Source organism: Neodiprion virginianus, chromosome 3, assembly GCF_021901495.1.
Source record: "Neodiprion virginianus isolate iyNeoVirg1 chromosome 3, iyNeoVirg1.1, whole genome shotgun sequence".
NCBI classification, from domain to species: domain Eukaryota; kingdom Metazoa; phylum Arthropoda; class Insecta; order Hymenoptera; family Diprionidae; genus Neodiprion; species Neodiprion virginianus.
The window spans coordinates 30,460,238-30,586,733 of NC_060879.1; the positions used below are offsets into that span (position 1 = coordinate 30,460,238).

General features: G+C 41.5%; 2 protein-coding genes, 1 long non-coding RNA gene and 2 other non-coding genes across 6 annotated transcripts; 4 read left to right on the top strand and 1 right to left on the bottom strand.

Moving 5' to 3' along the window:
* Positions 1–1,330: 1,330 nt before the first annotated feature.
* Positions 1,331–1,404, top strand: Trnan-guu (transfer RNA asparagine (anticodon GUU)). The gene has a single exon. It is a non-coding gene; the product is annotated as a tRNA-Asn (tRNA).
* Positions 1,405–1,716: 312 nt separating this feature from the next.
* Positions 1,717–1,790, top strand: Trnat-agu (transfer RNA threonine (anticodon AGU)). Its single transcript has one exon. It is a non-coding gene; the product is annotated as a tRNA-Thr (tRNA).
* Positions 1,791–2,031: 241 nt separating this feature from the next.
* Positions 2,032–108,768, top strand: LOC124300331 (nuclear pore complex protein Nup88). Its single transcript, XM_046754294.1, has 13 exons — positions 2,032–2,278; positions 87,677–87,846; positions 105,595–105,720; positions 105,797–105,971; positions 106,082–106,179; positions 106,288–106,474; positions 106,602–106,762; positions 106,938–107,023; positions 107,217–107,455; positions 107,534–107,647; positions 107,767–107,993; positions 108,239–108,487; positions 108,596–108,768. Exons 1-13 carry the CDS (start codon positions 2,069–2,071, stop codon positions 108,657–108,659), a joined length of 2,106 nt encoding a protein of 701 aa, XP_046610250.1. The 5' UTR covers positions 2,032–2,068; the 3' UTR covers positions 108,660–108,768.
* On the bottom strand, positions 66,996–70,616 carry LOC124300332 (uncharacterized protein F21D5.5). Of its 2 annotated transcripts, none has more exons than XM_046754295.1 (8): positions 70,336–70,616; positions 69,578–70,074; positions 69,093–69,338; positions 68,935–69,006; positions 68,564–68,842; positions 68,170–68,451; positions 67,990–68,051; positions 66,996–67,675 (listed from the first exon to the last, which is right to left on the bottom strand). In XM_046754295.1, the coding sequence occupies exons 1-8, from the start codon at positions 70,541–70,543 to the stop codon at positions 67,441–67,443; spliced, it is 1,881 nt and encodes a 626-aa protein (XP_046610251.1). In that variant the 5' UTR covers positions 70,544–70,616; the 3' UTR covers positions 66,996–67,440. The 2 variants fall into 2 exon arrangements, with proteins under 2 accessions (XP_046610251.1, XP_046610252.1); XM_046754296.1 differs by having other exon boundaries at positions 66,996–67,564; positions 70,336–70,615.
* A 4,745-nt stretch (positions 108,769–113,513) lies between the features above and the next one.
* LOC124300010 (uncharacterized) lies at positions 113,514–115,470 on the top strand. The gene is made up of 4 exons (XR_006907129.1): positions 113,514–113,935; positions 114,267–114,464; positions 114,684–114,783; positions 115,419–115,470. It is a non-coding gene; the product is annotated as an uncharacterized LOC124300010 (long non-coding RNA).
* Positions 115,471–126,496: the final 11,026 nt, after the last annotated feature.

The window sequence follows — 126,496 nt, forward strand, 5'->3', positions numbered from 1 at the left end:
TCCTCTAAATAAAAAAAAGTCAGATTTCGAGAGTGTGCAATTCTTCGAGATTGCATGGTATGATGATGTAAATTTTTTCACAGGTAGTAGCATTAATGCCCACTGAAACCTCGCTGTTACCAATTTTATGGAACATTATTACAATCTTGCAATAAAATATATACCGAGAAAAAAAGTTTTTCTCATGTCATTTCCATAAAAAAACTTCGATCACAATACGGACTATCTTAGAATTAAAGTTGAGGTTAAAATACGAAAAAAATTAGGCAATTGTTGGAGAAAAATTCGACAATACCCTAAACAGGGACCACCCTGATGTCACGTATACCGAAGCTTCGTCGTTGGGGTTAACGATCAGTCGAAAAATTCCAAAACAATAAGTAATTCAACGATCAATCCTAGTACTGCAGCCCGTGCGGCGCTAAATTCGGAAGGGGACACGTGGCGTCGTCTTGGGACTTAGGAGAAAGCCGCTGCTCGGTACTGTGCCCCGGATCTAAGGGCACGGAGGCAGAAAACACTGACCAATAAATTTCACGGCAACTGTCTCTTACTTGTAATTAAACACACAATTTAAACGCCCCGTTAATGTCCGCGGGCTCGAACCGGAGGCCATCGCCTAGCCCTCCTTCTCGTCTGTCTAACGCTACAACCGGAATTCCCTTCATCCCTTGCTCCGCGTACTTGTGATATACGCACGCGGTATCGAGCCATCGAACTTAATTAGGGCTGCGGACCTTGTAGTTTTCGGGGACACGTGATCGTAGCCTTTTTTGAGAGTTATTAGGATTTGACTGAAGCGCAGCGTCAAGAGCGGAGTTTGCTGTAACGATGAACTCGATACGCGAAAAACAAGTGGATGAAGTATATTTCTCGAGTGAACGTCGAGTCTCGTACTTTTGAAATTCAAGTAATCGGAACATGTCCAGCTGTATAATTCTTTGCTTCCTAATTCATGGAACACCTGATGATCAGTGATTTTTTGTACACGCTTTAATCAAGTAAGTAATATTAGCTTGTGTGCGATGAAATAAAATTTGCCTACGTTATCAGATCGATGACGCGTGTTACGTTAATGTCATTGAGTTAGAATCGAGTGTTACCAATCCCAGTTATAAGTCTAACTAACTGAAACTGATAAGAACGATTTTCGCAATCTCTGAATGTTTTGAATAATCAATAGTACGACTAGAAGAAATGTCCACATGTTCTAATCGTTTTTACCAAACTCTCGATTAAAATCTAAGGAAATTTTCACTGATCAATTATTTTAGATTTCCATATCATATTTTAGTATTTTTGTTATTTCATTACAACCCATCGAACAACGGCCTCCGTGGCGCAATTGGCTAGCGCGTTCGGCTGTTAACCGAAAGGTTGGTGGTTCGAGCCCACCCGGGGGCGTTTAGTTTTGCCCTTTTTTGGTACGAAAGCTTGAGAAGGAACAGCAGAGTACCGTCCGAATCACGTCGTTATTGTAGAATTATTTTCGGAAATAATGTTACAATATCACCATCTAATTATACGAATAGTCTCTAGAATTCTCCATGACTATCTCAACGGGTCTGTAGAAATTTTCTTCCATTCAGACCAAAACCGTTTGCCGAACGAAGCCCACAATCCCTCGGCTTAAATGCTCTCTCAAAACGGGTTTCTAAATTCGAACAGTTCCGGAAAAAATAGGTTTCCTTCAATACCTGAGACTTCATCCGCAACGGCGCCGTGGCTTAGTTGGTTAAAGCGCCTGTCTAGTAAACAGGAGATCGGGGGTTCGAATCCCCCCGGGGCCTGAATCGAACTCAAGTTTCGATTCATCTTTTTTCGCCGTATTTTTGCTCCGATTTGATAAACATTCGCATTCTTAACTCGAAACAGCGGTGACGAATCACGCCAAGATCGACGCTGCTCACTGTAAGCAAATTTTGAATTTCGAACGGCCGCAGCCCGCGCGTCACGTGGCTGCTGCGCGTTCTCGTTCTCACGTTGGCAGCACTGGCTCGTTCAGTCAGCTTTGCGCGAGCGAGAGTGAGACTGACGAGTGAGAGAGAAGCCGTGTTTTGTTGTGATCATGGAGTCGAGCACGGACACGTTGCGTCTCAACGATACGAAGTTGTTTAAACTGATAAAGGAGACTGTGCCAGGCGACGGTACGGAAACTCTGAACATCATCGAGATTCGGGACAACGTTTTGTACGTCTGGAACAGCAACGATAGCTGCATCTTGACCCTGAACGTCGGGGCAGCGCGCGGGAAGACCGGCGACGAGATTGTTTATCAGGTATTTATCAATCTTTCGGCATTGTTTTCGACAATGAGACTGACTAATTTGTGAATTCCGAATCTAAACCGCTTACATAATCCTTCGTAGACAAAAAATTTGACCCGTTATCGCACTCTGCGGTTCCTAACCTCTCTAACCTCGCTTACTCATGCCTCTTGAGAGCGGAGTGCGTCAGCACGTTTTCTGTCAGGTTTTGTTTGTAGTTGGTTGATTATTCGCCTCGATTCGTAAACGATGATATTCTTTCAACGAATGGTAATCGTTTTATCAGCTATATCGTGTGATTTCTATCGCATTACTTTTCACCGTTGTCCAGATTGATATTGCTGACAACTTCGCTTTGTGTTTTGGTCTGAAATCTAAGGAAGCTTCGGGATTTACTCGCCAGAAAGAAACTGGTATTTTAGATGCAGCGATGACAATGTTTATTAGTAGTGTCGTATGCTTTTTGAGAACTTCGGTGAAACTTCAGCTGACTGAATGTTCTTGATTGTAATTATGCGAATTACTTATATGTGCTAAATCGGTTGATTGAGACGCGTTAAACAAGATTGTTGGTACAAAAAGCTTAATAAGGGACATGAATGGTAAATAAGCCATATTGATTACGATATCGCTGGATATGAAACATCTGGCAAATCAGTAAGATGAGATTCAATACACCGAATTCAGGGACCGTCGAGACTGCGGACATCAATGATGTGAGAAGCAGCTCTTTGATCCGGAACTGACAATGAGAGAAGCTTAATAATATGAGTTTTTGACAAGCCAATGGCACTGATGTCAATGTTAGACAACACGACTCAAGTTTATTTGACACAATCGTTCGCCTATTGCTTACCTGTAATTATTTCACCGGGAATCGACGACAGCATGCGAAGCCTTTCCACCAGAATTCTCTTATTGGCTCGAACGTTTTTGTCCACTTGAGCATTTTACCAATAAGACGTGGTTTTGGTCAACTGAATTTCCACTTTGATTAATAAGTGTTTCCTTATTATTAAATAATATAGGTAAATATATAATGTGGGACAATAATGTGATACACGCTGGACGTTTCCTTCTTCATATTACATTTACTGACTATTTTTTGCTGTGTATAATACTCACAGTTTTTGATGATGTGAAAAATTTATTACGCTTCGAATTCTGTTGAGCGAGCAACAAATCCGTTAATTATATCCATCGCTTGCTCTTTCGGAGGGGTATTAAAGAAATGCAATACCTGTACAGAGCGTCGAGTAATTTTTATTTTGTACAACAAAAGTTAACAAGGTATCAATGTATATCGTGTTTATAATGGTATGTATAGTATATTCTTTCGATATTTCTGAGACATGTTATGAAGTGCTTTTCACGGGGCTTCAGTAATAGAGCTATTTCATAACTTCAATGTAAAAACGTTCAAGATTTATTAAGATATTCTGATTTCAAGAACGTGATAAATTGCTCCCATCCGCATGTACATATTGCTATATACGAATGTATATACTCAACATCTCCCCATTGGAATTGCCTCTATTCGAAATATTCTGAATATTACATATCTGCTACATTGAAACGTTAAATCATAATTTATGCTTTGATTTACACCCCGACGCATCTTTTATTAGATTTTCATTTATTGGAGGGTGGAAATTGGCTGGCATAGAAAATTCTTTTCACATTATGTTACATATTATATTTCATTCTCCGTTTCGGTTTTACTTTTCATTATTCGCCGACCAATTGGACATACCAAGTCAGGGGTAGTTCAAAATTTGCCGTCCGGTATTCCGTATTTTTACCTATATCCATACCGTAGATTTGTTAATAAAACAATATTTAAAAATTACAAGCACCTCTCAGTCACCATGTTCCACAACATTTCTCTATCTTCGTTTCGAATTTTTTTTTCTCGTACAAGACACACGCGAACGACGTGATTCTCTCAAGCTTGCCAATCGCACGCCAATTGTCCTTCTCACGATAGACGAGCAAAGTCGAATGTTTGATTCTGTATGGGAGTGTTTTGAACCGGATTCAAATCCGAGACTACACCCCATGTGAGTTTTTCAATACGCAAATTCGCGAGGATGGCCCAACGGGGCGCACCGAATGGACTATTTCCCTTATTTATCGCCTTTGTGCTCCGCACTGTATCAAACTCCGATATGTTTTCGCACGCATCTCTGGAGACCGCGGGGGGTTCCGTAAAAATAGGGACGAAGAAGCGGCGGAGGGCGGGAGGGACTAGAGTGGGTGTAAGAATATCTGAATAACTCGAAATCGAAGAAACCCTCGAGCCAATGACTGCGACGTCTCGGTTCTACCTTCGTTCGCAATACGCGCTCGTTTTGCATATTTTATCCCACGCGCATAATATCTCTGGTGTTATTCGACGATTAGGGCTGTTTTTCGATAGCGATTTTTCGCCGGGGTGAAGTCACAACTGCGCTAAGGGAGTTGAAGCCGTAACGCGAATTGACAGGACCGAAGGGGTCACGAGGGCGCCTCCTATCCGAACTTATTATATGTCTTGATAAAAGTATTTCATTCAATTTCAATTTCTGCGTAAAACGTCGTGCGCATTAAAACCTCTGTACATGCAAAGTTGGGTAAGAGGGGATGATAATTTATAGGAAATGGGTTGTTCGACGCTCAGATGTAATTTAATTAAAATAAATGTCGTCCGCGAAAAGGCGAACCAACACCATGGCAAATAAAATGCAAATTCAGACCCTTTTCCCTCCTCCGTGTAGGTACGCGACGTGTATGCGCGGGCATATATTCGACTACGTATACGTTCGATGCGCGTAAATGTGCCCTGCCGGCCTTGCGGTCGTTCGCCGCGGTATCCCGTCGGCTGTAAGGGATGGTCGAAAGCCAGGGGTGCAGGATGCCTCCATACACGCTTTCTACTTCTCTCCGTTTGCCTCTCATCGACGCTTTGGCCAAATCCCTTGTCTCCCTCTCGCTTTGTCTCTTTTCTCTCTTCGTGAAATTTTACACACAGCAAATAATTCGCTGAGGCGGACCCCAATTTTTATCTCTTCGAAGGTATATATATACATTTATATGTTATACAGCTGTACGAAAATCTCTTCACGGTAGAAGGGCCAATTTTTAAATTAACGATCAGTCGTGATCTGTTATGCGGGTTATTATTTAGTGGGAGGCATAGGTACGATAAATAGCAGTTTTATTTTTCTTGCTTTTCCGTTTAGAAGACAAATTTTTACTGCTCAAATTCACGAGGTTGAAATTATGAGGCTTAGCAACGACGTAAGGAAATTTGCGAAAAAATTTAAGAAAAAAAAAAAAGAACCGACAATTAGTATGTTACAACTTAATATGAATGACTGAAGGAGTTTAGTTTTCAAAAATGAATATATTTCACTGTATTAAAGTTTATTGAATTTTGGACAATTGCGAAATAACACAACATTTCATGTAATAATGCAACAGTGCATGCATCGTTACATTATATCGTTACGAACTTCAACTTCATTGCAAGTTTAGAATAACTTCACCGAAATTACGGTATGTGAATTAATTAATTCTCGAAGACTGCACATGATTTATTATTTTATCTCAATGAATTTCATCGTATACTATAATACAGGGATGTCGAGGAATCAATCGTTACATAATGCATTTTGGAAACCTCCAGGGAAAAGTACAGAAAACGTGAATATCCAAGCTTTGTTACATAATAATACAACTGATGAAATTTGAACACGCTGTACGAATCGCGATATTGCGTTATAAGTTTTCAAACTTTCTTCGGTTACAGTACGCGGCATTGATTGTTGAGCTGAAAATTTCTGACAATAAAACCGTTCATGGAAAGTTTCCGTATAGCCGGTGAAGGTGGCGACGTGGTCGTTTTTTTTTTTCATTTTCGGAAGGCTGCAGCAGCGGCAGCAGCAGGGTGTCGCAGATCTTCGTAGGAATAATTACTTCTTTCTCACCCTGCACTAAATTTCCGTATTAAAGAACTTATCCCATTTCGTTAGTCAAAGGGGTGTGAACGTTTTCGTATTATCTCTCGCCTCTCGCAAAAAAGGGAGAGAGAGAAAGAGAGACCTCTCGAGGCCGCCGCGAAGTCAAGGCGCGGTTAGACGTTCGCCGGTAATAAAGAAAGATAACAAAGATAACAAAGATAACTCGATGCAATAAAAATGATTCAAAGTTTCCCGCGGTGGGCTGCCGGTTCCGATGGCGGCGCGGGTGACAATGGGGCGTCTTTGTGTTCTCTCCTCTCCTCTCCTATCCTATCCTCCTCCCGCTCCCCCCTTACCCCATCCTCTTCATCCACCCCCCGACACGCTGTGATACCTATCTTCCGGTTTCAACTTCGCCGCGGGAAAGCCGAGCAACTTTTATTATTTATGACTAATATTTCAGTCATTTTAACTCAGTGCCAAGGGAAAATCTCTCTCTTCGCGACCTCGGGACACCCGACTGCATTGGACCAGCTACTGAGCTTAATCTTCGCCATTTTCATAATTAATTACTTGCGTGTGTAATTTGTTATATCCGGCACACTTGACCCCCCATCTCATTGGTCGTTTGACAGACATGCGATATCGTGATCTTTGCTTGTAACATTGAAACGTAGCTTCAGTTTAGTTCATTTTTGGTCGGAATCGTAGGGTTAATTTTTGTTAAGCATACATACGATACAACTTATGATCCTTGCGATAAGAGACCACATCTTACGACACGGTGACATGTACGTCGAATTCTTTTCCCGGGGGTTGAATTTATCCACCTGTCCGTGAACACGTACGTAATGCGTGTGTCGTGCCTCTCGTAATTCCGATCGAACCTGTAAAACGTTAAACGTTCCCGCACGCACTTTGCAGCCTGAGGTCGACCGGCTGCGGTAATGGGGCAGTTAAAATTTAGCGCTCTCGCAGAAATGCGAAACATGAAATACGAAATGCGAATAACTCCGGTCGCAACGTCTACCACAAAAGCCATTGTCTGCCACTTAGTGAATTCACGGGCTCGTCGACCCCCGCCTTTGCCTCTTCTCCTGCTGCCTTCAATGTAAAACACTTCCGTGGATTTTATTGTTCGCGTTCGTTCGCTCGGCGTACGTCTATATGTATACCTGTACGTATATGCAGCCCGGGCTGGACCACGTGGGAGTCCGAGGGAAGAGCAACATCCACCAATGAGAAACGTCAGCGTTAAATTACTTTTTAATTATCACACCCGAGGATTCGGCTTATTACGCTCGACGAGGTGTCTCAGTATCGCGTCGACGATTATGTATAAAATGCACGAGGGGTTATACCCACCTTGTATCTATATTTGAGATCGATGGAAGTCTGACGGATAGACTGAACGACGTGGTGTGTTATTTATGGGCACCACTTGGACTAACACAATTTTTCATTTTGATATCGTCACTTGAACAATCAAATGAACTGAATTTATGATCTTTACAACTCTCTTGAAAGACAACTGCACCCCTTTGTTTTTTCACCAAACATGTACCCTTCAATTTTTTCACACTGAATTGAAACCGAAGGTGAAAAAATATTGCGGTATTTTAGAAAAATACTCTCCGACAGTACATAGTCGAAGAGATATACCTTATACCATAGAATAAATATAACGCACAAGTGTCGCAAAATTAACCGGGAAACGTTTGGGTATAATATGGGGCGTGGAACTCATGAAAGTAAAATAGGCAGACAGATCAATTTATAGTGAATACATAAATTTTAAAACGTGATTTATTCAGCGGTACATAGAATAGGTTTTGTACGTCGATATTGAATATAAGCATTTTAATAAGTACGAGTAATTACGTATAAGATGTTAGAAGTATGAACTTAATATTATAACGGTTATTTGGTTCGAGAAATTATCTACTTTGAATTACTGTCACGCGAAACATAACGTTTTAACACAATTTGTTTGCAAGAATACAAACTACCATGAGTATCGAATGTACGAGAAATTGATCAATTACATCAGCAATAACAATAAATGCCAACAGCTGATCGAACGAGAAACGTTGCCATTCGTTCACCTGACTCAATGACGAGTAAATATACATCAAGTTATCGTGATTATACGTTTAGGAAGGCAGAGCACAGTTCAATCGTATTCGCTAAAGCTTTTGCCATGTCCGCCAACGCGGTCAATGAATTGCTCTTTATTTCTTTCAACAAACTGATTGATTTCTCACTTTCGGTGATAGACCCGGAGAAAGCATCGGCCATAATCTTTATCTCATCGTATATACCACCGACACCATCCCCACATTTTGAAATCGCTTCATTTTCGACTTTGTCGATCACACTTTTCTGCATTCCAGGTAAACGTGTTTGGCAATCTCGCAATTCAATGAAAACAGATTTCGTCGCCGAACTGCATGCAGAATACATCTCTTTCTTTTTCACTTTAATTTCGGTGAAAATTTTCGAATAATCCACATTTTGGTACCGCGATCTCGATAAAGCCATCATTATGTTTACCATGTCATCAGCAACTTTTCTCACTTCCCTTCGTATAACGTACCGAGCGGTTGCATCAATCTCCGAAGATTGGTACCCTATTTTTGCAATTGCGCCGAGAACATCATCGTATGCTTTGCAGACTGCATTAGTCAATTTATCTCCGATCATTTCGATCGCAATTAAGTCATTTTTACTATCGTTTTCAATCCTGGTTCCGAATTTGGACACCTCGTCGATTATGAAATCTAAAATAATTCTGGCTGAATTTTCGTATTCATCAGACAATATCTCTTCGATGGCATCGGACGTGACAAAATTATTCACAGGTTCAACCGAAGATGCAGAAATAGTTGGTAATCGCGTTAATAAACAGCACTGTGCTGCGATTGCTAGCCCGGCGAAGACACTACGCTGCATTTTCATTTTATCAGACTGATATTCCCCGAGGCCGAATTCTCTTTATATACGGTTATGTTTGTGTTTACAATAAATATTTATTCATATTTGAACGATTGAAAAAAACATTCGTATCATTTGATGCGACATTGATGTATAAACTGGTTTAGTATTCGACGTTGGATCACATGTTTTTAAAATTATTTCGCACGTGTGAATTGTTATATTCGACCTCGCGATACCGCGATATCATGTTCTTCAGTGAAATGTAATATTTTGCGAAAAGCTTCTCCAAGTTTCACGATCGATTTGTCCGACCGACATTACTGCTTAAAAATTTAACGAAATCTACATCCACTGTCTTCTTCAGATTTCAAGTGCTGAATATTTCTACTGCGTTTCAACAATTGGCCTGCATTACGGTCATCATTTTTTTTTAAACTATATTTTTCCACAGCTCAAGAGTACAGTTCTGAATAAAAAATGATAATTAATTTTATAACTGTAACGAGAAAATCTCGTATCGGTTGATATTCGATTTGATTGTGGCCACTCTTACCGTGCTTTCTCGCAACTCCTAAAATAATGTCATGTTGGTACGACGATAAATTCGTGTTGAGGTATCAAATTTTCGAGTTCTCCACACGGTGAAAATATGACAAGGTGTAGTTAACCACTCAGGATTCGAAGCCCGCGTAAAGTGCAATCGGCTACAGAAGAGTGTAACGTAAAAATACAAAATGACCGAAATGCGTCTGGAACTTTAGTAAATTCGCACGCCGTACGAACCAATAGGCAAATGTCGAACAATGCCCATATATACATATATATTGTATTCAATAGCTATGCACATGCTTTAAAATGCTGCGAACTCGTCCATTCGCTGGGCAATAATCTTCGACGAGTTCATATTCGACACGGCGTTGGGCTCGTAAAGGGGCGAGAATGGGCGCGAACGGGGCCAATACCAAAACCTATCCCTCGTCCTTTTCTCGCCCAGGCGGCATGCCGGGGACTCGATACGGTGTGAAGTGTGACGCACATTGCCATAAAACTGCCAACGCTACGGTGTTCAATAACCCGTATACCGCATTGCCATATAAGCCCATCCTTTCGCGCCCGAAACTTCCATATTTCGAGTGTGCCATCCTCCTCCTCCTCCTCCTTCTCCTCCTCCTCTACCTCCTCCACCGATTCGGGGCGAGCGAGCGACGTTGCGTATCGCGAAGCCCCGAAAAATCCCGTAAAGATATGCGCGTGCTTCGAGGGGCGGCTGAATCCCCGGGCGAGGGAATGGAAAAAATTTCGAGTCGCGAAGTTTGTAATTGCCGACGGAAGTCAAGCTGGGACAAGTGACGCGATGGCGAAGAGAATACCGGCGAAAATGAATTGCACGTTACCGAGGCTGGGGTGAAGGTGGAGGTGGAGGTCGAGGTGGAGGCTTCCCCGAAGGTATTGTATTGGGTGAAAATCTACGAAAATTCCCGTGGGGGAGAATCCCGTGCAGGCACAAGTCGGAAACTGCCCTCGTAAATTTTTAAATTAGAAAGAATAAAGCGCTGTGGCGACCAAAGGCTCATGACTGTATATTATCTATATGTATGTAACTATATATATATATACACATATATATGTTACACGATCGTTCATTCGCACTTTTCTTCACGCGGTTCACGCAACTGCGGTGTTAAGCATCATCTTTTATTGCGCTGAAGCTGACCGCCGGAGTGCGGATAAATTGGAGCAAATATATTTATTTCGTTTTACTGATCACTCGGAATGAATAGGAACATAAGAGAATCATGTGGAAACTATGTGCAAAGGTTTTCTTACTTTTTCACTTATTTTCAGACATTCTTTCAGAAATATTGGCTTACCCTCTAGGTGGCTCGCTTTAACGTAGTAATTATTTTGTGAAACTGTGTCCGGTGTCGTCATTGTCAGGGTTTCCGCTTCGAATTCCATTTGCAAGTAAAAGTCTATCACGCATGTAAATGGTATGAATAATTCAATATTTTACTTCCTAATAAAATCGAACATACAAATTCTTCGATATATGTATAGATTGCACAACCGACGCAGTTCGTAATTATTTTCTAGTAATCATCGCGGATGAGTCGGTGTAGAAGGCATGAAATTTTTTCTCTGGTAAACCTGAAAATGATGGAAAAGTTAAAATTAAAATATGCAAAATTAGAATATATGAAAAGACTGCATGAAAAACATCCTCTCGGTTAACGTGTGATATAACACGATATGTAAGCCTGTACCGAGTTGGTAATGAAAACCAGATCTTGGCTCACACGTACATACCCGATACGCGTACCGTGAACGCAATATAATGCGAAACTTGAACGGCAACGCCGGCCGGGGTTGTGGGACTCCCTGAAAGGCGATTAGAAATTAACATCTTGCGGATCCACGGAACGGTCATAAAGTCGGTCGGCGAATTGGACTCGCTCGGCGTATCTCTCAAGAAATATACACAGCAATGGGGGTTGGATGGTGGGTGGAGTACAAACGTGTAAGACTCGGGGCGCACAATACTGTCGAGCATCTATAACTACTATGGCACGGTGTGTTCTTCCCTACCTGGAAGATAGTAGGGGGATGGCGCCTTTATCTCTCAAGACACTGGATACAACAATGCCGCCTATTGTCAAACCTGGCCATTAAAATACGGGGACACCCTTACGGCTTCCTTGCCCCCTCCTTACCCTTCTGCCTGTACTTCTTCGGGCTCGGAACCACCCACCAACTCTCGATGTATTACGCCTTCTCCTCCTCCCCCCTTCGTTATTACCGGGGTATAGCCTATAAGCGTAGAAAGGGTTATGTACACAACCGTACACTCGAAGTGATAATAATTCTCAGCTAATAACCCTACCGAAGCATATTCCTTATTACTGCCGGAGTTTATTACCAATTTAACAACTTCGTTATCACCTATAGACGTTGCGTATTTATTTCGGTTGAAAATTTATTTGCCTGTTTCACACAAAAGATGAAGAAAAATGTTATCACGTCGGGTGGAATCGAGTAACCACCATTTATGTACATTTTACATGTTTGTAGTTCCGACTATTCCACCGTTGATCGTTCAGAAATTCATCAAAATTTGGCAAGGTCCACATGCGGGATTCTTGAAAGCGTCCCTTCATTTCGAATCGGTAAGAATTTTTGAAGACGCATCGAACGTTGCGGGAAATCAAGGAAGTGCGAACCGAGCGTTCCATCTTCCGGATGTGCCAGGAGATATGGAGTGGTGAATGGTTCTTGTATGTACAATGCCGGAGCATCGTCGAGTCGAAGATCGCGGAGTGCGATCTCGGATGGTGGGCTAATGCATTTCCTTTGCCAGTTTTAACGGGCATTCCTATACATAACTAAGTTTAATAACACCGGATGGAAAAGGACCGCCGTTTGCCTTGGCTGTTTATGTTTATAATAATACCGAGATTCCATCCGATGTGGTTTTTATTCATTCGAAAGTTGGATGGGAGTTGGGTAGAAGTACATTATTGCTATACGTTTGGACAATTCTTGAAAGATGAATAACATTTGCGGTCATCCGACCACTGCGAATCTATAACAAAGCGATATGTTTCCATCAATTATCTCATCGCGCTATTAATAACTCGCACGATCCGGCCCCGAGGGTGTTCCGACGAAATGGTCAGTCCGTGATGCGGCGATTTTCTCCCTCGGATCGTTGAGAGACAAAGAAGCAAAGGCGAAGGGGTTACGTTCATCGTAATTGGTCACGCAAGAATAGATCCGGTACAAGCGGGGAATTCGCGTTAATAAATTTTCTGATATCCAAGTTGCATAATCCATGAAGGACTAGGACTAAAATAGCGTAAGAAGGGTTGAACGCGAGTCACGCCCATTCGGACGCATGAGTTTCACCCCATTAGTCACGACCGATCGGGGAATGTCAAGTTTCACTCAAATGATCAACTCCGTCACGGTGAATACGCGAAACTCGATTCTTACGCGACTCGTTTTCTCTTCCCTGCGGTGAACAAATTTTCAACGTCAGCATTTATGGTCCGGCGTGGCGTGATTCACCGGCACCGATGCACTCGCGATTCCTCACCGCGCTACCGTCCTTTGGTCCATCGAAAGTTCGCCGATGGAACGGGAAAGGTGACCTCGGGGTCCCGGAGGTCCCAACTCCTAAGATCCACCCGGTCCCCGTAGGTCATGGCGCATAATGCCGTCTTGTTGGGTGGCGATAAATCTACTATTATGTTATAACCGCCATCTCAGCGTCGGATGGCGGTACCAACTCGCGACGCCGTCTCTAATAAATATCCTCGAGACAATGGACACTGTCCAAAACAGCGCAGATCTTACGCCTTTAAGTTGGGTACCAAGTCGCCCCTCCCGCCCCCGTCCTCGCCTCTATCGCCGTAACCCCTCCTTCTACCAGCTACGCTCGCCCCGTGGCCAGAATTATAATGTTTGTTTCTAACAAATTACCATGATAATACGTAGTTGTGGTTTCCATGAAATGCGGTAATGCGTGTCTTCGGTGGCACACTTAAATTACCCAACAACTAGCTCGGAGATTCTCGCGGGTAGTTGTAATGTTAATTAGCCACTTACAATACACACGCACGCATACATAGATCATACCTATACCCGCTAGATTCTAGAAGACAATCGTACTCCTCGCTTATACCCTCGACCAACTCGTGGTATTTACAACTTTCTTCAGCTCCTGGTTGTGGCTAAACTAGAGATTCTTCAAGGACCTAACGCTTCCGTGGATTCGTACCTATTCCGGATATTCAAGGGCACCCTAAAGCAATGAGTTATTAGTCTTTCGCTACAGTTTTGCATTTGTTGTCACGTTTGCTTCACGAGGGTACGTTGACAAGGGCAAAAATTTCCGCTGGTGAACCGAAACATTAGAAAATTTGGTTAAACACGCGAATGATGATAGAATCGGCTCTCCGCAAACTTGTAATTTTCAACCATCCTGAATTTAAGGTGCTTCGAGTAAAAAATGGATCGAAGTACGAAAAATTAACAGTTTGCTAATACCATGATCTCTTGGTACATTACACATCTGATTTAGAGGTCACCGTGATAACCTCGTGTCCAATCAGTGACGTTTGTTCTTCGGCTAGTCAGACAGTGACAAAAAGCAGGAAACGAATGAAGGTTGAAGTAGAGTGACAGAATAAAACAGCAAGTTTCCGGCAATGGAATCTGCGGTTTGACCATCAGGGGATCGGAAGTCTAATTTTATTGCGCACTCGGTGCTCCGCGTTCAAGATTAACTAACCCGTGTCTATAACTTCCGCGGAAATTATAAGTCAACCGACATTTTGAGAGGTGACAGTATATTTAACGCGCTGCACCGCGCTGCGTTCCTCGGTACACGAATAAATCCTCTTCGTAACGTTCTTCCCTCATCCTATTCGTGCAAGTCGGATTCACGCGTCAACATATAAAAATCTACATTTCAGCAGGTCTATTTATACGTCGCCCGCAGTCTCATTCCAAATCGACATTAAAAACTTGCAGCGTACGCTCGACAATGGATGCAAAAGCGATAAAGTTCATGTCTCAAAACACACCCTCGCTTCTTTTACGTGTTGGAATTGGTAAAATAATAACATTGTTCGTTGTAATTACGAAGGTAATAATACTAATAATCCACCGGACACGGAAAACGACGAGTCGGGAAATGAAAACCTCTGCAAAGGCACAAGAGCAACGAGGAATTTCCCGTACCTGTCATAGTGAATTTCTATAAATTTCAACTCCAGAAACAGTTTTGCCGCACCGACTTGCGGTGTTTGTTGCAAAGTTTGGAATTTTTCCACGGTGTTTTTTCGCTAACCACACCTTGAATTTCGTTCGATGAATGTAACGAGGTGTCGTCGTACAATCCCGGGTAAACCGGGGGTTCACGATTTTTAGAGGGTATTGAAAAAGTTGGACCCAGGCATTTTAGGTTTCTAATAAAAACCGCGGTGTCGCGGTGTGTCAATAAAAGCTCGGGGTGGTTCGCTGCTCAGTCGATAAAGTGACTCGCAGCCTGGCTCGCTGGCAGACTCGGGACAACTTTGTTCGTAAGCTGCCGATATAAAGACCGTTTACGACCTCGTCCCGCTTTTCCTCCTCTTCCTCCTCCTTCACCACCGCCTACGCACTTGTTACCCGGGTAAAATAAACTGAGCCCGTTCAACCATCCTCGTGATACTGCCAACACGTTGTGCATTTTCACCGCAAATGTCGGAAATCGTTGTACCCTCACTTTTCACCTATCATGTATTGTGAATTATAAGAAATCGCGTCGATGACTCTTCTAGCATACCTACATGGAATGTCAGAGCTTATTACACGAAGATTGGAAATCAATATACGAGTGCAAATTTTTAGCGACTTTCAACGTTTCATTTTCTTAGGTAAAAAATTGCATTTGTCTTGTCATTGTTTCCAAGGGTGAAAATACCTACCTCTATAATTTTATATCGTGATAATGTTATATCGAAAACCATAAGATAAGTCCGTCTGCATTTATACAGACTTGTCAGGGTACATTTTGCCAAAATCTACCTGCATTTTGGCAACTGATAGTACATTTTTGTGAACGACAATTATCTCGTTATTCACGATTGGCGTCCTTCTTACCATCTCAAATCATCGACCATGCGATAAAATATTGTCAACCGATAAATGCAGACAAATGTAATTGAACCTATGTCGAATTGTCAGTGTGATATTTTTACGTATAAATATACGTAACGTCCGATATACGTGTAAATTGAAGAAGGATACAGAAATGTATGTAAACGTTTCTGTACGCGGGCTGACTAATATTGACGTATCTTTAAAAAGGAGGACACGGTTATATACCTACGACGGTTAATTTCAACGCGGTTGCGAAGGAGAGATAATGTGCAATCATTTTGAAATGGAAATGAAAATCAGATGATGAATCCTAACGATGCCGTTTATTATTTTAATTTTCAGCAGAGACTGGTTCGTTGCTCTCCGGGCTCTTCGCTGCTGGTAACTCGAGTTCGAGCCACTAAATTGCGTTCCTATTAGCCGTATAATTGCAAGATGGCCCCAGTAATTTCCGTTTATTCCAACTTCGTCTCTGAATGGGGAAAATTATAGGCAAAAATAAAAATAAATATCAGTATTAAAAAGTACAGGCTTAATTTCGCGGCCGTGCGATCCTCTCATTTCGAAACCTTTATAACGTATCGCGAATACACATCATTCGCTGTACCTTTGAGAAAAACACACAAGGATCATATTGCATAATCATTCGCTGATTCATGCGCCAATTTCACTCTACGATACGCTCACCATACAATTCTAGTTACCAAAACTTTTCGCAAATGCAGAATATTATACGGATTATAAGCGTAACATTGACGGACGATTATACTCGCAGCGTTGTTGGGCGGCTGGTTTTCATGCCGCAGAATTTTTACGGGGCATATAACGTTTAGAATTCGGTATAGTAGGTGGCTGGGTATCTTGGGGTTGCAAATCGAACCATCTGCCCCTCCACTAAACGGGCCAATAATCGAGAATTTAAATTTTAAACGGCGATAAATTCGCGCACCGCGTACCGCCGTGGCGGACTTTTTACCAACAGCTTATACGAGGATTCGCGCGTTTATATTTATAGTGACTTTAATGTAAAGCCGTTCTCGCACTGCGACTGGCTTCAAACTTTATGCGGCTTGTTATAATGTAACTATAACTTTTTATATCGCTCCATAATGCGATACATCCCATCTCGAGCTCTGCATTGCAGTCTGCTGGTCTGTATCTCTACGTTCGAGCAGCAAAGCTATCATGGACACGCCATATTTACACGGTGCTTACGCCCCCTGCTCGATCCTTATCCGACTCGCAGAAGGAGGAAAGGATCATGGAAATTTTCGGGAGACTTCTTTTTTCAAAATTACGCGTGAGAAGTGATTTTTACTTCGGCAAGTTCAGATTCGCGCATTCGGATATTCCCGCTTCCTCTCTTGATTGCCCCTTTTATTCGCCGCCTCGCGCCCTATCTAAGTCCGCGAACCTCATCTATGTCGAAATTAAAAACGTTAAATTTCATTATTATTTCACTCCGGTACCCAATTAAACAAGGAGAAAAGAAACGGCGTAAGAGTCCGATGTGTATATATGTAGGAAAGAAGAATGGGTCACGTTCCGCTCCTTAAAAAAAGAGATTCTTAAAAATGGTTGCCCGCTATTTTTCTAGTTAATTTGAATTTCGTAATTACCCGGGTGCGAATACTCGAGGTAGTGTTGAATGAAAAAAAGAAGAAGAAAAAAACGATCCTCTTTTTAATATCTCCGAGAATTCGTTTCGCCTCCCTTTCTCTCTACTTCCCTCTTGCTCTCTCTCTCTCTCTCTCTCTCTCTCTCTCTCTCACACTCGACGACGACGAGAGAAGATCTCTGGCAGGGTCGCGTCGTCGCGACGCGGAGGGGACCGGAAGTAGGGTCAGGAAAAGGATTCATTACGCCGGGATTTGTAAATCTTCTTGTTTCTGATTAATTCCGTCCCAGGCATTAATGTTTCATACATCATCTCTGTCTATGCTGCATGGCAGCTATATTATTCCGCCTGGTAGGTTATACGTGCACTTCTTCCGGGGCAAACCCGCTGCTTTATTCATGGGGTGACGGGATTTGGGTACATGAACACGAACGGATGCTTGACCCTCTTTTTCCGTTTATCCAAAACCGCGTCCCCAAGCCGATCAACGCCGATCCCCGTGGCTTATCGATCGCGGGTTTTCGACTTTACCCCTGCAAGTCGCGTTCGCTAAACGAATTCCGCAGTACGCGATAATTGAAGAAATTGTCCTAGAAAAATCACGGAAACTAACCGTCGCGGATGTAGTTGACAACGGATCGAAGCCGAAAGACGGGGGCTGCCGCACCGATCGAATCCAATCCCGAAGTAAACAAGCGTTCGTCTTTCGAATATAAAGTCTAATTACGTAAGCGCGGAGCTTTTTCCCGTCCCTCCGGCTCCAATCACTTAATTCTTTTCCACCCCACTACCCCTCGTCTCGACCTTAGACACCCGGGTGTCAGACGGAGGCTGCCCCCGTCTTTCACGTCCCCGACGCCACCCGCCGGCACTCCGTCTACAAGCCTCGAAATTCTCCTGCCACGAGGGCCGAGGCTGCAGGTGCCCTGAATACAAAATATCAATCAGCTTTTGGGGAAGGAGCGTGAAAAATACTCGGTAATTACGGGCGGCAGCGCAAATATATTCATTGTCTTGATTACGACGCGGGGATGGCGGTGGCGGTGGGGGCGGGGGGAGGTTTTGGAGCGGAGCGACCCTCAGGCATCGGGAGTTGATCGGTCTAAACGACAATTCTGACGTCTCCAGAGGTTAACCCACGTTTTAACTTGAACGGAGAAAAATTATTCAATTTTCGCTGAAGTGCCCGTCGTTACGGGATAAGTTGATTATTTATTCACGCTGAGTAAATAGTGTCGGACTTCTTTTATTTCGTGCCTATAATTTACGTTTCGCAATATCCGGTTTTCCAACATACGAAAATTTCAAGAATCGTCAGGAATTTATAATTTGGCTTACTATATTCTTTTTTATTCGGACGATTCTATATTCTGACCTTTTATACTTTGAAATTTTTACAATTTATCCATCTTATTAAATCGAATTTCGCCTCTTTGAACATTCGATACCTATTTTGAACATTTCATTTTTTTTTGTCTCTTCAGGCAATTTTTCAGACAGTTTGATAATGTTAATGAAAATTATTTTATTCTCAAATTGAGCCCATTTTGTCGCTAAAAATTAATCCTTCCAATCTACTTAGTAAAGTTTTATAGACTGTAATTTCATTTTTCATCAACGATGTTTTATCAGAGATAAGATAATTACAGAAAATCTTCCTTGATTGAAATCGATCCCTACGTTCCATCGTCGGCCTTCTTCGGTGGCGTCGCGTTTCAACGCACGTACACGTACAGTACAGAAGTGATACTTGTAAAAGTCTCTTGGTATCCCGTCGTGTCTCTCCGGATGTAAACTGCCTCATCCCCGGGAGGCCGTACGGACTTAATCAAAACCGCTAGAGCGAAGTGCGGAGCGTTATTCGCCCCCGACGGCTGCGAGAGTGAAAATTTGAATTCTCACCGAGGAGGCAAAGGTTCATCTTTAATTTCTCCGTGTTTCGCGATCCTGCTTCTTTTTCTGTTTCTCTCTCCATCTTTCTTCCACCTCCATATCTCGGTTCGTTTCTTACCTACATACACGCACGCACACACACACGTATATATATATACATTTTTCCCCCGTTCGCTCTGTCTCTTCTTCCTGCTTGTACCTCTCTTTTTACGGTGCTTGACACTCCTTTAAATATCACCCTCGGCTTCCGCTCATTTCTCCGCTTGTCTTAGGGCGATTAACCAGACTGTCCTCCTCTCACCCCCCTCTGAAGCTGCTCGCCGAACCCGACAACAATTTCTCCGGCCCCCTCCTCGAACCCCCGCGAGTTCCTTCTGCAGTTCTTACCCCGCGGCGCGTAGTCACATTCGTAATATCGTCTTTTTAAGATTTTTTAAGCACCATTAGGGAAACTATATTGCCACTCGGCTTGCGCCCGTTCTGCAGGATGATTACCTAGCAGCGGCTACCGGCTTCGAACATACGCTCACCCCGCAACCCCCGCAACCCTCCTTGAGCGGCTCCTGCTCAAATTACGCAAATAAATTCTCTTTATTTTTATTCCGCGAGTTTTCTTCGGCCTGTTACTCCACGGAGGAGGAAGGGGCCCGAGTCGGAATTGATGTACGCTTTAACGATGACAGCCCGGACTTCGTTAAGTGGGTGTCGGAATTAGAGTTCTTCGCCGTCTTTTCTCCGCTTTCCTTGTGTAGTTTTCTCTTCTTTCTTTCTTTCTTTCTTTTTTTTTCTTTCATCACCTTTATACGAACACCCATCTTATGGAGAAGCCGGAATCGTAAAGGAAGCTCGCGAATTACCCGACGTTTTAAATACCGGGATCTCCGATTCGACCATGTTACGTAGAGACTATACGTAGTCTCATCACCTGTTTCGCCAATTTCAGAAGATTTAAGTATAGGCATTTGTTCGTTTTCCCTTTTTCCCCACTTATTATATGTACGTACCTCCGTTGCAGGGCAAAATTCGGGGTCGGGATTAAAATTTGATTTTAAGCCGGTCGTAGATACGAGGAAAGAAGACAAATGGCTTGAAAATTTCTATTTTTTTTTTTTTTTTTTGTTGCATCGGGTGGTTGCGAGACGTGGCGAAGAAGTCTTGTTTATTGGGGGTGAGTGGGGGGCGTAAAGAGCACGGAGAAGAACGTACTTAAAAAGTACAAATCTGGTTGTCAGTCCTACGTCAGCCTCTGCCCTCTCTTACACTCCGAGACGAACCCACAGTTCACCGGCTTTTGTTTTCCAAGAGAAAGTTACGAAGTGTAAATGACATCACTTAGTCTTTTAGTCAGTGTTGAGGAAAAAAGAAAACAGCCCCGAGGTTTTACTCGCGTCTCATTCTTGCGGCTCGGTTCTCCTGTAGGATCCAAACGGTCATTCATATTTATTCGTTACAAGTCAGAGATTTCATTTCTGCAGGTAGGTGTAAAAAGGTAAACTTTTCAAAGAAAACGACGTCGCCTTCTCGCCATGTATCGCGTTATTTATCCTCGATACAGACGTTCGGAAAAATCTCAGGACAAACGTGGCTCGTAGTATTTCACTGTAACGTTACCCAAGCGTGCTGTTTCACCCCCTTGGAGTTATTTTCTTTCATATTATGTTCTTCGCTGCAGACGTAGTCTGGGAGTATCGTATCCCTGTCCGTCTGTGTACCGCCTAACCCGTGGCGAATTCAATGTTTCCTTTGAAATATTGGTGAATCAGGGAAAATTGAAACGCCCACCTTTCGCGCCAGGCTACGCGACATTCTCAACTCATTTTCACTCTTTATTTACACGTATTCGTGCGGAGGAATCGGGATCGCAACGTATATTTGATAACGCGAAATTTCACTCACGTCAAAAGTAGGTATACCTACCAAAGAAGTGACTTGAAATTTTTGCCCCGGTAAAATGTCGGGGATGACGAAAATAAAAGGACACGAAATTGATACAACTTTCAGCTCTTTGCGAAAACCATTTTCTAATTAGAACTTTTAATTTTTATTAGCAATGCTCTGTTTAAATAAATGACTATATATGCATAATTCCATGAATATTTCCGTAATAATTCTGACAACTTGTCTTCCAAGGAATTAACCCTTAAATTAGCAGTAGCCACGGTCTCAGAGGCAAACTCTCTTTTACCGACTTACTAAATTAAAACCATTCATATCTTCGTCCCATTTTCACTGTAAAAAACATTTTTTATTCTTTTTACTCGATATCCTCTTCAAATTTATATTATTTTTCCCGCTTATTTCTCTCTCCCATCCATTCCTACCGTATATATTCACGTATGGATCACGCACGATACGATATTTAAATCTGTTTTCCTATTTTCTGAGGAGTTTAGATTCAAATTTACACGCATATGACATAACACCAGTACGTATGCGTGAGTATCCGATGACTGCAGCAGATCCTTTGTAAGGTACGAATCGTTGAGAGCAACGTTTTAAGCCAGAGAAAAGTACTCTAAGAGCTTGTGCACTCGCTTGGCCGGCGCAGAACTTATTACACGCTCGCAACTTTTGCTTGCTACTGAGTCTCCGGTCTGGTTATTATTAAGCTGCCTTCCTAAGTATGCATACTAAATATGATAATATTGCCACGGCTGAAAAAAAAAAAAAGAAAGAAAAGAAATGAAAACGCCGTGGGTATTTAGCCGCCTAATTAGAAAATCGTGACTTGTTTGTTAACCATTGTATTCCCTTTTTCATTCTTCGTTCTTATGATTTTATTTTTCGTCATCATACGGTCATCCCCCATCTTCTTTTACTAATTACCTTCTAATTTTTCCACGATTTTGTAACCGAGTCGCAAGCTACAATTTTCTCAGATCAATTTCTCGTTGCGAAAACCGTAAATTTTCACAACATCTTGCTTGTAACAGTAATAAAAATATTTCTAACAACAATATGCCAATTTTTTAACATGTAGAATCATCAAACCATTCAAAAGTCGTCATTCTCGAAGTAACGCCTATCACTGTTTTTGTATTTTATTCAGTTGATTGCAAAACGTTTCGATTCGAAAATGATATTCAATTACTTTATCTAATTCAGAAAGTTTAACATATTATTAGAGTTGTTTTATGAAAAAATCTCCAAGTTTTTCTATTCCACATTCTAGGTAAAATTAAATCAGTCCACATGACAGTTTGTATTAAGATCATGTTATTATTGACTGAAGCAATTATGCCAGTCTACAATATAAATATTAGAAATTAATCATGTTAAAGTTTCGAGCGTGTTAACATTGCTGTACATTTTTGAAAAAATTGATTATTCTATAACAGATTGGCTGTAACTCACAGTAAACCGTAATAAATCTAAACATAGTCTTATCTTTTATATTCCCCACCTTCAGCGTCACTCTAAAATTGCAGAATAATTATTTTTCTTTCAATATTGCGTAACATTACTAACTTCAACCACGTGGAAATTATGACGCAGTGATAATTCGCACTTTTATACAAATATTATTTCACTTCCAAAGAATTAGTTACCCCGTATGATCTTGTCAAAAAAATTTTGTATTCGTATTTATACTGTACGGATCGACTACATCGTCTTACCGGCTATACAACAACAGTATGTTACTATTAATGCAGAATCAGCGTGATATTTTCCTTAAAAAATGAGAGCAGGCTAATGTATAAGGTAGGATTGAATTTAACCAAAGATCTGTTTCGTCGAATATGACACGCCTTGTAATTTGCGTCTTTGGAGTATCTGTATCGTCCTCCCCGCCTCTCGTCCTCGGTACGTTTCTATGGTTAGAATTTCATCGGTGGCCTCCTCTTGTGGAGGAGGTTGGCCGCGTCGTGGAGGTGGTAGAAACGCGGCTTCGAAAGCTTCGGCCCTCGGCAACGAGAACTAATGCGCGGGGCGTTCGGCGGCTACGGACCGGCGCGATGCTCGCTATGGGAGGGTCCTTGGTTCGCGGCCCGACGTCCCGACGCTCCCGACGTCCCGACGTCCGCTGTCCAACCCCGTTCATCCACCCTCCCAGTCAAAACTACCCTCAGACGTACCTCTAAGCTCTCTAACCAACGCTTTCCACCCCGCCGGCTGGGCTAGAAAGAAGAGAACCCACGTTTTCAGGTGTTCCTCAAACGTTTTCGCAAACGACACATCTTACGACAATCCTTTTTTTTCTGATGTATTCGTCTTTTGACACTTTCGCCGTTTTTCTCAATCACACGTATCAGTGATAATGATGCAACGTCACGGCACTTCTGCATCGAAGCTGTCACTACAGGCATACTCAATCAATTTCGGATGTGACAATGTAATGATAGCCGGTGATCTTTGCACCCATTAACTGTATTTATTCAATTTATTGATCATATTTTCTAATGGATATCTCGGTAACAACTCTGGTTATTTGCTTAGTTTTAACCACTATGCGTAATGTTTAACTGATTATTTGTAGGAGATTTATCAAGAAAGTAGAAGATTTCGATGGTTTGAGAAAAATTTCTTCAAACTGCTAAAAAATTTCATGTTAATAATTACAATTCAATATTCTGGAAGAATCACAGTGTCATTAAAAATGTTAATAAGCCTAAGTATCATCATAAAAAAAAGAACGTATTTTGTTATAGTTTTAATTTTTCAAACAAGAAATGCACTCAAACCGCCGAAGGACACTTGCAGTGTAACTATCTTTCACTGATCACACGACTTCTGTTTTATTGTCTTACAGTGCAGCTCATTGAATTAGATTTCGTCTCATTTGCACATCCATGATATCTTGTCGGTCTCATGATACGCGTAGTAAAACTGCAACTCAATGAAATCTTCCGCAGTAGTGAGATCATGCTGTGGTCAGCCAAAAATCAGCATAAGCAATCGGACCGCGGCATTCAATAGTTTGCAGCTCATATTGGTAGCCTAGAAAAAAAAAAAAAAAAACTATGCACAAATGACTTTTGCAAATCGTTTATGTTTTCTACGGATAGGCTTGACTTTCTGAACGTAGACCCTGAAATATCAAAAAGTTACAGTACGGCACAAGGAATATTTCTGCAGAACGCGCGCGCCGCCTTCGGAGAGCACTTTCCTATCAGGCATCGATATCCTCCGATATTCAACTCTCCGGTCGGCTTTGCAAATAACCGAGAAATGGTTTCCGTTGAGGAGTATTAGTACATCGGAGTATTGTTTATGTATTGAATAGTCCGATTCTCGATATTCAAATGAAGTGCAAACCAGTTTCTCCCGATTAGTTATCATCGTGACGTACTCAAGATTCGCGAATTAAAGATATTTCTTCAATCGCAAATTGATTTGAAATTCTTGAGAAACTTGGATATAAAAGTAATAACCGACAAGTATAATTACACGTATTCGAAACCTTTAATTGAATTGACGAATTATAGAAGAGTTTCAAATATTGACAAATGATACTTTTCCGTCGATTGAACCATAAATTCCGGAGTTAATAACTATACTTATGTATAGTTACCATCGCATATGCAATAAAATAGATACGGAATGAGAATTAGTCAATTTCGATCGGGATCGACTTTCTTTGCTTTCTAGCCCTACCAAACCCATCTTATACTGATTGATTGAAGGACGATTTTTGTTGTATTCGTATTTGTGTGATTCCTCTTCACTGTAGGTATTCCGGATTTGAAGCACTCAACGATTCCCATACTTTAATCAGAAGTCGTCCTTTTCATAACAGCGCAGATGACTTCTTCTTATTATACACAAGTACTCTAATTTCTGAACGCCATGTAAATGGTAATATTTTTTCGAGTCTTTCAGTTGCCAAGAAAAAAGCTCACCGTCAGGATTATTCCGTCGGTGCTGGAGACACCTGTGTATATACATGTTAATATCGGAGGCTATCAGCTTCTCTCCGGAACCGTACATCGCTGTCGCGTATATCTTAGCTTAGATATGTGTATACAGCATACCTATACTAACAATGTGACGTCTATGTATAAAAATGAGATTCTAGTCAGGTATTTTCCGAATTAGGGGCATAATCTAGAAGTGGTCCGGGACGCCCGCGCCCTTGCCACCAAGTCGGCGGCGAGCTTGATGTATGTTCGCACCGGGCGCCGCTCTCGCCGGTACCTAACCGTACTCATACCCAACCACCCCCACCCCCATACACCCTCGCCGCCATCCCCACCCGCCGAGTTCCGCTACACCGGGGAACACCGCGGACTCGCATTTGTACCGTAGTAGCGAATGCATTAATACATCGGGGGGGCGGCGGCGGCGGCGGCGGCGGGCAGGGAGAGGGGGTGGCGCACCCCCTCCCCACCCCGCCGAGTTCGCGTCTCATCCCCGAACACCGGTACCGAGAAAGCCACACTTCTCCCCGTGCCCTGCGACCCCCTAGTCCAGAGGCAATCCTCCCACCCTTCCCCGCCGGTACAGCCGTAATGATTTTGTTTTAAGGGCGTGTTTAATTATGAATCCGCATCTGGGTGTAGGCTCCACCTCCCGAGCGGTGTAGACCTCCGATGCTAGAAGCTAGATGGCTCTCGCTCTCTCTCTCTCTCTCTCTCTATCTTTCTCTCTCTCTCAACCGTAATTACGTCATATATTATCCATGCGGTATTTTTAATTACTTATTTCTTCGTTCCTTCCGCGAGGAGGGCTTCTCTGCGGGCGCGAGCGGGTTGGATGAGTCTAATATCTTTGGCAGTCCGCGCGCGCTCTTTTAATTGGTGCCTAACCGGCTGCTTATACGCGCCGACTTTGCTTCTGTTGAGATTTATTTTATCGTCGGGATAGGTGGGTATAGGTACGTCATGCTCACCGCACTTACGCCAGACTTCATCTTTAGTATGCGTATCTTTACTGTGCGCGACCATGGCAGAATGATCTGCGCTTATTTTTTTTTTTTTTTTTTTAATTTCTTTCTTACATACAAAATTCGATCTCGGTAGACTGCAAAAGCTTATTGAACATCGACCACCCTTTGAGTTTTTTTTTTTTTTGTTTCGTATTAAATCCGAAATTTTCGAAATTCAATTGAAAAATTCTTAACAACGCCGTACTGAATTTGACGAATATTCGACTCTTGCGTTGCGTTTTAACGTTGTTTTTACTTTGGTCACCCGCTAGGCGAGGACGGCTATCCGTTTTGAATGCCCGTATAATATCTGTGACTCGCAACGTTCGTCCGCAGCTTTCAGGAAAGGTGCGTAAGACGCCAACCCATTATATCAACGTCGCGTCAGCCGTGGCTTTAAGAGTGCGCGGAGTTCCGCAATGTCTCTTCTCTCGGCGCGAGGATGGCACGGCTCTCTTTTTTTCGCCTTGTGTCACCAGCAGCTCGTCCGGTGTCGCGGTCGCTTCGAGAGAAGTTGTTCAGCCGAATTCCGAATCTTTTCAAACGAAGGAGCCACTGAATGCCGCGGCGAAACCCGTTCTCCCCGCTAACGATAAGCTCGAATGCCTGGCAAACTTGCATAAATGCACGGATAGGTTGGCACGCTCATTCTCGATACGTGCGTTGCACCTTTATGCAAGGGTAATCTCCGTGTCAGCCTTGCCTCTTCGTCAAAGGAAACTAAGAAACAAAAGGCACGGTCGGAGCGGGGAATCCTCTTTGACGTCTAACGAGCTAAGAAAGACTCTTTCAATTACACCTTATGCATCTCAATCTCAGGTGCATGTAGCGGTTCAAAAGAGCAGATAACGATTGAGAATTCGCAGGCGTGGGGAAAAGCTGAAGCCACGGAATTTCAACGGAGCGAGAAAACAGGGAACGAACGAATCCGATGACTGAAAAATGATGCAAAACGTTGAGGGGAACGAACGTCGTCACCGGAGAAGGTTCGGTTCCCAAAGAGGATTTACGTATGCGTTTCGTAGCTTCATCTCGAGGGGTGGTATCAGATTAATCGTCGCCGCTAAAACCTATTTTCCAAGGTATAATGTAGGTACACCGGTTGACTTCCCGCGGAACAGTCGTGTCACAGTCACGTAGGCGTCGAGTGTTTCATATTCCCGCGTGTAGGCGGTGCCCCTCGACAAACACCCGTTACTCAAATTTCTTGGCGTTGACGGAGCGAATTCCAGTCGTTGACGCAATCAGCTCAGCAATTCGAGGATCTAAAACGCAAGAATTCTCTTCTCTCGCCCGGGTGCTCGGAGGGAACGAAGCGCGTAGCGCGCGAAGACGAGGCCGGGATGAGATGGAGCAGGATATGAGCCAGCAGCCGTCAGCCGGGTACGTCGCGAGAATCGTCCGCTGACCACTCGGCCAGATGCTGATGATACAATTAAAATAGCAATGCTTACCACGGTTAGGACCACCCTGGAAGGGAGGAGAGCGAAAAAGGAGATCCTTGCGCCCGTCGAGGAGGAGGTATTGCAAGGGGGTCCTTGGTAAGTTCTTTCCGCTCGGCTGACGGCGGAAAGGGAATTATTTTAATTGCGGGTAGCCTCTACTCTCATTCTGCCGCACGAATTTCTCCGCATGCACCCTCCGCCCACCCGCCCGCCACTTCCTACCCCGACCGTGTGTGCTTTCGCCCATATAGGTGTCCCGATGGAACTAACGTGGCAACACAATGACAGTCTCCCAGGACCGTGGTGCCTCCCATATGCGCCCTTCTTCCCCCTCTGAAGACCCGCAACAACTCCCTTCCATCCCGAGGGATATGGGAGAGGACGCTGACCATTAGCTTCTCCCTGCTCAATGTTACCCACCGTGCAAGACTTTTAATTCAGATCTTTTCCGTGTTATGTTTTCGGGAAATTCAAGATACCCAACTGGCGATGGGAAATTTTACTCAAGGCATATACTCGAAGCCATCTCAATGTGTCTGCAATGGGAATTTCAATTACGGTCGTGGATGAACGAGAACTTTTTGAGCATGCGAATTACTAAACATTGTATTATAGATACGGACTCTATTTTTTAACACAAAAATTTTGCTTCCTGTCGGCTAGTAAAAATTTCTCGTTTGATCTGTTCCAATACGAACGACAAGTATCGAAATGTCTTCATAGTTTGAATCTACTTGGGTCAGTGGCACTTGTTGAAGTATTGGGTGTAGTATAGGGTAAAACGGGACACAACACAGCAAAACATTTTGTATTTTCTCTTTTCTCGGGAATTTCAGAAGTTTATAAGAGTCGAAGCCTTTGCCGGCAGAATGTTTATACGATACCCGGAGTCCTCTTAAACCTGTCAGCCGATTTCCCTTTAGGACAAGAGGGTCTCGTCCGAACATTACAGTAATCGTCTTTCACATACGCCGCTAGTAGGATACTAGGATACGACACCCTGCTTACTCGCAAACTAAACCTCTGTCCTTCCCCCGCCCTTTCTCGAAAGCAATGTCCATCTGAAACCAACAACACTACTGCTGACCCCCGTTATCGTAACAATGCCGGCAATTAGAATCGCCGGCCTCCAAGGGACCTTGTACGATTAACTACTGATCTCACCGACACTCGAAATTCGACCCAGGTGCTTCGTAGATTCTATCCCAAAATTTGTCAGGACATTACCCAACGCCTCACTGCCTACCCGCCTTTTTCCCCACGTCGTAGATCCGTCGACTCGGAATTTCTCTCGAGGGAAGAACGAAATTCAAAATTGAGGCAAGTGAGACTGTAACGTGCGACAATCTTTCTGACACCAATTATGCGATAGAATGCTGTCTAAAGCGGGCTGTATTTTTCTCGCATTTCCAATCTCTTTTCCTCGAACCGGGGAAAAAAGCTTCATATATATTTCGATACAGAGTACCGTGAAGGGCGCGGGACTCGCGATCCTCGAAAATTCGCGTGGTCCACCTCGTCGGGCCGAGAGGCGAAGGGGGTGGCAGAGGAACTCCGACGAAAATGGTAAAAGAGCGCCACTATTGTTTCTATTGTAAACGGGAGGCGGCTACGAGAAACGATTCGCGCCCGCATGGAAATTCCAAGTGAACAGTTCAACTGTTCAACTGTTCAACTGAATAGCCCTTCAGAACTCAAGCTCGACCTTTATAATCCAACCATAATTACTACGGCTACAGTTCTATGTACGAGAGATTAATTGTTATTAATTATTTCGCGGTAATTATGCCATCGTCGTTCGTTCCCCCCAACAATGCTGGTGGCGTTCCACTTGAACACGGAAGTCCCCGCTTCAGAAATGCACCGGTACTCTCGTGGAGGCACTTTCTGTTTCCTCTTAGATTCTTTCAATTGCATGTCAAGTGCGCTCGCGAAATTTGCATTGTGCCACCATGGTGAGGAAACAAGGCTTGAGGTTCGCGAAAATGAACATGTATTTAAAACTCGAGTGGAATCCCTTCAGCGTTTCCACTCGGGTCTTATCACCTGCGTCTTATCATTGATCAGGTATCACCGACCATTCTTCGCATGGATCAGAAGGTACCGAAACTTTTTTCGGCAATCAATCTATCACCACTCATGCCTGCACCGACTCGTCAATTGGAGGGTGGCGAAACTGGTAAACGTTTTGGCCATTAAACTACCCCGGGCTACCGTTTCTTACGGCGACAATAGAGGTGGAGATAATCGAAACTGACCCGCTGCTGTAAATCCCACGAAACTAGGGAAGGTATTGTAACTGAAGCGCCGCGAAAACAGGAACGAGTATTTGAACGTTGACCCTCTTAAATTACGGAAGACATTATATAAAGGCGCCCGGTGACACGGGAACGACGAAATCTGTCCTATTTTTAATATTGCCATAATTCCTGGCCTCATACCCTACCCTATTTACGTGAGCCTTGAGTATTATGCTTTGGTGTCACGACACAGAACCGTTACAGAGACACCCCCGACATCCTTTACTTGGACAATGTCCATAACGTCGACGTGATAAACCGTCCTTCAGGACGAACAATGCTACAAGTTGTCAACTCGGTATTGTCGGCGATCACGCCTCGGCAAGGATATACCAACGCATCCTCCACGGCTGTCGTACAGGACGCTCATTCATTATCTCTAGGAATCCAGGGTAATGGTGACCCTATAAATTTACACGATGTCTCGTATTAGTGACGAGGTGGTCGGACCGGCTATGCCGGGAGTGAATCTTCCTTCATATCAAGCCCAGCTAATGTCTGTTATAGTGCCTCACGGCCAAATATCCCGCCTAATCCTTCACCAAAAATATGCTCATCACATCTAACGGGAAAAAGTAAATGTCTTCACGCGCGATCACCTGGTAGAAACCACGATTACTGTCATGTCAAGGACGAACCGCTCGGTATTGAGGAGGCTGTGCTCGCGTTGTTGGCAGTTCAGAATTACAAGTCTTCACGTACTCCTCAACGGCTGCTATGAACCGTTATGGTTCGCAGTTTCGCGTGGTAATAAATAATAACGTAAGTACCGTTGCCGTTAACAGAAACTGGGATAATTAGTTAGCGTATGAGGTGCAATCTTGGCCTAACGTCTCTAACGTTCTGTTATGTCATTACAAACAACGGTTGTACGATTAAAGCGCTCATTTGAATCATCCCAAGAGTCTTGATGTGACATTCGAATCAAATGCCGAGAGAATTTTCCCTCTCAACTTAGCGCACAGTTCAACACGTGTTCAAGAAGTTTTGTAATATTTATTCAGGAATATATTCAACTGTGTTGCATGCTCAGTGAAAAACATTGAAACTTGAACAATAAAAATATTACGTATGAAATTTCTTAGATTCTTAAAACAGTTTCCTACGCTTAAAAAAAGGTTGATTTTCTTGTGAAAACGTTTTATTTTTTTTATTCCAAAAATGGAAAATGAATTTAATGTTTTTTGTTTTGAGTTCAAAATCCGTATATGTGGCAAGTGGAAATTTAAGCGAGCCTATCTACAGTGACATTTCATTTTACTTAATCGTTGGTGGCGAACGAACATTATACACAGCAAACAGAAGCGTTGACTTAATTGGTATCTGGCTGTAGTCTCCTTAACCGAATGAGTCCGCAAACAATCAGCAATAAAACTGTGTAACAGAGATTTTGTTGTACCGCGTGGACCGAGTGAATGGTTTACGAATTGCCTTACCGATCCCAAGGCGCCTCTCTCACTGGAATTGGCGAGGAGCAAACAATATACTCAGATTTTATTTGTTTTCATTAGATGCGGTGATGGTCGACGTCGTCCAACTTCATTGCCAAGACTTGATGTGATTCGTTTCCGTTTCACCATCCATTTTACCCATATAATTCATTCGCTTTTACAAACGAATGCACTCCCGTTTCGGCGTGGGTGTAAGAATCGACTGATTAGCTCCGGTCGATGATGAAAATGAGAGGGAAAAATTATGGATCTAAGTATGATTTATGAAGCTGCGTCGTGGTACGGTGAAATTTTATTCGGTATTAAGAATTTCTCCTCGGAAGTGAATCCTCGATACTAAAATGGGGCGAGCATCACCACGTGTGGCCGGCGTAATGATATCTTCCGGTGGACGTTCACTTTGATAAATATCCTATTGTCTAATAAAGCCTACCGAAGACGAAGCGACGCGGGCAATGTCGAAGAAGTGAGGTGAGGTGACCGACCATTTACCATCCTGGCAATATCCAACTCGAAGTGGACATAGACCAGACGTTCGGACCGGTCTAATAGACATCGCATTTGTTACCTTCTCCATCGCAAACATTCCACCAACTCTCATTTCCAAGGATTTCCAATTATTTCGCGGGGCACGACTCACTATCCGACCACCGTCGTTTACCTTGACGTTATCATATGGCAATAAACAAATCTGTAGTGGTTAGTGAAGTACATTTTTTCGAAAAATTCGGCCACTTCCATTTTCGGAGTTTCGAGAGACTAGCCCTGTGTGGAAGTGTAAATTTTACAGCATTCTGGGTTGAGTTTTCGACATTTGTTTTTTTTTTTCATTTTATATCGAGAACCCGGTAATTCGCGGACGACTGACAGGGACGTGTGATCCCGAGCAATTACAGGCACGTTCCATTGTCGGACAGCGTTAATAGCTGGCCATTTGGAGACCCCTCGCGCAGATGCTTTTACGGATGACCGAGAGGCCAGAGTAGAGGGTGCAGACTAGAATGACCGAGAGATCTACTTACCGATGATCCTCTGTAAGGGAGCTTTTCTTCGGACATCTCCCGGCGACTTTTGGGAACGTTCGTAATCTCTCGCCCACTACAGACGCACATATATCGTCGTCTTCGTCAAAAACCCCCTGCCCGTATCCATCGTTCTCATGGAACTGATCTTTTCTCGCAAGTTCTTTCTTGCCTTGTTCCACCACGTACGTTATCGTGAAATTTGTATCCCGTAACTCGATGCATGTTAGTCACTACGCAACCGAGACCTCGGTCAGTCGATGTAATCGGAGGAATCAATCCGGATAATTTCGTCATAAGTCTCGATTACGGTATGCGGTCAATAATAAAAAGAGGGTACGAGCGGGCAAGTCGAGTGACTTATTTATCTGGATAAATAATAGGAAAAAGGAGATACGTAGAAAAAGAAAAAGCACTCGATCCTACAGTGGATAAAGTAGCTTCGGGTGGCCCCGGGGAGGAGACGCGCGAGTTGGTAACAAATGTCTGCCACTCGATCTAAATTGAGTTAGGGCTCGGAGCGCCCCCGAGGATACCCGTAGAGGTAGGAGACCTGGGGCAGGACAACACCCATATTGCTACCGCTTGCGACACTACTGACTTTCTTTCTTTCTTTCTTTTCGGGACGGGTGTGGATAAATTTTTCTTCGCGGACTTAATCTAAGCCTCAGAAATAAACCGTCGCTTCGAGCGAACGAACGGTATAGAGGGAATCAGAAAAAGGAAGAAAAAAGAAACGGCGATGAGCGTTCAGAAAATGACGAAGGGAGAAAAAACTTTGAGCCCGAAAAAAGACAACTCTGCGTGAAACCGTTGTCAGATGCGAATCTAATCATTATTTGACATGCTGGTTCGAGATCGACACTCGTTACTCCAAATACGAGTTCTATTAAATATTCGCAGCATTTCCATTTCTAACTTCGATGCATCGACCAAACCTTTCGCACATCCGGCCACCGCGACCGCAAGCATTGGGGACCAGTTTTTTTAGACTTCTACCAGCAAAACCTGCAGAGTAAACAGCAGTTGATATTCGAAATTTATAATTTCATGGTGTCAGAAGTTCCCCGTCCGATATTTTGCAGGTAATTTACACCCCGTGCCTTGTATCTGGTGAGAACAAGTAAAATGAGATAATGATCACGTGGTGGAGGTGAACCCGTTCACGTATGAGTGTGGATATTATATACATATGTCTGAATGTCCGGCGTTGAAAGGCGGGAACACCCATGCAGACGTTGACAGTTGACGAAGTGTACACGGTGTCTATATCGCGTAGCAATTTATCATTCAAGTAATAAAATAATAGCTGGGTGAGCCAGCGCTCATTAGAGTAGCTTGAGTCACGTAGTGCTCGGTCGGGTGGTTATACCCACCGCATACGCGATACTTACGTGTATATGCAAGTGCCCAAATGTATGTACGTGCATATAAATGGGAATGCTTTTTCGTTGTGGATGACAGCACATTATATCCTACTTTTATCCAGGACGTTGGCGGTGCGCGATTTGCAGGTGTGGAACAGGTATTAACAGTGGTTAAGGTGGGCTAGCTGTTCTCTCAAACGTGACATGCGGCACACGAAAATACCATGGTACGACCCCGGCCAAGATTAATGGCACAATCAATTGTATTGCTCTTAGACGTATTACTGCATAATACACATGAACGAGTCGTTAGAGCCGCGTCGTATCGTGACTTTGGTCATTGGATATGTAACGCAGGCGACACTTCTGACGAATAGTTACAGCCGAATGCCTCTGCGTTGTTGAAACTTGGGCAAAAAGTGGGGTGGAAAAATTCTTTGATTAAAACACCCAGCAGCCCGTGTAAAAACGGTAGAAAGAATTTTTCACTCACGTCACGGCAGACTCGTGTATATTTATGTACGTACATAACACAGAGCTCGCATTTATTAACACTGTGCAGCAAGGGATAATCGTCATTGTTCGTTAAGTAAGACATCGACGATAGGTATAACAGTCTCTGGGACATTCCAATAGGACGGGAAAGAAATGAGCTCATTCTGATAATGCGACCCTATATATAGCTGCCTGTATAAAAGCCAACACTCTATAAGGCTCACTGAGGGGATTTGGACATCCCGGTGTACCCATCGCGCCCCCCTTCGTTCCTCCCTGTCCTTGGAGTCTTGGCACCCTATATAGGCTGAGTCTTTTTCCAGAGATTCGGCTAGGCCTTTTTTCCCTTTGAGTTATCGACTGTCGGAAGCACACCGGAAGACAGAGTCTTTCCGGCTTATAGGTAATTTCGAGTCTTTTATTCCACGGCTCGGATATTGTAACATGATGCGGTGAAAGGAAACCAACAATTTCACAAGTCTTAACCGAGTGTTTAATTGTAAGGTAGAGTTTGGCGAAGAATTAGGCGGTTCACTAAAAATGTCTTGCTAATCAAGCTCCTCGGGCCGCTCTTGAGTCTTGTAAATGAAGCCGGATAGACGACGACCCGGACCGTGTGGGTACCTACGTAGAGGTGTGTACCCATCTCTTCAACGGGCAAAAAGATCTTCCGAAGCGAAGAAAAAGTTATTACAAAATTGTCTCTGACCGAACGACACAACGACGACTAATTCTAACGAGCTTAACCAAGCGACAAGAGTCTGCAGTCAGCCTTGAGCTTAACAGGATAAGCTAATTGTGGGGTACCTAGGGTGGGTATTGGCTAAGAAGTCGCCAGACCCAGTGCTAGTGGATCGTTAGCAGCTGGCAGGCGACCGGAATCACAATGTTGTTTCTTATACCAAAGGACTACAGAAAAGCTGATTGTGTTTTCTATTTTGCGGTTGACAAGAAACTCCGGCTGTCAACAATTCATCCCCCTGATCCTCATTGAACAGGACTTGGTGAGTGTCAAAGAATCATTAAAAATCAAACTTTTCACCATGAAATTCATTCACGAGTGAATAGACCTCTCAATTGGCCTAAATCATTCTTTCTCACACCACGTGGCAGTGTATCGTTCAACGTTCCAACTTTTTCTAATCGTACCTAACAGAGTTTGAATTTATTTTCTATCAATTCGTACGGTTAGCCATCGGTAACCAACAGGTGGATCACTGTGGGATATGGTGTGTATGGAGTATAAAGCTAAGGGGTAGCTTGGTTGGTTGGTTGACGCTGGGCTAAGGGTAATTTGAGGTGGATCAATGCGAGCTGAGCGTAAATACGCTGTATGCCCCTAAATGTGTGAACACAGTTCAGGGCTTTACTGCCTACTCCATATTGACAGTCTGATGTCAGTGACTGTCATTAATTTTCAACTGTGTAAATTACACACAAGGTACGTTTTTGGTACTTTCGTTATTCGTTCAACAATCCTGTTGCGTGCGGTACGTATACCTATTATGTGTTATGTGCTTATCTGTATTTTGCAGTTGTACACTACAAAAAAAGTCTATCATCATCTGTGACACTCACTAATTCTCAACTCAACTATAAGATGCGTACCAATCTTATTCGAGCTGTCATTTTGACAACTGTAATAGATTTTCGATCACTCTTCAAGTTTGTTTTCAAGAATCTTTTTCCCGATGAAAATTTGATACCGCTGAAAATTGTCACAACAAAAAAACAGTGAACGTAATTTAAAAAAAAATTCAAGACAGTAAAAAACAGTCTAGATAATTCGAATGAGAACCTTCGCGGGATGTGCGAATGTGCGAACACCACGTACGTTTGCTGATAAATTGCAAATCATTGCGTATCACGCCAACTGAGCGCGGCATAACGGAGGTGTTGCAGAAATAGGTAGAACCGCGTCAGCACGTAAATCCGGAAGCTGAGCATCGAGTGGACTCCGCTACGTAAATCCCCGATAATCCGGTAGATGCGAGTTGGTATCCAGTGTGCGAACCATGTGATCCGCACCCGCAGGGTTGGAAATGACGCAGTGGCAAAAGTGAAATGAATGATACCCCTCTGTAGCGGATTCTCGTGCATAGAAGGATGGAAGAAATGGGCTGCGATATTTGCATTTCGCACATTCCATCCAGCGATAGTGAAATAATCCCAATATTGGTGCATTGTTTACAAATACGAAATTGCTTCATATGCATCGAGAAGTTGAAGAAAATGACAACGGCTTCTTTCAATTATTATCGATGACATTATTTTGCTACGAAGGATGTAGATTCAATTACGTCACGGTTGTTCCCAAAGGGACAAAGCCATTTCAGACGTACATCCCATTAAAGTTGAGGTCCTTTTTGGTGAACTCAAGGCTGTTACGAATGTGCACTGCGGAAGGAATTGCTGCCTGGTCCAGAAGCCGACCGTCAGCTTCCTCGTTACTCACGAAGCATTCCATGTTTAATCTCGACATTCCCATAGGATCCTACCCTCCACTTACCTCCTAACTCCCCGCCACTTTAAACATAGTTTTTTCGGACCACCTTACCTATTTCACTTCGTATCATCAGTGAAGAAAGTTGTTTAAATTGTTTGACTATAATCAGTCATCAGTCGTCCTTTCGAGTCCTCCACGTTAAATTCAACGTCAGATAAAAAATGCCTAATTGTCCGTCAATCAAACCAAATTCTCGTTGTACGTCACTTTGCAGAAATTGGCTGCTTCATGATACGTCCACGTTTCTATCACTCTGTAGTGGGAACTCGACACCCTGACCACTTCATAGCCGATCACCGACAGGGGTAGCCGACGGTTCGAAATTCCCCCGAGTTCCCCGGATCACCCTGAATGCTTGAATAGCCTGCGAATAGCTTTCGAACTCTAACCTCTCGCCATACCCTATCCCGTCCCTGCACCCCAGCAACAGGTGATCCCCTTCGCGTAATATCGGACAACTATCCCACTCCGAGGAGAACGATTCGTGGATAATAGATTGCCGTGAACGGTTTACCTTTCCGCTTCAACGCTGTTATTATCCTCGAATACAAGGCCGGGGGTGAATGAGTGGTCGCGTTATACGGAAACAAAGATTTTCGAAGATTATTTTCACCCTGTTCGTTTGATTCATAAATTTTTTTTCCTCCTGAGAAGAAAATTGCCTTTTATTTTTACAGCGGTATAGAATGTTGATCTAGAATCCGATGCCCATAAGGATCATGAATTTTGGAAACGGGGAGACCTGAGACAGACTTAAAAAGTTAGCGGAACTTCTTCCGTTAAGACCCGTAGTCAAAAGTTTTGATCCGCCCGACTTAGGAGGCGAATAGAATTGGCGATTTTTCTCACCACGTTTCTGTCTCTGTAGAGTTCTCCACTGCCATACTAGCACTTCTTTGCGAGTTACCGCCGAGGATTGAATCCACCGAGGATTGATTACATTCAGACCGACGTAATCTTTTATTTTGTGGGAACGAAGTTCGAATGTTGCTTCGACTCGACAACCAGCTTCGCACCGGAAACTTGGCATTCTGATCTCGGGATCTAAAAAAAAAACCAGACTTTGGCGACATTTGGGTAAACTTTTAGTAGCAAATAGAATACCGTGACAACCAACGTTGGTTCTCTCAATCCAATCGTCTCTTCGGTAAGACAGAATAAAAGAAACGAAGTGGCATGGAAGAGTTTGACATTGCCTGCAGTCACTACACTATGTCTGACAACGAGTCTTGCAATTAGAGCAAGACTCAAGTCCAAGGAACGAGATAATCTCGTGGTGCTAACTGCGTTATAGATTCTCGCCAGCCTGATCGCCGCGTTCAACTACGAAGGGACTTGATTAAAACTTGATCACGTTAGGCTGGCGCAATTCTTATGCCCGACATCTCCTCCAAGCAGCGAACTAAGTATTCTTCGCGAAACTCCATCCAGGCTTGGTAGAGCTTGCATGTGAATCGCCTTTCAATACGTTGAAATCGTTGAAATTCTCGGTGTAAGCCGCACGTAGCTCGCTTTTCTTCCCCGTCCCGGGCTTGTGTTGCGATATCTATAAATCAAATCGTTGAGCAGTGAACCAAAAAGCTTATCTCTCCCCCAGTTCCGAATCCTCTTGAGTCCAGACGAGGGGGTAGATCGCAGAACGGGAAACGATACCGCCACAACCCTCACGTTTCTCGTGCGGTTATTATTTTCATCTTTAATTTAAATCGTTTGATTGTCCTCAAAGTCAAAGGGTTGTTTCTGGTTCTGACGTGGACTGATGAACGCCACCGAATCAAACCTTTGGCTCGACTTCTAGCGGGGCTGTGAAAAGTGAGGGGTTGGTGAGACGGACTTCAGAGTGCTGCTGGTTCTTTGAAAGATTATTGTTACCAGGAAATGAGGGTGAAATTGACAAATTGTTACTCGACCGAGTAAGGGTGAAAATGAGTGAGCAGGTAAACCGAGGACTGTTTCCGATCCCGTTCCACTTAATATTTTCAACCGTTTCAACTTCGGCGGTTCGTATTTGATTCAACGAAAATCAGTTCGTAGAATTTAACGCTTGATATTATTGTAACATTTCAGTACCAAGCGTTACAATCTTGTGAATCGGTGATTGTGTATTCTAATTCGTATCGGGTATTTGCCGAAGTCCGTGAAGGAATATCTGTTTCCTGACGGAAGGGTGGGAGGGCTGTATATCCGAGCATTTCATAATGTTTGTGGAAAACGTGAAAGCGGACGTTTTGATGCGAAAACCATTAATATTTAAATACGTCTCCCCTGCCGCGGATACGTCTTCGAAATGAAATCGAAATTCAAGTCTCAATAATTATGTCACGTGCAGACTTTGCTGTTTTTGATTCATAGTAGGTATACCATTCCGACCGCTGCTGCCGCTGCTGCTGCAGTCGCCCGAGTTAACCGTCGTCGCGACGGCCGCAGTCAGTAACATCTTTGGATAATCGGAATTCAATTAAGCCATTAGCATCGGGGCTTGGCTGCGCTCGGCAAGGGTAACAAGCAGGCAAGAGGGGTTGCTGGCTGGAGCCGGGGTTAAAAGGGACTCGAACCTAATGCGAAGGAAAATCGAACTACCCGCAGAAACAACAAGCAAGAATTCCGCTCGTTGAATAATAAAGAAGCTGCTGCTGCTGCTGCCTCCGCTGCGTCGCGATCCGATATTTATTCACTCGACTTCATCCCGGTTGAGAATATTCCTCATTTTCAGCACGAAACGCGGTACTGTGCGATAACTGGAATAAAATCACAAATATTGAACTAATCAAAGGGTCATCTTTTTTCACAGAAATATTCATAAACATTGAGAGCAGTTTTTACCCCACGCGAATACACCACGGTTAATTCGAAAATCGGACGCCGTTGCTTGTTGATCTTCAAAGAGCAAACAACCTGATCAATTATGGAAGGGGGCTTCCGATCCTCGTGTAAGCTGATTTCGAGTAACCTCATCCTCGTGATTCTTTTTCAGTGTTATCCATTGTCAGCCTGGGATTGATTAATGGATTTATGCAGACAGTGGGGCCGATGCTTTATTGCTAGTAATTATGATATTTGCGTAGCCTCGATAGATTGATTTATATGACCTACAAAACCACCCCTTGACGAGATTGATAGATTATACGAAAATAACAAGCCAGCTTGAAAGAAGCTCCGCTTCTTTCTCGACAGCAGCTATTCTGCTAAGATTACACTTTCCTTCAGCACAGTTTGGATTAAAATTTTGGGTCCTTCGATTTATACTTGTAAATAATATTGCCGTGCTTTCCGTCCGGCATCTGTTTCCCGCGTCGTTTTTCCCGTCAACGAGAATTAACCCTTCACCCAGCCGAATCGGATCCGGAATGAGTTACGTTATAGTGTCCCAACGCGTACAAGGGATGACAGTTTCGCCATCTTTGTGACACCCGATTCCCGTGTGTCCCGTCTCCTGCTATTCGACTTGACAATCTCGCGCTACACTCCAGAATTTTTTTTCTTTTCGAACTACACACACCTTGGCCGAAAATAATGAACAGTTTGCATTTTTTTAAATTTATTTATTTATTTATTGGGATAAACACGGGCAAGGTCTACTTACGGCTGGAGTAAGAATATCCACCAAACAGGGTTGATAGTTACAAAGTCACAAATTGAAACTAAATCCAGTAAAAGGCAAGAAACAGCAAGAGGGATTCGGGGGTGACCATCAAAAGACGTGAAGAAAATTGTCGTTTAATTTTCTAGAAATAAGAAGCTCTGTATTTTTTTTCTATTGGTACAATATCGAAAAGTTGGAGTGTCCTGGAACATGATTTCGATTGGAGGGTGACAATTCTATCTCAGAATAACCGTTTCGAGCCGCTTGAATCGTTAAACTTTTCACGAAAGCCAATCACAAATAAATGTAAGATCACATAAGTGGTTCGCACATACCTCGCACATCTCAGAGCTGTACATCCACTATCAACCGTTGATGTGTGCCAGCGTGGCCGAGTGTTGTAGAGTCGGATCTCAACTCTCATAAACCCCGCGAAAACACAATATTTCCATTTTAAACTACACCAATGCTGAACCTCTGTCGCTTTGGTGAATTAAAAACCGACCCAATCGCATTGTGGATTCATCCAAAGAGAAAAAAATCATCCCGTTGTAAAAAACGTGCCGCATGTTTTACTCATTCTTTGAAATATCCGCGATTCTTTCGTGCAGTACTTATCCTAATCGATGCATGGTTTCACATTCGATGCCTCTCGGAAGTCTTACAAATCCGTACGGAACAGGATGAATTTGAAGTGACCGTATAGGTAAAGGCTGCGCAAAGCCGCGAGGGATATACTCGGCTCTCAAGAATTCTGAGTAGGATTGGTACAAACACGCCATACATCCCGCGCAACGTCGAGAGACAAATGCAGTAGCTCAAACGCAGGACCGCAGACTCGAGGGTACAGATCAGCTTGCATCAATATACCGGGCACGAAGCAGCGAGAAGAGGGCGAAGTGGATCGTATTGCGTTACTTTGGGGGACATCTTCGCCCCCGACCCCAGAACCCCAACCATCCCGTCACCCGGTCATACATCAACTCTAATATTGGACTCTTACGAGGATATATCGCGATATCGTTGTCTAGTTCTTACCTCGTCCTGTGCACGCCGCTTCTTTTATTTTATTCTTCTTGTCCTTCTTCTTATTCTTACGCTTCTACTCATCTCCTAGCTCAATCTCACCCTCGCTTTTATAGCTAACTGTGAAACGTAGTCCGAATATTGAATATTCGCGAATCGTTTGTATAAATTCGTCAATTGAGTCGTGTGAACGTTTAATTAACGTAATCAACGATGATCAGGAGTTTAACTCTGCAAAAATATGAATATTTGGAAAACGTGAAAGTCTTAGCACAAGCTTATAAATAATGTTGAGGACTTTTATTACGGTTTTCAATTCAACAGTCTATTCTTGGTTTTTTGTTTCCATGAAAGAATCCAAGCATTGAAAAATAAAAATTCGGAATTCTTTTTGTCTTAATAGGTTTTTTCATTTATGTTTATTTATTTTTCTCCAACCGTGTACGACGGTATAATTTTTCCAACATATCATTGTCCACGATCAATAACAATCTCGGCTAGTCTAGGTCGATGTTTGAATCATCCCCGAAACTCTAACAGCACGATTCTTTGGATTCAGAGCCGTTTTTATTTCGACGCCGAAGGATTCTTGACTACTGTACGTTTATGGAGGGTGGGGGGAAGCGATCAAGGCAGATCGCATGGGGGGTCGCAGGGTCGTTTCGGAATGGTGGATGATATCAAAGCGAAGTGGGTGGATCGCAGGTGACAGGAGTCACCCTTCGTTAGGATGAGGTGTCAGTCATTCGATACCGGCGCCCTCTTCGTCACCTAGCGCGACGCCAACGACGTCCTCAAATATTCCGTTTGTGCGCAATCCGCGACTAACTCGTCGCCGCATGTGACTCGCCTCGTAATGAGAACCCGCACCACTGCCCCAAATTCATGCGGTCCTCATCTCTTGGCGACCGTACGAGCTCGATGATGCGCACTCAGGTTTTTATATTGGGCCTTGGATGCCCCGCAAAGCCAGCCTACAAATCTTACCATTCTCCGATTTCGTCTTCCCTTCACGTTATATACCTGAGTAGTTTTTATAAACTCGAAGACGAACGCGATTTTTTCATCTTTGAACCGTAATTGTATCGTTCCACCATTTTTTTCAACCTCCGAAAAAAGTGTAAAATATGAATATTTTGAAGAAATTCCAAATGTATTCTTCAACATTCGTACAACGATTATTTCCAAAGCCGTGTTATTTGAGAGTGATATTAATTTTTTACCACTTATTAAATTTCTTAGGAAATATTTGACGTTTCGTAAATGTTGTATAATTAATTATGGAAATTACAATTTTTTAAATACGGACGAATTATTAATAAAGAAATTATTCAATGAAAGTTATCAAGAAATTAGTCAAGCTCACTTAGGAATTGCAGTGCATTTCCACATTTTTTTAAACGAATGATGATCGCGAACTTGGAAAAATTCGACAGAAATTGATTTCAAACGTTTCACGAATTGAATCAATCGTATGATTAAACTAGTGATTAAAAAAAAACATGTATCACGTATGATATGGCGGATAAATTTCAGAGGTTAGAACTGAAAATCAGAAATAAAGGATTTTTTCTTTTTTCTTTTTGACGTTACAATTGTAGAAAATTAATGGGAAAATACTTAGCTGCTTCTTCGTCGAGAAAATTTAAAATTCGATATCTACTGGTATAATAGTAGCTTTCTCGGAAGGGAGGGTAGTAACTCATTGCGGTTATAGTTTACCATTTTAAAAAGTCCATTACGCCCGGAAATCGCCATTAGGCAGCCGAAAGACGGGCGCATTTTCCGTGCCATAAAGATCGGATATTGCGAGAATTATTCAGGATAATTTAAATTGATATATCAATTCCTTTCCGGGGTCGCGGGGATTCGGGGATATCTGCAGGGACGGGCCCGAGTCCGTTGAAATATCTTACACTAATATAGGGTGCCGCGAGAAAACAAGGGTATAAATTATGTACAGATATAATTTGAATTGCCCACACTCGATAACGCCGCGTACCTCGTAAAATTCAAATGGATACCATTACTCACCTTTAACTTAAACCGAACTCAACTCGCGATATCAGCTTTATTACTGCACAACTCGATGCAGGCAATAACTTCTCGCGTCATTCTTCAAAGTATCCCCTTGATAACGGTGGCGATGAAGTAATATACCAATTTTATAATTTAAATTAGCAATTTTCCACATTAGTGTGGCAGTACATATAAGACGAACGATTTTCAAGATGTGCGAACAATTGATTTGCTTCATGCAATTTTAGACGAGTTGTATTACAGTATCTACTGCGGTATAATCATGTTTCTCGATGTCGTCAGATTCTGTAATTTAAAGACAATACTATATTAATACAAAGCAAATACGGGTGCGCCTATATAATTGATAACATGTGATTTAATATTCTGAAAACATGCCGCCAGCCAGCTTCGCTTTGAGGAGATATTAGTACCTGCGATACGTTCCTTGTTTAAATAATATTCCGCAGTTTGGCTGAGGGGGAACCACGGGGCGAAATGACAAGTCGAAGGACGAGTATAGAGGGTTCGGAACAAGCTACTCGGAAAAACCCTGCGGACGTATAGGATTTTCTTTTAATAAATTAGATACGTGAAACCAAAAATAATCACTTGTCTAATAACATAAGTCCGCGACGAAATCCTCCTTCGATAAAAAACATAGACATAAAGGTTTTAATATGCCGAATCTATATCTGCTTTTCAGTTTTTTGCTGTCACGTCGAGATATTACATGATACGATTTTTTTTTCAAAATTTAAAATTTGTTGCGTTTCGTTCTTTCATTTACACTACTTTAATCTATTTAAATAGTTTCTGTATGTACAAAACCAGTTCGAACTGATCGAAAGAGAATTCAAAGGAGAAATTAGGAAGAGATGAAATTCGCCACGAAACTCCAATCGATGATGTGAAAAAAAAGAGATTTACAAAATCATTAGAATTATACTAGGAGATAGATTTTCTGACGATTTTAATGTTTAACATTTTTAACTTGATAACTTTTTTTATAAATATTTTTGCCATCGTTAGTATTTGATTATGATTTGTAAGCAAACATAGCGTTTAATTAAAAAAAAATCATTACATGAAAAGTATACATGGTACATATTTTCTATTACTATATTTCAATTCAAGAGCATTAACTCTATTACAATCACACGTAACAATAAGCAGTAGAAAAATAAACTTTCTTTATTTTTCCCTGCAGACCAGTTTAATAATTCATTATTTTATGGGCTTAATATTTTGTGTTTGACTTACGAGTAGTGAGAAATCAGCTAATTTTACAAAAATTATATCTACCAACCAGGTGAAACATACGTTTTTTTATTCAATTTCATACGCTTGCTTAATATCGATGAAAAAAATGTCTTCAACTGTCGGTTAGGTCGCTTCAGAGGCGAAGCATAAAATTCAAGTGCAATTTTTTACGAACAAGTGAAAAATGGGATGAAAATGCTCAAAGAGGTTCGCACGTTGTGAAATTTGTTGGGGCTGAGTGAGCAAAGCGTGTAATAAGTGGGAGGTTGAGGGTGAGAAGAAAGGAAAGAAAAGAAGTCGAGTGGCGCTTTGCTCGATTTTTTAAAAACGGCATTTCGTGATACCTGACCTCATTCTGATTCGTACCTACTTCGTTTTTTATGTATTTATTTTCTTCCCCCTTATTTGATACCTAATCCAACTGAACTCGTTCGCTCTACCGGCATAACGAAGGGACGCCTGGAGAGTTTTGCTGATTTTCACAAAGACCAATACGTCTTGTAAACCTGCTTGAAAATCACATGCTGTTCAAACGATTCGAATCAAATTCGCCGTTGTTAAAGCCCAGCCGTTGTAAAGCGACACCGTTTCATCGCAAAACGGCTCATGTGACATTTGACTGAAATGCAACCGGGATCGGGATTGATACTGATTAATAAATTCACATCAAATTACACCCCTTTGTAAAATGGATCCGGACATCGCTATGGGGCACGATCCAGACGTGTATTATACCTGTATGGTGTAAACAATGGAGAACGAAAGATCATTAAAGATAATAAATAGAAGCCATTCATATTCGTAGCTAACTATTCGACCCCGCAGTTAGTTCCCGATGCCGGGAGTTTTTGCCATCGGTTATAAATTACCCATAGCTGACAAACGGCGATATTTCTTACCAGGGTGCGCCCGAGTGTATCTGAGAGGTTTGATTGGTCCGTCGTCTGCATTGGCTTCTATCTGTATCTACCGTCAGGGTCGTTTGTCAAAGACATATACTCCGTTCTCCGTCTGCTCCCGGCAATTTTGCGCCCATTGTGCGAAATCCGTCCACGATTGTTTTTCACTCTTTCTTCCTGCACTCGTTCACCATTGACAACCCCCCCGACTGATCATTAACCTCTTTTAAAATCCCACGATTTACCAAAATGTACCCTAATACGGACTGACACCCACCGCATCGTGCACTCACTTGTATCTTTCAGTCGGTGAAAATTATACCTAAAATACTTGCGTATGAATGCATCGTCTAACTTTTGATATCTCAAATCATAGACTTGATCTACGAATGACACAGTAAGAACGACGATGATCAGCGGATATGTTTTCACGCCCGTTTTGCAATCGGTAGATACCATCGGCAGAGCCGTGTAAAAAAATCTTACCATGATCTACAGCATGATTACGTGTTCTTTGGGTGCTAAACTATAAGCCCTGATCAAAATGTAGGAACTTCATGGTAGCTCAACCCTGACAAAAAGTACCGAAACACCAAGTATTTTGGAATTCAATGAGGGCAGGAATTAAGTTCTCTTTAAGTGGTTATTAGATGTCAGTTTGAAAACTGCTATGCTTGACCGTGTCCGAAAAAAGATTAATTTCTTTACATTCAGCTGTCTGAGCTCGTCCTAGTGATTTTTTTGCAAAATTTTTAGCGATTTTGAAAACGTCCAAATTGTGTCTTTATAAGCTACTGCACAGATGTAGCTTTTTCGAGAGGGAAACAACTAAAAAGAACGTAATTATCTTGTAGGTGTACCTACCTCGTTATCGATTTTCCGAAAATGTCTCTGTTAATATTACGACGTCCACGCGGCTGGCGCGAAATAAATTTTCACACGCAGAATTTAGAGGTGGATGCGTCTATCTCATTTCAGAGATTGAAGGTGCAACCGTCACGCGTTGTAGGTGGCAACAGTGGAAGAAGCTTAGATTTTGACTAGTTCCACTCTGGCTCCAAGAATGCCATTTATATAAGACGGAGCTTTAGACAGATATCTAGTATTGCCTGCTCGGCGTGATACATTGCTTCGGCTACATGCCATATATTCGCCGACATTCGCCTATATAATGCATCGTGTATACCTATAGAAAGCCCTCGGTGGGCACGGAGCGCGTTTTTCTCTGAGTAAATTGTGAATATGATAATGTGAGCCTACAATCCGATTCGGTATTTCACCGGCGTTTTTCCGATTGCCTGCCTATTTGTTTGAGAAGCTCATCCACGACAGCTTGACGTACGAGGGGAAAGGCCGCCCTCAAAATACACGTAAGTCTGTCTCACACACGCCTATACTGCAGCTATATTATATATGGACGCGTTTATACGACTATATTACCGACCACGAACCGCGATGTCAAATTTCGATTTCATCGATCGAAGATATCCTCCGTACGCTCGATTCTCCGTGTTTTTCTCTTTCGTTTCTGCACTCTCAAATCTTTGTTCTTACCAGATTCTTACTTTTTTGAACCTTCGTGTAACCGTGCTTATACCCGTGTTCCAAAGTTCTGAAATTGGATTTTTTTTCTTGGCTTCAGACTCTTTTCGTACTAAATAAATTCCATTTACGTCAAATTACTTTGAATGGTTTTAGACGTTGCGAGTAGAGAATCAGAAGTGAGAACGACAAAGTTTCTCTTTGGGACCTCTTGGGATCTTTAATCAAGATGCATAGAGCAAAAATTTTCTAGTTAAAAAATCGCGGCCATATGAAGATATTCATTTCGAATTCTCCAATTCGTTAATTACTCAGATATAGCCTGTACATGTATATTTTCATACAGCTAACCCGATTATAATCAAACTCGAAGATGAATTTAGGCTCGCTTGGGCCAGTCGTGCTTATTTCGCGTATAATATTTTTTTTTTCACTTCGCTTTATTGTATTTTCCATCCATTTTCTTTTTTTTTTCCTTCCTCCTTCTGTCGCGTGCACCGCGTCACGTGGCGGCGAGCATTTGCGATTTCGAATTCTAAAGAGCGGCGGTAATATATCGCGTAAAATTTATATTTTAAATCGACTCGCGTTAGGAACACATGTTCGGCGCGGAGAGCTCTCTAAGCACGTGCGTGCTTCTACGCGTTCGTACGCATTTACACACATTTGCGCACATTGAGGCGGGACTATACGGTTTCTGCCCGCGGCGCTATGTATCAAACACGCGTAATAATTTAACAAATAGCCACTTTATGGTGGCTGATGGAGGAGCATTCCTACCGAAGCATTACGCTCAACGTGTGACGTCACTTTACCTCATACCATGCTACCTATACTCTCTTACCTATAGTACCCACCATGCGCGCACACAGAGGGAGATGTGGATGTAGGTATAAATTTACTAGAATTTATTCTCACGCGCGACGTGTTGCCCTGAATATTCTTCTCGACGAGAATCTAGGTGTAACGTACGCGTACATCTTTCGAAGAAATTTCAAGTTGTTACTTTGCAAAAGGTGAGAAAGCGATTTTTTTTAAATGGTCTCACAATTGTTCCGTTGAAAACGATATTACCAATCTTCTTTAGGCTTAATTTGGCGATGAAACGATAGATTGCGAATATCATGTAATTCCGTTTGAAAATAACACTCGATACGCAAGTATTGTACCAGTGACGAGAACGTATAGGACTGAAAAATGTCAGCGTGAAATTCGCAACCATAAATATGGCGACCGTTGAAAAATTCCCGGGCAAATTGAATATAGCGGGCGAGCTCCGTCATTGTAATGATGGAGGGTTTGGCCTCCCGGGGTTCTGGAGGACGCGAGGGGGTTGTACTTAAATGTAGAACTATTTTTCGGTTGTCAAACGAGGCGTTATCGCACCGCCACACTCGTTATTCGTCGCCGAGTTTTCCGAGTGCTATGGTCGCTGGTGTGCGGTTATACATGCAGGGTAGGTGATAATATAGGTTGTCGCGGAAAGAGAAATGATATTCGTGACTATGTCTGCCCATTTTGTTCGCGAATCGATTGCCAAATCCAACTTCGCCTAGCTACGCTGGGATTCCAAAAGTTTTGCCAAACGATTTTGGTTAAATATTCGAAAGGTTATCACTTATTCTATCTCATCATGCCCGAAACTTGATCCTTTACGTATAATTCGGCGAAAACTATCAAGTGTTTTTACCTTGTATAATAATGTACATGTTACACAGCATAATTACGAATCCCTGTTTTCTCAATCTCGGCTGCGTCACGATGAATTTATTCCAAGATTTTTACCTGACTGAAAGCCGACGCTCCAACAAGTTCACATTTCTTTATGGAGCATTCTCCATCGGTGATTCTTCTTGTTTTCATGTACGGTGTAGAGTGTACGAACAATACGCCTTTCACCAGGTTTTAGATTTTCTTGACCACGCGTTTGATTTTCAATTTTTGATTTAATTCTCTCAAAAACACGAAAATCCAATTTTCGAATGAATAGCTCCAATCGATTGACTTCAAATTTTTCTCACGAATTCTTTTTAAAAAATTTTGAGACCAGGGTGGAAGTGGGAAAGTTTTTGATTTGGAAGCTAGAGGGGGAACAAGTAAGTGAAAAGTAAGACAAACTTATAAAATACAAACTCGTATATTTGAAATTTACATTTAAATCGATTTTTCTCCCTTATCAATTACTGGTTCTGCCTTTTGCTTTGAAACCAAAACTTTCCCACTTCTATCTTGGTCTCAAAATGTTCATTTTTTAACAAAGAATTCATAATAAAAATTTTAGGCCAATCGATTAGGACTATTTATTCGATAATTCGATTTTGGTGTTTTCGCGAGTAATGAAAATCAAACCCGTGGTCCAACGGATATAAAACTCAGTTTTTTGTGTACATTCTACGACACACTTAGAAATAAATAAAATCGCCGATGGTGAGGCTCAGCCGTGGGTCGGTTTGAGGTGGAATGCCTCTTATTTACCTACGTACCTGTATGTATGTGTAATGTGTATACTTTTGCCGCCTAGCAAGTTGAACAATATTTTACAATTATAGTAAAATCCATTAAGACAGCGAGCTCCTCTCAACATTACGCGTGCAGTGAGGATCGGATGAGAACCAGGGCGTGTTACTCGACGGAGTTGAGAGTTATAAGTGAAGAGTAACCCCCTTCAGTTACTCTCTTCTGTCGAGACTACCACACCTCGGGGCAACCCTCGACTAGTAAAGGCAGCCTTCGTGATCATTGTCGCGTTTTATCTACTTACTCGCTCTTTCTCTCTCTTTATCCCTCTCTTCTTTCACAAGTTCAGTCAATTATTCGTGGCGGGAACGGGTTCTAATCCGGCACAGCGACATCGACGGTATCGACTGTATAGTTGAGCAGCGTGTTCAACCGCGAATGACAAATTTTTACAGCGCCGGCTGAGGGATCAGGCGAAAGAATAGTAATAATAATAAACTAATCACGGGTATCAATTATCGCGAGAGAGTAACTTATACGCGTGGTCGGGTCGGCGGTCCGTTCACGTGCTCGAGGGGCGAACTTCGGCCTCTGCGGAATGAAATTCGAGGCTCCCTGTTACTAGTCGCGTTTGTGTTTCGTACGTGTGTAATGTAAATTTCCATACAACTCACGGGTTGGCAAAGCGTGGCAAGTATAAAGACCAGCAAGCTGCACTGCGTGTACGGAGGAGGTGTACCACCTGATATTTCCAACATCTCCACGCACCGACGCGTGCACGTATACATGTTCGCATCTACTTTCGCGAATCCAGCAGTTTCATAACTACAGATATAACCGGGAGTTAAAACCACAGCACGAATGTCGTATCTTAGAAGCCCAAACAGCCTCCCATTCTCTTCTACTCCGAGGCGAGGGGAAACCTTATTACCAAACTAAATCTCATCCCTAAAACAAGTACCCGCCAACCTACCTACACCTGAAAGGGGGGTGTGGGTACTGCTCGAACAACTTCTCCACACGTTTGCGTGTATACGCTTCGTTCCGTTCGTTACAGCCTCGCTTCCTCGGAACATACTTCGCAGGTTCTTAATATCGGAACGAAAGAAATTTACCGGAGGAAGTTTATCGCAAGATTCGTTTAACTCCTCGAGTTCCGATTCAAGTTGATCGAGTTTCATTTCACTGGAACAGTATGTATTAATCGTACTTTAGGTTCATATTTCCAACGTGCGGTCCGATTCGGTGCAGTTAAATTTGACCGGTGATTATTCATCGCCGCGAAAACGTCGTTATTGGGGTAAAAACAAAGAGGGAAAAAGGGAAGGCGAATTAAAAGAACGTGAAAAAAAAAACAAATAAAAAATTTTTAAAAATGATGTGTGGTTAGGTAGGATGGTAGGTGCGCGGCCGCAGGTGGGTTTTCAGATTTTAAGAGCACCGGCGCAATAAAAGGGTAATATATGGAAGGAAGATCTAATTTGTTCTTGTCGGGGTTCTCGAGCGTTGTAGCGGTCGGTCTCGGCCACCCCCTCAGTACGAACGAAAAATTAATATTCATAAGCGACCAACGAGGTCCAAAGGCGGGGTCAACTTACATGTATCTTTCGTTACTGACCCGAACCCGCGGCGATAACGGTCGAGCATTAAAATACTACCCGCAGGTTTCAACCCTTCTTTATTCAGTTTCTCGTCCGAAACCCACTACCCCTGAGTTGAAATTCCAACCCTCTTCCGTGCTCTCTACCCACACTACCTCTGATGCGAAGGTAGAAGCAAACTCGGGGTGGCCATCTTCTTTTTTTTTTCGAACCGCTCTTCTTCTTTCCCCATGCGTGGATATGAATGGACGAGGTAATCGTCGTGCACGGAGAATATACTTGATGTTCGAGGTATATACGCGGTAAAACGTCAAATACGGAACTAATTTGGAGCCTGTATCATCCCCGGTTCCTAATTTCGCATCCCTCCGCAAGGGGTGTAAGGCGGGAAGGAAGGGAAGGGAAGGAAACGAGTGCGAGCCCTGCCCACGGCGGCCCTAGGAGTCGGTAATCGTTTGCGCAAATGCATAAACGCGATATAAGCCGTATCAGTTATAATTTACAATGTTATGGCTATTTTATGTATATCTTGCCGCTCTCAGAGCGGAGAAGTATTATTTAAATTAAACGGAGCTAAACTAAGCGAACGAAGCATCGAGAAGAGAAGAGAAGAGAAGAGAAGAGAGGTATGGGTGGCAGGAGAATGCAGAGGAAGCCCCGGCTCGACGGAGAGGGAGGATGGAAAGGGGGTGACGGGGAGAGGGATGAAACCCACGGAGGTGGGGATGGTAGAGGTATGCAAATTATTATCGCGGGGCGATAATTTAAATGCATATTCCGCCTCCTATATCATTTTATTATTGCCAGCCAAGTTAAGTCAGTCTACTATGCTATGGGCCAGTACCCGTTACCAGACGACTTGTGTGTTACCATCGCTATAACGCATTCCCGATTTGACATTCGTATTTATCGGCTAGACATTTGCCAATCGACGCGTAATTCCGTTTGGCCTTAGAACACCGTGTGCAGCCATCCTTAGAATCTTTTATGCGCGTGGGCTCTCTAGTCTTGAACGCCTTTGGATTATTTATTTTATTTTTACAATTATAAATCCGACTTCACCTCATAGCCAGGTAGAACTTTACGGATTTCTAACTGACATGCTCGGAAAAATTGAGTGTGAATATGGGGAATACGTTCAGGTTCTCATTGCAAGACTTGACTAGGGGTATAATCGGGGTAGAAAGGCGGATCATCGCTGGAATCACCTGGTACGGCTCACACTTGCCCTCTTCTCACGACGCGATTTTAATTCAGGGAAGCTAGACTGTGACGATAATAAGACAGTTGTGGAATTTTCGGTTGATACAGAATGGGAGGGGGGGTGGGGGGGGGGGGGGGATAATAACGCTAATTAATATGCTAAGCAACTATAGAGCGTTGCCATAGTGACAGCAACGTGGCACCTTCTAAATACTTGGTTCAAACGTTATAAAATCGTTAATAGCACCGATTCGCATTAGTATGCTAAACTTTGAGCCTTTCGCCATCATGAACTTACTTCCCGCGCGCTGCTACTCCGAACTAATCCGGTGTTTCGCATAATCCCTGTTCCATGCAAAGATATAACTGAGTGAAGCCCCCATCGCTTTGGTTATATCCCGATATTAACCTGGATATGAGAATTCTGTGAACTTTTTTTTTTTTTTTTCCTATTCGAAAAGATTCACTCGTCGATTACGTCGCTCTATTTCTCTTCTCGGACGTTTCGGCGCTCGTGCGGTATTCTAAGACAGGGATCTGTGTGATCGCAGAAGCAAGCGAATCAAAATATTCCGTCTATTATCGCGTTACACGAACTCGCCTTTCGAAGAGAAGGGTTATAGTGCTCTGTAAGTTATAAGGTAGGCCATCGTCGCATCGGTGAGCCCTGTTGGTTCCTGACCATGGTATAGAATTTTAATATACTGGTTTACGAGCGCGATTGTCCGCCATTTTACGGGTGGCATAGGCGGCCATTTGAATTCTTAGATCTGCATACTTGGCGGAATTGCGTGGCGCTATGTCAGCCCTCCTCGTGAGTATGGGAGTCCATGGAACGGATACCCCGTATTACCATAGCGGCTACCCGAGTATTCTAATATCTCGGTCGCCTCTCTATATTATTGCTTAATAAAATAATAATATACAGCCTCAATTCGCGTCGTTGCGGATATAACAAACTCATTTTGACGTCGACGCGTCGGCCCGAGGAGGCATGCGAAACCCATTTGATTTCCATAGAATTCTAATTCTTTTCTGGGCACTTCGGAAATATTTTATATTAATTTTCTCTTCTCGGAACGCGGAGACGTCACGTTTAATTCCAATCCATATTTCTTATTCGCAATCCAACGATGCACGCAAGCGCCTTCCTTCAAATTTTTCTACATTAAGGGGCAAACGAAAAATTGACCGTATCGTTGCGATCGGACCGGATGCGGACGACTTCGTCATAACTTCCGTGTCCATAACGCAATTAGATTTGGGGAATTGTTGAATCATGTCCAAGGCGTGTGCCTGCGTGGATGGATGTGGTGGAGGAGTCGGTAACGCAAATGTGCAATAAGTAATCAGGTTAGAGTCTTGTCCAGGGTTTGATTAAATGAATAATCATCACCATATACAGATGGGTGCAGCCCGAACAAACATTAATATAAAACTTGATTGTCATTCCGTGCGGACGCTTCATCCGCCTCCTCCGCTCGGCTGTCCACCTCTGTATATCCGGCTGACCGGCTGACCGTCCATACGAGCTTCTGTCGGTTCATTAGCTAAACTGAAGACCCGGCTAACGAACTAACATTATTTGACCGTCATGCAAGGCCTGTCGCCTTGCCCCCTTAATCCGTCAAACTTCGAACCGGGCAGCTAATCCCATGGGTAAGGTTTCACGCCCGCGATGTGGAAAGAATTTTGTTGTCCAAATATACGTTCGTTGGTTTCAACTCCCTTACCAATTCTCAACGTCACGATGACAATACATTTGGCGTTAAATAACGCGGATCGAAATGACGAGAAGAAGCGAACCGATATTGCTTTTCCATGCGTTGGTGGAAAACGTGGTTTTTTCGTCGTGTTCTTCACGTGGTCGAGGATCAGGTCTCGTGTCGCGAATGGCTACGGGGTGTGGCTTTCGGGTTGCGATGCTATAATTGTACAAATTTGTATTACCTAGAAACATGTGACGCTATTTTCTCTCTTGTTTCTTAGATCACCTAAGTTTTAAGCAATGTACGTTGATATGGAAAATCCGTAGATCACTGAAATCGGATGGTTTGTAAATCCTGAAAATAGGGTGGTCGATTCTTACAAGATTCACCTAAATTTTTTCAGTGTTCAAGGAAATCGTGTCGTGCTACGTATGTTTTATCCGTACCTAACGCAACAACATTCAATCGTCATTTGACGAACCTTGCAAACGAAATGTGTCTACGAAACGTCAAATCCCTAATCCGTAACAATATTCACGATGCGAGAAGAATTCAGCAGTGGATTCGCTGCAGAGGTGAAGAAGAAATCCCGAGGTGGAAATGCAATTAAATTGCAAAACGAGATAGAAGACGAGCGAGAAGCGCATACACCACAACCTACAAGGGAATACGAAAAAGTGTCCAAGGAAGCTGAGTAGGAGAGGGAGTAGTTTATATGGCGGAACGTATCCGCGCAGTTTTAGAAATATTAAAAAAGGCAGATTTAACAACAATGGGGTGGCTCGTTATAATAAAATAAGAGTAATTTATGATAATTGCTAGAGGCCGGTATGTATATATATATATATGTATCGCCGTTATACACGGACCTGCCCCGTCCGCACTTCTGCAGTGTTATTATAACCAGAATTAGTGCAACAATGAAAAGTAGAATCTTCATTATTTACGGCGTAGCGATTTCCCCGCGTCGCTTTCGGGATTAACCCCTGGGAATCGGGAGCCACCGCGAATTGTAGTCCGTAATTTCAAACTCACCTTGCCGCGGCTGTCGTACTTGCATAAAAGTTCTCTCTGTAAGCCGCATAGTCGAGGAAATAAAGCACTAAAAACGGCCCAACTGTCGATTTTTTGAGCAGTAAGACGGATTTTAATGCGGTTTTTTGCATTCGCTTCGTAAGAGCGCCTACAAACTTTGTGAACTAAATTGATTAATTAATTTTTTGAAAATGCATTATGGCATTAATAATATGCATTTTGCAAGTGCACTTCCAAGAGACACTAAATAAAAAATTTGCTACTCGGGGGTTTTTGGGGTCGCTGAACACGAATATCGCCACGGCAACCGTCTCCGAGGTACCTGGTGCCCAGGGTGGACAGTATCAACGTCTTCTCCTAGAGTTTTGGCGAAAATTGTGATCGAATTTGTCGAAACTCGTTGCTTGGGGGTTTTCGGGGTCACTGAATACGAATATCGATACGGCAACCGTCTCCGAGGTACGTGGTGCCCAGGGTGAACGTTTCAACGTCTTTTTCTGGAATTATCTTGAGTATTATCATTTTTACCTCAATTAAAGCATATTGTTCTTAATTCAATCACAAATTCGATCACAATTTTCGCCAAAACTCTAGGAGAAGACGTTGATACTGTCCACCCTGGGCACCAGGTACCTCGGAGACGGTTGCCGTGGCGATATTCGTGTTCAGCGACCCCAAAAACCCCCGAGTAGCAAATTTTTTATTTAGTGTCTCTTGGAAGTGCACTTGCAAAATGCATATTATTAATGCCATAATGCATTTTCAAAAAATTAATTAATCAATTTAGTTCACAAGGTTTGTAGGCGCTCTCACGAAGCGAATGCAAAAAACCGCATTAAAATCCGTCTTACTGCTCAAAAAATCGACAGTCCATTGCTTTATTTCCTCGACTAGCATGTCTTTTGCGCAGTAGTATCGGCCTAGGTTTAATCAACGATCTTTCGTGATACGACGCTGACCTACTTGCTGAGTAGCGAATTGTGCAACCCCTCATGGACCTGGAATCATTCTCGTCACCTGCAATGAAAAACAAGGCTATCGGTGTGTGTGTGTGTGTTTGCGGGGGTTCCAATTCCACCTTCCCCATTTTGCATACCGCTACCTATTACAATCCTCGACCGCGGCTGTACGGTGATGGTGTCCCGAAACATAAAATACATTATTAAACCGTATTAGCCAAGCTCAAATCATACTAAACGACGTAACTTACTCTGCCGCGATATTTCACCGCTGCTTTATGAATCCCTCGAGGTCAGGTTCAGAATAAAAGCCCAGCAGGGTTAATATAAATGACCAAATGCATTACGGGTCGCTTTGCTGACTGCTGTTTTTTCCTCCCTCCCTTCCTCCGCGTCGTACTAATAGAACTTAAAGATGACATGCATCCATTAATGCGGGATAATAAATTCTATTGCAACTTAAGGGGATGTCGGAACTTCGTCAAGTGCGGCAAATCGTATTTTTCTAACTAATGAAATCTCTCTAAACTTTGACCAATGATCGAAGGCTTATAATTGCGCTAATAGGTTGACTTAGAAAAGTTGTGATAACTCGTGATAGAAACTAGAAAATATCTGATTCAGCTGCACTAGCCTACCATAATCTCAAATCGAGTGCAAACTATGTCTCAATTTTACGAACTTTTTTTAGCCAATCCACAGGCACAATCATAAAGCCCCATAATTTCCTAGAGATTGGAGAGATTTGATTACTTGAAAAAAGAAAGAACTATTAAAAATACAATGTGCCTTATTTGACGGAGGTCCCACAATCCTCTTAATGTTTCACGAAAATTGCTCGAAAATTGAAGCGTCTCTTGAAACCGATACAAACAAGACCAAAATTAAATAATTCTCGTAAAAAGATTACCTTCAACTTATGATAGTTGAATAAGTTATTGCCAATCACGAGTATTGCAGCACTTAAATTTCTAAGCCGGTACATCATATTCTTAGGCTAAGTCCTACTGACCCGTGAAAAACTGTTCGTTAATCGAAAAATATTTTGCCAAGTTTAGCGCGTATCGTGTTGTGTCGTATCGCACATTCCTCAAAGGCTGGACAGAAAACAAGGTGTGATGGAGTCGGGCGTGGCTCGTACGTTGGCATAATTCATTCAAACTCGCGAGTTTTTGAGTCCACATGATGTAAAAATTTCTAAACATTAATACAGCCGATAAAATTTGCGTGAGAATATGTATACCTAGCGGGTGGGTATAGAGAAATTTACGGGCAAAACGCTGCGTGCTTCTAGGCTCTACTGGCATAATTATATAATTAATTAAATAATTAAGCAGCGTGCCTCCGAGCTCTAGAATCTATGTATACCATCAGTGATAAATGCTTGTACAGTGATTCTACGACACGGAGCAACGCCAGACTAGCTTATACTGTGTACACCTTTTTATTATGCGCAATTTTACAACACGTGAGGAAAAAAAAATTACCTTATACACTTGGGTGTGCGATAGTATGGAAACGCTCCCAGAAGGTTCGTCGGTATACTCTAATTTCCTAATGAATTTGTTTCGTTTCTATACCTCAAGTAGATACGCGGTGTACTTCTGAATGAATGATAATCCGATTCTTTGCACGATTAGTTATTAATTGAGTAAAAAGGAAGAACTCTGCGAGTCCATCGCCTGCACGATGCATACGTATAAGTGAACAAGTCGGAATTATCAATGATCCTTCGATATCGTTACGTTATAAAATTAATTACTTAAAATTTAACTTCAAAGAGGAAACCGCACGCTGTGACTGAAGAGTCCATTCAGCCTGCGGCTTATAGTCCGTCCATTGATAGATTTTCAGAGGGTCGTAAAGAGCCACGTGTTCGCGTAGTGACCTCGTCGATTTGCTCCGCCCACTACGGAACTACCACGTGGTCAATCCACGTGCCATTCCTGAAAACCTGCTGAAAACTGGAACTCGAGTCACTGATTTTCTTCACATCAATGAAAAGCATGTCAAAATTGGTTTAGCAACATTGTAATTCAACCAACTGCATAAACTCCAGTGCCAAAAAGAATTGGATTGTGTAAAAAATTGTTATCGGAATACAAAAGCGGTAGAAAAACTCCTGTTGTATCTGTTTTTGTTGGTTACACAGGTCGACACGATTTTTATTTTCCGAAACATTGTTAACTTGTTTTACTGATTCGGTGACACTGATTACGAATCCAATACTCGTTTTATCGTATCACATGAGGTTTTTTAATAAAATCATTATGGTGTTCATTTTCAGTTTTTTCATAAAAATTATTATTTTCGAATTATAATTCAAGCTATTAAGTCTCGACACTCTCTCCACGAGTCGAAAGACATCAAAAATATGGAAACAAGATAGCAAGGTCGAGTGATTGTAAATATGATGGCTAATTACAGTTGGTCATTAAAACGTAATATTCCATATAAAGTACAAAAAAGAAAAAATTATGCCCAGGCGCAATTTTATGGGAAAGCGCAAAAGATGTTATTGAGAAAAATCGTAATGTAACAATTGTAATTGATATTTTCTTTCTAAATGTTTGAATAGATATATTTTGAATTGAATAAATTGACTTTATCTTAAAAAATATATAATGAACGTTTTTTTTTTTTTTCAATTTTGTAGAAAAACCAAATGTGATTGAAAGACAATGCAGACACTTCTGAATTCAGAACACGTGAAATAAAGAATAATAGCAATAAAAATGAAAACAAATCCCGAAAATTATTCATACGTCGGCCTGTGTTATTAGCGAAAATCAGCTGAACGGCGTTCAATCTCTCCTCACATACGATTGCACGAAATTTTTCTATCCTGACGCCAACTGGGTTTGAGGATTGTATTCTACATTTATAGTATATGTACGTATATACACAAAACTGCCTTGGGTGGCTGTAAATTTAACGCCTAGCTGAAACCGGCTCGAACTCCGGTAACATCCACACCTAGAATATGGGCTTTGGTGGTGTTCAGGAATTTCGGGTGATCATTGCACGCTGTCAACACATGCGGGTGGTCCTCGACGCTAAAGGGGTGAAAACGATGGCGAAGCGAGGACAAGGGGGTGCGGACAAGGGGACTCGAGGGTACGAACAGTGGCTGGCGGCGAGCGGGTGTAATGCGATATTAATGAACACCAAGAATTTCATTAAAGATTGTTTGTATATCAAACTGTCCACTAAATTATTCTCTATAACCCCTATAACGCCTTTTCCGGCCTAGAAACTATTGGCTCGTGCGTCAGCAGCGTCGTCCGCTGCCGTCAGCCGATTCTCCTTTCAAATCGTCACCCCTCAATGATCGGTCATGCTTTATTACCGCGAAACGATTGGCTTCTTGGTTTCAAGTTATTATTCGGTGAAAGTTTAACGTCGCGATACCGTCTCTTCATCCCTCGACGGAGTCAATTATTCCACATCGCTTTCGAACATATATTATCAGGGGATAGTAGTTGGCGAGTGAGAGAAAGAGAGAGAGAGAGAGAGAGAGAGAGAGAACGGGGGCTGGAGCACGAACGCAGAGGAGAGAGAACGCCACGGTTTATCGTTGTGAAGCTATTAACTCCGGCCAGGAATGCGCCATAGCGTCCTGCTTCGTTCAATTCAAATTTATGCCACCACCGTAGGTACACCGTACTTCACTATGCTCAAAATCGACGCGTAAACAATAGCGAAAATTTTTATTTACTTAACTGTTGGGCACTTGTACCTGCTCGAACTGTATTGCGTATAAACTTCTTAATATATGTTAATCAAATATATGCGATCACGTGTGTTCGTATATTATATGTTAATATTTTTTCAACCCCAGATATTTACAATTGAAGCATCTGTTTCTATACTGATAGCATACTTCCTCGATAATGCAATAATATTTTATTTGAATTGAGAAACTTTTAAATATTAGTCGACACGTGGATATTTTCTTGAAAAAATTATCTCAATCTTCGTTTACTCAGCTATTTACACTTCGCGTCATCGTCGTACTGTGCGTATTTGTGATTTTCAAGTAGGTTACATGTTCGAACGCTGCACGCTGACTTGAGTTTTAATTTCCGTTTTTTTTTTCTTCTGTTTCAGGTGAGTCAAAAATGTGAGGATATCTTACCCTTCATGTGTTATACCAGTGCGCAGGCAAGTTAGAAAAGATTTTTGTTTTGTGTTTTAGAGACGACTTTTTTTATTACCCCACCTTGGTCAAAAGATATTTTGTCAAATTTTTGCAGGAATGTTAAAAACGCACAAAGGCCGGCTCATCCGCATTAAAAGAATGCGTGGGGTTATTGCCACAGAAATTAAAAGGGAAAAAGATCTCGCATCGTACCTATACTTGACCGTAGTACACGTGTAAACCGACAACGAAATTTCATTCGTCACACGTGCAGAATCATTCATAAGATCCCTTGATCCAGTTTTTGCCCGTAAAACGAAACTAACGTTCACAAAAATAAAAGTGTTCATAGTTTTTCCATTCATATTTTGATCTTGTGACAGAGTCTTATCTGCCAAGCGTTCCATTATATTGATCTCCGTGTAGACTCAGAAACGAAAAATTCTATTTCTTTCATATCATTTATAGAAAATTTGGTGTCGATGTAACAGAGCTCGCTTCAAAAACAAGACTGTTTGAAATATCAGGTCTTTACCATACTTTATTTTCAAACTTCTGATTGAAGCAATGACTGCAGCTTCATTGCAGGGAAATTCGCTTCTTATTATGTTCAATTTCAACCGCGACAGCGATAGCGCGTGAAAACGGATAAGCCGCACCTCATCGGATCGAAGTACGAATATGCAAAGAATAGTGAAAATTTGATGAATTTGACGTCTAGTCGTTGAAGCCAACTTGTTGGAGGTGACGAACGTACACGAGGACTCTACGTATTACTACGGTCATTATAAAGTTGAACTTGTTCCCGTGGCGCAGCTAATCCCAACAACCCTGTTTCGCGTTACTCCAGTGACCCCCGGTTGACCCAACCTCGAAAACTAACCACCGGCAAATGTACGAACCCTCTTATGCGTTACACGCGCTCAACAAGTCCGACTTACCGATTTTTCTCACGAAAATATCGCCACGCGCCTCGTCGCATGGATTAATTGCTACCTTGGCGACCATTTAACAGGCTTCAAACTTTCCCGTCGTTGTACAGCCTAAGTGAACGTGAATGTTTCAAGGGTCTTAATTGGCTTTTGCCATATTAGTAGAGACCCAACTGCTATGCCGTGTGTATCTGTAATGGACTTTGCTTGGCTCTTCACGTTCGCAAGTCCGAGCTGCAGGTTTTAATGGTTGTTTGTCTGTGACAAGAAATATTCCGTTAACACAAGGAAAAAAAAGAAAACTCATTATTTAGAATACGAGATTCAAACTACAAAGATAATCGCTTAGACTGATTCGATGACAGGTCCGCAACTGTTGATCGGTTGTTTCCGATCAACCCGACATTGCTATTGGCTCCCTACGCAGGTCTGCTCAGATTGTTTTCGTAAAGGAATCCACTCACATGTACAAAACCCCCGATGCCATGCATCTCCAATTGCATTTGGCGACTTATTTTGCTATAGTTATTATTTTCCCCATAGTAAAAGAAATTCATAGCTTTGCTACAAGTAGAATTTCTATGGCTTCAGACAAATTAAAAACTCGTTATGATATTCGAGCCAGGGGTATAAAATTTAATCCCGGAGATTCTGTCTGGCTCTTTCAACATCGAAGACAGAAAGGACGATGTCCGAAACTACAAAGAAACTGGGAAGGCCGTTACTTAGCGGTTAACCGGATCAAGGATTTACAGGATCCGAAGAAACCCATTTCTTCTCTGATATAACTCTCCTCGAGTTCTGTTTCATTACTTCTGCTGACATGTTTGCCAGTATGATATATTTGAAACGATACTCAGTCTCACCTCTGCGTGTCGATCTTGAGTGCCGTATACACGATACGCCAGCGCGCGAAAAAGACAATTTCCGTCGGGAATCATCTTGATGATTCTCGTTTGCATGTTTATTTTTTGCGTGTCAGAAACGGATACCTATAAAAATATTTGTCATAGACTGTCAGAAGCAGCCGATGACAGCTGTCAAAGGAAGTTTTGTTTGCTAGATGCGTTTTGTTTTGTTTTCGGCATCTCACCTCACCGCCAACTTCATGCGTATACTGTTGTTATTATAATCTTTTTTACCGGTTCATTTGTTCAGAACTTTTTTATTAGATACACGGAAAAAAAAATTCTGTTCGGCGAGCTGTATTCTACAGCTCCAGTAACTATACGCACTCTACGGTCTATCTTGTAGTTACAGCAACTATATATTAGTCAGCTCTGATAGCTGCAAGTTGTTCAGCTCTCACAGCTGAATGGTTTTGCTCTAAGAGCTGTAAGTTGCGCTGTGCTCTGGTGCGTTGACATATTTCATAACCTTCAAATTTCATGAGTATGATTTAAATACAATTGATAGATAATTGTTTAAATAGTCCATTCAAATATGTAAATGACACTGAATAAATAATGATAATAATGATGAAAAATAATACTAATAGCAATATAATTGTACTATTTAATAATAAGCGCTGTGAGCGGAGCCGAAAAATTCTGGTCTAGCTCTTCGAACGAAGCTGTTTAGCTGAGAGAGCTGAACAACGTACAGCTATGACAGCTGACTAACAGTCAGTTATACGAACCATGCAGTGCTCTTCCAATAACAGAACGTTTAGTTCGACGAACTGTTTACAAGTAACTATCTAATATTTAGTTCCACGAGCTGAATTTTTTTTTCCGTGTAGAGAGAAGACTAAATGAATAAATCAGAAGTGTATAAACTTGTATAGAGAAAACTGTGAATATTAATTATTTTTAATCATTCGTTCATCTCTTTGTAAGATTAAACGCATCGGGGTGAAAACAACGTTAAGCGATATCTTTCTTTCTCTTTCGATCAGTTCGAACTGACTTTGTATGTACAGAAACTGTTTAAATAGATTAAAGTAGTGTAAATGCAAAAACAAAAGATAACAAATTCTGAATTTTTAACAAAAAAAAAAAAAACATCAAACCATCTAACGTATTGTACGTGACAGCAAAAAATGGAAAGCAGATATAGAATCGGTAGATTAAAACCTTTATATTCATAATGGTTTTTTATTGAAGGAAGATTTCGTTGCAGGCCATGCAAATTAAATATTAGCATATACAACTCGTTTTTATTGAGAACAATAATATGGACACATATGCGTATATTTGTTCAAAAAATATATGATAAATTATCATACGATACGTACGTGATACATCGAATTACTCGTAAAATACAGTTTAATGACCCACAATGTAATATATATGTTTATACCTATTGAAAAATTTGAACGCGTCAGCAAAAGATATTTTCATACATTACTCATATCACATATATTATACGTATATTATATGTACTTCGGGTTCTGTCTGAGTAACGAACCAGCAAATAACAATTTTCATAAACATTACTTTATTCTGATAATAAGATTATACACGTTCGCTTTTAGTTTTCACTTATCACTGGACTTTTTCATTTCAAATTAATCAATTATTTACAAGGTTATAAGTCGTTGTAGCTACGTTACGTGGTTTTATGAATAAATAATAAGCAGATTTCAATGAAGTTGATGGCTGCGTTTGTAGAAACTAGATTAGCTTTGAAACGCGTTGAAATCACCCGCCACAGGTCGGTTGGTTTGACGGCAAGGGGGAACGGGGGGAATAACACTTAGCGCGGTTGGCAAGTTTTTGTTTTCGGATAAGATCGACCATAAAGTAAATTGGGCTGTACCGAATGTACAAAATTTGAAGAGCATTTATCGCCAATCTGGCCCAGCTAATCTTATCAAAAAAACATTTTGGCAAGCACGCACGAGTCGACGATATGGTAAATTAAAACGAAAACCAGGGTACTATATTTTATCGGATGTCGCATCAGGACCGCCTTCGGTCAACTTAACAGAGCATTAGGATATTACGTGATTACCTCTTGATTTATTTGCCCGACTGGCTACTTCGTTTGCCATCCACATTCGTTTCACCTGTCGCGCTGAAATTCGTCTCATGTGAACGCGCTGTTCGAGAAAATTTTTCGAAATTTCAAATACGGTGTTATTTCAATTTGATCCCGTCAAGGTGTCCGTAAAAATATGAATATCGGAAAATTTGTCGAATGAAAAAATAGCATTACTTGTTTGATCATGCGTTGAAACTTGGTGTTTCTTTGACGGTAAACGTTTCTATATTTTATATTAACAAAACATACTTGACACAAGCAATAAAAGAATGATCGATGATCGAAAAATTTTTTGAGCAAGCTCATAAATCGCATTTAGTCATGTGCAATTTATGGATTAAAATAATTGCGGAAAGAATTTAACTGTGATTTTAATGATGCTACAAAAAATGCATTGTTCATACGGCGTCGCTTCTTTAAAAATGTCGAATATTTATACGCAAGTTGTACATTGAACTAAGGATTTTATATGTACCGACTATTACAAATTGGTGAATTTTGACGGGATTCCGGTACGAGATGGCGAGCCCTTTTCTGAGTACCCTGTGGCACAATGTCCATTGCATAAACGAAATTACAACACACGGAGTTTACGTTTATCTTCCAACAGAGAAATGTGACACGTAGCGATATAACGGGTGCTCAAAACACACATAGTTATCGTTGGTATGCGAGGTTGACTAATACCAGGTGACGTGGTGGCAATATAATTTTCATCCCCCCCCCGCCCTCCCACCGACCCTCTGCCACCCACCCGCCCCTCTTTTCGTCCATCCCTACAACCGAGTGCGAGCTGACACTGCCTTAATATGGACAAATGCCGGACTATATCTCAGGACGGGTTTGCCTTGCATTATTTGCCTAACATCCTCATTTGCCATCCTTACGTACATTATATGCCCGACCTTTAGACACCCAGGAAGGAACGACGGGGCTGACAAGCAAGACAAGGGATGCGAGGACACGGGGGCGATCCTTCCCATCCTCTAATTCATGCCTTTCACTCTTGTGAAAGAAGGCTACAATATGCATTTTACAATCGTTTCTTGCTACTGCTTTAATTTGTTACTGCATTTGTTTGTAAACACTGTACGGTATATTCGGGTCGAAGGAGACACAGACACAGCGGTTGTTATAATTATGATAAACGAATACTGTTGCAAAATCTGGCGATAAATAACGCACTGCATTATACCTATACGTATTGAGTCAACTTTGAATTGGATTGCCGGATATTCAAACAACTGCAGCACGAATTGTCAAAACAATTAGCGTGAATATCGAAATTTACCTTCCATCAAGAGCTTGAACAAACTGTCGCAATAATGCGCCTAATGTATGTATATATATATGTATGAATATACCTTTGATAAAATCTTGAATTCCAAATAATGAGAGAATGAATCAGAGCAGAATTGATGCTGAAGGTCCCGCGTAATAGAATCTCTCAAAACTAATGAAGTGTAACACAATTGAATCTGTACTAAAATTACAAAGAGGTCAAATTTATTGGTTTATACGTAGGGGGTAATCTCTGGAACTACTAAATCGATTTCAATAATTTTCACTAATAAAAAGCTAAACTATCCTTGAGTAATATAAGTTATAATTCATTTTGATGAATTTAATAAGTTTTTAGTTTAAATTGTCAATATTTGTAAATTACGTCGAAAAAAAGCATTGCTTGACTGCTTTATTGGCGTGGGATAACCAAATGATTGGATATACGTGAAATGTAACATTTATGTGATGGATAACTTTACGTTTCGGGGTTACAAAGCCGTCTTTTGTGGAAATTTCAAGCGGAGAGACACGTGAGCAAATAAGTATGTGAAAATTAATTATCAATTTTTCAAATGAAAATACCAAAGCTATTGAGAGTCTCGCTCTGAACTTGGAGGATAGGTAATTACAAAGAATAACTAATTGTAAAAAAACGTGCTTGGAAAATTGGCAGGGAATATTACTGGAAGACGATTAGATTCGCAGATCGAGCGCCGTTAGCATATCACGGGGGAAAAAGGAGCCCCGGGCAAAAATGTTGGCACTAATAAACATTCATGCTTCGGCCGAGGGTGGAGGTTAAATCCTGATGCATTAATATCATCCCCATCTCGCCTCATCCCCCTTCGGCCCTTCTCTTTTTATAATTCTTTGCTACGTCGTTATCCGCGCTCGGGGCTTGCCGGCGGTCGAGAAGAAGGGAGAATGGGAAGGAAAAACTCCTGTCTATTTCCCTATACCCAAGGGCACGAAAAATAATTACCAGGCTCAACGTAATTCCTGTATTTCCAGCGTTTTTCCAGTTATTCGCCGCCGAAGCATCGCCTGCTTATATCAAGACTGAACCAACCCTGCCGCCCAGTATTTTTATAATGTTTCTTTCCATTATCGTGCTACAGACTTAACCCTGATTAGCATGAATACGACATGAATTCAACGTCAGAAGTACCCCGAGGGTCTTAACTTAACTCTGATATTTCGAGACCTTGGAGAATTTCTTTTTTCAATACTTTAAATATCACTGTGTATGGCTCTGCGTTTGATTGAAAGTATACAAGCTTAACTCTCGTATATTTTACCTTATAATCGGAATTGTCGATCGGAATACGACAATTTTTATTTTTTCAATTATTATCCCAATTTTATTATCTTTCAAGATAGCTATGATGCATCATTTCTCAACCGAAATTAATCGCGAGATCACATTTTATAACGATTCATCAAAAATTCGAGAATCATATTAATCGATTCAGGTTGCAAACGACGTTTTTCACAATATAAATATAAACGGTACTCCGCTACGGTATTCCACGTTATACCTAAGAAGGATTGGGTGAACTACAAGTAACTGTACACACTACGAGTAACTATGAATATGGAAGATTTTATGTACGAAATTTTTTTTTTATTCGGCACGGTGTTACATCATGATTAACAATCGGTAACTAAAATCATTGTACAATAACACTTTCGTTTCCGTCTTCACAATAAAATCAATAAATTTAATCTCTACGTCGAAAGCAATTACTTCGAAAAAACTTATCGATCATCGACCCTGTAAACCACTTCAGAAAAAAAGAAAATTTACATTAAATGAGGAAAAACTATTTACTCGAGTAATACTATAAAACAGTTTTTGAAAAAAACTATACACTGGAATCGTCAATAATTTCGCATAGCCATTGCTTGGAAAATCAGACTGGCAAAATTTTGTTCAACTCTTGAATAATAATAATATTAACTATATAAATAATCGTCGTGTACATAAAATCTAATCACATTACTGGAAAAGGCTTAAGTGTTAATTATAGAAGTGTAAAATTCTTGAGGAATCACTTTTCCAGCAGGTACATTTGGTAAAGCTTCTTGTCTTTTTCGTTTTTAAACTTTGGCACAAAGTTGATCTTGACGATTTCGGTATAGCCTTCGTCCATCGTTGGCGGCTTAAAATTCTTTCTGTAATGTTCATCATTCATGAGGTCGAAGTTCGTGCAGAATCGTAAGATCAACAGTAGCAGTAGCTTCACAAATCTGATACAGCGCCATATTACTTGCGACTTTGTGTCACTAACAATACAAAGGAAACAACGTGAGATCTCAAATATACCTAGACTAGCTATAGTAACGGCGTTGTCACATTTTTGCCCAACCACCTGTGTTAAGACTACAAAAGCAGGCTGCCACCCTTAGTGAAATACTTCATTTACCATACTGCATCAATTACCAAGAAAAAAAAAAAAAAAACTTTACCGAATTTTTGTAATAGAATTTAGTCATTCAATTAATCGACTTTACATCATAACACTACATTTACTGTCACCTGAATTATATCTTCAGTTATTTCTGTCAACAGAATGTAATGAATATGACTGTCTACTCACATGTACGCGTGGATTATTGCGTCGCTTATCGTGTCATGTAAGCTGTCTGTGAGCTGCCGAAACTATAATAAAAGCAAATGATTTATTCACTTACTTAAAGTTGTTCCACAACGCCTTCTCGTGAATCGATTCTAAATTTCTTTGTATAACTTATACTATTAAGGATTTAATAATCGGTACCTTGTTGTTATGTTTTGTATGCTCGAGTTCCGTCCCCATTAAGAAACATCTCACCGGAATCCCCCGTGCCTTGGCAACATTGATATATTTCTGCCTGACAGTTGGATCTGGGTTAGTGTTATCTACAACGGCACTCTTCCCCTCGGATAGTGCTTGTTCCAATGCTGAAATACACTTTTGCCAACTGCCCAAGGTGTCTCGGTTTATCCGACGGTAAGTAGGCAAGTGTAATTTAGCAAAGTGTGATTTACCTGAACCAGGGCTGCCGACCATAATTATCACCTATTAAGAATGTAATTTTTTGTCACATGGCCAAAAATCAATTACTTTTGTTGAAAATTACAAATACATTAACATCTGATAGCTGAAATGAAAAGTTGAAACGACGCGATACCTCCTGCTTTTCTGATTTAAGCTTAGCCGTAGGAGGGTCTGTTACATCTGTATTTTCGGTCAATTTCATGGGATCAAATTTAGGTAGTTCCCACGGCGCTGGCTTATGTCCCAAAAAATGTTCCTCTGGTGTTTGAAATTTTAAACCCAAATTCAAAGCTAATAATCGATCAGCACTCGAATGATCTTTCTTTTTTTTTGGCCCCCAATCTTTCTTTCTTCCAGCTGCATCGCCAACAAAAAAAGAGGAACCTTTATCCACAGTTACTCCTTCGTTTTTCTAAAAATTTATGTTACATTAATATTATTCCCCTGAGAAGCCTTCGAATACATCAATCATAATGTAAATTGAATTTAATCTTGCGCACATACATGGTTAACCAGCGAATCCCACATCCCGGTCAACGGTTTTCTGTATATACTTTTTCCAGTAGCTATGAACACCTTATTCATCGAAATATTTGCGATTATTTTTGGATACAGGATTACAATTTCCTTTGTTACGTAGGTCATAAAAATCATAACTGCACCTGTATCGGAACTCCAATTTTTTGGACAATCCTTTCAATTTTTACTTTGAAATCACTGGGTTTCCACTTTCCAAGACTAAGTGATCCCTGATTTGTAAATATTACTATTTTATACCCTTCCTTGTGCAATTTCTTCAATTTTCCAGGCACCTCAGAGAAAATTAATTGCCAATCGTTATGATCTTTGGGAAAAACATGCCCTGACTGCGTCTTTATTAAGGTACCATCCATATCATAGGCTGCTATCTTTGAAAACATAAAATACATTCAAGGTTTCTTTTTTTATAGTTTAACACAAAGTTTTTACTGTTTAAATTGAATGATGAATATTTATTTGTATGGAAGTTCCCTGACTTTTAAAGTGCGACGTTAACGAATTTTCAAGACCAAAACTATGCTTCATTTTCTTCGAACTCTAAAGTACCTAATGATCCAATTTGTAAAGCACAACTACGGCTATGAAATTCATTTAATCACGTACTAACTTTGGATCGTGCTACGACACCCTTGCTTGTATATATTAGTAAAGCCTTATCAATGTCTTCCCAAAGTTCTTGCTCTGTCGGCTTTGAATTTTCCTGACATTCCAAATCCTCCGTTTGGTTGCATTCTCTGCTGCCGTTAGCTGGCACGTTATCTTCTACATGATCTTCAGGAGTTTGCATATCTGGGTCGATATTCTCATCTAGGATTTTGAATTTCTTAGCTTTTGCTGATTTACTCGGATTCACCCCATCCTCTTCACCATCGGAACTAGATACGTAAATTCTCTTCTTGAGACTGCCGCTCTCGGCCTTCTCGTCCGGCGGCGGATTGAATTCTATACGGTATTTGTACTTATTGTAAAGCATTTCCAAACAGTCTCCGTGTTTGGCGATAAATTTCACATTCTTCTGCGTTTTGAAGCCGTTAAAGCCGGACGAGTGAGAGCCGACTTGTTTGACAAATACTTTGTAATCCGCATAGCTTGCATAAAGCCATACTGGTGAATTCACATGAAAAAAATAATAATTCACCAGATATATTCACCTAATGTAAAAATGAATAATAAAACAACTTGAAACAATGATTATGAAAAAAGTACGATTTGTTCATAATTCGCCATTCTATTTGACGTTTTTCTTGTTGAATCAAACATTCTGGTGAGTGAGACGGGCCTACAGGGTCCGAATTCGAGGCGAGAATGTGTTTAGATTGATGTTACGGTCATGTTAAGCTAGGTTATGGTCGAAGGAAAACTAACCTTGCTGCTTGGAGCACTTAACGTCAGTTATTTGGGTGGCGACGCTTCTCCCGACGAAAGTTGGCGTTTCGTCAGCAAGATAGATCGGCGGCAGCGATTTGTCGTCGCTGAAAATGTAACAACTTTGCGGAGGCACGCTCATCTTAATTAAACAACAGAGAACCGCGGAGATTTTCGTTGTAGCCGAGAAACACGCGCCAGAATCCATTTACCTTGCGAGTCAGACGCGGCTGGAGCTGATCGAACGCTGCCAGCAGCAGCCAACAGCAACGACGCGCGACGCACCGTGCCAGAGTTTGTGATTTTCCGTCTGATTCTTCGCAGATCGTAGGAGCACGATTGTGGTGATTGGAGGCAGCTGGATAAACGCGGCGGTATCGCCGGTTGCCTACGACGCAGAGTAAGGCAAGTGTACCAGTTATTGACATACACGTGTAGACCCGATTACTGATCCTTTTATTTTATAAAATTATAAAATGACGGCGCAAATTGTGAATTTTTCGACGGCTAAAACCAATTTTTTGCCAATTTTAGAACTAAGGATCAAACAGATACAACCAAAAGAGGTCAATATTTTGGACAGGATCATAACTGGTACACTTACCTTACGTGGCACAATCTTCTCGCGAAATATTTTACTAGAAGGTTCTTTCAAATTATTTTTAATCTTGCGTTTTGGTTTTTGCTGATTATTAGCACTGATCCCGCCGCGACGCGGACGAAGTGGTAGATATCGCATCCTATAATTTCGACCATTTCGGGACCGCTTGTGCAAGGTAGTATAGTCGAGGATTGCCATTCCTGTCCCAAAAAGAAATTTCTATTTTTTCTATTAACCATTTCGTTTTGCGTGTGTAACCCTTTTACTCTCCGCCCCCACGTTCCTCTTCACCACTCACTGACATGACGGCCGAGCATATCGTTTGGTTGAGGTTTATTCAATTTCCTTTTATTTATTAAGATTTTGTTTTTGTCCGTTTCTAGTGTCATGGCACTTACAGTTAGTGCCTGGCGCCCAACAATTCTTACGTTATTATTTTTTATTGTCAATAATTACTTTTCTATTTATTTCATTATTTCGTTTCTTTCGATATTTTATTTTAATATTGAGTATTCGTGAAAAGCGCCTGTGCGAGCCTTTACTTCCACGTAGGGTGAATACATACATGTATGAAATTTTTAATTTCTTATGGTAATACATTTGCAATACGCAAATATGTATCTAATGTAGATCAAACTGGGTTATATTCCTTATGCCACAGAAACTCATTGAACTACTTTTAAATTTTAGTACAAACATAAACAGTAGTTACAGCTTAGCACGTTCAAATGTTAAAATTTAGTCTAGCTTATCAAATAATTATCCGACTGACTTAGCGTCACCTGTATCGACATAAATTTAAATATATTGTCAACAATACAAAGTAGTATATAAAGCGATTAGAAATGAATAGAGCCACATTCCAACAAAATGGAAAACCAACGTATTATATTTGTGGTGCTTTCAATGGTAGTATCTTGCTGTTTTGGAACGAAATCAACTACTACGTCTGTAACTCAGTATGGATCCGAGAGTGATTCGTCGCATGTGATTCAATTAAGCGAAGAGTATTCGCTACTAGAGTTGGAAAGAGGTATCAATTTTTGTTTTACCCTTATGAGGGATATCGGTACAAAATTATCCGATGAAACGGACAACGTTTGTCAACATGATTTCTACAATATCATGATGACCCGAGACAAAGCAAGCGGTGCATTAACGATGGGGTTGGATAATGTTATAAACACATACATAGCTACAAGGCCAAAAACGCAAGCTTCTTCACTGGATAGTATGGCTCGAAGCATTGTACGGTCTGAAACAACTAACTTTATTAATAATGTGACTGATTCAATCATGGAAGTATCAAATCTACAAGGTAGTCGTAGGGATTTTGTAGTGGAGGCTAAAATCGCCGAAAGACGCAACGCCACCCGTTCCGCATGCATCACAGCGATTAGAGCAACTTTCCTGCCAATACAAAGGAACGCAGTCCAACCTGGAATGGAAGCTGTTATTGAGAACGCCATAACTAAAGCAGCTGCCGAATGCATTAAAGTATTTGGTTTTGTTTATGATGGAATTGAAATTCTTACGGGTTTTAGTTCCGAAAATGGCGATCGAAGAGAGGACTGTTACTGCAAGTTGGAAGAAACACGACAGAAATCAATGCTCCCACTTAGGTCGCAGACAAAATATATGTACGGTGTACTTCAAATGATTACTAGCAGTGATTCATCGAGCAAAAATGAGTTGTTGCAAAACTTCTTCGACCTTGATTCAGTCCAAAAAATGCTGTCTGTCAGCCTTAGATCAGGTATTGATAATATTTTTGATGCAATGGAATCGGAGATAACCAAAACTTCTTGCAATGAGAAAAGTTCATCTGATTGTAAATCCTCCACGATTGATATTGCTGAAGATAAAACAATTGCCGATTTCCAGAAAGCGGATTTACTGTATCTCAATATAGTTTCATCACTTTTCGGAGAATCTTCATCGACTTCTTCTATGACCTGCCAATCTTCAGGTTTTACCAACTTATCGGAGCAAATAGTTAAAAACATATTTGCAGTACTTAGATTGAACCAAACCGCAAATTGTACCGCATCGCAACCTACGATCGTACACAGGAGAAACGATACACTTGCTGCTGCCAAAACTTCGGTGGAACAAAGCTACGCGATGGTAATCAAGAACGGCCAAAAGTTTCCCGAGAAAATTCAACGTGCATTTGACGCTTCCAAAGCGAATGCGACCAAACAATACCAGTTTGCAATAAATGAAATATTCAATGGACTTGAGGCCTTTCATTGCAGAGGTTCTCAGAATGGATCTGATGTCGTCTTATCTGAGATCCAATTATCTACTACTCGTGCATACTTGGATGTTGTGAGCCTATTTCAATACATGACCAACAATTTGCGAATTCTTGCGTTATATAATGTATTCGGTCTATCCAAACAGACGGATATATTATTAGAAATTCAAGAGAATCAGGACAAAACTTACTTTGAATATTCCACTGAATTCAATCAAGTGTTTAATATGATTGCCGAAATACAGGAACAAATTAACGCCGCAGTCCAAACTGGAAAGGAGGTTCATCTGCAGTGCAATAATTCTAGCACAGCTCAAGCTATGAATTTGAAATTGTCCAATGCTGTCTTAAGCACAGCACAAATTCCTCTTAACTCAATTGTAGAGAGCAAACCTGATGCTTCCGCCAACGTCGAAGTAGCTCGGCCGGAAGTACGTGACGCAGCGAAGAATTTACTTGCGGCCGTGAATAACGCAATACAATTATACTGCTGTCAAAACTGTACCAACGTCCTAGATAACTTGACTGCCATCCTGGAGGATGCAAAATCTTACAGTTCCCGTTTCGTCAATTCTACTTTCGAGCCATTGGTTTGCGACTCGCCGAGCAATAGCCAAATTGGAATTAAGATCGAACAACAACGAAATCACGCCAATAAAGCAATTTTGAATGAAGCTACGACGGGATTTGCTGGAATCAAAGCTCTCCTCGGGCAAATTTATCCATCATCTAGGATTGGTAACAAATTGAGTCGACTTCTCGTTGAAAATTCACGATATTCTTTCCTTCTCAATAAGAAAAAAGAAGTCAAATCCGAGTACAACGCTGTACAAGACTACTTTGTGTATCAACTTACTTCTACGAGGCAGTCCAGATATTTGCATTGTATTAATGAAATACAAACGCAACGAGAGATCGCATACGATGGGATGTCCGAAGGAATCAGCACCCTATTTGATATGTTTAAGAATGACGCTTCCAGTTCACAATCTAATGATACCATTATCATTGATCGCGCCCAGAACAGGACGTACATTTGCATAAAGAGAGCAGTTGACGCAATGCAAGAAGCAGTAACAAGAGTCTTCCACAAAGCTTCTTCAGCTGTAAAGACTGTCCGGATCCCAACGTATGTCGCAATAAGATCAGTCACTTCAAGTATTTATGCCATCGTTCAATTGATCCTACAAAGAATGTTTTCTGGAATCTACCGTGAAATTGTAATCATGCAAAGAACAGTAATCTGCTTATCCGAAGTTATCGTCAAAAACTTATTTATACCCATGAGAATCGACCAGGAAAGCCATAAATCCACACATGAGCTCAACAACGCAGAATTCTCAGCGGGTAACCACAGCGAGGCTGCATTTGAAACTATGTTCGCTGCATTTGAAGACTATACGAAGAACCTCCGTCCCGAAAAAAATCCTCGTTTTAAATACGACTCATCTTCAATAGAAGTCGCAAAATCAAGAGTGATAGTCGATTTTAAGGCTATGTGCGATGTTGTCCTCAACTTTATAGTGAACTGTTTGATGAATGAATTCATGGATAATACCGCCCTTGTTTAAATTATTGTCATTATTATTATTATTTATGTACTTAGTGCAAGATCACTGAATCTTTTTGACACGGAAGCTAAGTAGACATTTCGTTCTAGTAACTCACAGCTGAAATCAGAGGTACAAGCTAGTTTATAAAGGAAGATTTACATATTCATTTCGTAGTAATTTTCTACGCAGTAAAATTCTGCTGCCTGGCCCGTCAACTTTCTACTGGAAAATAACTTTATCGTAGATACTGTCTTCTCATAGAATAAAAAGTACCTATTTTTCTGATGAAAACAACTTCAAGAGAACTGAATTTGTGCATCTGCGTTGGTTGAAAGTCACTACGGAACTAACATCATATTATGTTACATTTTACAAGCCCTATTAACTGAAAAATATCATGTCTGACAACACTTAAAATTAATAATTCAAATAAAAATAGGTGTGTTATTCAAATATAATTTTTACATTCCTTCCTTTCATAAAATAGTAATGATAATGTTGATAATGATAACAACAACAACAATAATAATAATAATAATAATAATAATAATTAGAATAACGAGGACGAAAACACCAACAACAACAACAACACTAGTGATAGTAATAGTAATAGCAGTAGTAGTAGTAATGATAATAATGTAATGTATCTTTTGCAGATCATCAATTTGATGCAACTTAAATATGACGTAACTGTACGAATTTTTATTAATCTCTATATTATAGTAACTACAAATCATACATCATACATCAGACGTCACACATCATACATAGTATTAAAGTTCGAAACCAAAGTTTGGATGTTCGGATGTTCAGAAAGTGACGTCACCCAAAATTTCTTTTCTCTTGACGTCATCGATCTATAGTAACCGTCGACGACGAAAATTAGCTAGCCGAATTCCTCAGCCTGGAAACAACCGCGCAGTAGAATGGACGTATGAGAATCGCGCTCCGCGGATTTCGAGTGCCGGGTTCTCTACCTCCTGGATTCTACGCTCCAGGTCCGCTACCTGATGAAACACGACTTCCAGGACAAGCGCTCTGTAGTTTCTGCGCTCTAGGTCCGCTACCTGATAGATCTCGATCTCCAGGACTCGCGCTCCGTAGTTTTGGCTGTCCAGGTCCTTGATCTGCTGACTTTTGAACTTTACGAGTAATTTTCTGTGGTTTCTGCGCTCCAGGTACGCTACCTGCTGAAACTCAACTTCCAGGACAAGTGCTCCGTAGTTTCTGCACTTCGGGTACGCTACCTGGTGAAACTCGACTTCCAGGACAAGCGCTCCGTGGTTTTGGCTGTCCAGGTCCTTTACCTTGTTGATTTCGACCTCCAGGACTAGCGCTTCGTAGTTACTGCACTCGAGGTTCGTTACTCGATGAAACTCGACTTCCCGGACTAGCGGACTAACATTTATTACCCATTGAACAATCCTCAAGCATCGAGGGCGTGAGGTATCTGGTAAATCTCGTATCATCTGGTAAAACACTGACAACGAGTAAGCGAGCGTAGCTAGCGCACGAACACAAAAACCAGTTACACTAAGGCATCCGACCCCGGGCGAGCTTTAACGAGTGAGGGTTTTAAAGCTACTGTAATATGATGTACGAAAGCAATTCCAAGATTTGATATTCATCAAGGCAAGTCGCAATTCCTAACATTCTTAGGGTCTCTAAACCGTTTAATTCAAAACTAACTAGATGCAATTTTTATACAAGAATTACCCATTCTAGCTTGTCCGACTCTACCTGGGTCTCTCACACTAAGTAGTATTCGCCTTAGCGAATTACACTTCAAACTTCGCACTCACCGGAAATCGCCCAATTTCCGAACTTGTATTTCAAGTTCTTGTGCATTATTTTCATATCGTTGTGCATCATGAATGGGCTCCTGTCGCCTGAAAATTACCTCGTTAAATTGTGCCATATTTACGGAAAGGTATCTGATGGAATAGGTTTTCCCGGATTACGGGTGTGCTTTTACACGCCCCTAACTCCCTGTGGGAAGTGTAATAAGTTCTGAAATCGTAGAAGCGGCGAATATTCAACAAATCAGTAATTTCAATCGGCCATGTTTAATTGTGCCGTGATTTTATTTATTCAACATTATTTGTAATAAACATTATCAGCGATGTACGTTAGCAATGACTGAGTTAGAGATGTACACATTATATCTACGATTTAAAAATTTTCCTAATATATACGAAATATATACACATATATGTATATATGACAAGCCAAATCAAAAATTGGCAACATATTATAATATCGTCGTCCGTTACTCCACCGCCAAAACGGCAAAAAATTGAAACTGCGTGACCCCCGGAGAAATTAAATCAGCTGAGCAACAAAATATTGATAAATTTGGTCTAAAAGTCAAAGATACCTCGTCAAAAAATCATCATGTTTTTTTTAAACAATTCTTGGTTCATTGTAAGTGAAAATTCTAAACGATAAAACCCGTTACTTCAATATATTTCAACCGATTTTATTCTTTTTAAATGTTATTTTAGTCATGCTTTGTTTGTTTTTTTTTTTTTTTTTTATTTATATAGTATTAAGTTACTGGACCCCCCCCCCCCCCCCCCCCCCTCCCACACTTTCCCGTAGTAGCACCTCTAATAAATCAGTTTAGAAGGAAAGCTCGGAAAATACGGTATTGTTAGATAAAGTATCGTGTGGACTGTAGAGGGGGGGGTGACTCTTAACGCTGCGTTAAATGTCCCACTTTTCCAGAATTGTTCAATCGAAGACAGACCGTCTTTCGGATAAAATCGTTTTCTGTTATGAATTTTGTGTAATACTATGGAAGTGTTCATCTGCCGTTGGCCTAATTGCGTTCCGAAACTAATGTATTGTAATTAGACACGTGTAACCTATTTTTTCCTATTCATCACATCTTATGTACGAAAGCTTGATTCTTCTACGATTGATTAATCACACAGTGTTGGACAGTGTTACTTGAAGAACTTTGGTGACCTACGTAAGTCAGTAATTTAATACGTTCCATAAATTACTTACGCTATAAAATATCTGAGATAATTCTTTTTTGCATTGACATAAACTGACGAATTTTAGTGAATTCCAAATTGTATTAGTGAGCGAAATCCTTAATTGAAAATTGCGTCATATAATCGTTTATGACTATGGAATAGGCTTTTATGTTTCTATCAATTATATACACGCATTGCAGCGAATTAAATTCTCTAGACTAGGTATTTAACTCCTTGTAGCCCAAAATCATAAATTTTAAAATAAATAGCATTTAAGGACTTGTCATTAATACCTTCCGTATGGATTTTGTAGGATCTTATTTAGTTTGTTACAGAAATGTCACACGGGGCTACAAGGGGTTAACCATGTTAATTTTATGATTTACATCAATGAAACTTAATATTTACGAATCTCTAGAATTTTTAGGTACAATCAGCCAAAAAATCTTCTACAGCAGCATTCGTTACGTTATACTTTCCACCACAATCATGCCGGAAACGAAAATGTTTTCGACATTATTTACATGGACGTAACTTAACGTTAAAAGAGATGTTCCCATACGTTTGTAAGATCGAGTGGAAAAATGCTAGCAACAAAAAACACTGATGAAAGTTCTTAGTAATACGTATGCGCCGAAGTATTACTGCGCATGAAAGAAGCCGAAAAAATTATTGTAAATAACATGATAGTTCTATTTATATTGAATAAATACGCTCCAAATTTAGACTAAATCGAGTCACGCTCCAAATACTACATTAACCAAACATACAGGCTAAGTATACTTGTAATTGTTTGTTCAGACGTCTACAGCCGGCCTAGTTTTTCAAAAAACTGTATGAACGGTTGAACAGCAACTGTATTAATATGCGCTACAAATTTAGACCTCTATATAAGCTACGCCTTGTACAAAAAATATTATTCTGTAAAAATGAAAATCCAAATCAGTACTTTCATAGTGCTCGTGATAATTGCACAGTGCTCTCTCGGATTAGTGCAACCAATTACTGCTTCCGGTTCTTCGTTTGACATCGACTACTGTGGAATAAAAGCTGACCTAGAGACAGCAACTCGTCTGTCTATAGAAGGAATCGGTCATATTTTTGATCTCCAAGGTGACATTTTGGCTAGACTTATTGACGAAAATGGAATCTTGAGTCAGCATGTCTCGAATGAAATTCGAGTGGCCAAAAACAAAACACTTACCGCCTTTGATAGTGCATATTTGATTGTGTCAAATACAATTGCCGGAACGCAACCAGCGGCATCCTCGGCGAACACAAACATCCGACACGTCGTCGACTACTACTCAATCATGGAAGTTGATCATATTTTTGCCTCAATTTATCTCATAATAAATACTTCAAACCAGTGTAGTGACAGCTATTCGGAGGTCTTAGCTAAACTAGGAGATAATCTACACGCATCAATTTCTGCAACCTATACTGTGATTGAGAAACTTTTCATGAAAATACAAGGCGCCCAAAAATACGAATCTCAAATCGAAGCTTTATTTAAGGAGATCCAGCTAAGTGTAATTTCAGAAAATACGATTGAAAAAGAATTTATATTTAGTGGAATGGAAATCTTGGCCAAGGCTGCTTTCGGAATTAACCCCGAAAATCAGGGTCGTTGCTGTACGCTGGAAGAATACAGGAACAGAACGATAGCCACGGTCAGAAAAAGGATGAATTTGATCCATACCGCAATTAAATTGAAATCTCTCGCTCTTTCCGGAAGTGGTGTTGACTTGTTCGGACACTTCTCCGTCATCGACTCGGGTCAGGAAATGGCAGCGGCTGCTGCCCAAACGGTTACTGTCAGTATCACGAATGCCGCGATATCCAAGATAAATAAAGCTGATAGGGAATACATAAGCGCATCTGAATCTGACTCTTGCAACATTGATATTGCAAAAGACGAAACGTATGGCAACTTCAAAGACTTTAGTCACGTCGTGTTGCGTATGGCTACAATAACCGATTCCGGAACATCCTCAAGTGCTATGACATCCAGTTTTATGATAGATTTTGCATTGAAAAAACTTGTAAGTAATTTTTTTGATGCGGTAAAATCGTCAGGGGAAATTGAAACTTTTCATAATTCAATACCTTCCACCGCTCGGAATATAGTTCAAGCTGTCTTCACGGCGATTCAAAACGGCCAAAAGTATTCGGATGAAATTCAAACTGTGATTGACGAATCTCGAGTAAACGCAACTTCACAATTTGAGATGCTATTGATTGGTATGGACCAAGTACTTGAGCTTGTGGTTGAGGCTTCTACAGTGACCAACGTCAATTATGCGAAGCTTGCGGCTCAGATTATAATAACACGCTCCGATTTAAGCTCCGCATTCCAGAGCGTCATTGAACATTTTTTCAACGCAATACGACTTCTTCTAGTGAACAAAAATTCCCCTGACCGGTCTAAAATCACATCGATTATTCTTATTCAAAATAACGAAACAAAAGCGTCTTTTGATTTTCGCGATGCATTTACAATGATATTTGAACTAATAGAAACTTTCTTAGCCAAAATTATAATCACAAATCAAAATGGAAGTAAATATTATTTGCCGACGAATTACTCCATCGCAGCTCCAGAGGTCAACTTGACTGAAATAATCAATAAATTAATAAGTGCAAGCAACTTGATGATGGATACATTTTTAACCATCAATCCTGGAGCTTCAGCAACAGCTGAAACAGCAAGGTCAGCAATGCATTACCATTTTACCAATGTGATTGAGGTTATTTACCAGTCGACCCTGCTAGTATACTGTCAAAATTGTGCCGGAATTCTAGCTGAAGTCAGAGACTTCCAGGAACAAGCAACTTCGAACTTCACGGCTGCAATGAAACATATGTTCAATGCATTCGGCCAAAAGAACAACACTCAACTCGGAAATATGATTTATGAATACAGAAAGAGAACAGTTGAGACCATCATAGCTGCATTCGACTCAGTGTGCAGTGTCATTCGTGACGTTATCAATCAAGCCTACCCACTGACTCGAATGGAAAATGATCTCATTTCAACCCGCATCACCGCCGCCAAAAAGAGAACCTACAACCTGATGAAAAGTATAGTTATCGATATATTTCACCCACTGCAATTTCTTTCCATATCCGTGCAATCAACGAAGCCGAGACTGATTGATGGTTTATCTATGATACAAAAAGGCCGGGAAAAATCGTTTTCCATGATCAATAATGCATTCATGAATATGTTTGGTAACATAAAGGACGCGAGTAATAACACCTCTTCGATTGATCGTTGTATGGATAAAACATTTGGTTTCCTCGAGATTTCGATTAGCACTTTTTTTGAAATAACTCAACAAATACTGCCCGAATTTTCGTCTGCCGTGAAACCCGCTGTTTACTCAACATCTGTCGCAATAAAACAATGGATTGCGCTCACTTATAGCATCGTGGAGTCAATGAACCAAGGACATTTTTCTGGAATACGAGATGAAATTGAAATCGTACAGAAAGTTGTAGTCTACGCAGCCCAGGCTATGACAAAATTTCTTTTTCTTCCAGCGCGAATAAATCAACAACACGATGCCGATATTGAATGCGATACCGATAGTGCAGAAATCGAAGCAGTTAACAAATCCAGGATGTCGATGGAAGCTATCTTTGCCGCGATATCCTATCTGATACCACCTCGTGAAAATGGCCGTGAAAGCGAGGATAATGAATCTTCAATTAACACCATGCAGATCAGAGCAATTTCCGATATGAACATTGTAATTGGTCGTCCTTACGACGTTATTGAAAGAATGTATACAAATATAATGTTAAAACAAGAGGGAAACACAGATAAATGTCCTTGTAAAATACAGAGTTAGCACGCAGAATCTTTGATGAATCATAGCCAAGGTTCAGAATTGACAAAATCACTGACACGTGTATCTCTGTTTCAAAAATCTTCAATCACTACCGAAGTGTTACACAAATGTGCTACAAAAAGCCTCATCTTACCTCGCCGAATGGAACGAAGTTATTTGTGAATGTCATGCATTAGTTGAGAAAAAATTTATTTGTAATATATACATTTTATTCAGGTCATACACACGTATTTCCTCATTTATATCGCCGTACGTGCACTTGAGAAAAGTCAATCATCGTATTTATGACAATCTGTATACGGAAAATCTAATTCCTTGCCTGTTATCATATGCTACCTTAAATCGAATCTAATTGTAAGTTATTTATAACGGGGTAAGTTTTGCTAATCTGAATTTGGTAATAGTTTCCCCCTTGTATTCGTACGCAGCGACGGAAATACCTTGACTATGTTTATAATCAACATTAAAAAAACTATATCGATCACCCTTTGACAAATTTATCTCTCTTCCGCACAACCAAATCTAACCCTGTTTACGTCTAGATGGATTCGTTTAATGCTTTAAAGCTGAAACCTAAAACTTGGAGAAAAAGTTCTAGGTGTGATTATGACAGTGAAAAATCTGGTGTTTATTTACTTTATTGTTTTTTTGTCAGAATATAAGATGTTCAGAAACATTAAACGGTTCCTCACAACTTAGAACAAGTTCTAATACAATAACTACGTCACATACTGTTGTAAAACTACGTTAATTTCGTACGCGCGCCTCGCTGGCGATGAGGGCAAAAAAATCCCAAAACTCCATTCTGCTCCGGAAAATATTTGTAAATAAATAGAATAAGCTAGAATATCTTAAGATAAGCATAATGCCAGACAACGGGCTCAAGGACTTAAGAAATGCTTCTCAAGTAGCCTGGGAAGCGACCGAGTATCGGGGACTCAGGCTTATAATTTTGCGGTCTTTCGATGGCCTGGCCGAAACCCCGGACCAAGTGCCTGGGACCAACGTTTAGTAATACCCACCAAGATTCATCCCTTTTGAGTGCGTTGGAAGAGACCTCTCCTATCGCAGCCAGGAAGCTCCACGAGGTCCTTGGAACAGCCTAGGATCACATAGTTCTCTCCCTGTTATTTTCGTCTTCGGTCATCCTTCTCTTATTCAATATCCATCACTCATCTTTCCTTTTCTCATTGTTTTGTTAAAATAAATATTCTTATTTTTTTTTCATCACAGTCTTCGTACAAATTTATCTCGTAATTTCTTTAATTTTATAACCTGCCAACAACTTCCTCAAAACCTACTACACCAACCCCGATTTTGTATTAAATTTAGTACGAAGAAATGTAAAAATTGCTACTGCTTGGTCAGCTCACATCGAAGTCAGAAAATTTCGTTCAGTTTAAGCATCCAGCAGTTAGAGAGATGACAATCGTTACTGAGAATGGTGAGTGTACGAATAAATTCACAGTCAATAATCGAGGAATACTTACCTAATTCTAATTTCCCCAAGGACACGCTATCCATGCATAGTGAAGCGAAATGTCGAGAGCTCAAAAGTCGACGTAAGAAATAATCGAATCACTCTGCAGCTAAAAATACCCCGGTATACCATCGCATTTAAACCGTGACAAGGCTCAAGATGTCTATCTGCCTCATACTTGGCTGGGGCGAAGTAAAAATGGTTAGGGGCGGCGGCGGAGGGAGTGGATGGATGTATTCACATTATACGCTCTGTTCTTTTAATTTCTTCAAAGCTCGCCCTCTCTCACCTCCCATCCTCGCTTCCGGATTAATAAGGCGTCGACAATGTGACGTCTTTTTTCGTTCCAACCCCGGACAAGACAGTAGACAGCTACCAAAGTATACAGAGGGTGGAAGCTGTTAATAAATGTGTTCGTCGCACTGAGAGAAGGTACTTGGTAATCCACCGTCTCCTTGCGCCTTGCTCTTTGCTCGTTGCTCGCTGTTTCTTGGCTCCAGGGAATTTGTTTTAACGAGGGAAGCTCTTTTGAGAATACAAACTTTATTCGGCAACACCAAATGCACTCAAACAACGTCTGCAGTCCATCACGGTGAAGATCTTCAAATACTGTATGCGTTCAGCTGTCCAATGAAAATTGTTTCGTTGCGGCATGGACTCTAATCCGTGGAGAACTTTAATTAATGACTCTGATGAAACCAAACAGTACAGACCGATTCAGAGGTAACATATATTTACATATATTGATTTCACATTCTCATATATCTATGTACTGAATTTTGCATAGCGTCATGGGCATGAAATCAAATACAAATTAATCTCAGGTAGACTGATTCCGTTAAAATGTAAAAATTTCGCAACAACCAATTTGTTGTTTAAATAGTCCCGGCAATCTACTTGCAGTCTTTTCTCTCATTCAAAGTAACGTACGTTATACAATGATTATACTATTTGAAAGATGCAGGTACTCTGTTCGTCAGTTTGGACGAACAGGCAAGTGAGAGTAACAATTAATTGCTCTTTGCTTATATCAGGTTTGGTAACAATTTGCCTGAGGGCAAAATATAGTTACCGTGTGATCGCCAGCGAAATTGATTGATTTCTGTCTAACTCAATAAGGAATCAGCCCGAGGGGGATATTGCTATTTGATCCGATTAGAGTTTTAATTTATCACAGCTCACACAGGCTGCGATCTGCCGATTTAAATTTTTGAGAATGTTGATTGTCGATTTGTACGATAATATGAAAAAATAATCGTGTTTGGTTACGGAAACTTGGCAGCACTCGGTAATAAACTCGTTCGTCCTTGAAGGTCGAATGGCTGGCTCGCGGCCCTTTATCCCGGTGATAATGAACTGTGATTTTTTCTCTCTCAAGATACGTTTTGGACCGTCTTAAGAGAGTTTGGACGGAATATTAATAATTTCACGGTGCGGTGAGCTCGCTCGTCCCTCCAGTCTATCAGATTCTCTTTTCAATTTTCAATCAACGTTACGGACGGTGCGAAGTATAATATGAAATAATAGCAATGATAACTTTGTCTTGGTCTCCTTATTATATTATTATACGGTATCAGTTTCAATTTTTCCCTTCAATTTTGATATATTCATATATTCATGAAGGTATACCAACATGTCACAGCGCAGCATTTGGCATTGAGAGGGTCGCCTAGTCCTGAAATTTGAAAAAAATCGTTTTCCGTTTATTTGCATATTATTATAGCTACATTTTTAAAGAATATTTTGGCCCAAAGCCGATGCCAAATTTTCAAAAATTGAAGAAGTTATGAGTACTTGAGTGATACAATGCACAGTGAGCATCTCAATAGAGCTAGTTCAAGACTAGAATGATGTGCGTTAGTGAACCTCCTATATGTCCCAGGAATTGCAGATTAATGGTAAGCAAAATTTCCATGCCATTTTATACAGAAATCGACGTCAAAACCGAGGTCAAAACTTTAAACACGCTAACATTAAAACGCGTTATTCTCAAAACATCCTTTATTCAAAAGTGTAGACATGAAATCTCAAAAAGCACTAGACCGATCCTGCTCAATTTTTGATGGCGTCTTTATTATACCTATACGTATCGCGTGAACTAGGACAATCATGACGGCTTTGGTAGTTGTTTGGTGACTGAAAGTCGTTTGGATATCGCGCCGTCGTAGTTTCTCGAGATCGCCGCGCTCTATCGGTTCATGGCAGCACTGGTACCTGATTTCTCGCTGACGAGTGAGCAGGCGCGCGCGCGAATTCGGAGCAGTCGTCAGAACGACGCGCTCCGGAAAACACGTTCACGTAAGGCCTAAGGCCGATACACATCCAACCTAACGAGATTGACGAAAACAGTTCTTGTCATAGAGATCGAGAGAACGGCAACGGCTCGAGATTCTCCGATCCTTTGACAATGAACATCTGACCGAGGGGACGGCAACAGCTCAAGATCCCCCGGTACGGATACACGAAAAAAAAAATGCGAAACCAACGTATCGTGTACACGAGATTGCGATAGTGTGAGTCAAACGGACAACGTCCGTTTACATTAGGCCGATTTGATATCATATAAAGATCGTTATAACGTCATGGGTTTTTATGCCTCGGGCTTTTCCCATATGAGCTAATAAACGATATTACGATTCGACAGCTCAATCATTGTGAGTTCTCATTTAAAAAATTCATAATAGACCTGGAACTCCCATCCTAGATCATTGAAACCAATACGAAAATCCGAAGTAACTTCGAATTGAAGAAGCTTCGACCATACGGTAGTTTTTGATTTACGAGCTAAACATATGGAAAGAAAATGCAAATTTTTTTTTTTTTTTAAACTGAGTCGTGTCCAAACAATTGACAAAGTTTGTTTAAATGTCGATAAATATATTATGAGAATCATTTTATTTCAATGATTGTCTTGAAAAAATACCCAAGAAACCTTTTATAACACTAGACGACTCCCTTAAGGAGGTGCCCTGGTCGATTTCGACGTTGACGTAGGTATCAAAGTAGGTATCAAAAATCTCGAAATATCAAAGTCTTTATTTCTGCATCAAATGATATTGTATTGTAGTGTTTGTGCTCAGAATTGAATTCAAAATCGCGCCGTTGAGCCCTTTTTCACGTTTGTGATACATGGATTTACATATTTGGCAATATATACGAAGAGCACTTCCTGAACTCTGTAAAACCTAACACAGGCAGTTTCGGGCCTGGGAACGGGATTACACACTTGTTGTTGGATAGGAAGCCTAATGAAGATGCAGAAATCGAATCACCCACGCGAAAATACCGTGTGTGTAAACCGCTTTTGGTACTTCCAGTGAGTGTAAAGTGAAACGTGGCTTTGTCCAAGAAGGCTGCTTGAGTTTTTGAAAGTAATAAAACCAACGCAAGTTCCGTGCCCTGAGAAGCAATCGCGTCTCCATGGGCTGATATCCTTCCCAAAGTTACTTTGAAACGGGCTACGTAGAAATTCCTGCGAAATTAAATATCGAGAGTCTGGGTACCATATTCACGAGTAGACGCCAGCGACTACATAAAAATCAAAGTAACGAACGAATAAGTGGTGACCTGGTATTATAAACTTTTTTAATCAATACAACTTGTTTTGAGAATGGCATCGAATTCCTTGCAGTAACTTTCTCGTTTGGCAAACGTCTTACAAGCCTCAAGTTTGCCGATAAATTTCGTCGAAGAGTTCAAAGTAAACTGTTTGTTCTTTTTATAAATCGTTTCTCTACTGCATGTATTAATTATTGCTGGTACTGTTACAGTTATTGTCATTATTATTAATCCTATTGTTGTTGTTATAATAATAATAATCTCAATATGCGGTGTGTCGGAATCAGAAAAAAAATTATTGGAAATTATTATTAAAACACCTGCTTGTAGCCGCTGGTGCGATATTTGGCGACGAGATTTTTCACCACAAATTGGCGCGTAAAAATCTTATGACAAATAATAATGCGTGTAGACGCAAACGCGTATTAATATCGTCATATCAACGCTCATACTTTTGTGGAAAATTTTTACTCGTAATAAAGCCACAAAGCTCACTGTATTCCACTCAAGTCTCAAGTAAGATATATCCTAATATGATTTCGGGTAAAAGGCCGCCCACACACACAGACGCACACACAACGGTGCACTTCTTCTTAAAATGAAGACGTCTCCCGCCCCTCAGAGTGAATAATTGAGCAGATATTTTGTGAGTTACGTTCGTCGCTAGGCAAGACATGTATATGTATACCTCTCCTTACCGTACATCTTTGAAGATAAGGCATATCCATTCCAGAGTTAGGAATACCCTCTGTAAACTCGCATGCATATTTCAACACTTAATTGATGTTTTTTGTCTCCTTTTTTTCTCCGAACCCTCAGAGTCTGTACGTACATATAATAACAAAACAGTCTGAATGACGAAGAGAACCGACGTGTCGATTGAAACCCATGCAATAATGGAATATCAAAACGTATCTGGTCTTTCCAAGTACTGTCACTGGTTCCAAATAATCATCCCGCTTCGGAATAGCAAACTAATAGGATTCAATCCTAGATAGTGCAACGGTAACATCGAATGCTAATCGTAATTTACTTTTTATCTTTTCAGACATTACTGCTCACGGATCCTCCCACGTACGAGGTGACAAACTTGCAGATTAATGAAACCACAACGCAACTTGCAATCTGGGGTAACTGCGGGATAGCTGTCGTAGAGCTGCCAAAACGATGGGGAAAAGACGCTCTGTTTCAAGGTGGCAAAGAAGTAATTTCCTGTCGGTGAGTCTCACCACCTTCATACCGTTTAACATATCTTCACGTTTTCGAACTTGTGAAAATCTCATGGTGTGGGTGATAACATTGAAGATCTTTTTTCGCACCTTAATTGGATACGTTGAATAAGAAAATAATAGTCGAAAGTAGACGGTAAAAAGATGGCACTCTAACCGTGATTAATAAAGCTGACGAGTAAAGGTGAAATTTTAACTGGGTTGTTGCTAGGAAAAGAAAATGCGAATAAACGTTGTGACAACCAGCGACTCGCGGCGTTATCAACATACCAAAGCGTAATTGGAGACAGCATCGTTTCTCGCAACGCCTCGCGATGCGTTCTCATATCTAGCAATTACGGGGGTGTCATAATAATGCTCAAAACCGTGTCTTCCTTCCTTCCTTCCTTCCTTCCGTCCTTCCGTCCTGCCTAGCCCTTCTCGTCGGGTTCGTCGAGCGGGGCGAGAGGTATAAGGTATACGAGGTCTGAGGTGTAACTGTGTGTAAGGTATGTAAGGTATAAGGCAGCCTCTTATGGAATTAACGGGGCTTTACTTAGTTAGTTTTGAAAAGTCCTGCGCGGGGTGCAGCCCTGAATACTAACCGCCTCATCAACAACACATGCCACCCACCCGCAGCCCAACTCCCGAGGATCTAATCTTTCGGGCAATTATAATGTCACGTAATTAGTGGCCTTATTAGAGATAACCGTCCGCAAGTTGCGATGCTGTCGGTATCCAATCTTTTCGCGAACACGATCCTGCTGACGGCGTTCACATGTCGCACGTTTCCAACTTACTTAGGCATTACTTTCCACGTTTCACATTTCACATTTATTATTATAACATATCTAACTCTTCGTGCCTAAAACCCTCATCATTTGACTCTTCTTAATTATTGTTTTTTCCACTCCAGTTTCGTATCTAAATGTATTTTCACTGTGTTGTGACAAACTGTGATTAGTCGACCTAAGTATCGTTTGCTTTGAAGGACGGAAATAAAAAACGTTGATAACGACTTCGTCTTTTGAACTTTTTATGGTACCGACAGTTCTCACTAATTACATTACTTGGCATGCCAAAAGAATACGTAACGTACAAAACAAAGGCTGGATTCAGAAGTGAAATTTTTCGTTTCAAATTCTGCACTCACACTGGACTCGCTCTTCCTTTAGCGCCCCGGTGAGTGTTCCGCCAAATTTACACAATCGGACGTATAATATTCTCCGACGCATTCATACCCAGGCACCGTTGTAACCTAGAACGTGCACACATATACATATTTGAGGTATACTTTCTAGGTAAATATACATATACACGTGACACACGAAACATGGAAGGGGGAATGCGACGCGAATAGTTTGTAAGCAAGTTGCAGCCATTAGAACAAATCTCAGGGATTTAAGGCCCGCTGTCCCCGAGCTGCTGCATGCAGTTTAGCGAAAGAGCACACTTTTACAATCACACTTTGCTCCGCTATTTTATACACCTTGAACCCAGACGCCCGGTACTGTAACCATCTTTTTCATACTAATTTTTGTACACGGTATATACAAATCTTCCGCTGTAAGACGGGAAATTTCTTGCACCACCTTCGTATGACGATCATAACAGTGACTTGAGTTTTGCGTATAAACTGGCGTGCCCCAAAGTATCGAACATTAATATCCCCTATTTCTGAAGGCGAAAACGGATTCGTATTCCCTGAGTTCATACCGACGGAAATCTGAATGAGGTTCAGAATTTCAAGGTAAACGAAAATCTCACGGCTCTGATGCATCTTTCTTCCCCTCTTTCTCCCGGCGAGCTTCGGATGAACATACCTATACTTAAACCGTGAAACATTAGTTTGACTTCCGGGTGAAGAACACCACGCCGCGGCGCCTTGCACCAGGCTGCCGGTGGATTAGCAAAATGGTTGCAATAATGGCAATTATTCGGCTTATGATATCAGCGCGGCAAGTGCGGGTGCGCGACTTGCCAGCCACTAACTACCGCTTGCGGAATCCGCGGACCCCAAGACACTGGATTAAAACTATCACCACTTCATCCCCAACCCCGTTCTCTTCTTAAGAACTTTCATCCGCCATTTCACCGCGACGCAGAAACAAACTTTCGTACAGTGGGAACCAGGATTGGTTATTCTTGCAAAGATTTATCAAAATCACGATGGAAGCTCGTGTCTTGACGTTGACCACCCAAACTTACATTTCAATTTATTACGTCAAATTGAAGAATAAATATTTCTATTTGACAAATATTCCGATATAAGTATATCACCCATTGTATCGTTGAGTAAAAGTAAATCGAAGCCTTTTCCGTTTCGGCTTTATATTCAACGAGAACCTTCTTGGACAGCAAAATCGCTCGCATCAAAACATATATATGTAAAAGGTGTATATTAATTCTTTCCAACGTGTATAAGATCGTGATAAAAAGAATTTTTGAAAATAACTTGATAAAAATCAATTTTTGCCATAGCTGGAATTATTTTTGTTGAAATATCAACAGGTTACATACACGTATGAGTGCTAGAGATGGAAATGTAGGAACGGTCAGCAAAGAAACGTGCTCGGTTGGCTTATATCGAGTGGCTTACAAGCGAATGCGGATTAATTTAAACGAATAGGAAATTAACACCCTTCGGAGAGGAGAGAGTACACCCTCCAGTCCACCACCTTATCCGCTCTTCGTTCCTCCCCACTCCTGCTGGCGGATACAGAAACAGTTCTCGGGGTTTGGCGGGCGAGGTTTTGAAGCTAATTATTGTTTTAAGGATTACTGTTATGTGTTTATTATGCGAGGACGCTCGGCGTAATATTCGGTAGCATTCAGCGAGTGTATAGCAAGGCAAAGCCACCTTCACCTCGCCTCCGCCATTTATGAATAATTCGCGCCTCTCCTAACCCCCGAAAGTTCGCCTCGTAAACCGTAATGCCCGCTCCACGCATTCTAAGTCACAATAATGCCGAACGAAGGTAAAGAAGGAAAAAAGAGAGAACAAAAAAGGTGAAAAAGAAAATGGAACAAATAAAAAAAAAAAAAAAAATAAAGAAAAACGAAGGTAAAATAAGGAAAAGAGCGAAAGTATTTCGACCTGGCATAGCGGATGGCCGGAGGACGGGAATCGCGGGGGTCCCACTTCATTTATGCATGGCGCTCTCTCGATGGCGTCGTTTTATTTTTTCATCTGTACGTTTATGAGCCGAGCGCGCGAGGGCAACGAGGCCCGGTCTGGTCCTTCCTCCGGATCGCCTACCAGGTCATCGTCGGTATCATCCATACCTGTGGTAGACGCGAAGAGAATTCAAAACTGAGTGTAAGTTATATCGGACCAACCAAATCGATCAATTATTTCTTATAAAATCTCGTCGACAAATGCAATTAGATTCCTTTCAATTTCTTTCATTTCAAATTCACATCCGATTTCTGCATGTTGTGCCTGCAGCTACGACGATTTGGCGCGCAGACTTTGCGTAACGTTATATCTTTCGCGAAAGGCTTAATTAGTTTCTGATTTTAGTTTTTCGTAATATTTTTCAGTGCTTTCATTTTTGGTTTTCGAGAATTAACTATTCATATCGCGAAGCGTTGAGACCGCGTCGGACTAATTTCTACTTCTGAGGCCATTAAAAGATTAGCGGAATATCTTGAAGGGTTACGGGCTAAGGTGGTGGCAGCGGTTGGGTTTAGTCGCGCGAGATTTCATTTCGTAGGCTATACTTGGTAAGTAAATATACGTATATAGGCGGTTGTAGGAGTCTGTAAGGAAGGTAGGGTAGAGGCTGTTACAGTCCTCCTAGAAGTTAGATCCGCATTACAAATTACCTCATTATAAACGTGCAGTTACTCGCGACGTGAAAAAATTGAAGGAAATACGATGATTTCATGCACAAAGCAAAAGCCACGTACGTGGTTAACCGCTCATACTGATTAACACCTCAGACCTAAGGGACCTGCGCGTCGTCTCAATCTAAATGAAAAATCACAACGAAATCACAACGCGTCGTAATCGGTGAACTGAATCAGCTGACTCGGTCATTGGTCAAGAAAAATCTTCTTCTAATACGGAACAACACCTATACTATCGTGTAAATATAGTTATCTTTGCGCACAAGTTTGTAAAACTCAACGATCCTCAGGCTTCCGTGAATTACGCTTCAATATCTTACGCAGATATGCATTTATTCCATAGCTTCGCTCCTTGCAGCTTGAACGAATGTTACGAATTTTTATTTCATCATATCCGTAATACGTACGACGTGCAGTGCTCAAAGCGACAGACTAGCAAATAAAGCGAATTAAAATTCACTGCAGTGTTATAGATGCGCGTTTAATTATGCGTGATTGTGAAATATTGTTCGAAACTCTCCCCGCGTTGTATATACATATACATATATGTATAGGTATACACCTGGTTGAATCGGAGTTTTATCATCGGTCATAAAACGCTTTCGTATCAAACCTATTCACTCGTAGGAATTATATAGGTGTTGAGAATGAGGAAGGGCGGGGGGAAGGGGGGGGGGGAAGTTTGGACGCTGCGGCGACAAATTTCGAAAGCTGAGGTCGCATCCGGAAACTCCGGCATCGCCCTGCCGGATCGAGCTGTCCGCGTGGGAGATCAAGATAGACCACCTTGCGCCGATATTTCATGCTCTTATTTGCTTTTATCATTATTCATCCCCTGCAAACGAACCCTGCAGGCTGCGCATGCTTGTAGAAAAAAGGAAATGGAAAAATCTCTGTACGTTTCTGATAAATTCCTGATTCATAAATCGTTCGCATATGTATATATACATATACATAGGTATGTATATGTTAAAAAATGAAAGATTTGAAAATTCAATGCGCTGCAGACGTAAACTTCTCGGCATGATTTCTGCGCTTGGGCTATTTTGGAACACCGGCGCTGTAGACAAAAAGCGAGATGTCCGTCATTTGATAATTTCGAGAGGATATAAATCTCAATAAAGAAGAGAGAAGAATAAACAAGGATTTGCTCTTTGGCCGCCCGTCCGAACCCAGTCCATTGACACAGATTTGGTGATCCTACTCCCCGTTATGAAAAAGGAAAAAGAAGAGGCGAAAAATTCATTCGACGGTACTAAATCACGTTCTGTATCGCGCGCTGGCCGACTGCAAAGCGGTGTCGCCACTCCCGCGGGGTTGCGGCGTGTCGGTCACGGTGTGCAAACAACCCAAAACAATGACCCAGCACGACGATTTTTACTCTCTGCTTGCTCATCGAAAAAAATGCGGTAAAAGTTCAGATAGTGGGGGACGGAGTGAAAGGGGTTTGTGTCAACGGCGAGTGCCGGGATGGGCGGGCGGGATGCCCGGGACTCCCTCTCGCGTATGGATTATCAGAGGGAATATACGAGGCAACGGCGTGTGGTTCGCCGAGATTAGCCCAGGTTTACGTTAGATTACATATGTAAAACCGTTTGGTTAAATCATTTTTTAAATAAACGCGTTATACCAAGTAGCTGCAGGGCCGGCCCTCCGCCCTCGTGAAATATCGGGACTCGTTAAACCCTCCCGGAGTCTTGACTCGAACGATTAGAGATAAATTTCTGCACACGTACGCTTTGCTCCTAAGTTTACGCATTTGGCAAAATACAGTAAACACCTGCGTAACGTCTCCGATGGTCCTTGGTTCCCGTCAAAGCATCGTGAAAGGGTGAAAGTACTTGTATAATTACATCGTGAAATGTGTATTTTCTTCTGCTTTTTTTATGAGTGGGGTGATTGTTAAAAAAAAATAAGAAAAATAACTTGGTGACCATATTTTTATCCGCTTCAATACCCTGCAGCTTTCGCGATTCGATCCTTGAAATTTTTTACCGCGACTACCTGCGTAAAAACGAAAAAACTACTCTTGCGGGTAGTCTTGAAGAATTTTTTCTTAAGGAAAAATTAACTTGTCTCTTAAATTTTCACCGACGTCCTCGCGTCGCCGGTGGTTTCGCACGACTTTTATACTACCTACCCTGAATGAAGAAAGAGTTTCAAGCACCCAGACAAGTTTCGGATGTATACTCTCGCGTACACACGCCTGTATAAAGCAGGTGTATACGAAAAGCGGTAAAACCATCCGGCTTCTTTTCTTCCAACATGGCTACATATAAGAGGAGAGATAGTTAAAAAATATTTTTCAACACGCAAGTCGCAACTATCCCGGCGAAGACTGAAGATCCCGTGCCAGCGGTATATATGGCGACAAGGTGATTTGCAGCTATCCTCTCACAAATTAATTAATGAATAAATAAACTCTGCCGGGTCGTAGGTATACAAGGTGGACGTGGAGGGGGGCGGGGGTGCCGGAGGACGGTGATTGGGCTGTATCTTCTTGTAAGTCGCCCGCAGCCCGAGAGCTGATGCTACTATACGACCTACAGAGATGCCCAATTCGACACTCTTTACGAGCTTCGCCAAATTAACCCGCGCCACGTGGTCAAGTAGTCCTGCCGCTCCGTGCCGTCTCCCCCCTGGAATTACTCCAGTACACCCAAAACCGCCTGTTATCGAAACGAAAACATGGTGCCAACGAACTCGAAAACCTACACCGCCAATTTCAACCAAATTCGTCCACTGTAAGAGAATGTAAGGGAATATCGGTAAATAGCGTAGATAGGGAGATGAAGAACCGCAAAGACAAGGGTTCTCGAGTACTGGGTAAAGTGAAAAAAAAAGTTTCTAATTTAATATATAAAGCATGTAATGAAATCCGCGGTTTCGGGGCGAAAGATTGAAGTATGGAACGAAGTACCAGGGTGTCAAATTTGTGGAGAGGGAAGTTGTGCAATGTGGTGAACATTCATAGGCACACACGTGCCGGGGTGTGTAGAAGCACATAGATTGGTGGGTGGAAAGGGAGGGAGGGGAGAAGATGCCACGGTATTATACGTTCTTTTCAGTATCTCGGCGCGGTTAACAATCGCAAGTTTTACGAGCTAATCAGCCGGTTCATCTTGCCAGACTCCCGACCACCACCGGCTGAGCTGGTTCAGAGCTCCGACTCCGGGCTGGATCCCCGGCTCACATCAGAGCCAAACTTGAATTCCTGGGCTGGAATCGCGGTCTACAGCGGCACTGTACTCCTCGCAAAGGAAAGGAGCGTAAAGCAAAGCAAAGCAAGGAAACGAAACGTCATAGTTGATGCACTGCGGCTGACACCATCAAGACTCAAACGTGAGTCGAGCGGTTTTACGTCACGTTCACGCACACCGTAACAGCAGGCGTATAACGGCGGGTCTACATTTTTCTACGTCGTTGAATAATTCGTATTTTTCAAGAGGCGCAGCCTTTAAGTACTTTGCATATATGCGAGTGTATGTATATTATATTATACGCGGTGCATCCACCAGCCTCTGCATCCACCTTTCCCGCAGCTCTCTGCATCTCTAAGAACGCTTCTATGAACATAAAGAAATTTCCTATTCAACCACCACCGCCGACAATTCGTGAAATTAAAACGACGAGTTGTATAACTTGCGTGCCCGTACAATTTCAATTGATTGCCGGTAAAATTGATCCTTGTGCAAATGGTTATTGGTTCGTTTTGATTCAACTTTTGTCCGTTGTGGGTGATCAATAAACCGAGATACATTTTCAAGAGCCTGAAATTTCGCTTTCGTAATTGCTTTTCTTCTCGCTATAGCTTTGCTGAAATCATGTTTTTCCTGCAAGCACATCGTCAGCCAAGCCTGGTTTTCTCCGTATCAAAATTGACTCGTTGAATTGACCAGTTCAAATCGAATAATGACGGAATTTGATAAATCTTACGTTTCCTGCCCAAGTATAATAACATACATATTTTCACTTGAATTCTTGAAATAGTAAATTTCACACATCCTGCATGTAAAGCTTCCGGATGGAAGACGGGGATGCATGCATAGATATAGCCGGGCAGGTACACGTAGATAAAGGGAGTCAACAGCAGCCCCACGGACGTCGGAAGAATACAAAAGTAATATAGGTTTTTTGGGGCACGAAAGATACAGGAGCTGGTGTGCATGACGTATATAGCCGGACGTGCGCCCTCGCGCAAATGTATTTGTACGTAGTCATATACATGCACAAGCTCATTGCTACCTCCGGCGGCCTTTTCTAATCAAAGAATCCGCAGAGACAGAGGGAAAATTTAAATACGAGACATGCCTCGCACGTAGCGAAATAAACGCAAACCACGGCTGCCAACCAGGACGAAAGAGACAGCTGTCGGTTCTTTTAATTACCATCCTACGTGCGATCCGCACGCTCCGAAAGCAAAGGGGCATCCTTTATACCTTTATTCTTTTATCTCAATTTCTATCGCACTCAACCTTCCGCGGACCCCTATTCCTCGCTCCGCAGAGTAGAATACTTCACGTTTGTGCCTACCACCTTCGCGTGTAACCTCAAATCAGAACTGCAGATGATATGCAACGAGTGGAAGTTTCATTTCCGTTTTCCAAGCCCGTAAAACCTTCAATGACGCTAATTTTTTTCATCTTGTATCGTGATTATGCGCTTCAAAGATTCTGACAGATACGACTTTGTTTTTTTCATTTTTCACTTTTACTTTTGAAACGTTCGTCATCGTCCACTCGCGTGTTAATTTACTTGATCATTTCTTTGCCGTCGAGTACGCATTTGCCATTTGCCCAGCAGTTGCGAAGGGAAGAAGATTCATTTTCGCAATACACACCATCAGACAGTCTCATCTACTCATTCGTGTAAGCATTCGAATGAAAAGTCTTGAAAATCACTCCAGAATAAATAGTCAGCCTTGACCCTTAATCGCGAGAGGAAAAATAATTCGCTAAAAATTGCCAGATGTCTATGAAAAAAACAATATCGACAGGCCAAAATTCTAAGGAGCACATTCTTTGCGCCCAGTAAAAAAATGTATCGCCGTCAACTTCGTACAATTGTTTATCAAATGAAAAGTCTCTAGCTTTAATTAGAGTAGGTATGCATACCGGCAGGAGGTCAGGTAAATACACGATGGCCGTACGTGTATTTCATGCTCGGGGTGTAAAGGAAGGCGTCGGGACGGTAGGTGGCAACCAGGGGGTGGCGGAGGGGTGTATGGGCAGGGGAAGCAACAAGGGCCGCTGGGACTTTGCAAATAGGGGCCGGAGACGCTAGGCAGGATTAACGGGCATAGTTGCCGACGGGGCCGACGGGAACGTCGCAGGCGACGCTGGCGAACCCGCCACCGTACGACGCGAGAGTCACAGGACGCGGGCACACGGATAAATTATGGCAAACTCGGCGAACAGGTCTTAACTTGAGGGTAACTGTTATATTTTGTGCAACATCCTGATTTTATGGCTATGATGCGAACGAACTTGAGGACACGCCGTCGTGAATACGAAAATCTCGTAGAACTTATTCGTAACTTACTAATTAACTAGATACGTAATGGACGACGCTGCGAGCACCTATACATATATGTACGTATAGGTATAAGCTAATCCATACCACCGAAGTGCAATGCGAAAACCGCTCTAACTAGCCAAAGGATTTACCCTTTGACCCGAGTTCAAACTACTGTAGAACTCCTCCGAGAAGCGTTGATCACGTCCCAGATGGTGTAGCCCAGATAATTTACTGCAGACCTAGATCTTCGCTTGTGTTTATTAAATATCAATCTATTCTTAGCTTTCCCTTGTTGGAAATAAAACGAACGCCGTTATTATTAATGAACTTTATTCGATCGCATTGTATTACCGACAACACACGTCATTCGCACCACACACATTCGCGTGGCTTCTCACATAAAAAAAATTAATATAAAACACAAAGCTAAGCCCATTTTTGAAAACTTCCTGTATGATCGTCTCCAAAGATTACGTGCTTCTGAACACCAGATTTAGTAGCTTTGTGCTGATGGTACGTATATTTTCCGTTTGCCAATAAAGTCAGCCGAGAAAATTGTAGTTCGATAAGAAGTCGGTGAGATCAGTGAAACTCGTTGCCAACAAAAGAAAGTCACTTCGATATTTTTTTACCCAGTAATAGGAGATCTGTTACATTTTATTCTACGGCAGGTATACTTTCACTCACTTGATACTCAAGATATTCCAACTATGAGCTGACCCCGTACCTACCACTTGGTATGATAATTAAACACCCTGATTCCTCATCATTTGCTGGCTGTGCAATCTGATTGGATTTAGTCTTTATCATAATGCGAGTGATCTACCCGCTATTTGTCCCATTTCGTGTAGGCACGTGGGTTATACTCCTGTCCTTTGGGAGTGTGCCGAGGAGGATGAGAAAGGCGTGAGGAAAGGGAAGGACGCCACCTGTACTTTATGTGGTTTTTACTCTTTGCGATTACTTAGGCGCCCTGTAACTCACCCTTGGAGACAACAGTTGCCGAAGTTAAGTTTGCCGTACGCGGCCGCCTAACGTAATATCACCTTATTTAGAATATATTACATCGTCCTTGGATCGCAAGAGGAGTAAGGAGGACGGTAGAGGAAGGGGATGCTCGAGATATAATGAGAGAGACCCATTATGATAATCCGATGCATAGATTAGACATAACTCATTAAACCACCTGCGTGTGACGTCTCTGCAGATTCCGAGCCGCAGACCTTGCCTCGATAAAACTGGTTTCCGATTTTCATCTAATCTATTTCTCATCTCTTTATTTACTTTTCACGAAAGTATCGGCTAATCGTGCTTCTATGTGTCGAACGATTCGTTGCGAATGTCAAATCCCAAATACGGCTCTACCAACGCATCATTTCGCTTATTGATAAAATCGATTGATTAAGTATCGGCGCTTTTTCCAATTAAGTTTGGGAACATCCTGCCGAGTATCCGCGTAATTAGGGAATAATCGCTTCACCTTAGAGCAGACGCTGCTTCGGTGGTCCTTTGTCCGATTGGGTAGACTTCTGATAATGGATAGGTACTTGGAAGAAGATACGTAGGTACTCACCTGACGCCTAACGAGTAGCCGCGGTATTTGTCCGAAAGTGAACGAAACTTTATTATTTACCGCTTACAATGCATTAAAAGTTTCTCCAGCCGAAAAAGCAAACACATTAAACACCGCGGTAGGTTGGTGTTGGTAATACAATCAAAAAGTTTCCCTACGGAGGGCCAAGTCGCCCGGTACAAAGATACACAGTGATCTTGGTGGCCATCCCGGTACCCACCCATTCGCCCAACCCCCGTTCCTTCTGCCTACCAAATTTATGTTAAATTACGCCTTAAAACAGCCCTCACACCATTTCTGCTAAGCTGCAGCCGACTGGAATTGTTTTGTCCAATTTTATCGTTTCCTTACAATTCGACAGATGCGCACCTCGCGAATTTCCTCATCGACTTCCGGCCGTCGCTCCTCGCCCGACGCTGCCTTGAGTCAATTTCGCGAAAATTCGAAGCAGACGACGATTCAAGGCGCGTAGCCGGTCTCAGAGACCGCGGGCAACCCTTGCGCGGACAAAATTTTCACCCTCCTCAGTGTCCGGAAGAGGTGACAAAGTTAAGAATCCCCACAAAGAAAGTGCTTAGCCACTCCGCGGGTTTATGCGCAAACTTCACAAGAAAGTTCATATTTTATTTTATATTTATGTAATATTGTTAGCGACTGCGGCCAGGAACGGATACCCGAGTCTCCAGGCATACAGTGAACACGGTAGACGTTCGACGAAGACCTTCTTTAATAACCGCGCAGTAACTTTTTCTATTTCTCAACGACGCGACGGTAACGACGGATCGTGATAGTCTCGCAGAAGCTGCGCACCATACAAAGATCGCCTTTTCCCACAAATCTTTCGACCGCCACTATCATGCGAATAATTATTATTTCGCGATACTGAGCGGATAGAGCAAAGCACGTATGCACGTGCCGTTAGTCCAGTTTCGGGTTGGCTGGAGTTTTGGATCGTAAAGACGCGGAAGCCTAGAGGAGGCTGCATGGATGGCGACGTACGCGAAACGCGGAGCGTTTCACATATATAATTAAATTCAGCGAAAACGTGGCGTAATTGTTAGAAACCGCAATTGTATATACGCCGGTGGTACGAGTTTCGCGTGTGTTATACCGGGCCCTAATATCATAATTGTAATATGTGTGCGTATTGTAAACCTTGGGTATTTTAACGCTCGCGGACCACCCTTGCTAGTATCTTACATTACCGGCTGCTGCCGCTGGCTGCTGTTGTCGTTCCTGTTGCCTTTGCTGTTGCTCCGCTCTTGTTACCATGATTGCGGTTGCTTATATAAAATAGGATCCTGCGGAAGCGCGTGGCCATATACGAGAGCACACGCACTCACGCGTGCCTCCGAGGCAGGTATGCGCGAGCGTACGAAAGGCAGAGCTATCGCTTAGACCGAAATATTTAACGTATTTCAAGGATTTAACCTCGCCCCATCCTCTCCTCTCGGGATCCGCCGGGGACGCAATTACAACGAAAGTAAAGATCGTTAAATTTAACACGCGGGATTATTACTTCCGACTGTATGTGCCACTTTCATACGCCGATTTCATACCCCGTATACCTTCAGGCACGTACATCGCCTCTTCCAAACCCTGCATCCGGATGCAGCCTTCAAATGCCTCGCCCTCCCGAGAGACGTGGAACCTCGAAGCGCCAAGATACTGAAACGGCATTGTGCAACCTCCGACCGGACAAATTGAAGCAATATCAGAGCTCCCTCGGGCCGATTGCGGACCGGGCGAAGCCAGAACGGTTGGGTGACACTCTCTGAATGCTACACAGCAAATACGCGAATTCCAACTACATCTACATGCTCCTGCATCGTTCGCACCGCGTCTCGACCAATTGTTCCTGCAGGCATCACTTTTGTTTTAATTAAACTCTGCGGGCTACTTCGAAGACACGTTTTTTGGAGATATCGTCAATTATACTATCACTCGAACGTGTTCAACGCGATGCGGCGACGCGGCGACGTCGTGTTCCAGCATTCTTCGAAAAGATCAATTTTCCAATAACCGTAAGAAGTCCGGGGTCGAATTTGACCAGAAATTTATTGCAAACGAAATATTCGTATTATATAAACGATTTGTATGAACCTGGAGGCCCATCGAGTTCCCACGAGCCCTTCACTTCACCGGACCAATCGGTCTAAATTGATTAACTCCAAAATTGGTGACTAGCTCGCTTTACCCGATGCCTGTCTTTGTTAGATTTCTCGATGCGTTATCTGACTCAGTTTTGGCCGATTTAAACAGCGGCTGAAATTAGTATATTGCACAATCCGAATTAAATCCAAGATGCACCCCGCGGATGGTCGGAGCTGTGCAGGGCGACCGTCTAGGGGGCGAAGAGGAGAAGCGAGGAGTCGAGGTTATCCTAGGCATCACGGCCCATTTACCACCGGCGAGCCATATTTCTAATTACTTTCCGACGGTGATTCGTTCGTCCCTAACCAAAAACTTACAAAAAGAAACGGACCGCTCTCGGTGCTTGGGATAATAATAAAAATCTTCAGAATGAGAAAAGAAAAGAAAAGAACAAAAACACATATATTAAAACGAATGAAAACCTGCAGCCTTATGCGCTGTGCGAGTAGGTATATACGAAAGCGAAGGAGAAAGAGCGGCCAGGCAAAGTGAGGGAAGAGGAGGAGCGAATGGCGACAAAATTTTACAGTTCCATGTATATAGATCATAAACTTGTAGGTGACTGCGGGGTGGCGGTGGCGATGATGGCGGAGACGAGGATCGGGGGTCTCGGGGGGGTGGAAGAGCGACTGCTGGTCGGACGAGAATTATGAAGCGGAGCAAAATTATCGCGGGAATTAAAGAAAACCAAAAATTATAAAGTTATTCAATTGTTAACTTTTCCTCCACCTTACCCCGCCTTCTCTTCGTCGCTCACTGGTTACTTAATTCAACTTTTTCCGCATCACCGCTCTACACTGCGACTTCATCTGTAGTAGAACGGTTCCGAATACGGCTAACCGTCTGACAATGAGGCATACTGAAACACCCCCGAATCGCTCTGCGAGAAACTCTCTTCTCCGTGATTTATCTTGTCTCCTATCATATCAATTAACAGTCATTGAATCTATACTCGCTATAATCGATGCGTGCATCATCTCCTCTTATTCTCTCCCAAAATCCTCGTACCTTGTGTAAGACTTTTAGTATTATTTACTATTTATTGATGTCACTGCCAGTCAAATTTTGAACGTAAAATTAGTATCGAAGCAAATATTAAAGCAATTCTACTTTTGAGTGTTCTCGAAACGAGGACCAAATTTAACGTGACATTACCGTGGGTTAACGAATTCGAAATTCTTACGGGAAAAAAGTATCAAGTTGAGTGAAAAAAGAACAGAAATATCAAACCTGCATATTTTGAGGTCCCTGTTCAAAGTATTGGAACAATTAAAAAAATAGAATCATTGTGCCCCTACAGCAGTTATATCATATAACTGGCGAATGACTGACATTTTTGAATGCGCCCAAAAAACACAAGTGGAAAGTATGGAAATTTTGCATACGCCATGCGTTGACCCCTGAACACACGAGGCATAAAGCCTGGCATAAGTACTTTGCTATTCGTCGAGTGACCAAGTAAGAGGTTTGAAGACGTAGTGAGAACGTAGCTTAAAATCACGCTAACAAAAATTCGGGGAAATTGTGTAAGAGATTTGATATTTCGTTGGATATGGAAAATGATTTTCGTGAGAATGAGAACGGTGGGCACTCTGGCGTGCAGACAGAGAGAGAGAGAGAGAGGCGAGCGGTCGGCTTGAGGCACGTCGGCAAGGGTGGAGGGCGAAGGGGGGAGACGACGACGACGACGCCGGAGACTCGAGATAAACGATTTTCTCGCACGGCAATAAATCCCCACGAAAATACCGGAGTCCACCCGCGGGACTCGAGAGGTAACCTAAAAATTCATTAGATTATAAATCCATTAATGCTTAACTGTTCGCCGCCTCGCGAACCCCCCACACACACCCCAGCGATTTCCCACTTCGTTCAAATCCCTAATCCCTGTCCCTTGCACGCAACTATACGTGTGTACATACACCTATAAACAGAGAAATACACATTTGCACACGTAGGTACAATGCATATAAGGTATGTGTGTTATGTACGACGAATGTGCGCCGTAGAGGGAAAGAACAGCTCCACAGCTCCACGGTGGTGGCCATTGATCATTAGCAACGCCGCTCTCGGCAAACAAGTCTTTTCAATAACGGTTGCTTACCTGTAGTTTCAGGACCCGGCACAAGACTCGTGAGGGAATGTTTCGTTTCACTAAAATCCTTTTGTCCCGCTCGACTTGGTCCATATTATACCTGTACAAATCGAGCCCGTCGTTACGCCTCACACATAATAAATACTCTATATAAAGTCTTTTGTAAGAAACGTCACTACGGGTACAATGTGTCACTATTAGCAATATGAGCTGTGTAACAAACGCATGGAGTAGCTATTTACACCTGTAGGTATTCAACGTAATTTCAAGCGCTTGGGACATTAAGTATTCGCTGTCATTTCGAAGAGAAGTTTCAGGTGCAAAGATTTTCTCTGATTGCTAATCAACTCTTTAATCTTTCATTTCGAGAAATCGCTAAAGGACGCGCCACTGCCGTTTTCGTCCATGCCCCTGTAATTTCAGGCATTAGTTAACGAGATTCTTCGACTTAAAATTTAATACTTCACTTAGCGCTTCATGAGCCTGAGTTCATTTGGAACCATCTCCTAGACGTTTCTCTCGAGTCTTACTATAAATTTTCACACTTTATTTTGCATTCGTTATACTTATGAAAATTATTATACTTACGACTCAAAAGTCTCTCTTGGCTTAGAATATACCTATATATAGACCTATATATTTGTCAGGGAAATTATTTTTAATTTCTACGACACTACCCTGCGCGACACAACCCTGTTAGAAGTCCTTAATTATACCTGAGCCGTCAAGGCTGTTTCTTTTATTTCATTATAAAATGTACTATAGACTATAGACTCTACGTTAAGTAGTAACGGATTTGAACCAACGATTCTCTCCATCAATCGTCTTTCTTTATCCTTGATTTCTCTTTTTTCAAACTTTTTATCTACGCAAATACCTGAACCTAATGTTTCCAAACCTTGATTGAAAGATGCCACGACCTGAAAGAGAACTTTGGAACTTTGATTGCAAAATTGTTGAAAATGCACTGTTTTCCCAATAAATGAAACACACTTGTATGGTTCCAGCGCGCGAGACGAAATTGTTTGTCAAAGTCTGTTCTCAACTCTCGCCAACCCCTTGTCGCATTTACTAAAACCCCTATTCTCCATGGTGCAGAAGGTTGCACATCCAGAGTCCCCGCGGCTCACCGTCGTTAAATATATACGTAAATGCATTCGGATTACTAGTTTCTTTAATTCGCCTTACAAAGCCCGGAGTGGCGTTCCACGACGTGAATTCGGGGCTACGTATGCCAACGAAAACTCCGTACCGTAAATACTCCCAAGCTGCAAAAGCGATGGAAGTATGCATAGGTATAAAGCGTCGTATAGAATACCGGCGTACAAGTCGAGTATACGAACTTGTTCAGCCTTTGTCTAATTTATAATTTATTACAGCGCTACAATTGCGCTAAATTTCAGGTCCCCGGATGTCTCCTAGCGCCTATTAAGCAAAATATATACGTAAACGCGCAAGCTAGACTTAATATGAATTGTTTCCGAACGGAAAACTGCGCTTATAGCACTGCCCTCGAGTGATTGTGGCGGGAAGATCGAGATTAATCTTTCCGTTATCCTGAAATAATACTAGGTATATACATGAATATTTATAATCCCGGAATTGTGACGGATCGAAGGAAAACACGTTTTCTGCAGTCCGTCACCCTCTGTGGCTGTTTCTCCCCCTGCGCGGATAAAAAGTACGGGTATATTGCGTCCGCCCTTCATGCGCGCTTTCATTTTTATCAATTATTAAGAACTCGGATAGCCAGTGAGTGCTGCATACCCGGTGTACAATGTTATGGGCATTAATAACTCCGAACACGAGTGCACGGTAATGTTAAAAAATAGAATCAGGAATATGCTGTCACGTATACAGAGTATCCTCTCAACATTTTTCTTATGTCTCAAATAAGGATTCACTCACCCACACAAATATTTATAGTCTGCCTTGAATCCGCTTCTCATTTCTCCACTATTATTGCAAGTTCATTCAAAGATTAATCATTAATCTCCTTGCGTTACGTTACAAAAATCTTTGATTTCTTCTGCATCGAGTATTTATCTGTGTCGACTCCTCGTAATACTATCTTCAATTTGAAATCGAAATACAGTATTCGGCTAGCAAATGCACTGCATGATGCTGATGGAAGAGGGTACTTCGAGAACTGACAAGAAGAGACTAAGCGGGAATAATCAAACATTAGAATTCCACACGGCGTCGCAGTATGGCGGCGAGATAATCAGAACTGGTCCAGAATTTTAAATAAAACACACGTAATTGAGGCCCGAGGACAACGTATGCGCGCTGTGTTTTAAAATAATTATTATTTTCAGCTTACGCCCTCGTATCACGACGACTCTCCGCAGAGGGTAGACGTGTGGGGAAGGGGCGAAGAATATATGCTTCCAATTGTCCCTTCGTGCTATAATCAGCGTTTCTATCTCTAAATTAATTAATTCATAATTTATGCACTTTATGACTCGAAGAAATTCAACAGCATTCAGAATTGCTGTTTCAACAATTGATAAGCAGAAAATACGTAATCCACATCCAAACACATGTAGATCATCGTTTGTATCTTGCAGGAGCCACAGTCTCGATGAAAGGTTATTTCACTGCTCGGTTGTGACCGAAGTGAGACGCGTTCGTTGGCATCCAGCTTCCACCAAAGACTGTCATCTCCTCGTACTGACATCGCAGAACACTTTCAAGTAAGTCGTTGGTTCAAACACGCTTTCTCGTCTGAAATATCATGCAATTCCACAACGACGTTACTTGATTCTTCAGCTTATACGAGTGTGAGCCAAATGGTGGACAATCCCTGATCAAGACCTGGACTGTTGGTCCAGCGTTTAGCTCGCCAGCAAAAATACCTAGTCCTGCTTCTTTGGGTGAAACTGCAGTGGACTTCGATTTCGCTACTCCGACTCTCAGACCGGAAATTGATAGGAAAGACACTCAAGTACGATTTTCCATTTACGTCTAGAAAAAATTTTGCATCGGTATCCAAACAAATTCTGTTGCTCGTTCGCTTTAATATACCTTCACGTTTGTAACGCATGATTATTACAGAGCAAAGATGTGGATTGGAATGATATAGATTGGCCGATTTTGGTACTGAAGGGCAACGGAAATGTCTATACTGTACATGGCAACATTTTAAACGGGAAGTACGTTTCAAGTGTTATTCTATATATACGATAGGTGTTCCAAGCGCGCGCTGCATGATTGCCTAGCATGCTACATCATCGATTAACAATATCTTCGTGCATTTCCAGAGGCGAAAAACCAGTGGTCACAGGTCCGTTGTCCATATACCCGAGGACACATGACAACTACGGCGTAGACTCTTGCTCGATAATGTGCCTACAGACAACGCCTCCGCTCGTCGTTGTGGCTACTAATACCGGAAAGGTCTACCACAGTATCTTACTTCAGGAAAAATTCGAAGACGATGAAAAAACGGTACGAAGAACCTTCGCGCATAGTCCGTCACTTCGATCTATCTAGACAATTACCTTACGGTGAATCATTGATCGATCTTGGGAAGCATATTACTAAACCATACACTGATATTTTTCTACCAATACAGTCGTGGTCACAGTACGGATCGACCTTTAGTCTTCACACGCCAGAAGATGCCCTCTACGTGTACGAATGTGTTGAAATGGAGCTGGGACTTGGTTTCTGGGACATTGAAAAGAAGTACTCATGCCCTGTACACTTGCACGTGGATCGTGGCAACAGCTCGAGGTATAACAAAATTCCTCAAATATGTTGAATAGAAGCTGAGATTACATTTCTAGTGATTTTTAAGATGAGTTGGAAAGTTTTTTAGGAAGAAACTTGTATATCGCACACTTTACGTTATCACGTAATGTAGAAAAAACTTGATTTCTCTCGATTACCATTGTTACTTGTTCTGCAGGTACTTCTGTTCTCACAACGCAGGCATTCACGTCGTAAATTTGCCAATGGTATCGCAATTGGCGGACTTTATTCAGGCTCCAGATGGTAAAATTATTCAAATGATTTACTGTGTCACATATAACGGATTATTAAAATCTATGTTTATTTCACTAATAGCCGCAATATTACCTCAAGCATAAGATAGATAGTGGTTAAGAGCTTTCATCCTTTTATGTAATATGTAGTCGTGTGAATAATCAGACTTGATTCGCATGAACTTGTTTTTCCTTCCAAACAGATGATTCAAACTTATTCCTTCCGTCATTATCAACACAGTCAAGCTCTCAGTATCTGGTATGCACCAAGACGAAAAGCAGTTTAAAAGCTGCTCCCGTTTTGGGCTTCGGACTTCTCCAAGAACCATGTATCATGATTGCGCTTCTTCACACCGGAACAGTAATCAGCCTATCTGTGGTGGATCTTTACTATTTACCAACTCCCATGCCCTTAGAACCAGTCACAAGTCCCAGTAAAAAGGTAGGACAGCAGCAACTCATTCTCAATAATAAAAAATTTACGAAGCTCGCTTAAATCAATATCACTTACTTACTCCAGATAACGAAGGAAGCATTCGATACGTATATCAAAAGTCTTCTCAGGCATAATGTGTCGCAACCTATCTTGAAGTTTGGATCAACCACGGAATCGATGCCTCAGGAAGTGTTACAGGTAAACCGTTTGAATATTTCCTATACAGATTTGTTGTTGCAATAACACGTGATTAGCAGACTGTCGAATTATATTGATAGATCGCGTTCTATTGAATTTTACGGTTTTTCTCTCTTCAGCTATTATTGCGAGCCACCGAAGTATTTCGCAGTGAACACTTTGCTCGTCACAACAAAGTGCGAACAGAAATTGCTAAACGAGTCCGTACATTACGAGCTCTGAAGACTCATCAGCTCAAAGAATTGGAATTGTTGGCAGAACAGAAAAAAAAACTACAGGAAGTCGCTGAACGTCTTGCTGAACGCTACGAAGATATGAAAGATCAGCAGGAAGAACTCGCGCGAAGGTACGGAAAGACCTTTTCTATTATTAGTTATTTCAGGGTACTTCTAGAGCTTAATGTTAGATGCCACAGATAGGCCTGTACGATAATTACATTTAATTCCTACACATACTGCATGTTACCTATTTATATAACTTATGGCAGTAGATCAGCAATCGGATAAATATATAATACGATTACGGATGAATGGTTAATGCAGTATGTTAATTACGTTAATGAATATTTCAAATGATCTCGTTTCATGGCAGAGCCGAAGAAGTTTTGTGGTTGGCGAATCAACGACAGCCGTCGATGTCAGTGGCCGAAAAAGAGGAAGCGAATGAGTTTAAAAAAATTAGCAGCAAAACAAAAGAGCTAATTCAGCAGCTTGAAAAGCTTAAATACAAGGAAAAGTATCAGTCTGAGCAGTTGGCGAACTGCCACAAACTCGAAGCAAACAAAAATATAATTATTAGCACAGCCAGGGAAGATACAATCAAGACAAACCTCAAGGAAATGTAAGCATCTATTCATCAATGTTATCTCCTTACTTTTAGAACTGACAAATCGTAATTGCAATGGAATCAAGTCCATTTTATAACCCGACTCACTTTATCATTTTGCAGATCAGCAAAAATTTCAAATTTGATGTCAACGGTGAAATCATTAGAAGAGGAAGTGTTGTCCTAATTTACATATATTTGTTTACAGTCTATTGTGATTTCGAATCCAACACAAATTCTATCTACAATTTAACGATACTGATTCAATCTGTTATAAATAAAAGCTATTCATTCAATTAAAACCACTAAGCGTCTTATTAGTTTTCCAAACATTAACAAGGGGAGATATGAACAAGAACGCTATGAGGTCTGCATCGATCCTACAAATAAACATTAACCGTTTAGAAGAGGTACAGCTTGGATTTGTATGATCTCATGGAGTGAAGAATTTCAATACCACACAGGCATACAGTCCGACCTCTCAATAAGAACGCCAGTAATAAGAACGCATCCCCAGTTTGTCGTTCTCGCAGTTCCTTCACTCTGACTTAACTTCAAAGCTCGAATTATTCGCGTGCGAACCTCTCAATAAGCTCGCCAAGTCTACAAGAAAAGAAAGTGAGAGTCAGCAATCGAGAAGCGCGCACATGATGGAGGTACTCTAATTTCGCGAGAACACTCTTCCCCTTGAGGGCTTGAGCGTTTTTATTGAAAAAGTGGGACTGTATTTCAACTCTTACGAGTTGATTTAGCGCTAACTCAATACCTCACGCAGATTCATAACAACCACAAAGTGTTTGCTCGTCGAAGAGAAAATTTAATTCGTATGATTGTCGTGTGTTTTTTCTTCTTGCATTCATGATACAGTAAAGACTGCTACCCTAATGGGGCTTTGGTAACGGAAAATGGACGAAATAAATTCATCGTCAAACGACGCTGTCTGCGACGCGCAACTTAAGTCGGTACAGGATCGACACGTAAAGACGACAAGAACTAATGGTTACATCACGTATACGTAGATGCATAATGCAGCGTCCGATATTATTATGACTGTGAAATAATCACCGATTAAAATTTTCGTGTATCAACGTATTATAGACGCCGTATATCCTTTACGAATAAGGTTTTGCCGTTATGAAATAGATGAAAATTGGACGTAATTTATTGCACGTAAATCCCTTGTTCCACTCATGATACGTTTTTGAAAAGTGATATAAATTAATTATGATTCTAAATTAGATATGAGAAAGTAACGAATGATATTACCTGAAGATGTATGTTTCGAAATGGAAATTTTTAACATCAGAATCGCTTTTCTTCATCCTTTTAGGGCTAATTAGACCCCCAGACGCATGAAAAATGTCGAAAAGAGCGTGGGACCAACAACAAAGAAATTGTGAAGGAAATTTTTGGTCTTTTCTCTGTAAGTCTTGATCCGTTGATTTGATTTCAGCATTTTGCCAAATCGTCAAAAGTCAAAATTTTCACCCACAATCCAAAGAAATCAGTTTAGTTTAGTTCAGTGTATCCGTATTTTCACAAAGTCGGTGAAGACGTTACAATAGTTGTGCAACCATATTTACATGAAATAATTTTAATTTTTTTTTTCTCCATACAATTATTGCTTGTCTTATTTTGTAGATTTTCGCCTTCCAATAATAATAATCATAATAATCGCCAATTCATTAAAATATGTTTGCAATACATTCGATTTACAGTACAATAGAGCAGGGGGTTGGCAGTGGTCGGTAGAATCATCTGCATTCGCACTAGGGACAAGCGAAACTGCCGAAACCCTTGTCCAGGTGTAGCCGGACCTGTCACCAAACCACCGACTAGCGACGCGGCGCCTGAACAGAGTGACCCGTCTTACATATTGGCAGTTGCTGTTCAGGACCCAACTGACAGGCTGGAGATCTGAATCCAAGGCCTCCCGTTCCGCAGTTACACCTGCTAGCACCTGAGCCACTACCGTTGATATTTAATTATTATATACCTTAAGTTAAAAAAATCGTAATGTATACATCCATATGGACTGCTTCGCCCATCCCTAAATAAGTATGGATACTTGAGCATAGGGTGTGCAGAGTTTAGCATTCGATTAGTCAATGATTATTTTTTTGTCATCCATCCTGTGTTCTGGCTTTCTAGTTTTGATCAGTTCATTCCGGATTTTTAATATTGTCAAAGTATTCTCTTCCCTTGTTGAAGATTCATCGTGGCTGTTTTCTCATCTCATTAGTCAGTTAGTCATAAATATTTCTTCTCATGTAGTCAGCTTGATGTTGTCCTGTTGTCGCCGGGTTTTCAAATTTGTTACTTCTTTGTTGACTTTGCCCTTGTTTCATGCGTTTGTACAATCTTGGATTCTTCATCCGTTAAACATGATTTATGTATTTTTATTACCGAAGTCTTCACGTAGGTTCGTCTGATGTCTATAGTAGTCCCGTTTCTTCAACGATTTTATCCGTAGAATAGGTTCTATTCTACAGGGATGCGCTTCTCCCATCCTATTGTACCGTATTCTATTATGGAATTTGCCAGACCATAGTAGATCTTTTTCATTGTTGTTTTGTTCACCATATTTTGTCGGTTGGTGACGGTGTGCTTTACTCTTTTTTCGAGCAAAAAATTTGTCGTCTGGTATCTGATTTGTATGACCGTTTCTTGACTCATTCGACCCCCTGCAGGAACTCAGCAAACGCACCAAAAGTAGCGTGGGACCAACAGCACAGAAATGACGCAGGAAACACGAGCAGCGTAAAGCTGACCATATACATTTTTCTGTTTTTCAGCTGTAACTTTTGATCCATTGCTCGCAGGGAATTTGGACCACATCCAATCGGTTCCTCTCGCAAAATGATGCCGATATAGAGCATAAAAGAACTGATTTCAGCATCATCTAAGATCTTGAAAGTTTTGACTGACAATCCAAAGGGGTCAGCCTCACTATATTCAGCAAAAAGTTTTTAGTTTCTTATTCTCCACGACGGAAATGGATTTTCGCAAATAAAATTGGTAATAAAGGGCAAAAATAGTTTAAATTGATTACAATGATTCATTTTCAACGTTTAAGAAAGCACTATTGAATGTGAAATTGTTTTGTAGAACGTTGATTCTTAGAGTTGATGAATGTTGGAATCGATATTTACAAAGTAATTAGAACTTAGAAAATAAAATGAGTTGAACTTGAGAAGAATGACTTACACACTGGCTCATTGGGATATGGAATAAAAGTATTCTTGTGAAAGGTCAAACAGATCTACGTACTTGTATAGGGGACGTTGATGACAATATATATCTTCAGTCAGCGATTGATATCTATTATGGTAATACATGCATATATTGTATGTCACACAGCGTGATGCGGTTGAAGATGGGCTCACAACATCCTCGACAAAATTCTAAAACTTCAACAGTGTTTTTGATACAGCGTGCGGTAAGTTCGTTTTACCGTGCCTGCGGAACGTGCGGTAAGTAAATGTTACCTTTACAGCGATCTCTAGAATTGTAATAACATACTCCTACGCACTGTGTATTTACCTGATTATAATCGATGTAAACGAACGCGACGCTAAGGAGCGAAGGCGACGCTCGGATTACTAGTATCGATTAAGAAAGGTCATATTAGCTTTTCTTTGTGTACCAATACTACTTTTATTAGATCTTATCGCAAACTTATCAAAAAATAGTATACATAACTAGTGCGGGCAGGTGACCCTGGACCTACTTCCCGCACTTGTCACGTAATGTACTATTACAGCAAGTTGCGCAATGTGATCGACTTGCTGACTGAATTCAATAGTTCCAATTTCCTTACAATTCATGGGCTATAGTTTTTTGTCTTGCTTCACCCGTTTCCATAATCGCGTAGTTGCCCATCTAATCTCCTGAAAGATAAGTCTTTCGAGATTTTTAAAAATCTTGAACTTCGTTAATCTGAGTCAAGACGTTGACTGAAGAAAACAAAGACGGATAACCCTGGGTAAATTTTTGTGACCAGTTTTCGGCGGACAAGTGGGCCCAGGTGGACGTGGGTGCGTACGAGGGTTCTTTCTATCGACGATACCTAACGGGGGGCTCGCACCGCCATTTGTAGTAGCCAAAGTGGTGTTGGTATAGAAGCTTGAGATTGAGTCGATACAAAGTGAGTACGTAAGACTAGTTGTCGATCTGCTCGATCAGCCCGTGGGAAGTCGCGTAACCGCGTTCACCGCCATCCGCCAGCGACTACCACCACAACAACCTCCGAGCACCTCCAACCACCGACCACCTTCGTCCTCCTCATCCTTCTCGTCACCGTCCTCCTCCTCCTCCCCTCCCTGGTCATCTTCGTTGTTCTTGTCCTCCACGACCACCGCCGATCACTTCCAACCAGCACCAAACATTTCTTACCCCCTCCAACCACCTCCGACCACCACCGACCACTTTCGTCCTCTTCGTCCCCCTGTTCCGTCATGTATTCTGTAACATTAATATTCATAATTATTCCAACAACTTTTCACATGCTCTCTCGATCTTGAGTTTTCGTAGGCATAGAATCGAAACGCTGTTTTAGCTAGTCGCAAGTGAAGTATCTACGTTGGGTAGAGAAGCAGAATTGTTTTTCGGAAAGTGTTCGCCTGAAAAAAAATTCAGAGTAACTGTAATACATCACGGATGCGCTAATTTTGATCGAGATGAAACGGATGCTCCGTATATGAGACAGTATTTAACGCAGTGTCCTGATCTAAAGACCTAAAAAGGTGATTGTCGACGATTTTTTATTTTTTTTTGATAGGGAGAGAAAGAACGAAGCATCTTAAAACTTCTAGTGTATTTTAACACACATTTGAAAGGTACCAGCTAAAATTGTTTTCATCCAACTGTCGCAGAACGGCAGCGTTATTAGCTGACCCGTTACCTGGAGAATACATCTTTAGTAGACGGCTGACCATCGAAGGGCGTAAGCCGCTTGTCTTTCTGCTTTCTTGTCTGAAATGTGAGAACTAGAATCATCATACATCATACATCATACATCATACATAGTATTAAAGTTCGAAACTAAAGTTCGGATGTTCAGAAAGTGACGTCACCAAAAATTTTTTTCTCTTGACGTCATCGATCTATAGTAATCGTCGACGACGAAAATTCTTCAGTCTGGAAATAACCGCGCAGTGGAGCGGACGGATGAGAATCGCGCTCCGCAGACTTCAAGTACCAGGATCTCAACCTCCTGGATCCTGCGCTTCGGGCCGCTTCCTGCTGCAACTGGAATTCCAGGACAAGCGCTCCGTAGTTTCTACGTTCCAGGTCCGCTACCTGGTGAAATTCGACTTCAGGGACAAGCGCTCCGTAGTTCTGGCTGTCCAGGTCCTTGACCTGGTGACTTTCTACCTTCAGGACTAACGTTTCGTAGTTGTTGCCGTCAAGGTCCGTGACCTGATGACTTTTGACCTTCCGGACTAATTTTCAAGTTTACAGGTTTGTTTATTGAAAATGTCATGTTTTATACTATCAAACCAATATGCATGCTTCACATAACATTTTTAATCGGAAAAAAAACCTAACGATTCGGATCAACGAATTGCAATTGGTGAGTGGTTGGCATGGTATACATAAGAATACACGACCATAACTTCGTTCAGTTGGAGCTAAAATTGCTGTGCGTCGTGTTTAAGATCTGTTAGCACTTAGCTGATTGTTCTGTGGTATTTTTTGACGAAATTTGCTGTCATAAAATCACAATACCTTGTCCTTACATGCATGCGTGAACGTGATTTGTAGCATTATATAGAAAAAATCTTACGGGTAGATTCGGTTTGCCTCACATGCACAAAGACAGTGTTCATTCTGTACACTGTGAAGCAAATACCAGAATTTTTCGAGGAGTCATCGTGCCTCAGTCTCCCCTAGAACTTTGTCATCTGGTAAAACACTGACAACGAATAAGCGAGCGCCCGAGCACAAAAACCAGTTACATAGGCATCCGACCCCGAGCGAGCTTCAGCAAGTAAGTGTTTTAAAACTACTTATTTTTAATTCGTGCACCATTCTGTTTGATGTACCAAAATGATCCAAAAAACCGTGATATCATGTTGATTGTCGAGCTCAAACGTAAGAATTCTGAACGAAAATGAATGTGATTGAACGTTTTTTTATGAGATTTTTAGTTCATCGATGATAAAAAATATATGACAATTCAAAGTAATTTTATTTTTTTACATTTCAGACAAAAATGACGCACTCCATCTTTCCTGCCAATTCGAGATTCCAGCGGCAAGGCGCTTCAATGGTCAGCTAATAACTTGGCCATTTTGCGACAATTGATGGTGAGTAAATTTTTCTTGTACTGTCCAAATGTGAGTCTGAATACGCTCGAAATTCTATAAAGCTTCGTAAGTTATATCCCTAACAAAAAAAAAATAACGAACAATCGTATTTGATTGATTAGAAAAAAAAAATATGTGTACTTGTCCCGATCTTTCATACGGCAGCATTTAAAGAACCCGGTTTCCACTTTTAACCGATATAAAAGTTATTTTTTCTCCATGATCTGATTTGATTATTAACCTTTTTTCGGTGTTACTTAAATATTTAGCTGTATAATTATTGATTGCGTTCAGTTTTGAACCATTTGTAGACGATAATAGTACAAAATGAATCATTATAATCAACTATTTTCATGTAAACCAACATCAAAAAGCTATGTTACTATTTTTGCACGGTCAGTTTAACATTTTTATAATATTTAATGGCAATTGTAATTATACGTCAGGTGGAATTTTTCAAACTTGTCATGTTTACAATGAATTATTTCAATTAATTTTTCGAGCAAGCCAAAATTCAGTGGCTATCAATGCGCTGACAAAATTTATTATATAATTGATTAATTAATTAATTACATTTATCCTTACACAATATTTTTGATGTGTTCTTATACTGAAAATATTTAGTACTATTCCAGGTATAACCCGAGGTGGTTATCAGTGGTTGTTGGAGGTGGTTGGCGGTGGTTGGAAGTGGTCGGAGGTAGACGAGGAGGAGGACGAGGAGGATAACAAGGGAGACGAGGAGAACAAGGTGGACGAGGAGGACGAGGATTTGTGCTCGGTGAGTTTAATATTTTTATAATATCTAATGGCAATTGTAATTATATAGTAGCTGAAATTTTTTGAACTTGTCATGTTTACAATAAATTATTTCAATTCATTTTTGACGCGAGCAACAATTCAGTAGATATAAATGCGCTAATAAAATTTATTATATAATTGATGAATTAATTAATTACATTATTCCTTACACAATATTTTTAATGTGTTCTTATACTGAAATTATATATTTGTATTCAAGTTATAACGCGAGGTGGTTAGCGGTGGTCGTTGGAGGTGGTCGGACGTGGACGAGGAGGTGGACGAGGAGGAGGACGAGGATGACGAAGATTTGTGCGCTGTGTGTATAACAGTCTAAAGTATTGAATAGAGTAAGAGTAGGAGTAGCAGCAGGATCGGGTGTAGGATCAGGAGAAGGATCACGAGTAGGAGTAGGAGTAGAAGTACAGGAGTAGGAGTACCCCTACCCTACCCTACCCTGCCCTTCTAGGTCCTGCCCTCCTCCTAAACTCCTACTTCTACTCCTGATCCTACTTCTACTCCTGATCCTACTTCTACTCCTACTCCTACTTTTACTTCAATCTTACTCCTACTTCTACTACGATCTCACTCCAACTCTTGATCCCACTCCTATTCCTACTCCTAATTCTGAATATTAATGTTATGGGATATATAGACTGCGTGTCGAATTGAATCCCATATCGAAACGAACAATTCTTTTATTGTCATATTATAGCCGATTATAGTAGATAATCTAGTATGTTTCCTAGCGAATTATAAAATTTATAGTTTGCATCACATATTGATCATAAATTAATGATATATATCAATGTCGTACACGGACCGCATGTAACTACATTTATACTTTTTGGTCTCTGCATCATTATTACATCTGATCTATTTTTATCCATGATCTATGTACACATTTTTCTCTCGGGTACCTATACTTGAATTAAATCACTGTTTCGCTACGAATTTTAAAAGATATTTATTCTCATTATTAATTTCTTATATCGCCGACAAGTCGGTGAGTACACACGGGTTAAGTATAGGTGAATGCAGCCAGCATGATGTCGAAATCGGAAACTCTCTGATGTTCTGCAATAAGTTCTCAACTATACCGTTGGAATATTTCACGCACCAATTTTCGGTTGTCACATCTAAGCCCATTAGGGCAACTGTCTTTACATTCTGCATCCAATGGTAACGCTAGCCCCTTTGTATTTTTGGCGAAAATTTTCGCGATTTTGGAAAGTGCTGGAATGAATTATTTCATGCACTATTCCGACGTAATTTTGAGAGAGAAATCGAATGGGCGCAGTCCCAATACGCTGCGATCAACGCATCGAAAGTTACAGCCATAAAACAAAACCTGTGATTGTATGAATCCTTACGCAATATTTTTGACGTGTTCTAATACTAAAAATATTTATTTGTATTCAAGACATAACCAGAGGTGGTTATCGGTGGTTGTTCGAGGTGGTTCGCGATTGTTGGAGGTGGTCGGAGGTGGACGAGGAGGAGGACGAACTGAACTGAGTCTCAAAGCCCTGTTGACATAAAAGCAGCTATTCTATAAAAATTATAGTTTATACTTCACATAGCCCATTGCATGATATTCCATTATAAATACATATGTTTCAATGTATTTAGGAATAATTTATCAAACATACAGAGGTCATGTGCAAATAATAAATGAATTGATTCGACCGCAGTTTGATGTATTCATTAGAGCTTTGACAATAAATTTAAGCTTTGTTACTTCTTTTATTTTGTTATGGATAATCAAAAACATTTCCGACTATTCGTGCTGTGGAAGCATGGGGATTAAGCCAAATGTAGCAAAAGATTAGAAACAGTGTATGTAGAGTACGGGTATTTTTCTAATAATGCAAATAGAATAGAATACCACGCCTTGCGAATTAGCTTTCCAGACAGAGATGAATGATGAATTTTAAGGACTGCATTATCGTTGTTGAATACTTTATGGCTCATGGGAAAAGAAAATCTGTGACGATAAAATTGATGCACCGGATCATCGTCGACTTTAACTTTTGAAATGTCCTACCATTTTCGAACGCCTCCTACCTCCCCCTGCCACCTCCGACCATCAATGGCCACTTTCGACCACCCCCTATCACCTTCTGCCAGCGCCGACCACCTCCTACCATTTCCGAACACCTCCAACCATCCTATTGACCTATATTACTAGATTAGCTATGATATGAAAAGAGAAGAATTATTCATTTCGAAATGGGATTCTATTCGACGCGCGCTCGATGTATTCCATAACATCAGTGTTCATAATTATTCCAACAACTTTTCATTTGCTCTCTCGATCTTGAATTTTCATAAGCATAGAATCGAAACGCTGTTTTAGCTGGTCGCAAGTGAAGCATCTGCGTTGGGTGGAGGAGCGGAATTGTTTTTCGAAAAGTATTCGGATGGAAAAAAATTCATAGTAACTGCAACACATAACGGATGCGCTAATTCTGAACGAGATGAAATGGATGCTTCGTATATGAGACAGTATTTAACGCTGCGTAGTGATTTAAAGGCCTAGAAAGGTGATAGGGAGAGAAAGAACGAAGCTGCTTAAAACTTCGAGTGTATTTTAACACACATTTGAAAGATACGAGCGAAATTTTTCATCATCCAACTGTCGCAGAACGGCAGCGTTATTAGCCGACCCGTTCACTGAAGAATACATCTTCAGTCAACGGCTGACCATCGAAGGGCCTGGCCGCTTGAGTCTGGAATCGGCAGGAGCGATAAAGTATGTATTTCTTGTATGAAATGTGAAACCTAAACTCATTATACATCATATCATATCATCATACATCATACATCATACATCATACATCATACATCATCATACATAGTATTAAAGGTCGAAACCAAAGTTTGGATGTCGGATGTTCAGAAAGTGACGTCACCAATTCAAAATCAGCCAGCCGAATTCCTCAGTCGGGAAACAACCGCGCAGTAGAGCGGACGGATGAGAGTCGCGCTCCGCAAATTTCGAGTACCGGGTTCTCAACCTCCCGGATCCCGCGCTTCGTGTCCGCTACGTATTTCGAGTACGGGGTTCTCAACCTCCCGGATCCTCCGCTTCGGGTCCGCTACGCGGTGAAACTCGACTTCCAGGATAAGCGCTCCGTGGTTCCCGGTTCATGTTTACAATAAATTATTTCAATTCGTTTTTCGCGCAATCCCAAATTCGGTAGCTGTCAGTCCGCTAATAAAATTTCTCGACTTCCAGGATAAGCGCTCCGTGGTTCCCGGTTCATGTTTACAATAAATTATTTCAATTCGTTTTTCGCGCAATCCCAAATTCGCTAGCTGTCAGTCCGCTAATAAAATTTCTCGACTTCCAGGATAAGCGCTCCGTGGTTCCCGGTTCATGTTTACAATAAATTATTTCAATTCGTTTTTCGCGCAATCCCAAATTCGCTAGCTGTCAGTCCGCTAATAAAATTTCTCGACTTCCAGGATAAGCGCTCCGTGGTTCCCGGTTCATGTTTACAATAAATTATTTCAATTCGTTTTTCGCGCAATCCCAAATTCGCTAGCTGTCAGTCCGCTAATAAAATTTCTCGACTTCCAGGATAAGCGCTCCGTGTTTCCCGGTTCATGTTTACAATAAATTATTTCAATTCGTTTTTCGCGCAATCCCAAATTCGCTAGCTGTCAGTCCGCTAATAAAATTTCTCGACTTCCAGGATAAGCGCTCCGTGGTTACCGGTTCATGTTTACAATAAATTATTTCAATTCGTTTTTCGCGCAATCCCAAATTCGGTAGCTGTCAGTCCGCTAATAAAATTTCTCGACTTCCAGGATAAGCGCTCCGTGGTTCCCGGTTCATGTTTACAATAAATTATTTCAATTCGTTTTTCGCGCAATCCCAAATTCGCTAGCTGTCAGTCCGCTAATAAAATTTCTCGACTTCCAGGATAAGCGCTCCGTGGTTCCCGGTTCATGTTTACAATAAATTATTTCAATTCGTTTTTCGCGCAATCCCAAATTCGCTAGCTGTCAGTCCGCTAATAAAATTTCTCGACTTCCAGGATAAGCGCTCCGTGGTTCCCGGTTCATGTTTACAATAAATTATTTCAATTCGTTTTTCGCGCAATCCCAAATTCGGTAGCTGTAAGTCCGCTAATAAAATTTCTCGACTTCCAGGATAAGCGCTCCGTGGTTCCCGGTTCATGTTTACAATAAATTATTTCAATTCGTTTTTCGCGCAATCCCAAATTCGCTAGCTGTCAGTCCGCTAATAAAATTTCTCGACTTCCAGGATAAGCGCTCCGTGGTTCCCGGTTCATGTTTACAATAAATTATTTCAATTCGTTTTTCGCGCAATCCCAAATTCGCTAGCTGTCAGTCCGCTAATAAAATTTCTCGACTTCCAGGATAAGCGCTCCGTGGTTCCCGGTTCATGTTTACAATAAATTATTTCAATTCGTTTTTCGCGCAATCCCAAATTCGCTAGCTGTCAGTCCGCTAATAAAATTTCTCGACTTCCAGGATAAGCGCTCCGTGGTTCCCGGTTCATGTTTACAATAAATTATTTCAATTCGTTTTTCGCGCAATCCCAAATTCGCTAGCTGTCAGTCCGCTAATAAAATTTCTCGACTTCCAGGATAAGCGCTCCGTGTTTCCCGGTTCATGTTTACAATAAATTATTTCAATTCGTTTTTCGCGCAATCCCAAATTCGCTAGCTGTCAGTCCGCTAATAAAATTTCTCGACTTCCAGGATAAGCGCTCCGTGGTTACCGGTTCATGTTTACAATAAATTATTTCAATTCGTTTTTCGCGCAATCCCAAATTCGCTAGCTGTCAGTCCGCTAATAAAATTTCTCGACTTCCAGGATAAGCGCTCCGTGGTTCCCGGTTCATGTTTACGAGGACGAGGAGGACGAGGATTTGTGCTGGGTGAGTAAAACACTTTTATAATATTTGATGGCAATTGTACTTATATTTCATCTGAAATATTACAAACTTGTCACGTTTACAATATATTATTTCAATTCATTTTTCGTGCAACCACATATTCAGTAGCTATGAATAATCTTGTACAATTTATTACATTATTAATTAATTGAATAATTACATTAATTCTTACACAATATTTTTGATGTGTTCCTATACTAAAAATATTCATTACTATTCCAGGTATTACCCGAGGTGGTCGGAGGTGGACGAGGAGGAGGAGGAGGAGCTGGACGAGGAGGAGGACCAGGTGGACGAGGAGGAGGACGAGGTGGACGAGGAGGAGGCGGTGTGGGTCGTGGGAGAGGACCTCTCCTCTCCTCAGAGGAGGGGAGGGGGAGGGGCAGGGAAGGGGGAGAGGCGGGCGGGGAGGGGAGGGCGGGGGGAAGGGGCGGTGAGGGGAGGGCGGGGGGAAGGGGAGGGGAGGGGAGGGCGGGGGGAAGGGGGAGGGGCGGGCGGGAGGGAGGGAGGGGGACGGGAGGGGGGGAGGGGGAGGGAGGGAGGGCTGGCGGGCGCGGGAGGGGGGGGGGGGGGTGTACTGCTTTATTAACTCTAACGGGCTCGCATCGACATCCGTCCTCCACTCTCTCCATCCCTCCCGCCCGCCGCCCGCCGCCTCCCTTCCCTCCCTCCCTCCCTCCCACCCCCCCCCCCCCCCCCCCCCCCCCCCCCCCCCCCCTTCGCCCCGCCCTCCCCACCCCTCCCACCTCTCCCCCCTTCCCTGCCCCTCCCCCTCCCCTCCTCCGAGGAGAGGAGAGGTCCTCTCCCACGACCCACCCCGCCGACTCCTCGTCCACCTCGTCCTCCTCCTCGTCCACCTGGTCCTCCTCCTCGTCCAGCTCGTCCTCCCCCTCGTCCACCTCCGACCACCCCGGGTAATACCTGGAATAGTAATGAATATTTTTAGTATAGGAACACATCAAAAATATTGTGTAAGGATTAATGTAATTAATCAATTGATTAATAATGTGATAAATTGTATAAGATTATTCATAGCTACTGAATATGTGCTTGCACGAAAAATGAATTGAAATAATTTATTGTAAACGTGACAAGTTTGTAATATTTCAGATGAAATATAATTACAATTGCCATTAAATATTATAAAAGTGTTTTACTCACCCAGCACAAATCCTCGTCCTCCTCGTCCTCCTCCTCGTCCTCCTCCTCGTCCACCTCCGACCACCTTCAACCACCTCAGGTTATACCTTGAATAGTAATAAATATTTTCAGTATAAGAACACATCGAAAATATTGTGTAAGGATTAATATAATTGAGTCATTGATTAAATAATTAATTATTAATGTAATAAATTGTATAAGCTTATTCGTAGCTACTGAATTTGTGCTTGCACGTAAAATGAATTGAAATAATTTATTGTAAATGTGACAAGTTTGTAATATTTCAGACGAAATATAATTACAATTGCCATGAAATATTATAAAAGTGTTTTACTCACCGAGCACAAATCCTCGTCCCCCTCCTTCTGAATCACCTAGATTACCCGCAACCACCCCTAACTACCTCCAACGAAAACCGCCAACCACCTCGAGTTATACCTCGAATACTAATAAATATTTTCAGCGTGAGAACAAATCAAAAATAATGTGTAAGGTTTGATATAATTTTTTTATCGACATATTTTACCAAAAAGATTACGAGAAGATTGTAAAGTTATAGAAATTTTATTAGCGCGCCGACAGCTACTGAATTAGGGCTTGCGCGAAAAACGAATTGAAATAATTTATTGTAAACATGAACCGGGAACCACGGAGCGCTTATCCTGGAAGTCGAGAAATTTTATTAGCGGACTGACAGCTAGCGAATTTGGGATTGCGCGAAAAACGAATTGAAATAATTTATTGTAAACATGAACCGGGAACCACGGAGCGCTTATCCTGGAAGTCGAGAAATTTTATTAGCGGACTGACAGCTAGCGAATTTGGGATTGCGCGAAAAACGAATTGAAATAATTTATTGTAAACATGAACCGGGAACCACGGAGCGCTTATCCTGGAAGTCGAGAAATTTTATTAGCGGACTGACAGCTACCGAATTTGGGATTGCGCGAAAAACGAATTGAAATAATTTATTGTAAACATGAACCGGGAACCACGGAGCGCTTATCCTGGAAGTCGAGAAATTTTATTAGCGGACTGACAGCTAGCGAATTTGGGATTGCGCGAAAAACGAATTGAAATAATTTATTGTAAACATGAACCGGGAACCACGGAGCGCTTATCCTGGAAGTCGAGAAATTTTATTAGCGGACTGACAGCTAGCGAATTTGGGATTGCGCGAAAAACGAATTGAAATAATTTATTGTAAACATGAACCGGGAACCACGGAGCGCTTATCCTGGAAGTCGAGAAATTTTATTAGCGGACTGACAGCTAGCGAATTTGGGATTGCGCGAAAAACGAATTGAAATAATTTATTGTAAACATGAACCGGGAACCACGGAGCGCTTATCCTGGAAGTCGAGAAATTTTATTAGCGGACTGACAGCTACCGAATTTGGGATTGCGCGAAAAACGAATTGAAATAATTTATTGTAAACATGAACCGGGAACCACGGAGCGCTTATCCTGGAAGTCGAGAAATTTTATTAGCGGACTGACAGCTAGCGAATTTGGGATTGCGCGAAAAACGAATTGAAATAATTTATTGTAAACATGAACCGGGAACCACGGAGCGCTTATCCTGGAAGTCGAGAAATTTTATTAGCGGACTGACAGCTAGCGAATTTGGGATTGCGCGAAAAACGAATTGAAATAATTTATTGTAAACATGAACCGGGAACCACGGAGCGCTTATCCTGGAAGTCGAGAAATTTTATTAGCGGACTGACAGCTACCGAATTTGGGATTGCGCGAAAAACGAATTGAAATAATTTATTGTAAACATGAACCGGTAACCACGGAGCGCTTATCCTGGAAGTCGAGAAATTTTATTAGCGGACTGACAGCTAGCGAATTTGGGATTGCGCGAAAAACGAATTGAAATAATTTATTGTAAACATGAACCGGGAAACACGGAGCGCTTATCCTGGAAGTCGAGAAATTTTATTAGCGGACTGACAGCTAGCGAATTTGGGATTGCGCGAAAAACGAATTGAAATAATTTATTGTAAACATGAACCGGGAACCACGGAGCGCTTATCCTGGAAGTCGAGAAATTTTATTAGCGGACTGACAGCTAGCGAATTTGGGATTGCGCGAAAAACGAATTGAAATAATTTATTGTAAACATGAACCGGGAAACACGGAGCGCTTATCCTGGAAGTCGAGAAATTTTATTAGCGGACTGACAGCTAGCGAATTTGGGATTGCGCGAAAAACGAATTGAAATAATTTATTGTAAACATGAACCGGGAACCACGGAGCGCTTATCCTGGAAGTCGAGAAATTTTATTAGCGGACTGACAGCTAGCGAATTTGGGATTGCGCGAAAAACGAATTGAAATAATTTATTGTAAACATGAACCGGGAACCACGGAGCGCTTATCCTGGAAGTCGAGAAATTTTATTAGCGGACTGACAGCTAGCGAATTTGGGATTGCGCGAAAAACGAATTGAAATAATTTATTGTAAACATGAACCGGGAACCACGGAGCGCTTATCCTGGAAGTCGAGAAATTTTATTAGCGGACTGACAGCTAGCGAATTTGGGATTGCGCGAAAAACGAATTGAAATAATTTATTGTAAACATGAACCGGGAACCACGGAGCGCTTATCCTGGAAGTCGAGAAATTTTATTAGCGGACTGACAGCTAGCGAATTTGGGATTGCGCGAAAAACGAATTGAAATAATTTATTGTAAACATGAACCGGGAACCACGGAGCGCTTATCCTGGAAGTCGAGAAATTTTATTAGCGGACTGACAGCTAGCGAATTTGGGATTGCGCGAAAAACGAATTGAAATAATTTATTGTAAACATGAACCGGGAACCACGGAGCGCTTATCCTGGAAGTCGAGAAATTTTATTAGCGGACTGACAGCTACCGAATTTGGGATTGCGCGAAAAACGAATTGAAATAATTTATTGTAAACATGAACCGGGAACCACGGAGCGCTTATCCTGGAAGTCGAGTTTCACCGCGTAGCGGACCCGAAGCGGAGGATCCGGGAGGTTGAGAACCCCGTACTCGAAATACGTAGCGGACACGAAGCGCGGGATCCGGGAGGTTGAGAACCCGGTACTCGAAATTTGCGGAGCGCGACTCTCATCCGTCCGCTCTACTGCGCGGTTGTTTCCCGACTGAGGAATTCGGCTGGCTGATTTTGAATTGGTGACGTCACTTTCTGAACATCCGACATCCAAACTTTGGTTTCGACCTTTAATACTATGTATGATGATGTATGATGTATGATGTATGATGTATGATGTATGATGATATGATATGATGTATAATGAGTTTAGGTTTCACATTTCATACAAGAAATACATACTTTATCGCTCCTGCCGATTCCAGACTCAAGCGGCCAGGCCCTTCGATGGTCAGCCGTTGACTGAAGATGTATTCTTCAGTGAACGGGTCGGCTAATAACGCTGCCGTTCTGCGACAGTTGGATGATGAAAAATTTCGCTCGTATCTTTCAAATGTGTGTTAAAATACACTCGAAGTTTTAAGCAGCTTCGTTCTTTCTCTCCCTATCACCTTTCTAGGCCTTTAAATCACTACGCAGCGTTAAATACTGTCTCATATACGAAGCATCCATTTCATCTCGTTCAGAATTAGCGCATCCGTTATGTGTTGCAGTTACTCTGAATTTTTTTCCATCCGAATACTTTTCGAAAAACAATTCCGCTCCTCCACCCAACGCAGATGCTTCACTTGCGACCAGCTAAAACAGCGTTTCGATTCTATGCTTATGAAAATTCAAGATCGAGAGAGCAAATGAAAAGTTGTTGGAATAATTATGAACACTGATGTTATGGAATACATCGAGCGCGCGTCGAATAGAATCCCATTTCGAAATGAATAATTCTTCTCTTTTCATATCATAGCTAATCTAGTAATATAGGTCAATAGGATGGTTGGAGGTGTTCGGAAATGGTAGGAGGTGGTCGGCGCTGGCAGAAGGTGATAGGGGGTGGTCGAAAGTGGCCATTGATGGTCGGAGGTGGCAGGGGGAGGTAGGAGGCGTTCGAAAATGGTAGGACATTTCAAAAGTTAAAGTCGACGATGATCCGGTGCATCAATTTTATCGTCACAGATTTTCTTTTCCCATGAGCCATAAAGTATTCAACAACGATAATGCAGTCCTTAAAATTCATCATTCATCTCTGTCTGGAAAGCTAATTCGCAAGGCGTGGTATTCTATTCTATTTGCATTATTAGAAAAATACCCGTACTCTACATACACTGTTTCTAATCTTTTGCTACATTTGGCTTAATCCCCATGCTTCCACAGCACGAATAGTCGGAAATGTTTTTGATTATCCATAACAAAATAAAAGAAGTAACAAAGCTTAAATTTATTGTCAAAGCTCTAATGAATACATCAAACTGCGGTCGAATCAATTCATTTATTATTTGCACATGACCTCTGTATGTTTGATAAATCATTCCTAAATACATTGAAACATATGTATTTATAATGGAATATCATGCAATGGGCTATGTGAAGTATAAACTATAATTTTTATAGAATAGCTGCTTTTATGTCAACAGGGCTTTGAGACTCAGTTCAGTTCATCCTCCTCCTCGTCCACCTCCGACCACCTCCAACAATCGCGAACCACCTCGAACAACCACCGATAACCACCTCTGGTTATGTCTTGAATACAAATAAATATTTTTAGTATTAGAACACGTCAAAAATATTGCGTAAGGATTAATATAATTTTTTTGTCCACAGATTTCACCAAGAAGATTATGAGAAAATTGTAAAAAGTAATGGAACTTTTATTAGCGCGTTGAGAGCTACCGA

Coding starts and splice junctions, on each gene's coding strand:
- LOC124300331 (XM_046754294.1), top strand. CDS start 2,069: ATGGAGTCGAGCACGGACACGTTGCGTCTCAACGATACGAAGTTGTTT. Junction 105,721..105,796: donor ACATCGCAGAACACTTTCAA/GTAAGTCGTTGG, acceptor TTGATTCTTCAG/CTTATACGAGTGTGAGCCAA. Junction 107,024..107,216: donor CTTTATTCAGGCTCCAGATG/GTAAAATTATTC, acceptor CCTTCCAAACAG/ATGATTCAAACTTATTCCTT.
- LOC124300332 (XM_046754295.1), bottom strand. CDS start 70,543: ATGGATTCTGGCGCGTGTTTCTCGGCTACAACGAAAATCTCCGCGGTT. Junction 68,452..68,563: donor TTAAATCAGAAAAGCAGGAG/GTATCGCGTCGT, acceptor CATTCTTAATAG/GTGATAATTATGGTCGGCAG. Junction 68,052..68,169: donor ATACAAAACATAACAACAAG/GTACCGATTATT, acceptor CTTTTATTATAG/TTTCGGCAGCTCACAGACAG.